Source organism: Hibiscus syriacus, unplaced genomic scaffold (genome assembly GCF_006381635.1).
Source record: "Hibiscus syriacus cultivar Baekdansim isolate YM2019G1 unplaced genomic scaffold, ASM638163v2 tig00111402_pilon, whole genome shotgun sequence".
NCBI classification, from domain to species: Eukaryota; Viridiplantae; Streptophyta; class Magnoliopsida; order Malvales; family Malvaceae; genus Hibiscus; species Hibiscus syriacus.
Window position 1 is genome coordinate 6,153,726 of NW_024063082.1, and position 120,522 is coordinate 6,274,247.

Sequence of the window (120,522 nt, forward strand, 5' to 3'; positions counted from 1 at the left end):
GGGTCGAAATTTTTTTTATATGCATTATAAGGGGTTTTGAGATACTTACCAAACATGGTTCACAATGGTGAACGACGGAAAGCTCGATTTCACAACGTCGAAAACTTTTTCTTCCTCACTCCTTCACGCGCCAATGGTAACGGAGACAAGGCAAACACCGGTGGACTCTAGACGACACAAGGAACACGATGGTGTGGGAGGAGTAAAAAATGGAGCAACGATCGGCGACAAAACGTCGATTAAAGTTTGCTTACTAAAAGAGGAAAGCTTAAAGAGAGAGAGAAATAAGGGTTTCCAAATGAGGAAACTTTATAGATTTGAGGTTATATAATCCCTTAAAAATGGTATAATTGCATAAGAGGTCCTTCGGTTTTAGTTACTTTCATAATTTAGATCAAAATTTAATCAAAATTTTACTTCGGTCTCAGAATTTAGTTAAAATTTTAATTTAGTTCCCAAAATTAATTTGAAGAAAATTTTATACCCTAAATTGGAGTGTGACAAATACAATCTATCGAAGTCAAAGAAAAAAAGGGAACTATAGCATGGGATGTAAATATGAAGAAATTGAAAAAGGACGACTACAACATTAGTGATCCTAATGATTTTAAAGATGTGTGCCTCAATTCCGACTTTAACAAAATAATTATGGTTGAGCATGACCATTTCTTGTTCCACATGAGCTTTGCTACTTATATTTTACATCCCAAGAAGCTACTATAGGAAGCTACAAAAATGATTGAGCACAAAGAAAAACAGCTGGTCCATTTCTCAAGTAATTGTTCTACACAGAAACAAAAATCATGCAGAAATACCGCAAGGCATAAGCATCTTTTTCGCATTACTTGTGGAAGCAAAAAACATGTAGCGAAAGAACAACCCAAATATCACCCTCAATTTCATTCAAATAAAGAATTACAAAGCAATGGGTACGAAAAACTAGTTTCCAAAGTAATGGCAGATACAAGCACAAACCTGCTCATACAAGTCCTCCAGTTTATTCCTTGGGAGCTTAAGTTGAGCGACTTGAGGCAATATGGCATCATATCTTCCATTGTTAATATCAGCAACAAAGGTCTTAATATTGTCAACAGTATTTAGAGAAACCTGGCACTCATTTTGTAGAGTTTGGAACGTTTGATGCAGCGAATTTTCTTTGCAAAATTGGAGCACAATCTTAATAACGCTGACCAGATAGAAAGATATTGAAACAACCAAAACAAAACAAGAGTTGAAAATTCATGAAAGTATCTTGGGCATTGCCCAGATGCAGAAAACGAGAAAACAACATAAACAGATAAGGGAAACGTACTCTCGAGCTTCGATTTCTAGAGTCATGGTGGGTGCCCGAGGGAAAGGATTGATTGAAACTAGGGGTCGTAATAGACCAGACGATAAATTTTTTAGGCCTGAGCCTGACCATAGCCTATCAAAGGCTTTTATTTTAGCTGGGTCTGGCCTTTTTAAAAGTTTGGCCTGGCCTGATAGCCTTTTTAAAAGCATGTTGAATTCCTTCTTGTATATTGCCATTAACAAGTTGATTGCACCCTGTAAATTAACAAGTTGAAAAGGGAAGGCCTCCAATTAAAACCTCTGCTTCATATAAGAATCCTAAAGTGTACATTAAAAATTGCAATATAAAAGTACAACCCAACAATAGAATAATTACTTTAATCATATACAAACCTCACGAATCTCTAGTGGATGGCCGACAGGCATGGATGGGCTCGGTGGATTCGCGAGCCAGTGGCGCACTGTTTCGGGCAGAAGGCTAACAGGGTGTGGGTGCTTCACGTGGGAGCTCGGTCTTAGGTTTATAAAGCTTATAATATATATATATATATATATATATATATATATATATATATATATATATATATATATATATATAAATCGGCCTATCAGGCTTATAAGGCTTTTAATAAGCCTAAGTCTGACCTATTTAATTTAATAGGTTTTTAAAAAATCCCGAGCCTAACATTTTTATTAAATAGGCCAGTCCAGGCCAGACTTTATGTAGGCCAGGTCGTAGGCCCCTAATTGAAACAATATACTGAATTAAATTTTTGTAATAATTTGGACTGGCTTGAAGAGTTAGGCTTCAACTATCTGGGCTTTGGGTTCAATATTTTAAATTCTCTAAAGCCCAAAAAGCCCAATTATTTATATTAGTGTAATTGCCCTAAGGAGAACTATTGCCCCTTTTCTCTGCGCTTTCAATATACGTATTCACCATTGCAGCAGCTATTTTAAGCTTGGGAGAAAGTTGAAACTTTTAAGAAGTACGATGAAGAATAAAACAAGTAAAGAGAAGGCTAAATCTGTTGGTATCGCCGAAGATTTTCAAATGGGTAAATGTCAATGGAAAATTTTCAACTGATTTGTTTTCGAATGATCTTTGTATATATGTATTTAACTCTTCTGCGATGGGTGTACTTCTTTTGTTTCGTTGGTTTCAGTGGAGAACTTAGTTGCAACCAAACAAGGGAAGAAAAAGGATAAATTAAGTAAGACGAAAAGAAAAAGTAAAGAGAAAAACGCTAGCGTTGGAACTGATGATAAGCTTGTTGATGACAACGAAGTTTATGCTCAAGGTGTGACTTTTATTTTTAATTTTCATATTTTTTTAAATAAATGGTGAGAGTAAGACCGAAGACTCCATGGCTTATACTTCATAGAGCAAGATGAAAAGCTGCAAGTTCTAAATAATTGATAGGATTTGTTTGGTTTACTTAGAATTTCATCAACTCTTACATTGCATTTGCAGACTCCATTATGAAAGTAAGACTAAAAGTTGTAAATGAATGGGCTTTTTCTTTTGGTTTATTTAGAATTTAATCAACTCTAATATTGCAATTGCTCTTTGATGTTTACATAACATTTTTTTCTTCTAGACAAATGTAGAAAAGATAGAAAAAAGAAATCAAATGGTCAGTTGCTGGAAAAGAGTATAGCAGCTCAAGAGGATGGAGTTTATGAAATACCTTCTGGAGACGACGATTGCTCAAAAGGAATGAAAAGTATGAAAAGTAGAGATAAACTTCCAAAGCAGTATTGTTAATATTCTGAATTTTGCTTTGAAACTTATTAGTGTTAAGTCTTATTTCCATCTTCGTTTAGGTTATGCACCGCAGTAGGCAATATTGCAATTGTTGAACTTGTAGCTAAAAGCCAGGTTTTTTTAATTGATGTTAGCATGCCCTTTCTTATCTGGATTCTAGTTTGATCATGTATTTTCCATTATCAGTTGATAGACAAGTTTATCGCTTTATAGACATTTGATAGGTAAGTTTTCTTAAACTGCAGAATGGCTTACAGACTACCACCAAAGCAGGCCTGGCTTGAAGGTATTGCAACAAAGGATTGACGAGTTTATAATTGCATACGAGGAAAAAATTGAACAGGTATTTTTATTCTTGGTACCCCATGTTGAATCATAGCAATACCAGTTTTGTCAAGGCGTTTACCTTAGCATTACACAACAAAAACGCACGTCAAGCCCTTATAGGCAAGGTGCATTTGATCAGAGGAATGCACTTGGTATGCTTAGGTGCTTTTTCTATAAGACAGTAGATAAAAAGAGAAAAAACGGTTGTATAAGGAGAAAACATCAAACTCTTTACTTCGATGTTTGAATATTCAATGACAAATCCAAGACTGTTAGACAATCATGCATGTTGGCCAACAAAAGAATGAAATTTCTCATGCTTCATAGGATTTACATAATTTTATATTTGTTATTCCGCATGCACTCACACACAGGTAGCTGAGCATCCTTTTGCACTTTGTGGCACATGGCATTTAAGATTTTAATGCCTATACTGCACCTTGCACCCTTGACAATATTTATTTATATATACTGTTATTTATGAACTTTTACCTTTACACATTGTTAGAAATGTTTTTCTTCTTGTTATTTACTATTTGGGTCATTATGGTGATATAGGAAAGGAAAGAAAAAGAGGCTCGTCTTACGGAAGGGGGATGGATACTTGTTGAACATCATAAAGGAAGGAAAAAGACCACAGACTCCGAAAGTGGAACTACGGTAGGCTCTGTTTCCCAGGCTGCTGTGGAGGAGAAATTAGCTAAGAAGAAGAGCAAAGAGGTCTCTGATTTCTACCGCTTTCAGAAAAGAGAAGCCCAGAGAAATGGTATGAATGATATTCAATTAGGTGTTTCCCCCCTTTTTTATAATACCAATATGTCCCTATTGAGTTTATTGTCAACATTTTCTGGTGGGTTTTAGTTAAGTTGTGATTAACTATGTTGTTGGGTGTAGATGTTAGGATTAGCTGCTTCTCATTGCACATAAGTTTACACTTTTCTTTTCTGCTTTAATCAATTCAAAAAAATTGTATGTTATAGTTGGTCAAAATTGTGTGTGCTAGGCGACCGGCAGGCTACGTTTCTCCAGAATTCATTAAGCTTGAAATACTTGTATCCAGCAGACTTCTGTAAAAGGGATATGACCCACAGAAGACCTCCCAAAATCATGGAAAAACTTGTATACCTTCCCACACTCGCCTAAATTCAAACAACGTAGTTGGCAGGAGAATATTGATGGGTACTGCATGCTCAAACTGGAGTGGAAATTTTATTCATTATTTATTTTTTGAATACACTGATCGTCATCATTCACATTTGTAGAGACCATCATCGTCATAATTATTTATATTTGAATAGTAATGAAGGGGGGTCCAGATCCCTCAAAATGACCTTTACTTCGATGTTCTGCTTTCGGCAATGTCTTGTATGTTTCAAATACACTGATCATCATCATTTTGTATGAATGCTGACACAAAGGATTTACATAACCTTGTTTTCTCCTTGCAGAACTTTTGACACTCCAAAGCAAATTCGAGCAGGATAAAAAGCGGATTCAACAGATGAGGGCCGCCCGAAAGTTTCGACCTTATTGAGATCAAGAGTTGAACCTAATCTCTCTTTGATGGTTTCATCATTGCTGCATTTGCGAAGATGGAACCCTGACTACCAATTTGGTGCAATTTGTAGTTTCATACTATACTGGAAAATCGACTGCAATCTCTCAACTAGAAATTTTACAATTATATCAACAATTACTATCATTAAGAATTTTTTTTTTGAAAAGAATCATTAAGAATCTTAACTCGTTGATAGTGATTACACTGTATGCGTATCATGTAATCTATGCAATGCAGACATGCTTTGCAGATGAAGTTGTTCGAATCCAGTAAGAATAAAATTTAAGTTTCATCAATAATTTCATTTACTTCTAGAACAAATAGATGAAACATACCAAGTAAGAACATATAATGTATAATCGAACTTAAAACTAAAAGCAACTCAATCATTTTCAAAATACATTAAATTTTAACTCCCTTACACACTTTATTTCATCACACGAAGAGGAAAAACAAACAGGAACAAGAGCACTTGATTATTCACTTTTATACTAACTCATTATCTTTAATTTATATATGAAATTATACGGTAACATTCTAAACATTAAAATATGTTATTTGCTATGGTTAGTGGGTGCAGCATATTAGTGGTCATTGTAGTAAAGTCAGTGTTGCTGATATTCTCCTCAATCTGAAAAACAAAAATAATCATAAAAAAACAACTTTTGTCAGTCATTGTTGCATCTATTATTTCTACATTAACGCATAAATTTAAATGGCATCGTTAAATAATTTTTAAATAATGGCATTATATAACTAACAAAAATACAAATTTATGTGTATTCGAATATAAATCATTATTATAACCCTTCAAATTTAACCATTGGTATTGCTTTTCTTATTACCGTTTCAAGAAGGCATTTATTTGCAGCTTTCATTATCCCTTCCTTTATCCAACAAAAAGAAAAACAGTTATTACACAAATATAATAATCAACTAAATATGTATATATATATATAAGCACAACTAATAAAACTTTAATTAATCAACACATTTTTTAATTATATTTGAAACTATTTTTATTTTTAAACTTAGTTTTTAATTTAATACTTTTGTCAAAATCTTTTCAAATTTTAGATGACTATTCAGATTTTAACAAGTAATACAATCATTAGATAAGTCTGTATATAAACAATTACTTTCAACATATCTACTTCTTTTGACTTTTTTAAGTGATTATCATATAGAGATTATAATAGAGGTGTTTAAATTATACATAATTAAAAAAAGAAGTGTTTAAGTTATATATTTTGTTTGTTTACGTATTTAATTTATTTTGTCAATATATATGTAACATTTATTTTGTTACTATTTTAAGTGTTTGGCAATTAACATGTGTTAAAAAGAATCTGTTATCTAATCAGTGTTCGACACGTAACATGTTTTTTTTATAAAAAACCCCCTAATAATCCCTATATTATTCAATCTCAAAACTCCCTAAATCCTTAAATTCTAAATCTCTAAATCTCATATGCCACCACCGGTCACCCTTTATGTCGTCGAACTCCCACCAATCGATCGCCTCTTTATCGTCCACTTCACCACCAAATAGAATAATCGCAACACTTAGTTACTAATCTCGTCATACAAGATCCTTTTTTCACTCAACCATCGCTTGTCCATCGTCATTGGTGAGGCTCCACTATAATGACTTGGAGTTAACTTATAGGAGTTGACTCAGGATAACTTTGGCTCGGTTTAGAAGTATATTTGAACCTTTGGGACAAGTTGGGTCTCTTTGGGGGGGGGGGAATTGAGACGATTTGAACCAAGAAAAGAGGAAAAATTATATGGAAACTGAATGTTAAGGGATCAATTGGGTAAATAACTTATTGAAGAAAATCAAGTTGATTTCTCCCTTGATTTTGTGATGTCACTGTGGGTTTAGGGGGAAACTTATAGGTTTTCACGTATCTTTCGTCACATTGTCTTTTTTCCTTCAATAATTTATTTTTCTTATTCTTCCGAAGCAAAAAGACTTCATCTTAGCTTTTGTTGAAGGAATCCCATCTCAAATAAGATAAGAAACATTTTAAGGAATTCCTGAACTTTAAAACGAGATCAATGTTACTCATTTTTGAAGATACGAGCAAGGGGTTTTTATGATGGTTTAAGCTTTATGGCCAACTTGAGAGTATTTAGAGTATATTTATGTTTTTAAATTCATCCTTAATTTTTATTTCGTCGGTATAAATGATTATGACTTTTTTGTTTTTGCTTGTGTTTTTATTAGTTATAGATAGAGGATAACCGTCTAGTGCTAGACGCAAGGAAAAGGGTTGGAGGAAATTGATATTAGGGTCTTCGATGGTGTTTTGAGCTAAAGTAGTGTATTGTTAATCTCATAGTAGATCATGATACTCATAAATATGATGTCTTACGCGTGGTATATTAGTTGTTGAGCTTATTTGAGTGATATGCATGTTTGATAGTTAAATTGATGAACTTATTGCTAAAAATAAGTTAATTTGATGCTAAATGAACCAATAGTACTCTCTTAGACCTTACAAATGAAGTATGACCTTAAATACAGTGTGTAGAGAAGAATTGCGAGTGATTTCTAAAATATAAAATGATATTTTCTAGGCTTTGTTATCAGTGTCATTCTTTAAGTATTGATAATATATTAATATGGAGTATACACATATTTGCGGTGTCGATATTATTCCTTCGTTATAGATATTGAATATTGAGTATTGATACTAATTGTAAAAATAAGATTCTAGTGTGTCAATTTGATATTGATATTGTACAAGAGTATCGATACTAAAGGTTGAGAAAATATTATTTTACTCCTAGAAAGATGATATGTAGTGATTCAATGAGGTTAATGAGATGAATTAGCTTATTACGATTAAAATGCCCTCGAGGAGTACACATTACCAAAATACCTTTATAAGTATAAAATTACGAAAATATCTCCATAAGACTAATCGACTAAAAATAATGACTTAAATACATAAAAAAAGAGAGTATATAGCATAGAGTTCTAATGGTTGACCTTAGTGGCCTAAGGTATTTACTTGTTAGCTTTAGCGACGTAAGTGTGATTACTTATATGGTATTAGTGATGAATGATTATATACTTATATTATGTATTTACTTATGTGGTTTTAGTGACAAATGAAAATGGATATCGATGTGACCTTAGTGGCGAATGAAATATGACTATTTATATGGCCTTAGTGTGAATAAATATCTATGTAAGCGGTCTTAATGACGATATGATAAATATACAATTACACTTATGCGACATTAGTGACGAGAACTATCTGGATATCCTTAATTACATACTTGATGCTATATGAGATTGAGAAACATTATTATATTATCATGATTATGTGATTGTATATCTATTTGTTGACTATTGATGATGGAAGTTCATGGTTAGGCACTATATTCTAGGACTAGCGAAAGCATAAGACTAATATTTGTCAAGGAAAATTAATTAATTGATCACAAATATATTATGCATTGGATTTATTAATCATGTTTATACTCATTGCTGATTGTTTATATTGTTAGCATACTTATGTTTACGAATTTCATGATGTATATTAGATTAATAATATACTATTGAGCATACGGAGTTCAACGTTGGTGGAGTACTATCACTTCAGGATTTACAACATCCACTTTTATGATACAATATTTGAGTACTATATTGAGCATGTATATTCATAGGACTCTTATGTATATTCATAGGGCTCTTTTGTGTATTTGGTCTGTTACTCTTTTTATATTTTGAGATTTATTTTGAGAAAATTTATAAACTAAGCTTCGACTTGTAAATATGTTTTAACATCACTATGAAATTTTATGGTTTGCTTTAAAAATGATTTCATATTATGATCAACGAAGGAAAATTTTAAAAGCAATAGTTGTTTCGGTGATCTAATGTGACCTGCTAGACCCATTATGTAATGGTTCAGGTTTAGTTTTTTACAAATACCGTCGTTCGAACCTTCGCTCTCAATTTGATGTCCTACTGTTTAAGGGGATTTGAGGATTTAGAAATCCGTGGTTTTAAGGATTTGTTTCCGAAATCATAAAATTTAAGGTTTCTTAGACATTTTGAATTATTTTTTTAGAAAAATAATATTAATCATAAATTAGTGTCACATATCAAACTACCATTGATTGGATTTTTTTAAAGGTGGTTGGATGATCTTAAAATATTAATAGAATGAAATTTAGGTTTCTTAAATGGTAATAAAATAAATGTTCGAAATCTACTTTGATAAAAAAATATTAGACGCCTAAAATAAATAAGAGGAATAATTTATATATTTATTTTAAGAAATTATTCCAAATTATAAAGCTGGCATGACATGTTTAGATGACTTAATGTATTTCTCATCAACTATGTAATGTGCTACAATATCATTATGTTAAAGGATGAATGGCAAATAACCAATGGGGATTAAAATATTAAAAATCAATAATATTATTGATAGGTTTGTAGTTTTTTATAATTTAATATTAAAATTTAAATCTATCAATAATTAGATGAGGTTGTACTGTTTCGAGTTATATATATATATACCTACTTAATAGTTAATTTTAAAATATTTATCTTTTTAGTATAATATTATTTATTTATCAATAATTCGAATCATGTACTATATAGGCAAGAGCGATTTTCCCAACTCAATTATTCATAACGAATGCAATTTAATATAGTATTTAAAAAACATTAAATGTCATCTTAATAGTAAATTTCTTTTCATTTTCCCCTAGAAACCAAATATTTTTTACGTTTTGTTTGTATGTAAATACTTACAAAAACCAGAATGTATTAATATGGACAGTCGTACTAACCTTGTCCCTTAACATTTGAATTTCTTGTAACATAATGTCCATCTGCAGTTCATGTAACAAGTTTAAAAAAATGCAAATGAAAATGGTATTACATAAAAATTGAATTAAATTATAATTAAAATGACCATTACCTTTGTTGATCGAATTTGATTGATCCGAATTTCTAAATGCTTTTCAAGTACAAGCAATTCATCCAGTGACATATATTCACAACCCCCTCCAAACATATAACTGTAAAAAAGAAATAAAAAAATATAATATGATATAAAAATAAAAGACAATTATTGATATGTCCGAAAAAGAATAAATGAAAGTCTACCTGAGACCTTTCTGAAGAATTTCGATCTCCTGCTTCAGCATGCCAATCTCCTTTTTAGCATCCTAAAATTTTCAAATAAATAAATGGGAGAAAAGATTTCAATGATCTATTCATACCCAGAATTCTAACACTATTTCCTTTTGGTTTGTTGAAGCAGAAGAATCTGATTCAACACCCACTTTGCTGATAACATCATACTGATAATATTTTTTTATATCAAACTCGATTTATCTAAAAAATCATATTTTTATTAGAGAATGTTTTTTTAAAGTAAATTTATATTAATATTTTAATAATTAAATTCAAACAAGATGTGTTCAAAACTATACATGTTCATCTTTGATGATTTCATGGGCTTATTTATTAGTTTCTACGTAAAACTTTGTAAAGAAATATGTGTGTATACGAAGCGTATATGACTTACCATAGGTTCCACCATGGGTTCATCAGGCAGCTGAGGTCCACCAGTGTACTTGCCATACCTCTCAATCAGCTCTTGCATGGTCCTTCATTTCCCAAAAAAAAAAGTATAAATATTTCTTTGTTTTTTATATCTCTAGTAAGCTCTTGCATGGTCCATGCATGTATTGTTTTATTTTGTATTAACAATTTAACATACTAAGTTTATACATACATGTATGTATGGTTGTGCAAGAAATGAAAATGTATTGGGGGGACATGAGAAGAGACCCTTTGGTGGCTAGTTCATAGAGCTTTCCATGAGCGGAGAAAATGAAAACACCAATTTCAGCATCGCAGAGCACGGAGAGCTCCTTAGCCTTCTTAAGGAGGCCAGCTCGGCGCTTGCAGAAGGTAACCTGCCGTTGCACCGGGTTCTCAATGCGCTTCATCTGAACTCTTCCACGGCCCATCCTTTGAATTCGATATCGCTAGCTTTCGATCTTGGGATATGATATGATCCTGTGCACACAACCTCCCACTAGTTTGAACTAGCTTCGAGGTTGTCGCAATGCTGCTTTGGATTTGGTCCTTTGTCCAAACAACTTGTTGCTTCTCTCCGGTTTAGAGCTTCAACCCTTATATTCCTCCCCTTAGATTCTCCTCAATCACTTTCCCACTTTAAATATCGATTTTGGTCGACACCCTTCTTTTTCACACTTGGTTAATTCCATAATACTCTCTTTCCCACCACTTACTTTCTTCCTCAAATCCTTCTCCCACTATAAGCTTCAATTTTCATTTTAAATAACAAAAGTTCCATTAGTGCTTTTTTACTAGCTTTAGGGTGCTTCTAAAAACTTGATTTGCTGTCTTTATGATAGGAAAAGTTGAGAAAATTCCATGAGCTATGCGCAACAAGTCCCTAACCAGCCAATGAGTCGTCCCATCACAGATTCCATGGCTTTCCCCCCATCACTTTCTCCACATATCTTGCCCTTCACGCTTCCCCCACGGTTTTCTGCTTCAATTTATTTATTTTTAAGTGGGAACAGTAGTAATTTAACAACATCAAAAATGAAATAAGTATTTAAGAAGTATCACTCTCGTGTCTGAATCTATTTTTGATCAAAGTAAGTGTTTATTATTTTATTTCATAACCATTTTTAGGGTTGAGTTATCATGTTCGATCATTACAAAAATCGTTATACTCGTGATTTTAAAATCAAAAGAATTTGAAATCATAATAAGTAAAATCAAACTGATTTCAAAGAATTGATGGTTTAATTTGAGATAATATTTTAAAACTAAAGTGTTTGTGACTCATGATTCTTAACCTTGAGGTCGTGGGATCGAGTCCCACGAAGGGCATTTCATAATTCGGAGGTCTCTTACGGAAGCTGCTCTCAACCTGATGTTGGGGATAGCCTACTATCTTACCTCCCCCTACCTCATATATATGGGAAAAAGGGGCAGTTATTTTTTAATTATAGAAAAAATGAGAATGAAATGACGTAAATCAAACTTAATACTAATGGTGAACAAGATGGTGACTTGAACAAAGGTCGAATGGATTATGAAGGTAGTACAAGATGGTTATTTTTTTACTATCCCTGTATTTTTTTTCCTTTCTTTTTCTATTTGATTACCCAGAAAAATGGAAGATGATAGAAAGAAAAGGTGGGAAAATAAAATCTAAAGAAGAAAAGGAAGATGAAAGATTATGTCCCATATATTTAATTGGGCAGCCAATCTTTTTTAACAAACGTAATAAATCGATCTCAAAGTAATTGTATAATAAAAATTCAGCACACATTTCGTATAATTATTTGTAATCAAGTAAAAAAATAAATTATAAATGAGAATTTAAATATAGTATCTAATTGAATTCAATTATTGATTTCAATGGTGAGAGGTGACATAATTTTTAAGTAATTTAAATTCAAATAATAATATCTTCTAGATGCACGTGAGTTTATTTAAGATTATAGTAGAACAAATACTGCCATAAAATAATTTTTTATCTTGTATAAATTAGAATAGAAATCGTCTGCCCTCAATAGTGCCCCTCTTCCTGCCCCTCACCATTACACTCCATGTAGTCATCTAAAACAACAATTACACGCCGTGTAATATTAGTATTAATTATTTTAATAATTATCAACATTTATTCTTATGTTTTTTTCTGCCAGAATTTGTTTTATATGTTTATGTTGGGTTTTTTATATAATTTATTTATTTACAAGGGTAAAGTAGGCAAATGATCTACTGACTATAGAACGTTGATTTGTTGAATATTCAATTATTAAAAGTTATAAAATGGTCATCTGATTGTATATCATTGTTTTATCGAGTCTTTCGATATTAAAATTTACAAAACGATCACCTGACTATTCATATGTTCCAAACTTATTCTTTTTCGTTAAAAATTGACGTTCGTCTGAGCTGAACTTTAATATGTTGGCTGATATATAATTAAATCATATTTTATTGATGTCTATTGGTATCGCCGTTACTTTTAAACACTAACTCGACGACATAATATAAACAGTGAATCAATCCACAAAAGACAACTCATATATGGTTCTAGGATCATATTTTATCATTATCATATCATAGTCAACATGTTAACGTTCAACTCAAACGATTGCCAATTTTTTACGAAAATTGGTGGGTTTAGAACATATGAATGATTCAGTAACCATTTTAAAACTTTTAATATTCAGGGGACTCAACGCAACACATGTAGTCGAAGAACCATTTATGTATTTTACCTTATTTATTATTGATTAAATAAAATTATATTTTATAAGATTTTTTAAATTAAATTTATATTTTAAATCATTTTAATATTTTTGCCGGAATTTATTCATTTTTAATTTTTTTAAAAAATTAAATTATATTTTAAATTAAATATAATAATAAATCATTTTTAATTTAAATAATATTTTAATATTTTTAATCATTTTTATACAATTATATTTAAAACAAAATTAATCATTTAATTAAAAAAATTAAATTTAATTAAAGTTTATATTTTTAAGTAATTTTATTTTTATATTAGGTGGACTATAACTTTTAAATCTTATTATGTATGATATTATGCCTGTTTATTATAATTTAAGTCACAAAAAATATTCTGAATATAAATTATAACAGCATAATCTAATCGTGTAATGTTGTGGGTGCGTGTCAAATTTTAAGTTGTTTAAAGTAGCTGCTGCTTTTCTCAGCTGTAGCATGTCATTTCATGTTCCAACCCAACTCACTTACCATCCAATGAACAACTCATGATAGATTCCACGCCTTTTTAAGAAAGATGATTTTTCCCCCCTCAAAAAGTTCTTAGTCATTGTAAGGTCATAAAAGCATTGGGTGCTTTTTTTCTCAAAAAAATATATTAAATTACGGCAATGCCCACCCCACTCACCATGGAAGTGATTCATTTTTCAAAAGCGATGAGGAAGAATCTTGTCAAATAAAATAGATTTTTAACTTTGACGTCTCCAGATCAAAGCTTGCTTAAGATTGGTCTTAATCATTCGACACTTGGATATTCTCTCCAAAGCTGCCACGTGGATACTTGCTTTCTCTTTGTGATGTAAAGTTTTGATTCCAATTCGATGATAAACTTCTTTGCAAAGAATATGAATGGATACTGAAATCTAAAGGACTGCTTTAAGCTTTAAACAAGTAATTCTCTATGCCTTAGTTTAGGAGTAGTGGAGTGCTTCTTTCATATGATAATAACAATTAATTTATTGAACTTATTTACCATGGTTAGATTGATTTTTTTTTTCGTTCGCCATAATCTTTAATTAATTAACATTCATATTATATAAATTTCTAATCAACTACAATGTATAGACAAAATTTAAACAATACTATTTCTAGGTCGTAACTTGTGGGATGAAATCTAAAGTTTGACCACAAGATCATTATAATCCGATCAACCTACAAATAGTCATTATAATCTTATAACCGACACTTATATTAACAACTATTACAAATACTCCAACCAGGATAGGAACAAAGGCTAAGTTTCTCCAACCTTAACTCCTATTATCTATTTCCTCATAAACCTTTTCCTTTTTACAAAAACATTAATCAACGATTTTTTTTTCACCGACTGCAATTTACCGTCAAACTAGAATAATTAAATCGCTAATGGCCGACGAACCCAGGCCCATCAACTATACTCTTTTAATTTTGGTTGATGTTTCAGTAGTGTTATACATCCATTTACACATGGCTAAATCCAACATTAAACAAGTAAAAAAGGCTTCGCAACTTGGGAGAGCCAACCATAAGATCTGTCCTACACTAGCTTGAAGAGATATATTAATGGAGCCCACTTCTTTGAGATTATTTTCAAAATATTTTAGGATTATTGATTAAACTGAAAAGCACAATCCCATAATTAATTAAATAAGAAACATATAACAATAAAACCAGTGTTAATGGCTATCAAAAGAGGGCTGCTGCTTATGGAGGAAATAGTTTTGGTTCCAATGCCAAGGATTATCCTCGAATCGACTCCCTTACTGCACTGAAGTGGATGAAAAATATGGCTTTATGTACTCCTATATTTCAGTAATCAGTGAAAGAAATTACTACCCTAATGGATAGTAAAGATATAATTATTAGGCATATTTTTAGAGCTGCTAATTGGAAATCGGATAAATTAGCTAAAGAAGGAATAGGTTGATTAATAGGTTGTGTGTTTAGGTTGTTAAGTTTCTGAGTTGGTTGTATTAGTGTAGTTAGTTTGGTGTTTTACGTGTTATGTTGTAACTACCCTAATGGATATAAAGATATATTATTAGGCATATTTTTAGAGCTGCTAATTGGAAATCGGATAAATTAGCTAAAGAAGGAATAGGTTGATTAATAGGTTGTGTGTTTAGGTTGTTAAGTTTTCTGAGTTGGTTTATTAGTGTAGTTAGTTTGGTGTTTAAGTGTTATGTTGTAACTACCTAATGGAGTAAAGATATAATTATTAGGCATATTTTAGAGCTGCTAATTGGAAATCGGATAATTAGCTAAAGAAGGAATATGTTGATTAATAGGTTGTGTGTTTAGGTTGTTAAGTTCTGAGTTGGTTGTTAGTAGTAGTTTGGTGTTTAAGTGTTATGTTGTAACTACCCTAATGGATAGTAAAGATATAATTATTAGGCATATTTTAGAGCTGCTAATTGGAAATCGGATAAATTAGCTAAGAAGGAATAGGTTGATTAATAGGTTGTGTGTTTAGGTTGTTAAGTTTCTGAGTTGGTTGTATTAGTGTAGTTAGTTTGGTGTTTAAGTGTATGTTGTAACTACCTAATGGATAGTAAAGATATAATTATAGGCATATTTTAGAGCTGCTAATTGGAAATCGGATAAATTAGCTAAAGAAGGAATAGGTGATTAATAGGTTGTGTGTTTAGGTTGTTAAGTTTCTGAGTGGTTGTATCAGTGTAGTTAGTTGGTGTTTAAGTGCTATGTTGTAACTGAAGTTGTTAGGATCTGACTTTGTATTATTCTTATATTAATAATCTTAAGCACTCTTTTCCTCCTTTCAATGTCTTTCATGTTAATGTTGTTATTCTTACATTAATAAATTCTTAGGCCCTCTTTTTCCTCCTTCCAACGTCCTTCATGTTAATGTTGTAACATGGAGGTTATGAGGGATTTTTAATGAGGCTACTCTATTTCTATATAAAAAAAAAAACCAATGTTGAAATCTCTAACAATTGAATTAATAGAGGACGAGTTAAATAATTACGCCAACTTTAAAAGATCGAAAATCTTAGCAACAGTGTCATGACAGTGGCTTAAGTCAGGAGGGTGCAGCGAGCAGCTTGCTTGCGGCTCCTCCTTCTCTTTCTAGATCTCTCGGAGCTTCCGAATTTCATCGTTCGATTTCATTTGAACTAATTGTGCCTCTTCTGCCTTCAGCCTCGCCGCTCCTTTCAACGTCTTTCATGTTAATGTTGTTATTCTTACATTAATAAATTCTTAGGCACTCTTTTCCTCCTTCCAACATCCTTCATGAGGGATTTTTAATGAGGCCTACTCTATTCTATAAAAAAAAAACCATGTTGAAATCTCTTAACATTGAATATTAATAGAGGCACGAGTTAATAATTACGCCAACTTTAAAAGATCGAAAATCTTAGCAACAGTGTCATGACAGTGGCTTAAGTCAGAGGAGGGTGCAGCGAGCAGCTTGCTTGCGGAGCTCCTCCGTCTCTTTCTAGATTCTCTCGGAGCTTCGAATTCATCGTTCGATTTCATTTGAACTAATTGTGCCATCTCTTCTGCCTTCAGCCTCGCCGCCTGCTCCTCTGCTAACTGCTGCTCAAGCCTGGCAGTCGTCTCCTTCAGATTTGACTCGACCTATACAAACATCATCATTCATTAGACACAGACTGTGCAAAGGACATATCAATGCTTAGATATGAGAAGCAACAAGCCAACTTGGTAATTGATGTGATTTTAGACACGATACAGAAAAGATAACTAAAACAACACAGCCCACAAAATATAACATGAACACAATATGAATACATGAATATATCAATATAAATACCTTAAATATGGTAAATACATAAACATGACACGGTATAAGAGTAAACCTACATTGATGTTAAACTATGTTGACCAATGCCAACACGCCTCAAATTAAGAATAGACAAGGTCAAAATCCACACTTCAGGGAAACAGGAATAAAAAGACTCATGAGATTCCCATCTAAGACAACTATCAGGGATAATTTGAAGGGGTATATGGGAAAACATGGTGTAGGATTCAAAAGGCTACATGGTTATGTTTTGGATAAAATGAGGCAATAGCACCAAAGTTCGTAAAGGCACACATTTATCTCACATCTTGGCTTTCCCTTGTGTTATCAGGTTTTATTCATGGCCTGGATTGCAACCATAGAATATGGCCAAGGGGGAAATGATCTTTAAAATCTGAAATGAAAACGAAAATAGCATCATCATCGACTATAACAAGAAAGATACTAGGTTACCATTTCAATAATTCGCATAAGCTGCTCTTCATATGATCTTTCATCTGCTCCTTGGATATTTCTCTTGGAGTAGCCCTTTAGAGCAGCAACAACTTTTGATCACGGAGTTTAGTTGCTCCTTTCTGTGTAATAGATACAGCTACAGTAATTCTTTACACTAAAATCACAACAAACTAAAAAAGAAAGTAAAGACTTAACCTTCAGCTCCGCAAACAACTCATCAGTATATGGTTGCCCACCGTTCTTCTCTATGACCATGTTCACAAGTGAGAGAAGATCCTGAACTTGTTCCACCCTCTTGGTTTCATCCATAGTCTTGTTGTCAAAAAGTACAAGACGGTTTTCACAAAGACCTAGAATGTCCTGATCAATTTAAAGTAACAAAAAAAACAAGTATCTGTTGTTATCGCACACTAACAATGTTTAAGTTCCAATACTCCAAGTAAAAACAATAGTAGCATAAGATCAGATTATATGTATCAAAATGTGAATTGGTAAAGGTTATTCAACCATTCAATGCATGAAAGAGATATATGCTTCACCCAAAGCCTAAAATTCTATAGTCTTGTTGTCAAAAAGTACAAGACTGTTGCGGAAGATGGCTATCGGATAGAGCAAAATCGCAACTGATAATTTGAGAAAATAAAAATGAAGATAAAAGAGACACAATTTTACGTGGAAAACCCCTAAATAATAGGGTAAAAACCACGAGCAACGGTATAAGAATTTCACTACGAGAAAAATAGGAATTACAACCTCTCTCGATCTACCAAGGAGAAAACAATGATAATTCTCTCTTGATAAAAATGAGAAAACAACTCTCAAGAAACTCTCTAAATTCTCTCTAGTATTGGAAGAAAGCTAGAATGCTTTGGGATGGTTTTGAAGCTAAATGAACTAGGGTATTTATAGTTGAAGCTTTAAGGACTAATTTGTAAATACCCTAAATTACAATGACTAATTGTATAGTTTTACCATCCAAAATTTTCAACAATTTGGTGGCCAAATTTGACCAATTTTGCCACCCCATTAATGCCACCAAATTGCCACTCATAATGTTGACAATTGATGCAATTTGGTGTGCCAATTTTCAATAATCTCTCACTTGAAGATTTGATTGGAACAATCATATCTTCACACCATTCTTTCTACCTTGTGTGTTTCATGTTGCTTACGTTTCTGACAGGCCAAAGGAGAATCGACACCAGGTAAATTTATCAGCATTGATTGCCTTCGTCATGAAATCTGCTATGTTGTCTTTGGTATGGATCTTCTGCATATTTACCGTTCCTTCTTCCACCTTTTCACGAATGAAATGATACTGAACTCGTATGTGCTTAGTCCTTGAATGAAATGCTGGATTCCTTGCTAGATGCAAGGCGCTTTGACTGTCACAAACAGAGAGACATACTCTTGATTGTGCCCAAGCTCCTCCAATAGCATCTTCAACCAAATTGCTTCTTTACTGGCAAGAAAGAGATATATGCTTCACCCAAAGCCTAAAATTCTATGCCACTCCATTCTCCTCCAATTTCAGAGCGGAGAATACTGATCATAGTTACATTGATCGATTTTTTAAGCATTATCTTGATGCTCAAGGAAATAGAGTCCACAAAAAAAATGTCCAAATAAACTTTAAATAGAAAGCAGAGACAAAAATAACAAAACTTATAGATTTTGTATAGAAAAAAAAGGAAGAAAGAACATAAATGCTTATAGTGAGATTACACCAGAACTCAAGATTTTCTTAAATCAAACCACCCATGGATCTAGCAGCCCTTGAACAAAGATAAAAGGAACTGATCATAAAGTTTATGCCATCCAACACAAGCACCAATAATTTGATCACTAATCCCAACAGGCATTGATGATACATAATATAAATAATCATCTAACCGTATCTAAATCAAATTCATGAAAAAGATGATATATAGGCTATTAGGACACATTTTTTCTTTATAGCCATCACTTCATCAGGATAGTAACCTTCAGACCTCAACAGAGAAGCGAACAGATCACAATAAAGTCAGACAAAAATAAAACTTCATGTTGCATTTAGTTTAGGAAGAAACCTTTAATGGCAGCGGACACTCACGGCCCAATAATCCTCCAATGTTTCCTCATTTTCTTCCAGCTCATCCCACCAGTAAACACAACAATCATGTAGTTAACAATTTTGCTTCCGAACAAAGTCTGCAAACTGTGCAATGCAGCTTCCTCTTCTTGTGAAAAACCGGTCCTAACCGAGAAAACAAGAACTGCATGGATTCCATCCTTGGCAAGATCAATACATTTGACAATTTCTTTTCCAATGAATTCAGATCCAGCTGAGAAATCAAACAACCCTGCAATGATATGGTAAATTAGTCCTAATAGTTAATGCATTGATAGCCTAGGAAAGAATAACATTTTCCATGACCCAGTTAATGATATAACCATAAAAATAATAGGAACAACGACACAAGACACTGTACCAGGAGTATCAATAACATTCAAAATTTGCCCATCTTTGAGCATTGTTTTCTGTAATTCACAAGTACTAGTAACCCCTAAACCACAGTCCTATTACCATTTGAAGGTGAGGTGAACTCCAATCATCATCAATTGCACTTCCACCCATCATATACGATTACCTGCAATATTACAAAACACTTTTACCCTTAACACAATAATTTCAACATTGAATTACAAAAGTACATCTCATCTGTCAATAAACTCCTCTTTTTTTTTCTAATGTTGAAGTTTACAATAATCTATGAACCAAAAATGGACTCCAGTCAATTAAAAATAAACAAATATAAAATATAATAATATTTGTAACTCAAGAAAAGCAGTTCATGGAGTTCCAGTAATAATAGCATTAACTTGATTATCCCACTCATATTAAAACGCCTACATTCAGCTGTAACATCAATTATTACAATCAACCAGGTTAAACACTCTTCTCAAATCTTGTCACATGGCTTAACCTCAGTAGAATCACTAATTTTTTTTCTAAATACTAAGGGCAGAAATTCAAATTCCACCCAAAAAAAATGAAAACCATGTGCAATAAAAAACCCGGGCTCAAAAATCAAGGACGTAGCTTCACTACAGTCAAACTAACAAAAAGAATCGGGAAAATTTCAAGGTCCTTTAGTTTTCTAATTCCCGACCTCATTCCAACAAACCAAACAGCATTAAATTTTAATCATCAGTAAAGGATCGAGCTCGAACAAATTTAAGAGCAACTCAAAATAATCTGGAAACTTGCAAGGGTGTTTTCGTCGTTCAATTTCCGACTTTAATCCGATAACAGCAGCATGAAGAAGGAAATATCAAGAAATATGAAATCAAAAGAGTTGATTAAGCTTATAGACAACTTACCGGAGAAACACGAAGCTCAGAAAGGAACAAGAGAAACCAATGTTGCTTTAAATGTATACAAAGAGAAAGAAAAGGAGAGTAGGAAACTTTTTTTTCTTGAAGGAATAACTTCTTACATTCTAATATCATCGTCAATTACAAGTTGTTTGATACACTCAGGTTCATCCAGAAAAAATTAGACTGGATTAAGGTTCGATAAGGCCTATTGAATTAAGGAGTGAGCAACTCTATTCGCATCCCTACAAACATAATGAACTTTAAAAGAATGATGATCAACTAAACTTAATCTTGCCTCATTGAGTAACAATCCAACTATAGAAATGTCATGGGTCTTTCTAGAGCTCCTGTTCGACAACCTGTACATAATCGATATGGCATCGCCTTTAATAATAACATTGTTCCACCCATTCTCATGCGCAAAGCGAATACCTTGAGAGAAAGCTGTTGCTTCCGTAGACTCGACTGTAAACGAATGATTGATTTTTTTTGCCATCCCTCCGATTACCATACCATGCATATCCCTCGCCACAACGCCAATTGTCGCAACCCGAGCATCCTTGCAGAACGCCCCATCCACATTAATCTTAACCTCATCCTGATTTGGTTTGTACCATTTACAGTTCCTATGGGGTTGATGATCAACAGTTGAGACACCGAAGGAATTCGAAGCCTGCTTAAACTCCTCAATCAGATTCGAAGAGTTCAAAATGATATCTCTATCCGATTGTAAGTTCCCATTATGCACCAAATTGTTACGCCGGTTCTAAATATTCCAAAGTAAGGCAAGGAACAGATCAAATCCTTCACTACTTAACTTAGATTGAACATACGATAGCTAAAGGAGACAAGAACTCCCATTCCAATCAACAACCTCTTGGGGAAGCCCGGACATCGAGAGAACCATCTTCGAAATAGGGCAGTCTTTAATCGCATGCAACACCGATTCCAGCTCTTGATTACAAAGCGGGCAGATACCATCTCCGAGGTTAGCTTGTTTCAACTTTGACCCCGCAGGAAGAGCTTCATGGCACAGGCGCCAACCGAAAATCCTAATTTTTGGAAGAACATTCGCCTTAGCCACAACATTCCAAATACCTTCCACAATCAAGGTGGGACAACTCTGAATTTTAAGCCAATTGTAACCCGATTTAGCAGAGTAAAATCCTGAACTATGATGGCTCCACAATATCATATCACTCTGGACTGGCGCAATCAAGGTATTCAGGACTTGGGAAGCATCCTCCCTAAGAAGCACCCTGTTCACTTTTGGCTCATCCCACCTTGCACTCACAGGAATCATAAACTCCGCCACTCTAACTGGATGATCAGTCCGATCTAAATATCTTTCCTTCCAACAAATGGGGCTATAATCCCCCCACTTGTCCTCAAACATACGAGCCCTACTATTAACCCCACCCTCTAGAAAAAACCGTCCTTAAGAGCCTCTTTGGGAAGTACTTAGCTTTAAGGACCTTAAGATTATCATCTTGTATGAGTCTCCAAATCTGATTTCCAAGCAGTGCAATATTAAACAAGCTAAGATCCCTGAAGTCGATACCTCCTAGTTTTTTTGACCGACAAACCTTGTCCCATACAACCATCGGCCATCATCTAGAATTCTGCTTGCCTGACCACCAATAGGACCTTGCTTGAGACTTTATATCTTCAATAACACCTTCCGGAAGCAGGTAACAGGACATAGCATACACTGGAAGGGCCTGAACCACCGACTTGATGAAGACCTCCCTCCCTCCGAAAGAGATGAGTCGTTTTGTCCACCCCTGAATCCTTTTCTCCGTCTTGTCTTTGATGAAGTTAAAAGCCACTCGCTTACCTTTTTCAACAACAAGCGGTAAGCCGAGGTCGTTCCCTGGATCCACGGCCTCAATAACCCCTAAAACACTCAAAAAGCTCGATCGATCTGCCTCGGGAGTATTAAGGATGAAATAGATGCTTTACTTTTCAAAATTCACCTTCTGACCTGAGGCCTTTTCGTACTGATTCAGAATGCTCTTAACTCTGTGCAACTCCCCAATAGAATTTTTAATAAACAAAATACTATCATCTGCATACAGCAAATGAGAGATTCTCGGCCCTCTCAAACTAGCTCTAATGCCCTTGATCTCATTCATTTTTTGTGCCTTCAGAAGTAACTCGGAGAGTCCCTGAGCGCAAAACAGAAACAAATATAGAGATAAAGGATCTCCTTGACGGAGTCCCATTTGAGGAATGAAAGAGTCAGATAAAACCCCCATTAATACGTACTTGAAAAGAAACAATGAAAATACACTTTCGAATAAGATTAAAAAAGGAATTATTAAAACCCATCCGAAGCATAACATCCAAAAAGAAAATCCCATTTAACTCTATCATATGATTTCTCCATATCTAACTTAATGGTCGCTCCCTTATTAGATAATGAATAAGCTCATGAGCCACTAAGAAATTATCCGAGATACGTCTACCTGGGACAAAGGCACATTGGTTTTCGGCAATACAAGCATGCATCAAAGGCTTTAAGCGATTAACAATAGCTTTGGACACAACCTTATAAATGTCCGTGCAAAGGCTAATCGGTCTAAAGTTCTTCATTAATTTAGGACTGGTAACTTTGAGAACTAACACGATAACAGTACGATTAACAAAATAAAAGTCAGACAAACCATTCAACAGACTTAAACAAAGTTCTACAAAATCAGTTCCAATAATATCCCAAAAAGAGCGAAAAAGTTAACTAGAAAGGCCATCAAAACCTGGGGATTTTGAAGGGTTAACTTGTGAGAAGGCAATGATAACATCCTCAGCGGTGAAGTTCCGGCAAAGCATCTCAATATCACTAGGCGAGATACATTGAGCAATGGCTTGAAGGATCTCCTCGTCAGGTGCCGCTTCGAAAGATCGAAAGAGAGAGGAAAAGTAGCTTGTTGCAACACAAAATATATCCTCCAGTTTGTCACACCAAATTCCCCCTTCACTCTCCACCCCCTCAATCCAATTCTTTTTTCACTCTCCACCCCCTCAATCCAATTCTTTTTGCGACGCCCATTTGCTCTAGTATGGAAGAAAGTAGAATTACGATCCCCATCTTTAATCCACGTAACACGAGATCTTTGAAACCAAAACTTCTCATCCTTATTCATGATGTCCTTCAGCTCAACCAACGCTTTCCTACGTTGCTCGCATGACTCGTCTGATACTGGACCCGAATTAATCCAAAGAATGTGGCTTCTAATGCATCTATCATCCCTCTTCGCTTGACCTCTTCTCGCCCATTGCCAAGTACCAAGCATATCCCCTAAGTTCCCCACTTTAATCGAGAAAGAGTCATCGGTGTTCTCCCAAACATGTTTGACAATTTACCGACATTGATCTTCATTAGCCCAACACGCATCAAACTTAAAATAGTCTCTTATAGTGGAACAACTCGGGAAATGACCCTCCAAACTCAGAGAAATCGCAGAATGGTCAGACATAGCCGTCGAAATCGTAACCACGGAACACTCCGGGAACAAGAGCCTCCAGTCATTTTTCGCCACAAATCTATCTAGTCTTTCACACACAAAAGACTTGGCTCGGGTACCACTAGCCCAAGTAAACCATCAAATCCTAGGCCGAATGTCCCACAGATCCGCTCCACGAAGACATTGTTGAAACTACTCCATATGCACCCTCACCGGTTTCCGACTTCCTCTCTTTTCATCCGGATGTATAATTTCATTAAAATGACATCCCAAACACCAAGGGAGTGAGGCAGTAGATGCCAAATGAGAAACCATCTCCCAATTATGCTTCTTGTCCGACCACGCACTACGACCATAAAATCCCGTAAAATGGAATCTCTGCTCTTTCCAAAGGATTTCCACATCAATATGAAGATTAGAAAAGCTCTGGAGAGAAACCTTGATACATTCCTTCCAAAGCATCATTAGACCCACACATTCATCCGCTCTTTCAACTGAGAAACATCCGAACATCTTTGTAGCAATACGAATAGCCTCCGCCTTATTTTTCTGTAACTTTGTTTTAGAAACAAAAACCAACATTGGGTCCGTTTCGGAGATCAATCTCCTAAGAACTCGAACTGTCGTAGGGTTCCCAAGCTCTCGACAGTTCTAGTTCAAGATCGTCACGGCGACTGGCGGGGCTGAACCTCAGCCACCGCCGTCAACATAACATCACTGATACGTTCCTCCGGTAACTCGCTTGGGTCCTCCTCCACACTAGTACCAACTTTAGAATTCAAGGTAGAGTCAGATATATGCACCACCTGACGATTCACTCGTTTTGCCCTCCGCTTTCCTTTACTCGACTCCCCGATCTTTCTCTTCCCCGAACTCAAAAAACCAACCTCGACCCTCACACTCGATTCTCGGTCAGGCTGTTACTCCTCCACTATATCACGAACACGACCGAGGAAAAACTCCAGAAAAGTTCGAGGTAGGGTCAGACGGATCAATATCATCCTCTTGATTAGAGTTTGATGAGAGCATGAGATCTCTTCCCAATATCCACAGTCTACCTTGGGGAGTCCTTGCAACCCGTTCTGTAAGCGGGTTGTTCGCCGAACTTATCATCGATTGACCATTATTCTCACATTCAACATAAATAATCCATTCCCTTCTTTTACTACTACTCTCTTCTATCCGCTTATTAGGTGACACTCTGAGCCATTCCCCAAACTGGAGAGGTTGCTGCATTTATTCTGAGAAACCCGGACATTCAGTAAGCACGTGGCCAATTATACCACACTTATGACAAAAGGAGGGTAGGCGTTCGTATTTGAGCAAACACTTCCTCGGTTGCCCATTCGCGAGCTGCCTCATCTTGGCACATCTGCGCAATGGCTTGGTGCAATCAATCTCCACTCTAACCCGAAGGTAGTCACACATTCTCCCTCCTCCGGACCTTGTATCAATAGCAATGGTCTTCCCAATTCTATTACCAATCTTTTTGGTTGTCTCAATCCGCATAAGCTCCAAAGGGAGCTCATAAATTCTCACCCACACAGCTAGAGGCTTAAAGTCAAATTCTTCAAGACTTAGTGTAGGGTCAAAGTGTGCTATTGCCAAAAGAGTTCCTTCAAAACTCCATGGGATACGTTTCAAAATCGTTTGCTTATCCGATAACGTTTTGAACTTAAACAGGAACATATTGTCTTTCAAAATTCTTGAATCCACGAGTCTAGCATGACCCCAAATAGAGCAAAAGACCCGCAACACCACCTCGCTATCCACTCTCTTGTAGCCAATAATCTTTGCAATGATCCACTTATCCATTTTCATCACATCATCTTCAGTAATGACCCTTGGTGGAGAGATATCCTCTGACTCCTCCTCAGTGAATCTTAGATGCTTCATAAGATCCGCAACCTCTTCTGACATTGTACTAGTAGAATGATCAAATGAAGAAGAAAGCAAAATACCACTCTTAGACCCTTTTTTGTTAGTCATCACTTCAAAGGAGTTACTCCTAAAAACAAAGACAAAGGTAGAGAACTTTCTTTTGAGATTATGTGAGATAAGATCGACCTTATCATCCCTTAGGCTCCTATCCTAATCCCGGCTAGCAATCCCACCGACTTGACTAGGTGATTTCCGATGTGACTTTCCCCACTTACACCCTCTGCCAACCCTTAATAAATTCTTTACAATAAGATATCTCTTCAAAATACCAATAAAGATAAAATTATTTGAATATTCCATTTCCCCGAAAAGAAATAATCCCTCATAGATTTTCTATCGTATAAACATGTTCGTACAGTGACCACAGAACTTGTCCGTACAGTGACCGCAAATACTGCCTACCTGCTCTGCCTGACGGGACTTAAGTCTTCCGCCCCACGCTTGGTCCCAACCGATCTCACCTACTGACTGCACCGGGCAGTACATCGAGTAGACCAGCCCCATACTGTATTGAAAAATACATCCTACTATACAATCTACTGCCATCGAAACAAATAAATAAATTGATCTCCCACTTGACAAGACCACACATCATACTTAAATATCCTTGGATACTTCCATTTAACATACTTCAAATAAAATCCCCGAAAGCAACCTAATATCATATAAATAATGAGCACTTGACTTATCTCTTCAATAAAAAATCCCCCCAATTTTCGTTGTTTGATAATTCCCTCTAAAATACTTCACCCCAAAATCACTACAACACACGCTTTCTCCCTTAATGGGCAGTTTTACTATAACAAACCAAACCCCTAACCACTTGTCAGTCCGTATATCAGCAGCTACAAATGTGTAACAACCTCTAATCTTTTCAATCTTTCCCCTTCTACTTTTGGTAAACCAGATCCGATCATCTTCTTCTTTTCCCTTATCGGAACCTACTAATTTTTCCGACTCACAACTCCATCTAACTCCTTGACCTGTTGCCAATTTTCCCCGATCAGTTATACTTCGAAATCCTCCCCATTCCTTCTTCCAGTCCTTCTCTCCTCCCATAAAGAACCCATTCCCAACAAACCACTTTCGAGTGTTCCCATAAGCTACAAATCCTCTCTCTAATTCATTCCATCGCCTGCGACCCTTAAGAAGATCCTGCAAACCATAAATCACGAGTAAGGAACTATAATGATAATAAAGACAACTCTTACCTTCATCTTTCTCCACTGATAAAGAACACCGAGAAGAACTTTTGACAACTAAACAACGAATCAATCCTAACAATCTAGGAGCTTGATAAGAAAACAATCAGACTTTGTGAAAAAATAACTGCTTTGAGATCCATAAATGGATCTCGACAACCAGGAATCCATGGAAAGACATGGAAGAAACCGCTAAGACTAATTGAGGACCCAACTCCAAAGAGAATTCTAGAGAGAAGGGAGAGCAAATTCTCGCTCTAGTTCACTTCTACCAGTAGACATTGATATGTCTGAAACGAGGACACTTTCTCCATCGCAGGAGAGTAGGAAACTTGTTTGTTAAAATAAAATACTTCAATAGATAAAATCTTAATTTTGATATTTAAATTTATTTTTATTAAATTATTTCTTAATTCAACAAAAATTTCTATTGTGTTCTTATAATTTTATTGAACAATTATATTTGATTTTAATACATTCTAGAATGTAATTTATAATTTACTTTCATAAACACGTCATATCAGTAAACATGTCTCATGAGACACACCTTCATCAAATTTACATAAAATGTATTTTAAAAAATACACTTTCATAAATTTTAAAAAATAAAACTATAAGGACAAACAATATAAATTAATTCATATTAGTTCCTGAAGTGATTATGCTATGTTTGCTAATACAACAACAATAAAACCCTATTCCCATATGTAATGGGGTAAGGGGGAGGTAGGGTAGTAGGCTGCTTCCAACGCCAGTTAGAGAGCAGCTTCTGTGGAAGACCTCTGGCAGTCAGAAAAGTAAAAATATAGATAAAATGTGTGATGTATAAATAACTAAATAAATAAATACATAGTTGAACAGACTTCATATGCAGTCTTCATATGAGCATCTGTAATGGGAAGTAATCCCTGCAAATAAATCTCTGCGTAAAAAATCTCTGCATATAGACAGAAACGTAAGTCCTGACTAAATTTAAAAAGAGGAAACATGAAGAGAGGGATACACAGTAGTCAGCGATAGCAAGCTACGAGAAGGTATAAAGTCAAATGTGTTAAAATCTAAACTAAGGCAACACTACTCTACTATCCTAGTTCTAAGCCTTCATAAATTCAAATGACAAAACCGTATAAAAAGTAGAAGTAATGGAAATAACTACAAAGGAAATAAAAAGAAGACAGAGATGCTACACCCTATGGTTGTGACCCACACTACTCGACTACCCTGGTCTTAAGTCTCCATACTTTCCTATCAGAGGTCGTGTTATTGGTAAGGGCTAAATCCTTCAAATCAGATCTCAAGCAGTATACCCACTTCCTCTTTGGTCGTCCTCTCCTTCTGGCACCGTTGGTTGTAATCAACTCTACCCTCCTAACTGCATCCGACGATTGTCGCCTAAGGACATGCCCAAACTACCGTAGTATTCCCTCCTTTAATTTTTCGGATATAGGTACCACCCCAAGGACATCCTAATTATAGAGTTTGATGTCATGTCCCACAGAGTCCTACCACATGCCTATCAAAGCATTCTCATTTCTACGGCCTCTATCCTCCTTACGTGATCATTTTTGACTACCCAACATTCTGATCCATACAACAGTGCTGGTCTTATTGCCATTCTATAAAATTTTCCCTTAAGTTTTAGAGGCACCTTCTTGTCACATAAAACTCCAGTAGCAACCCTCCACTTTAGCCATCACGCCTTTATACGGTGTGTAACGTCATCATTTACACCCCAATCTTTATGTATCATAGACCCTAGGTACTTGAAACAATCCATTGAGTGAAGAACGTTTCCTTGATGCAAACTTCTACATCTTCATCGTTTTGGTTCCCACTGAAGTTTACACATAAATACTTTGTCTTTTCAATATTGATCTTTAGACCTTTTTTTCTAAAGCAGTCTTCCAGGTAGCCAGTCTACTATTCAAATCATTTTTTGTTTCAAAAACTAGGACAATGTCGTCAGCGAAAAGCATACACCATGGAACACCGTCTGGTGTCGCACAATAGATGTCGTCTAAAATCAAGGCGAAGATGTAAGGGCTAAGAGCTGACCCCTGGTGGAGTCTGATTTCCACCGGAATGCCTCAGTGTCGCAAACTGTAGTCCTGACGTATGTTGTAGATCTACATTACATATCACGAATCGCCCGGATATAAGCAGTTTGGATCCGTCTCGTTTCCAAGGTCTTTCATATCGTATCGCGGGGTACGCTATCATACGTCTTCTCAAGGTCAATGAACGCCATGTGAAGATCTCTATTTTTCCCCTATATTTCTCCATAAGCCGTCGAAGTAGATGAATCGCCTCCGTAGTAGACCTGTCTGCTATAAAGCCAAATTGGTTTTCCGAAACCCTAGTAACTTGTCTCAACCTAGCCTCTATCACCCTTTCCCATAGTTTCATGGTATGACTGAGTAGTTTAATATCTTTGTAGTTACCACAACGTTGGGGATCTCCTTTATTCTTATAGATTGGTATCACCGTCGACTCTCTCAACTCCTCTGGTATCTTGGCAGTCTCTAAAATAATATTAAAGATGTTGGTCAACCACTTTACTCTCTCTTCTCCTAGGGCCACCCTTAATTTAAGAAAATCTCACCTAACATTATCCTTCTAGAATCCTCCAAGGAATGGGCCAAATCTGATGGTTCTGGGCAAGCCCAATGCTCTGTATAATTCTCTTACAGATATCAACATACATGTCTCGGTTCAAATCCACGAGCCTTGACAAAACTGCCCCATCGCCCTCATCGTTTTTCTCGGACGCCTCGAAATAGATCCTTCACGGACTTGTTAAGCATTCTCTAAGAACGAGACTAATGAAACCAAGCCCTCAAGGCTTCGGATTACGGAAGCTTTTAACACCAACGTGGCTACTTCGAGCCACAAGGTCGGACTATCGTGTGGAAGTGCAACACGAGTGTGGCTACTCCTAGCCACAAAGATAGGCAACACACAAAGAGAACAAAGAACTAAGAACTCTGAAAGAATAAAGTAAATGCCTTAGAGCTATATTACTCTCTCAAATAGAAGAATGAAATGGGTGATTACAAATGAGGAGGAGAGCTCTCTATTTATAGTTGAGCTCCCTCTCAATCAATGGCTAAGATCGTTTTACATGAAGAGCTATGATTGATTCTCACCTAACCCACCTCCCTTAATTTAAGGAAATCCCACCTAACATTATCCTTCTAGAATCCTCCAAGGAATGGGCCATATCTGATGGTTCTGGGCAAGCCAAACACTCTGTATAATTCTCTTACAGATATCAACATACATGTCTCGGTTCGAATCCACGAGCCTTGACAAAACAACCCCCATCGCCCTCATCGCTTCTCTCGGACGCCTCAGAATTGATCCTTCATGGACTTGTTAAGCATTCTCTAAGAACGAGACTATGTTTGGTGGTCTCAGTAAGCCCGATACTCGGCAAAATAAAGTTCTTCTACCTTTTTTTCATGTAGTCTTTAATATTTTTACTTATTCTATTAAGTTAGAGTTTCTTATTTTTACTATTTAAATATAAATTAGAGTTTATATTTAAATTAAGTATTTTTATATGTTAAAATATTTAAATATTTATTTGTTAATTATGAGTTAAATTTTGCTAAGAAATATTTTGATGAGAATATTTGAATTAAAATTAAAACTAATTAAATAAATAAATATATTATAATATTTTTATAAAACATCATCAAATTCAGTTTGTTAGAAAAAATTGATATAATTTGGAGTTGTTAATGTTTACATCATATGTATTTGAAGAAGTCAATCTATATACTTCATTTCCAGTTGTAAATATGTCAATTGTTTTCAATCTCTATGAATCTCAACATTAACATTTATATATTCAGTAATAATTGATTAACAAGGATAGTATCCAAAGTGAAATTCTCACAAATTTAACAACTAGTAAAACAAAAAAACAAAGATAACCTTTTTCTTTATCTAAGGCTTACTACCAAAGTTCATCAGAGCAATTGAGAAAGATTATGGTGCACAAATCAGCCTGGAAGAAAATATAGAGCAAAGAAATAGTATTAATTAAACGAGTTTAGTTCATCGTCACAATTTCAATAAACAAAGCATATTTTCGCTGTTCAGTTTCACTATATATACGCATCAACAAGCAACGGCAATGTATTGAACCAAAAAATAAAAAACAAACAAACAAACAAAGGCAATCACTTGCGTAGAGAGAGAGAGAGAGAGATGGCTCCATTACCAGAGAAAACCATACAACATTTCACCCATCGCCATCCATTAAAAGAAGTTTGGGTCAGTACACAGTTCCTCTGCGATGGTTGCCGGACTCCGGGTTCCAGCACAAGGTACCAATGCGAACCGTGTGACTTTGATCTCCATCTTCACTGTGCCAACTCCCGAACCAAAGGAAACCATAAAACATTTCTTACATCGCCATCCATTGACAGAATTCTCGGGCAGAAGAGGGTTCCACTGCAATTGTTGCAGGACTCCAGTTTCAGGCACATGGTATCGATGTGAACAGTGTGATTTCGATCTCCATCGGTGCTGTGCCGAAATCTCTGAAGAAGTCTCTTTCTTTATGCACGCATACCCTCTCAGACTTACTCCTTTCATGCCGCGCCATTGCTGCGACTTGTGCCATGACCCTATCGTAGGACTTTTCTACAGGTGCGAGTGGTGCGATTTTGACCTTCACCTTCACTGTTATCATGACTGTGGAGTCTCCTCTGGCTCTCCTCCTCGTTGTGGTGGTGGTAGCCAAGTTCAGGGAAATGATCGAGAGAAAATGGATTATTTTGATAGATTGGGTCTAAATCTGCTTGTCAACATGGTAGGTGGTGGACCCTTTTTCTCATCATAGAGTTCTCTCTCTATATATAGCATAGGAGCTACAATTTAGTAGTAGATATTAGAGTTAACACTGCTGTAATGCTGCACTGCTGTCTTAGTTATCAGAGTCTGGTAGAGAATTGGTTGGGTGATGGTTACTCAACTGATTCTGGCAACAACTCTTGTATATAAATAAGCTGGTCTGATCCGAGATATTAAAATCAGACGCAAAATTTTATGTTTAATAATTTATATTAAAAACACAGAAAGTATGAAAATATAAAATATTAGAGGTACAAAATTAAATAATTCATATAAAATATAAGAAAAATACTTATAAAATTTTTAGGAAGTGAGGTGGGCCATCCCTGGTTACAGCTTTTAATCAGTAAAATTAGTAGCCCTTTTTATATGAAGTTTCTTGGTTTTCAGATCTTTTCTGTTCACTTCCCTGTCTGTTTTGGCAAAATTTTCGAGATAATGTTCTGGAAAAAATTAATTTACGAGATAAAACACTCCCAAGATTAATTGCTCAAATAAGGTGAAATTCACAGTGTTAGTCGTAGGTCGCCATGCCTTCCGGGCGACCTACTAGGTCGCCATGTCTTCCCAGCGAGCTACAAGAGATTGCATGTGCCATGCACGTCCCAACACGCTGGGCATCCGAGGACATCCGACCGAGGCCATCTGACCGAGGCCATCCGAACGAGCTATGCGAGGGCATCCGAGGGCATCCGAGGGTAACCGGGCGAGCTATGCGAGAGAATCCGAGGGAAGCCGAGCGAGGGTAGGTCGCCCGGAGTGCATGGCGACCTACAAGGTCGTCCGGAGGGCATGGCGACCTACAAGGTCGTCCGGAGGGCATGGCGACCTACAAGGTCGCCCAGAGGGCATGTCGACCTATGTGTTGGGACGTGCATATGCCATGCAACACGTTTATTCTCTCTGTTTGAGCAAGGGTAGGTCGCCCGGAGTGCATGGCGACCTACGGCCAACACTGTGGATTTCACCCTATTTGAGCAATTAATCTTAGGAGTGCATTAGCTCGTGAATTAATTTATTTCAGAACATTATCTCGAAAGTTTTGCCTTTCTTCAACCTCTTCGTGATTCTTGTTCATATCGCTGTCATGGGACATTGTATCTAATGAATTTGTTTATCCGTATAATATCAAAGATTAATTAAAAATTTAGCTCAAAATTATATCCTTTTTTTATTAAAAAGAATTTTACTTTTTCCAAAATTATCACTTTAAGATAAATTTTATAATAATTAAAAAAACAATTTTATTAAAAGTAATCAACCAACCAATATTTAAAATATAGCTTGATTTTTTAATCTCATTTAATTTTTATTGATTTAAAAATATAATTAAAAAAATATTTTTTTCATTGTTCACACAATATTTCCAAATTCATAAAATCTTAATTCTCAAATCTCTATAATCCTAAATCATTAATCTATAATCCTTAACTCATCTATTGTTGTTGAAATCAACAATCACTAGTGCCCCTTCTGTAATTGATGTAGATCGAATAACGTTCGACGATATAAAGAAAAGAATAAAAAAATGACAATGTTAGTTTCGGGACAATAGTTCATTAGTAATATGGCATAGCTAAGAGTCTAACCGATGATAGTTTTTCGAGACATGAGAAAAGGGACAAAAGATTTTGAATTTAGATATTAGGATTTAAGGTTTAGGGAAAATTTAAAATTTAAGTTTAAGAATTTAGAGTATAGTTAACGGCAAGGATGAGTATTTAAGTTAATTAAATTAATTTAAATTAAAAATTTAGAATAATCGAATTGACGAATTTTATTTTATGATTTAAATTTTATAAAAATAAATTAAAAATCCTATTTTGCCACTGAATTTTTGAAACGTCGTATAAGCCCAACAAATTTCGACGCTCATAATATTGAGCTAATTTTGCCGAACACTGCACTTGTTAATAGCATGACAATTTTATCGAGAAAAAAAATTTTCAAGTTGTTTAAAAAATGTTCAGAGCAGGGAGCCAAGCAATGGCAGACCCCAACCCAAAGCTTTTGGAGTCCAAGAAAATTCAAATTTGGGCCATTAACTTCAGCCTTTAGGTATATTTCCTTGCATCTGATCTCAATAGTCAATTCTCACCTCACTTCCACCCCCAACCTCTCTCTATGTGTCAGTTCAGAGTCGGTAGGTCACACAGAGGAAGAACCAACGCCATCGCTTCAAGCCGTGCCTATTGCTAATTCGAATTCAAAGTGAAACACTAGGTATCACCGCCTTCCAACTTCTTTCCTTTCATTTTCAATTGGGTCTTCCTTTGTTTTCCTTTTAATTCATTATTTACTCAAACAGCTACCCAATTGGTAAATTTGATCCCTTCTCCCCCCTTTTTGGCTTTGTTTAGGCTCTCAGTTTTCAAATTTTAAAAATTGGTTTATCTGACAGCAAAATCTACTTCTTGTGCTCCAAAAACTATGTTTGTTTTTCGTGTTAAAACGTGATTAATTGATGGATAGAAGAGAATGGAGTATTTTTTTTGGATTTTGAAATGAGTGTTAAGGTATGGGCAAATGATCTTCCCAACAAGTGTTAGTTCAGTGGGTGTTTTGTTTAGTGTCTTTGAAGATTTTTAATTTCTATGTTAAAATGAAATTTCAGTTTGGTTTTTAGAGTTATTAGTGTCCATTCAGTTTAAGGGATAAAATGAAATTTCTATGTTAATATCGCTTTCACCAAGGTTCTCAAATCGCCGTGTACTGTTCGATAAAATGTGTTAATCAAATTATTTGAATTAGGCTAATTAAAACTTTACTTTAATTTAAGATTTGCTACAGAAAACATAAAGAAATGTTAATTGTAAATAATTTATTTTTGAATTTCTTTCTTTTTTTAATCACAGAAAATGAGGGGATCCCTTTTCTATCGGAACAGTTGTTCTCTGTTGAAAATACAAAGAAGACCAAGAGTCAAGCCCCACTGTCGTATCCTATCATCTGCTTCCTTTTCTACAGCAGACCATGACGAAGGAGACGCTTTTCTAAGCAATCCTTCTAAAGTCAAAATCTTCGACCGCCACCTCAAACTCAAACAGGTAGTACTGTTTTGATTTTCATATTTAAACGAGTTTAGTTATTGTTAATTAGTCAATAATTGGTGATTGGTTTTGGGGTGGCAGCGTGATCGAGCAGCGTGGTTGTTGCGTCCCAATGATTCCTTTGTACATGCTGTAGCCGAGAATCTAGTAGATCGTTTGGAGGTTATTATCTACTTTACTCTACTTACCATTTTGTTTCACAAATAAGTTTCTTCTTGTTTTAGTAGTACAATTTTCGGGGTCGGTCGTGCTTGTTTTACTTATTGAAATTTGTGAAAGGGCGGTCAACTGATTTGTTTTTATAGTTTTCTATTATTTCAAGTCCATTTGCTTCAATCTATGGTTTTCTATGGACAGAAATGGCTCATGCTTCTAATTATAAGAATTTAGGGACAAATTTTTTCTAATGGTAGTTAGAATGATCTTACCTTTCAAAAGGTACGACAGTTCTTAAGGCTGAAAGTTTTCCTTGGTAATTTAGATACTTTATCTTTTACCACCAACCAATAATTTGAAAATTATTAAAAGAAAAGGAAAAAAAATACATAAATAACTTTAATATTTAAAAATTATATTGCGATTGGCATTGGTTTTTACTTGTTTGTTCCCTTTAATTAATCACCCTACACTTTTAGTAACTTTAAAGAAGTAATAAGAGGTGTAGCTTTAGCTAAAGGTATAAGAAAGTTCCTCAGAATTGTGAATGTAAGTAGTAATTTTGGAAATTAATTATGCACTTCAATTTTTTAGGATTGCAAGAAAACATTTCCTACTGTATTATGTTTGGGAGGTTCTTTGCAAGCTGTGAGGCCAATGCTGCGGGGACGTGGTGAGTGTTAGTTTAACAAGTTCCTCTCCTAAGTTGGGCCCTACCTGCTCCTACCATTTGTGTAGCTATATGTGTTGTTTAGCATCAAGTAGTGACTTTTTTGAGAGGAAAATTATTTCAAATGATGGGATCATTTCCAATTGATGGAAAGGTGGAAGATATATGTGAGAAATATTTCTTTTTCTGTGTCTGCAGTTAAAGTCATTAGAGGTAATGTGTGAAGTAGTTAGCGCTTTATTTTCGAATGAACGTGCATGGTTTCTGTGCCGGTTCTGGTACCCCCTTTTATTTCTGTTAGAAATAAATAATTTGTATAGTTTGTGATTCTTGAGTTAATATTGTATCTATTTATTGTTCCATTGTTTGGCAATTTGATTTGTTTAAATGAAATACACAAACATATTTCTCACAATTTACCCTTTTGCAAAATGTGAGGATGCAGACAGCTAGTAGCAAAACCACAAATAAAAGGAGACTTGCAAAGTAAAGGCCAAAATGTCATCCTAATCTTATGAAATTTGTGTTCTAGCCATGTTCTTACATTGATTAGTTTGTTCTTCATGTTTATCTCATGCTGCTGATGCTGCTTTATATGTATTTCTTTCATACTACCTCAACCGTTCCTTCAATCTTTTCCTTTATTTTCTCCCACTAAGTTCTAATTGATCAAGAAAATTTCTTTTATTGGATCCAAAATTGTTAATTTTACACCACTTTAGGTTATGTATGTTATTTAGCATCTAGAATGTTGTTTTTTATCCCTCAGTGTATCTTCAGTAGTTGATCAAATTTCCTCTTCATGCTTGCAGGTTGCAGTGATTTATTAATAACTCATTTTAAAAATCGTCTTCCTTTGTTTCTGCACTTTTGCAGATATATGTTACTGATGTTAACGGTGTATGATTTATTTGAATGGTCAAGTCAAAGATAGCCTTTGTGGTTAGTAACCTTTATAAATCATAATTATTCTGATATTTGCAGGTGCAATTGAGAAGGTAATTATGATGGATACCTCGTATGATATGTTAAAGGATTGCAAAAGTTCTCAACCCAATTCCAGTGATGAAAATATTGAAACATCGTATGTGGTTGGTGATGAGGAGTTTCTTCCCATCAAAGAAAGGTAAGCATGAAAATTTTACTTCATATGTTTTTGTTGAAAATTTCTTTCATGCATTAATTGCTTGGATTCCTTGATGTGAAGTTCAGTAGATTTGATAATCAGTTGCCTTGGGCTTCATTGGACTAATGATCTTCCAGGAGCAATGATTCAGGTATGTGCTTCTATTCTCCAGTGTATTAAGCGTCTATGTTAACCTCGGTGTTATGATATTAAAAAAAAAAATTTGTTGCAATAGGGATTAACATTGGCTGGAGTGGATGATGCATGTTTATCAGTACACTACAGCGAGTAATGTGATGCTTGGGATATTAGTAACCAGATTAATTATTGTGCTTAAACATGAATACCAAAAAAATACACATACAACGAATGCAGTCTATACTTTTAGGAAATACTAGTTTTTCTTATTTTATTTCATTTGGACAAGTTTTCAGTTTCACGTCCCTACTCCTAAAATACATCAATTAATAGTAAAATATCATTCTTTTATTTGTTTTGTATGGCTGAAAGTACTAAATTTGCATCCAGCCTTAAACAGGAGTGTAAAAATTTTTGTGCGATGTTATGACCAGATGTGAGTATTAACTTCTAGCTAGTAGTATACAAGAATAAAATCATCATGTTTGCTTCAGATGTGTAAAATCATTACAAATACAGGTACAGATGTGTTGTACTCTAGGACAGGAATTCTAAAATTCGTTATAAAGACCTCATCTAATTTGTAAGCTAGTTTTCTTTTGACTGCTAGCTAGTAGGTATTAATTCTATTGAGTTTCTAATTAAACCATTCTTTTGACTGCTAGCTAGTAAGTATTACTTTTATTGAATTTCTAATTAAACTATACGATCGATGCGAAATATTCAGGTTGCTTCTATATCCATGTCAATGACAATCATACTGATTGTATTTTTTACAGTGTAAACTGGCATTGAAGCCGGATGGCCTATTCTTAGCAGCTATTCTTGGCGGAGAAACCTTAAAGTCGTCTATAACTTTCACTTTTTTTCCTATGTGGATTAGAACCTAGTGTTTACATCTTTGCATATTACCTATCTGTCTCACTTGTGTATCTTATACTTTTGAAAATAGGGAGCTGCGCATAGCTTGCACTGTGGCTCAAATGGAGCGTGAAGGAGGCATTAGTCCACGCGTATAACCTCTGGCACAGGCGTGTGACTTGGCTACTTGTTTTCTCTCATTTCAGTTGCTTGAATGGTGACAGTTTTTTGAGTTTCTCAATCTTTACTATTACTCTTGTCATTTAATTCTTGTTCACTTTAGCTATTGCAATTCAATTGTTTAGTAAGTTTTATGCTTTTATTTGGCATATCTATATATATGTGTCTTAAAAGAATTCAAACTTGTGAGAAGATATTACATCGAGAGAACAGAAAACAGAAAAATGCCTACGGAGTTTATCTCTGATTGTCAATAAGACATGAAAATAAGAAGCATATCTTCTAATTTAATTAGATTCTAGGTAATTCACTCTGTGAATCACTGAGTAGGCATTACAGAGGCTATTTCGTTTTGCTTTGGGCTGGGATATTAGTAATAGTGATAGGAAAGTAACACTAGCAGCATCATTTATAGTATAGTAAATGTGAGGTAAAACTAGCTCCCCGTCTGCAAATTTCAAGTTGGCTTTTCCATGGAGATTTAAATTAGAATATACCATAAGTGATTAAGCTTGCTCGGAATTAAATCATCCTGGTGTTAACTAGCAGCTTTTAGCTTTTGGCTTCAGGTCAGGGATGCTGGCAACCTTTTGACCAGGGCAGGGTTTGCACTTCCTGGTGTGGATGTCGATGAATATGTGGTTAGATATAAGAGTGGTAAGATTCCCTCTTATTGTTTTTCATTTTTCGATTTTGATTTGTACAATTGTCAAAGCCGTATAAAAAGGTGATATATATATATATATCAAATTTAAAAAGCTTTCAACTGTGGGCTTATAAAATGTCGAGGTCAAATTTCATGTTTATTAATTACAACTTGTTTCTAGGATTGTGTTATTGTGGTAGAGATTTATATTAGAGAGCTAGCACAAATTGTTGAATGATTTGTATTTTGTAAAAGGGAATGCCAACTTCTCATGAAATTCAGTGCTAGTTGCATTGTTGGAGGTTCTTTAAAATGCTTATGACAAAGTTCTTATGAGAAGTCCTCTCCATTTAGTTGTGGATTTTTGTGACATAATGAAATTGGTGGGGTGGGGCAGAAGAAGAAGGGAGATTTGATGCTGGAGGCAGCAATCTTAGTTTCCCATTTAGTGATATGCTGTATTTTTTGCAGCCAAAATGCTTCTGGCTGTTGTACCTTACCGATCAGGACAAAAGTCATAGGAAATGTGTATCAACGTGATTTCTAATGCAGAAGAGTATTTCATACACACTAGTGCACCTTACCCTCCAATTCGATGATTCATTGGCCTGCTATTCTTTACATTGCTTAATTTGTTAACATTATTTTTCATTATGATTTAAACAATGTCTCCTTTTAATGCAGCCTTGGATCTTATTGAACATCTGCGAGCAATGGGTGAAACTAATGCACTTCTTCAAAGGACCAATGTAAGACATCTTTTGGACAATGATGTCTGTCCCATTTAATCTAGGTGGCTTTCAAACAAAGAATAAGATAATCTAACCTTAAAACCCTTCATGTATTATACCTATAAACCAGATCCTTAAGAGGGAAACAGCTCTATCAACCGGAGCCATCTATGATTCAATGCTTGCAGCTGAAGATGGCACCATCCCTGCAACTTTCCAGGTCAGTGCATTAATATCCATTCCAAGGGCTTTCATTTGAAAGGAAGGCAATATGCAGACCATCTGATCTGTTGTATTAATTTGATATCCGTGATCTAACTTTGCTCTAATTGTACTTCCCTTATAGAAGATTATTGTTTGTATGTTGACTGAAAGTGGAAGAGCTGACTGAGCAATCTGATCATATGAGGAACTTTAAAGGAAAATTAAAAATGAAAAAACTAAGTCCAGTAATCATCTCTCCCTCTTTTGGTAATACTAATATGGATTGCAAGTTGCGACTCTTCAGTGCATTATGCATGACAAACTCCATTTGGTTGCAATAAGCTATTCTTAGAAAATGAATCAGCTATGTTTTTTTTGGGCATTTGCTTTGAATATGATCTGTTTTCTCTCCCTTTTACCATTACACTTGGTTTTGAAATTATCTGTTTTGTTGACGTTGCCGGTAATCATCATTGGCAACAACAGATTCTTCTACCTTAAATTGTTTCTTCCTTAATCCATTGAGAGAGATATATAAATCCTAAAAGTACAAGAAAGTGAGTTAAAGGAGAAGCTCTGCTGAGTCTGATCTGAACCCCCTCGTGGGGGTATGGTGAAACAGCTGAAAGCTTTAATAACATGAGTCAAGTTCAATCGGATCTCCACAGCATCTGAGTTGAGAGTTGAAGTTGAAAATGTCTATTCCAGGCCACAACCTCTCATAGGGCCGGAACATATTCTGTATTTCATCTTTGCTTTAGCCTCGTGTATCCTAATTGCCTAACTACTAACCTCATTCTCTGCTCTATAACCTGGGCATGAACCGATAACCTCAGCATTTGTAAACCCACTTGAAACTCATTCAGTGAATGATAACCTTGCACATCTAAATCAACACTTGGGTAGGTAGGTGAGATTTTAGTGTTACTTTTCTGGCATTTTCCACACCATTTTATAAGCTATATCGGATTTGAAGGTCTGACTTGAGACTTTGGAATAAAATGATTTAAGTAATCACTAACATATGGTTTTAAACACAATCGTTTCTCTTGTAGGTGATCTACATGACAGGGTGGAGAGAACATCCTTCTCAACAGAAGGCCAAAAGAAGGGGTTCTGCCACATTCAAAAGCAATTCGGAAACGGGACTTGATCTCTGCATTTATGTGGGCATTGTTCATGTATTTATGTTAAGAATATGTAGAACCCGAGAGCCGAGCATAGCACACATGCCAGGTAAAGGAAAAGAACAAGATTTAGAGATGATGTGAATAAAGTCTTTTGCCTTTTAATGCTTGCCCTTGTGTTAACGAACTTTGAAACTGCATTAACTATGCCGATTTTAGCAATAATGCATACAAAGAGTTTGTGTAATGGTGAGCAGCAGCCATCTCTTTCTTCAGCTATGGTATTTTCATGAATTTATCGCCTAATTCAATAAAAAGTTAATGGATTTAACTTAAAATTGTTATTTAAACTTGATTTTAACTTAAATGAGAAAGTTAAAACCTTCAATCGTTGAAAGGATTATGCTCGAATTTCATTCCATATATAATTTATATTATTTTTGAACTATCATTTTTCAAATGAAACAAATATAATTTACTTTTAAAATATAGTTATTATATAAAACCTTCTCTTCCACCTAATTTTGTGGGTGTACTGGTAATGATCTTTTTCTCAACGTGTTTAGTGTTTTAATAGGTAAGAGCATCGAGAAGGTAGATGTAACCAATCCTCTTTTATAACAGCATGGTGTCTATCAATATTCTTTTTTCTATCTTTCTATTTTGTATAGTTAAATCAATTAAATTTTGATTAGATTGATATTAGTATAAAATATTCAATAAAACGTAAATTTAAATATATTTATACATATAACATTTCTCAATCTAAAATAAATTAATTGTAATTTATAGAAAATCATATTCCATATAAACTAATTAGTTTAGTAACTTATATGTCTAATTCACTTGAAGAGATAAGCTTTCTTTTTGGATTCATATTCAATGGTGGATTCAAAATAGTTTTGAAGGTGGATACATGGAGTAATAATTTTTTGTATGAATTAGACACAATAAAATTTTAGGATATATATTATCAATAAAATAAACAATTAATATTAAAGAATTTAGATTTTAAGATAAATACGTGGTAGCTCCTAACAATGCCTATGCCGTCACTGTTGATATTGGTTCCTATTCCACCTGCTTTTAGCCACAAGTTCTCTATATAAATGAACCCCATCACAACAATACAACTCACTACAACAAGAAAACAGAAAATAAGAGTGATGGCCGACTCCGGCATAGCCTTTCGTTGGAGAAAACTGAGCGGCGAGGACAGCTGGGATGGTCTACTCCATCCCCTGGATCTCAATCTCCGCCGCTATATTATTCACTACGGCCAAAGGGCCGGCTCTGTCGGAGACCTTTTCAATTACAACAAACACGGTCAACTCCCGAAAGAAGTTTTTCCAAGAGGCCGGCCTAGTAAAAGGAAATGATTTCAAGTACTATGTATCTCATTACATTTATGCAGGTTCGGAAGTTGTTAATCCCGCATGGTTTGGCTTTGTGGCAGTGAGCACGGATGATGGAAAGCATGTTCTTGGAAGGAGAGACATTTTGATTGCTTGGAGAGGAACCGTAACATTCTCCGAGTGGCTTAATAATCTAAAATCGGCTCAACAATCTGCTTCGGAACTGTTCGGGACTGAATCTGAGGCAATGGTGCACTCCGGGTTCCTTTCTCTCTATACAGGAACAAGGTCTGGTTCTATTGATGTGAAGAAGAGTGCCAGACACCAGGTAATTTATTTGAATATATTCATACTACTATTTATTTGATCAGCTAAACACGCACACGTGCATGCATGCACATGAAGGTACGTGAAGCCTTAGAAGAACTGCTGAAAAAGTACAAAGACGAAGAAGTAAGCATCACCGTCACAGGGTTTAGCTTGGGTGGAGCCCTAGCCACGCTAAATGCAATGAACATAGTTGCAAATGGATTTAACAAGGCCAGCTCAAATCAGTCCCCGCCGTGCATGGTGACGGCCTTCACATACGGCGCTCCCCGAGTCGGAGACGCTGGTTTGGAGAAATTATTCAGAAAACTCGATCATCTTCATCTTCTACGCATTAAAAACGCTAGGGACCTCGTTCCTAAACTACTTGTCTCCTCTGTACAAAGCTGTAAATCAGTCCAGGTACATCTTAACGTTTCTGATTTAATTTAGGAATAAACTGTTTAATTTCTGATAACAAATAATTTAGCTGTTATTATTTGAAATTCAAACAGTCCTCAGCAGCCTATCTTTCATATTTTCTATTTGTTTATTTCAAAGAGAAATTTCTCTAAAAAGATAGTATCCGCGCGGACGTGTCGAAGACACGTACGACCACGAGCCGGACGGACAGCGGCGGCGGTGCGCGAGAGCCCCCTTGTTCTCTATCACTCAACAAGGAAGTAGAATGTCAAGCCTTAAATACCATTTCCAATAGTATTTCGTGGGATTGAGCATTACCAACACTTTCCATTTCTCTTCTCTCTTTCCTTGAGTTTGAACCTCCTGCATGGTTTTAAGGTGCCTAGAGTTCAAAAATTCTCTGGTCAGTCTTATTCCCTTTTCAAAGGTTGATTCCTTTTCGCATCCCTCCTGGTCGAAAATGGTTTTGTTCCTTCTGTCCCATAATGCCCATACGGTGGTTCCAAAGAAAGTTGACCAATGTCCAATCTATTCCTTTGTTTCCCTTGATTTCTCCAGATTCTCCACGAGCCATGTCTTAACATGGCAACTCATAACCTCCTCAAGTTTGTCATGTGGCAGGATTCTCTTCCAAATCTGGAATGTCGGGGGACAATATATAAGGATGTGATCAATGTTTTCTTTGTCTGCTCCACATATATATTTGACACATAGCATCGGTGGTCATATGGCGTCTGACCCTTTCGGCATTCGTGAGTAGCATGTCATTGATGGCCAGCCACAACCACACCTTGATTCTAGGGAAGTTTTGGTACTTTGATAGAATCTCCTAGGCTCTGTCTGACTGTTCAGTTACGAAACTAAGGGCAAGGTTGTATGCTGACTTTACTGAGAACGAACGATTCTTTGTGCCTTTCCAACTAATAGAATCTTCCATTGCCGGGTCGAGCGGGGGAGGCATTGCCTCGAGGGCTAGGATAGTTTTTTTTTTTTTTCTGGGAGTATGTTCCTAATTTTCTTCCAGCTCCATTCGTTGTTTTCGTTGATAAGGTCTTTTACTTTACAAGGAGTTTCAGTAATGTTGTTCAGTTGGAGACAATGAATCCGAAGGGGACCTAAGTCCTTAATCCAATTGTCCTCACAAAATTTAATACGTTCGCTGTTCCCCAGGTTCCGTACTACATTTTCTCAAAAGGTTGGCCATACTTTGCATAGGCCTTTCCATATATGCGAGCCGTTTTTGTAAGGTAGGGACTCAGACAATATCTCTTTAATTTTGTACTTACCATGTAGAATTTTAACCCACATTTGATCTTTCTTAGTAACAAAATGATGGGTCAGTTTCATGCAGAAAGCCATATTTTGGCTGTTAAGTTGCTTTATGCCCATCCCGCCTTCTTTGGGAGTTTTGCACATGGTCTCTAGTTAACTAAGTGGGTACCACCTAGTTCTTCAGTTTGACTCCAAACAAAATTTATTGTCAGCTTTTCCAGGTCAGTACTAGTTCCTTTCGACAGCATCGCAGATTGCATCGTGTAATAGAGAATTGTTGAGAGTACAGATTTGACTAAAGTGAGCCTACCTACAAGGGATAAGGACTTAGCCTTCCAACCTGTCAAACGATTTCTTACCTTATGTACTATTGGCTGGTACATTTTCCTCATGACTCTTTTATGTAAAAGTGGGACTCCGAGGTACTTGCCGAGATCGCTAACTTCCCTGAAGCTTAAACTTGTGCTGATGATGGTTTTAGTATCGTTAGAAACATTCGCAGAAAAGAAGATGTTGGTCTTTGAAACACTCACTTTGTGCCCAGAGTTGGCGCAAAATTTATGTATTACCTTTCTCATTACTTTTAATTGAGAAACATTGGCTTCCGCAAAGAGAAAAAGGTCGTCAGCAAAAATAGGTGAGATATTCTGGGTCTAGATTTGGCGAGCTTTATTGGCTTCCAAACTCCATTATTGATTTCTTCGGTTATTGCTTGGCCAAGTCTCTCCATATATAGAACGAACAAGTATGGGATAGTGGGTCGCCTTGCCTAATGCCTCTTGAAGGTATGAAAATCTTTGTGAGAGATCCATTCCAGACAATCTGAGTGGACACTGAACTAACATAATTCATAATTATGTTCCGTAGGAGGCCACGTATGCCAATATCTTTAAGTGTGTCGTCAATGAAAAACCATTCGAGGCGATCATACGCTTTCTCTAAATCGATTTTGATTGCCATCCAACAATTCCTTCCTTTTTTTTGTTGCATTGAGTGGATGATTTCTTGTGCTATTACGATATTGTCAGTGATTGCTTGACCAGGGACAAAGCTGGTGTGGTTATTGGAGAAGAGTTCGGGAAGTAGGGGTCTAATTCGATTGACAATGACTTTCGTAACAATTTTATAGAGGAGTGAACACATACTTATTGGTCGGAATTGCAAAATTTTTGCGAGATTTTCTACCTTTGGGATCAACACCAATAAAGTTCTATTAATGGTTTCATCTATGGGCTCACCTTTTAGAATTTTCTTGACTAGTTCGCAAACATTTTCCCCACTCGGTCCTAATTTTTCTAGTAGAACATGGCATGGATGTTGTTTGCTCTAGGAGCCTTGAGGGGGCCCATACTGAAGACCACTTATTTTATTTCTAGTTTCTCTATAGGAGCTTCCAGTACTGTGCATTGTTTTGAAAACCAGATCGGACCAGCCGGTTCAATCGGGAACCGCTGCCTAGTCCGGTCCATTATATCCCGGTTGAATCGGTGCTAGTGAACCGCTTTGAACCGTTCGAACCGGATCGGACTGTGAACCGGTTCAACCTAATTTTTTTATATTTAATTTTTATTTAATTTTTAAAATAATTATAACATCGTCTGGTCTGATCGGTTCGACCGGTTGAACCAGTGAACCGATAGCACGGCCGGTTCGCTGACCGGTCCGGTTCTGAAAACCATGGTACTGTGAGCTGGCTTACCTAGATTTTTAGAAACTGGTTCATCGGGGTTGAAATTTGGCTGTCTCCAATGGACCTTGTGAAAAGCTCTTTAAAAAATTGAACAGTGTGTGATTTCAAAGCCTCCTAAACTATATAAATATCTCATTCAGTGACTTCCAATGCAAATATAGTATTTGCTCTTTGTTTAGCAATTGCACTTTTGTGGAAATAACTAGTGTTCTTATCGCCATATAGTACCTATTTACTTTTTGCTCTTTGGAACCAGAGAAGTTCCTTTTGTCTGAGTGTTTTTCTAGATCTGCTTTTAATTCCTTTTCTAAACGGCTAAGAAATCTGAGTATTTTCTTTGTAGAACATTATCAATCCCTCTTACTCTAGCATGGAGCTCTTTTTTCCTCTTGTTAATGCTTCCAAAGGTTTCCTTATTCTATTTGCTGACATATTCCTTAAACTTTTCCAAGTTTGTGATGATATCACCATTTGTTACCCAATATTTCAATTCCTCAAAGTTTGGGTGGTTGAGCCAGGCTCTCAGCATCCGAAAAGGTCTTTTTTTAACCCTCGATTCTTTGGTCGATTGAATTAGTAGTGGACTGTGTTCAGAGCCAATGCGATCCGGATGGATTTCTCTACTGTCTGGGAGTCAGTTACTCCAATCCTCGTTTATGAAAGCTCGATCCAGACATTGCCAAAGATTCCCCAATTCCAGGTGAATTTTTTACCAACATAGTTTAGTTCTAGGATTCAGTTGTCGAAAACAAAGTTGTTGAAAAGACTGTTGCTCCTTCTATTTTGTTCGCTACCCCCATGTTTATCATCATTCTTAAGAATGCAGTTAAAATCTCCACCAATAATCCAGGCTTCATTATTTCCTGGATTCAAGCTCGAAAGTTGGTCCTAAAGTTGTTTCCTTGTGGTGATGTTGGGGCTCGCATAGACGGTAGTGAAGAAACTCCGCCTAGTAGCATTCTTCTCTTTAATTTTTCCATGAATATATTGATTGGAGATCTGGAGGATTTCAATTTCGGAGGAGTTATTCCAGAGAAGCCAAATCCCCCACTATATCCTTGTGCTTCTATGCGAAAAGAATTCTCATAACCAAAAGACCCAACAATCTTATATACTTTGGTGGCACACATTCTGGTTTCGAAGAGAGCTACCAACTCAGGTTTATTAGTCTTGATCAAATCTCTAAAATATCTCAGGAAATTTGGATGCCCAACACCCTGTGCGTTCCAAAGTATGATATTAATCACATAGATGGGGGTTGTAGGAGATGGGGTCCCTCAGTGCTTATATCATTGTTCATCGATATATCTTCCAATCACCTTCTTTTGGAATTGTTGGATTTCCACTACCTTCTATAATATCTCATACTAGCACGTTACTTTGAGTGAAAAGAGTTTGTACCCATTCGGTTAAAAGTGGAATGCTAGGAGTTTTATGATCATCTTGTTTTGATGTTTTAAAAGTTTTGCGGTGGTTGGTCTTTGGTTTGGTTGGTTTCTTGTGAGGGTTACTTCTTTTTGTTCTTTTCAAAATATATATAACTTTGTGAGTACTGGTTTGCAAACATAGGTTATGTTCAGACATTTATGCTCAATTGTTGGCTATTATGTGAATATTATCAATAGCATGTGTCACAACCAAGTCATTCCTTTCGTCAATGGTACCCGAGGTCACTGGGACTTCCACAAGTGTAGCATTAATGGTATTATTTTATGTGCCTTTGTATTAGGTATTCCTTGGAGCTTTATGGGTATTGACTTGCTTCCCTTTTCTCTGATGGTTCCAATGTTCGTCCTTGCCTTTCCTTGCTTCTTTGTTTTCCTTAGTTCCAGTGCTAGTAGTGGGGTTCAGATTCGCCTTACTGTTGTTTTCAGTAACTTGATGGTTGTTGTTTTCTTCCTCATTCCAGCTGTTTAAGATTTCAAATCTTGATTTGTAACTTGTATGTTATTTTTTCTTGGTGTTTTGGGTATTCTCTTTCTTTTGTATGTTTGGTTTGCTTGTCACGAACATCCATGGACTGAATAGGTTTCCATCTGCATCATCATTGCCTTCTTCCTTGTTGTTCTGTAGGGTTGTTGTTGGGATGGTCTAGGGTTGGTCTTTTTCTTTATTATCACCACAACCCTCTTTATGTTAAATATTGACCTTGCACCGAAAGTGCAAGGAACTAAATCAATTAAAAAAAGGAAATGGGGCACCGAAAGTGGACACAATTAATGGCACATGGCATTTGTTGAATTTTTTGGAAATGGTAAAATCATTTTTAGTCATTGTAATTTAGGGTATTTACAAATTAGTCATTAAGTTTTAACTATAAATATCCTAGCTCATTTAGCTTCAAAATCATCCCAAAGCATTCTAGCTTTCTTCTAATACTAGAGAGAATTTAGAGAGTTTCTTGAGAGTTGTTTTCTCCTTTTTATCAAGAGAGAATTATCATTGTTTTCTCATTGGTAGATCGAGAGAAGTTGTAATTCCTATTTTTTTTATAGTGAAATTATTCTACCGTTGTCCGTGGTTTTTATCCTATATTATTTAGGGGTTTTTCACGTAAATTTTGTGTCTCTTTTATCTTCATTTTTATTTTCTCAAATTATCAGTTGTGATTTTGCTTTATCCGATAGCCTTCTTCCGCAACAATTTGTATCCAAGCCATATTTGAGTGTATAATATATGCTTATTGTCTTTGTGGTTGCCACCAAAAGGTAGATCCTCCAACATAAAAAAGCAAGAAGTTATTACTCATTCTTTGAAGGATCCAGAGAACTATTCATGACAGTGAAATAGTGAGAGCTATCCGTAAAAGAAGATATGGCAACAAAATTTGATATTGAAAAGTTCAATGGGAGAAATATCTCATTGTGAAAATTGAAGATGAAGGCCATCCTGAGGAAAGACGGTTGTCTAGCAGCTATTAGCGAAAGGCCGGTAGATTTCACAGACGACAACAAATGGATCGAAATGGACGGGAATACTATGACAAACTTTCATCTAGCATTAGCATATAAAGTATTGTCGAGCATCAACGAGAAGAAGGTAACTAAGGAGATATGAGATCATCTCACCAAATTGTAAGAGGCCACATCGCTGCACAATAAAATTTTCCTTAAGAGGAAATTGTACACTCTTCGGATGCCAGAATCTACTTCAGTGACGGAGCACTTAAACACACTGAACACGTTATTTTCTCAGCTTACATCCGTAAGATGTACAATATGAGAACAAGAACGTGCTGAACTTCTACTTCAAAGTCTACCTGATTCGTATGATCAACTCATCATCAACTTGACAAATAGTAATGTCGCCAGTCTAGTCTTCGACGACGTTGCAGCTGATGTTCTATAAGAAGAAAATCGGCGCAAGAACAAGGAAGACAGACAAGTAAATCTGCAACAAGAAGAAGCGTTGATAACGATGAGAGGGAGATCAACAGAACGTGGCCAAAGTAGCAGTCACAAACATGGTAGATCGAAGTCGAGGAGCAAGAAGAATTTAAAGTGCTACAATTGTGGAAAGAATGGTCACTTGAAGAAGGATTGTTTGAGTCTAAATAAAAACTCCAATCTACAAGGCAATACTGCAAATACTTCAGATAATGGAGATGCTCTATGTTGTGAAGCGTCAACCACCGTGGAAGGTAGAAAGAGATATGCAGATATATGGCTCATTGATTCGGGAGCAACATATCACATGACCTCAAGAAGAGAATGGTTACATCATTATGAACCTGTCTCAGGAGGATCTATGTATAGTTGTAATGATCATGCCTTAGAGATCGTTGGCGTGGAACCATCAAATTGAAGATGTATGATGGAACAATCAAAGTTGTTCGAGATGTGCGGCACGTGAAAGACCTGAAGAAAATTTTATTATCCTACGGATTGTTGGATAATAATGCAAGCAAGATTGAAACACGAAAAGGAATCATGAAGGTGTTCCGTGGAGCGCTTGTGGTGTTGAAAAGCGAAAAGATAGCTGCAAACTTGAACATGCTGAAAGGAGAGACTTTGCTAGAAGCATAAGCCTCTGTTGCCTCATGTAGTTCATATTCTGCAATGCTATGGCATCAGAAACTTGGACACATGTCAGAACAAGGAATGAAAGTTCTTGTGGAGCAAAACCTACTTCCAGGCTTAACAAAGATAACACTTCCTTTGTGTGAGCATTGCATAACAAGTAAACAGCACCGGTTGAAATTCAACACGTCAAATTCTAGAGCCAAAAGTGTTCTAGAATTGGTTCACTCTGATGTATAGCAAGCACCAATTGCATCCCTAGGCGGAGCAAAATACTTTGTCTCATTTATTGATGACTACTCCGGGAGATGTTGGGTGTACCCTATTAAGAAGAAGTCAGATATGCTTTCCACTTTCAAAAACTTTAAAGCACGGGTGGAACTTGATTCTGGAAATAAGATCAAGTGTTTTAGAACATATAATGGAGGAGAAAACACAAGTGAAGAATTTGATGAATTTTACAGGAAAGAAGGCATCAAAAGACAGTTCACAGTGGCAAACACTTCTCAACAAAATGGAGTGGCAGAGCGGATGAACAGAACCTTATTAGAAAGAACAAGAGCAATGTTGAGGGATGCATGCCTAGAAAAATCATTCTGGGCAAAAGCAGTCAATACCGCCTGTTATTTAGTGAATCAAGCTCTATCAACTGCAATAGAGCTAAAGACACCAACGAAGATGTGGACTGGTAAACCAGCCGATTATTCAAACCTCCATGTATTTGGAAGTATAGTGTATGTGATGTACAACTCCCAAGAAATTTCAAAGTTGGATCCAAAAACCAGGAAATGCAAATTCTTGGGGTATGCTGATGGTGTAAAGGGGTATCGCTTGTGGGATCCCACTGCCCGCAAAGTGATCATCAGTAGGGATGTTATCTTTGTAGAAGATAAGCTACAAAGAAAAGAAGATGATGATAGCGCTGAAAAGTCAGATACTACACAGATACATGTGGAAAAAGAGTTTGAACAAGGAGATTCTTCTGAAGCAGAACCAGCGCATGATGAACAAGAACTAGAGAGTTCTGAAGCTCCAACAACTTGTCAATCAGATCGTGTGAAAAGGTGTCCCAATTGGCACTCAGATTATGTTATAGAAGGTAATATTTCATATTGCCTTTTAACAGAGGACGGTGTGTCATCAACATACCAGGAGGCAATAAACAGCTCAGATGCTTCACTATGGATGATGGCGATGCAAGAAGAAATCAAAGCCCTTCATAAAAATAATATATGGGACCTTGTGCCACTACCACAAGGAAGGAAGCCAATTGGTAACAAATGGGTCTTCAAAATCAAGCGAAATGGTGACGATCAAGTTGAGAGGTATCGTGCAAGACTGGTGGTCAAAGGATATGCTAAAAAAGAAGGTATTGATTTCAATGAAATATTTTCTCATGTTGTTTGACTAACAACAGTTCGAGTAGTTTTGGCAATGTGTGCTACATTGGACTTACATCTAGAGCAGCTAGATGTTAAAACATCTTTTCTTCATGGAAATCTTGAAGAAGAAATTTATATGCTTCAACCTGAAGGTTTTGAAGAAAAGAAAAGAAGAACTTGGTTTACAGGTTGAACAAATCTCTGTACGGTCTAAATCAGGCACCGAGGTGTTGGTATAAGAGATTTGATTCCTTCATTATGTGCCTTGGATATAACAGGCTTAATGCAAACCCTTGTGCTTATTTCAAGAGGTCTGGTGATAATGATTTTGTTATATTGTTGTTGTATGTGGATGACATGTTGGTTGCAGGACCCAACAAAGATCATATTAAAGAATTAAAGACACAACTGGCTAGGGAATTTGAAATGAAGGACTTGGGATCAGCAAACAAGATTCTGGGGATGCAAATTCACCGAGACAGAAGTAATAGGAAGATTTGGCTTTCACAAAAGAATTACTTGAAAAAGATATTGTCACGATTCAGCATGCAAGATTGTAAGCCAATTTCTACCCCTCTTCCTATTAACTTCAAATTATCCTCCAGTATGAGTCTTAGCAGTGAAGAAGAGAGGATAGAGATGTCTTGAGTGTCGTATGCATCGGCAGTGGTAAGTTTAATGTTCGCTATGATATGCACAAGACCAGACATTGCACAAGCAGTGGGAGTTATTAGTCGGTACATGGCGAATCCAGGAAAAGAGCATTGGAATACAGTAAATAGGATCTTGAAATACATCAAAGGGACCTCAAATGTTGCATTATGTTACGGAGGATCAAATTTACTTATCAATGGGTATGTTGATTTTGACTATGTAGGGGATTTGGATAAAAGCAAATCTACTACAGGATATGTGTTTAAAGTTGCTGGTGGAGCTGTAAGCTGGGTTTCAAAATTGCAATCAGTTGTGGCTACATCCACAACAGAAACAAAATATGTAGGAGCTACAGAAGCCAGTAAAGAAGCAATTTGGTTGAAGATGCTATTGGAGGAGCTTGGGCACAATCAAGAGTATGTATATCTGTTTTGTGACTGTCAAAGTGCCTTGCATCTAGCAAGGAATCTAGCATTTCATTCAAGGACAAAGCACATACAAGTTCAGTATCATTTCATTCGTGAAAAGGTGGAAGAAGGGACAGTAGATATGCAAAAGATCCATACAAAAGACAACTTAGCATATTTCATGACGAAAGCGATTAATGCTGATAAATTTACCTGGTGTCGATCCTCTTGTGGCCTGTCAGCGACGTAAGTAACATTGAAGGTATAAGGTAGAAAGAATGATGTGAAGATATGATTGTTCCAATCAAATCTTCAAGTGGGAGATTGTTGAATATTAACCTTGCATCGAAAGTGCAAGGAACCAAATCAATTAAAAAAAAGGAAATGGGGTACCGAAAAGTGGGCACAATTAAGGGCACATGGCATTTGTTGAATTTTTTGGAAATGGTAAAATCATTTTTAGTCATTGTAATTTAGGGTATTTACAAATTAGTCCTTAAGTTTCAACTATAAATACCCTAGCTCAGTTAGCTTCAAAATCATCACAAAACATTCTAGCTTTCTTCCAATACTAGAGAGAATTTAGAGAGTTTCTTGAGAGTTGTTTTCTCCTTTTTATCAAGAGAGAATTATCATTGTTTTCTCATTGGTAGATCGAGAGAAGTTGTAATTCCTATTTTCTCATAGTGAAATTCTTCTACCGTTGTCCGTAGTTTTTACCCTATATTATTTAGGGGTTTTCCACATAAATTTTGTGTCTCTTTTATCTTCATTTTTATTTTCTCAAATTATCAGTTGCGATTTTGCTATATCCGATAGATGTTTTCTGCAACACTTTAGAGGGCCCATATTTGCCACAAGTGAAACAAATTTGATGGAGACCTTCATATTGAATTTTTTTGGATGAAACCATTGATCTCAAGGCTGGTAGGAGAGGCTTGTTTAGGTCAACTAAAACAACAAGTCTCACAAACATGCCTCGTTCTCCTGTATTTGTGTTGTAGTCTATTCTTATTACTTTACCTAATAGGTTGGCGATTGACCAGAATAAACTTTTCGTATAGTACCTGTATGGTAAGCTTGGGATACGAACCCAGACTATCACTCTCGAGGGGTGTTGTTCAGTTGTAGAGAATTCCCTACTCCATGGTTGGACTGTTAGGTAGCTCCCGTAGATCATCCATGGGCCTTCAATAAGAACTCTAACGTAGTCTTTTTCTTGGTCGAACTTGATCAGATAATAATCGTTATCAAGGTCAACAATGTTTAGGTCACCAATTGGTTTCCATAATATATAGATTCTGCTAAGAAAAGCCTTATACCCGATCATTCTCCCTAAAACTCTGACTATAACTGTTTGCTTCATGCACCTATCAATTATGTTATGTATCCGATCCGCAAATTGAATTTTTAGGTAGGGACCACTGCTATCAACGCGCACATCGCCTTCTTGAAGAGTGATTTCTTCCTCAATGTGGATGTCGACTTTCTTTTTCCCGTTATTTATTGATCCCTCCACCGTTGCTGCATATGTGGGTTTCTTGGTCACGTATGTGTTATTGTTATTGAATTTTTTTGATGTATCTTGGCTTCCCGCAAAATCTTGCATGAATGTATTAAGCGAATCATCTTCAATATCTTAGGTGTACTTGCCAATCTCAGAACTTATAATTCCTCCTTCTCTATTCCTTACTTTCCTTGTTGCCCACTATTCTTCTAGGATTGTAGACGAGGCATGTCTTGCATGGGGGAGGCAGAAGGTAACTTTCCTCGACGGGAGAGAGTTCTCCTATGGTTTCCATCGTACAAATTTTATTATTTAAAATGATTTTAGTTATAAAAATATTATTCTTTTAAAAAGTTTAAATTCAAACAAATACATCTATAAAATATATGTATTATCAATATCTAATATCTCATCTCATTTCATTATTTTTTTAATTACAACTTATTTTATCTCTAATAAAGGATACACCTTTGTAGTTCCTATGCCACTTCGAATATTAAGCCCAGTTCATGATGAAAGTTGGGCCATTTTTCCCTTCGTTATATTGGTACAAAATCTGGATTCTTCTTTGTTTGTACGAGTGGCTTATTTCTGTTATGGCGTCAAAATTCCTTTCTTCGAGACTTTCTTTGCCGCTCAGCTCTCCACGTTTCCACACTCTTACTTTAACCTCTGCCTCCGTGTTACTTCCAAACAGAACAATGATCGCAATGTCCTCTTCTTCTTCTTCATCATCTGTAAAAGACCCCACTAAAGGAGGAGATGCAAGAAAAGATAGCTCAAGCCCTTACATACCATCATCAAACGAAGCACGGTTTCACCAACTATGCCAGAGGACCACGTGGCCTTGATTGGGCCAATCAACCGAACCCTTTTCGTCGCTACATCTCTGCTCCTCTGCTTCCTCTTCTGCACTTTCCCACTGACAACAAGCCAACGGTTGCAGTCACAAATGACGCTCCTTTGTATTCTTCTCTGTTCCATTCTCTTCCTCCTCCTAAGTCCATTACCAAATCCACGATCTCTCAATTTTTTTTACGATTCTTTGGCTCTATCAGCTTGGAAAACCACCGGATTCTCCACTTGGTCCCTTCGGGTTAACCCCAGCAGCGGCAATTTGCACCCCGCTGAAGCTTACCTTATTGCTCCGCCTATTGAATCTCTCTCCGATTCTCCTTTTGTTGCCCATTATGCTCCCAAAGGACACACTTTTGAGATTCGAGCCACAATCCCTTCTGAGTTTTTCCCCAAGTTCTTCCCTGATAATTCATTTCTCATTGGGATTTCTTCTATTTTCTGGCGGGAAGCATGGAAATACGGAGAACGCGCCTTTCGGTACTGCAACCACGATGTGGGTCATGCGATTGGAGCTATCGCAATGGCTGCCGCAACGCTTGGCTGGGACGTCAAGCTTCTAGATGGGTTTGCATATAAGGATTTGGAGAAGCTAATGGGGCTTCAGATTTTCCCAGACTTCAAAATCCCATCAAGGCCGATCAAAGGCAAGTTTCCTGATATTGAATTTGAGCACCCAGATTGTTTGATTCTTGTTTTTCCTAATGGGAGTAATCAATTCGACGTGAATTATAAGGAATTGAGTTCTGCAATAAATCAATTTTCGAATTTGGAGTGGAAAGGAAGGCCAAATTCGCTTAGCAAGGAACACATTTGTTGGGACATAATTTATAGAACAGCTGAGGCCGTTAAGAAGCCATTAACTATTCAAAAGGGCGAATTTCCTGCTGATCAATTAAAAAACAGTGGAATTTGTAGTGAAAACTCTTACAAAGGTTTAACAATTAGGGAAGTTGTTAGGAAAAGGAGTGCAGTTGATATGGATGGAGTAACTGTAATGGAAAGACAAACATTTTATCAGATTTTGTTGCATTGCCTTCCATCAGGGAAGGGGGAGAAGCATAGAGGGCAATTAGCCTTGCCATTTCGGGCTCTCTCTTGGGATGCCGAGGTTCATGCTGCTCTGTTTGTTCATAGAGTGATAGGTTTGCCCAAGGGATTGTACTTTTTGGTAAGAAATGAGGATCATTTAGAGGAGCTTAAGAAGGCTACCAAGTCGGAGTTTAAGTGGAATAAACCAGAGGGATGCCCCAATGATATACCTTTATACGAACTTGCGACTGGTGACTGGCGAGAGCTTGCCAAGCACCTTTCTTGCCATCAGGTGTGTGCCATTTTGCGCATTGCTTTGTTCTTTTTGGTTTTATATTCACTGCCAACAAATTGTTAGGAAATTCCTTAATTTGGGAAATCAAAACAGGTTTATTAACAAGAGAAAATCGCCTCAGTGACTAAAAATACCTTATAATATACGATTTTAACCAACTTTTTTTGGATTTGTCAAAATGACCAATAAAATCGCAACGCGATATCAAAATCGCAACGCGATATCAAAATCGCAATGCGACTGAGAGAATCGCAATGCGACTGAGAGAATCGCAATGCGATTTATAGAATCACAATGCGATTGAGAGAATCGCAACGCGATTTAGAAAATCGCAACGTTAAAAAGAAAATCGCAACGATCAAAAGAAAATCGCAACGCGATCTTCCAAGAAAAAGTTGGTTAAAATCGTATATTATAAGATATTTTTGGTCACTGAGGCGATTTTCTCTATTAACAATATGCTATTATCTCTAGTCCATCAATTCATGAAGTTTAAAAACATAAGTACTGGTCATTAAATATGAATTCTTGAGATGGAGAAAAAGTTTTTTTGCAAAATGCTTGAGAGTGCTATGTTATGTATGACCATTTTTCCTGGAGAAGGCTGTTTAAACGGTCCAAACCTGCAAAGCTAACGCAAAGGCTGTCCTTACACACAGGACATTGCTAGTGATGGCTGCTTCAGTCTTGGAATGGTGGCTCACTTTGAACCTACCTTAAGTGAAAAGGGTGCTTGGATGTATCCTAGATTGTTTTGGGAAACTGGAGTTCTTGGCCAGGTGCTGTACCTTGAAGCACATGCTGTTGGCATATCTGCAACTGGAATTGGTTGCTTCTTTGATGATCCGGGTATGTCTTTCCATCTTCATCTTTATTATAAACTAGTACTCCATCTTCTTCATAGTATTCCTATGAAGTTCTACATTAAAGATAGGTTAGCCATCTCATCTGAGCTATACTGCTTTCTAGTCAGTAGTTACATAAGGCTGGCCTCATCTTCAGTCATGGTGTTTAAACCAGAGTCGATGAAATTTGTACATTAATTTGAGATATTTGCAATGGAATGGCGAACATACTCCTTCCTTTTTCAAGAATAACACAAAGCCTGCCCTTGCCCCCATCCCCTTATATCTACAAAGTTGGACCCATCATTGCCCAAAGATCAAACATGAATGATGTCTGATTTTATATATATATATTTTCATTTTGTCGTACTTTGCAGTGCATGAACTTCTTGGGCTTAAAGGATCAAAGTTTCAGAGTCTATATCATTTCACTGTTGGAGGCCCTGTGTTGGACAAGCGGATTATGAGCCTGCCAGCATATCCGGGACCTAGCATTGATGCATGATTCTAGGGTCATGTTTAGTTCAAGATAAAGGAAGCTTGTTGAGCATGAGTTATCATCGTTCGTGCCTACACTATGAAAGGCCTATGAAACCGTTTTATCTCTTACAACCTCTAGTTTGTTTCTAAATTGGTAGGTTTATAGATAAGGTTTTTCAGAATTGTACTGCAATATACTGTATTTTTTTCTCTAATCAATGTAAATTAAAGTTGATGCATTTAGGTGATAACTTTGTATAGGGCAAATGATCTCACATTTTCATTTCACAACAATATTTGAAACTGTTTTGTCAGCAGTTATCAAATTTAATATTCAACATTAGAAGTTCTTCAATGGAGACCTGTGTTTCCTCAAAATTTTAATTTCTCATAAAATTTAGATATTCTTTTGTATTTTCTATTGATATATTTTCATCCCTTAAATTTTATAAATTTATGCTCCCTCTAACATAAAATTATGAGTACCACATATACACTTTTTGCATGATATTGACAAAAGATGTCAAAAGTTAAAGCTATTCTTTTAGATATTGGGAAGAAAAATATACATGAGAGGGCTAGTTGTGCTTACCCCATCCAACCATACAGAAATATATGCTTTGCTAGAAACCACAACAATTCCTTCCTCCAACTTAGAACAACTTCACCAAGCACTGCAAAAAGTCTCACCATCCAAGTTCTATATAGCATCATAATCTCAGTGTGTTTTGTTCTGGCTATGTGAAAGTAGGTTTACACGGGTTCGATCGAGCTTCTCACATTTTTCTGAAAATCATTGTCCATTATGATGATACTGTTACCAGGTACTCACTTCTCATGACGTGCTTTTTGTACAGCCCGCTGGATTTGTCTCTCGTGTTCTTTCAGCGTATCCTCTATGTTTCCTCCAGCAGGCACCATTGGTCCCGAGTATTTGGATCCTGTTCTTCCTTGGTGCATAAGCCTGCCAACGATGACAATTTATATAATCTGATAATCTGCAATCTCATGGTCTCAGCTATTGTAAAAATATGCAGAATTGTTGAAGAAAATGATGGTAACTCACTTGAAGGTGCCAAAGACTCAACAATCTTGTGGTTATTAGCCTATAAATTAATATATTGGGTTCCATATCTCATTCAACGTATGTATTAAGCAGGAAACGGTTATTTACCGATGCAGAACCTTTGTTCGATGCTCTGTCACCTTTCTTAAGGGAACTGCTGTCTGCCTGAGACATCTGTGTTGTTAACTCGCAGCTGTACCCTGTAGAATCTGCATCACCATTTGACTGTCCATCAGCAATGGATTCTGGTGTAGACACTTCTCTTGGACCTCTTCTAACAGATGCAGGTCCTCGCCCCTTTATAGTCTCTGCTCTTTTCCTGAAGTTACATGAAAAATCACAACAGTAATGGAAAATCAACATATGGAAAAGATAATATGAACGCAACATGAACACACGAGTCTAGGTTTTCATGGAGATGACAACAAAAGGGACTGAAAAATGTACCTTCTTGCTTCATCATCACGGTGTCTGATGTCTAGTTCTTTGCTGGGAGCATATTTTGGCAAGCTTGATGGATCACAAGGTAAAGGCTCTGTTTTAAAGAACTAAAAGGAAAAACAAAGTAAGTTCAATTGAATGCGTATTTGAAGAAGTGGGGGACAATAGTAAACAAGCTTGATAAGTTTTATGCATGTAGATGGGTTTACAAAAACCTGAGATTTAAGGGCTGAGGCAGCGGTCCCTCGATTATCGGGTTCAAACGAAAGGAGCTTTTCGACAAGAGACAACGCTGAAGGAGGGAGGTTTCTGAAAATCGCAGAGATCCCGCGATTGTAAGGTTTTTGAGGTTTGAAACTTGTTGCATGTGGAAGTTCTGTTTTCTTCCAGAACTCCTCTGAGGGTGAACCACACAGCTTAAATATCTTATGCATTTGTTCAACCTCCGTTCTCCCAGGCATAATAGGCTTGCCAGCAAATAACTCAGCAAGTATGCAACCGGCACTCCACAAATCTACACCAACTCCGTATTTGGTAGCACCGAGCAAAAGCTCGGGCGCCCTGTACCAAAGAGTTACAACACGACTCGTTAGCGGCTGCTTTGGGTCGGCCTGAAAGCATCTAGCCAAACCGAAATCTGCAATCTTAAGAACTCCATTGTCGTTGATCAGAAGATTCGAGCTCTTGATGTCTCTGTGCAGGACGCCACGGCTATGGCAGTGCTTGAGGCCACTCAACAGTTGTTGCATGTAACATTTGATCTACAGGAACAATCACATTCTTATAAGAACAAAAAAGATAAAAGCAAATAAACATTGAACATATTTTACCTGTGGTTCGGTGAAGTTGATGCCAGGACTTGCTGCAAGCCCAGCAAGGTCATGCTCCATGTACTCGAAAAAAAGAATCAAGCTGCGCGGCGTCCGCGAAGTGACGATCCCTTCTAGCTTCATAACATTCGGATGATCAAGCTTCCGTAAAATAATGATTTCCCTAGCCATGAAACGAATACTCTCCGGATCCATATTAACAAACTTAACCTTCTTCATGGCAACTATTTTGCCGGTATCTAGATCACGAGCCCTATATACACTACTGTAAGTTCCTTCACCAATCTGCGTATACAACTCATTATATCAAAACGAGCAACAAAATTCATGTTAAAAGCCTCGGTCACTTACATGGATGGACCAAGGGGGGCTGACGGGCGACGCCCCGTTAAGTTACCTTTTCTAACTTCTCGAAAGATTCAACATGACGAGGCTTCCATCCTTTAACAGCTTCTCCTGCAACTGACGCTAGCCATGATGGCCATTCGGCTGCATCTTGTTGATCACAATTACTGACCTTTTCGTCCCAATCGTCTTCTTGAGAGGGTAAAGGAGCAACCACTTGCATTGATGATGTCTTGCCTTTGCATTTCTTCTTCCGGTGCTTGTCCTTCATGTTCTCATCTTTGGATCCCTTTGAGCAAAGGCATCCCTTTATATTCTTTTTCCTAAAGGATACCTTGTTCTTGAATAGATAGCTGAATACATGCATCCCGCAAATATGTGTAAAAGACAACCGTGTTTTAATCATGCATTAAACAGAAAGGAAACCCTGAATTTAACACTTTTTCCTGTGAATCAATTCATATTTTTATTTTTTTCAGTTTTTCAATATAAAAAACCCCCAAGATTGTATGTATGGTTATCTATATTGAATCAATCAAGATCTGAAGAACTGCAGAATGATCAGAATTAATAATGCAGTATTTTTTTTATTACAAATATCTAATGTCAGAAGAGAAATTAGAAAATGGGTGGTAGAGAAGACTACAAGGAAATCCAAAAGCCTGTGGAAATGAATGAACACGCATATTAAAGTTATTTGTTTCCAGAATAACAAAAAACCTATGCTTTTTGTTTATCCTGGAACATAAAAGTAAAAGGAAAGAGACGACAATACTGTTAACAAATAAAAATGAAAATAATAATAAAAGAACAGATGACGGTGAGAAACGAAATGCAGGCATTCTGAGATTAGCTCCTAAAACTGCGACAAACCAAAGATTCGGTGTTTTCTTTTTACTTTTGTTTCTAACTTCTCATTTTCTGTTCCAGATTATTTTAACTTGGCAAGATTTAAATAAAAGTTTTCCATTATATAACCATTTTATCCTATGAATATGAATAATATGCTATATAAAAATTAATTTTTTGCACACTCACAATTTAAAAATATTTTAATATTAAAATATATTTGTAGAAGTTATTATAACAAATAATTAGGTAGGGTAATAATAAAATTTTATATGAATTAATTAGTTTTATATTCCATTCCAAAAAAATATTTTTAGTTAGCGGCAGAAAGAAATAATATTTTTAGTTATTTTATTTAAAATTTATATTATTATTATTATTCATGAATTAAATAATCTAAGTTCCAAATGCATGTGCCATCATATATATTATTATTATTATTATTCTATTTGAGTTTCTGGTTGTTGCCGGAATATATTGTATGACTTTTTAATTTGTCAACTTATTTAACACGTGTAAATTTGTGCAGATTTTGACTTTCTCTCTCCCTCCGAGAATGAAAGGCAACCATTTTCAAATTTAAGAGGTATGAAATTAATTTTTTTAAAAGAATATAAAATTAAATTATTAATAAAAATATAAAAATTAAATTATATGAACAATTAAAATTTTCAGATATTACAGTTGTATCCAACATCGCTTTGATTCATCTCTACTCTTGGACCCAAATTATTTTGTACTCCTAATATTCTTTTAAGCTAGGATGAGTTTTATTTGAAATCACTTTTTTATTAGAAACTATGTTAATACATATTATAATTATTAATACTTAATTAATTAATTTAAATTTAATATTATATTTAAAAAAAATCAGAATTTTATTTATATTAACAAGATAACGATCAATATGAAAATGAATTTAAAATAGGCATAAGTCGGCCGAAATACCAAGTCCATTAAATATTTAGTCAAAAGCTGCTTAAAGTCAACTCGTGAATTGGGTTTGAATTCCAAAGGTTTCATACTGTTTAACCACTCAACCAATTAAAATTACGAGTAAATTATACAAACCATTGTAAACAATCTTTTTGGTATGTATAGTTCATAGCGGAATTGATGCTCAAGTATGTAATTGTCTAAAACCATCTTTTTATATTTTTTTTTACATTTTAATAGTTTTTTAACTTCTACATTCTTCTTCAAAATACAGTCACAATTATGATGTAATGATTGAATAACTATAATTAGAATAAATTATTAGTTGCAGCCCTGGTTTTTCTCTCACCTTAAATATCTTTTTACTGATTAAAAATTTTTAATTGATTGTTATCCGATCGCAAAATCCGATCAAGCGAAAATGATTCAGTGGTATAAATCTTAATTGGAAGGAATGGAACCGCAGACTGAACCATAAAGCAATGATGCAATTAATAAGCAATTTTTTTTCGAAACTTTGCTGTGAATCAAAATGTTTTCATATGCTGGCCCTCACGGTTATATGACCCAATATCCATACTATAAATGTCTCTCCGGGATACAAAATTGGGCAGCATGGACTTGGGTTTTTCTTTCCTTGACAAAATTTCTAATATAGCAACCATTACTTGTATTCATAATACTTGGCCACTATGATAATCATTTAATGAGACCAAAAATGCATCTGCCTCTTGCTAGTTACCATCTTCATCTGCAAGAAGCGTCGATGTTTCGTTTGGAAACAATTCCCAGCAGCAGCGGTTTTGCAACACTGATGCAGCACTTGCCCTCGAGTGTTCATCGCTCGGAAGAATTAGACCATTTCATCTGCACGAAGCTTCGTTTTCTCCAGGGACCCATATGGAGTTTCTGCTCCTCCATCGACCTCTTGGCGGTATCGCACATCACTCCCACGATGGGGTTGAGGTAATCGGATTTCCCCACGTAACACTCCGGCAATTTGTCTACCAGTTTCATGTACTCGTCGCATGCTTTAGCGATATCGAATTGGTCCCTGAACTCCAATTCGATCACAAATGGGATTTGCTTCTTCCGCCCATGTGTGCTCGCAATCACCTTGATGTATTCATGCGTCCCTGCAAGGAATACATGAACCAAACAATTACCCCGGTTTTATCTTTTATCGATTAGACGTTGTAATTAGGGATGGATCGTGGGAGAATTGACGGGACGATCGTACGTCTCTCATGATTATAACACAAGAAAAAAAACTGCAATACACGCGAATCGGGAAATTAAGGACCTGCAAGATGGTTCTTGGTATGTTTCCACTTAGAGACACAGAGAGTGGCATTAAGTCCTCTGCAACAAAGCAGATGTATAACTCTCTTGCGCAAGCAGTTGATGCAACCGGCTTCAGTCCTTAGGCTTTGCTTTTGCATTTGCTTTTGGTTTTTGCAGCTGCAAATCATCGTCTTTCTCGGTTCCTCTATAATTCCGTTGATTTCTTTCCTTAACTTGGCACCCACCAATGCATAACGCTCTAGGATTTCCTACACAATTTATAAATAACCCTAACCCATTACATTCCAAATCCGCGTCAATTTCATGATTAATTTTTACTGAAGAAGCAATATATATATACACACCTGAAGTAAGGCCTCCTGGGATTCCCAGTAAAGGTCGTGTTTGAGAGAATCGATGGATTCGTTGTCGTCTGATCCATAATCGTAGGTTGCATCGGAATCTGCGTAATCGTTGTTCAAAAACTCTGAAATTTTCTCTTCGAGACTGTTATAACGATCAAGCCCCTGCGGTTGATGATCATGATGATGGCCATAAAACGTTTGATCAAGAGCCTTCTCTTCTATAAGCCTGCCCATTTCTCCTTTTCTTATCAATGACAAATGAAATAGAGGAGAGAAGAAAAGGCTCTTGCACAAAACATCCAACACAAGGAAAGCCATGATATATACACACACATACATGTGGGAGAATGAGGACCTATCATTATGCTACAGTTGTATATATTTTGGATAAAGTACATAAAAGGTCATTGAACTATGATCAAATAATTATTTTAGCCATTAACCTTTTAAAAAATATAAAATGATCATTAAATTTATCGAACTTTTACTTATATTGTTACATTATAGTGATTATTTTATAATATATCGATAAATTTAATGATTACTTTTGTAAGTTTTAAAAATTCATTGTCTAAAATGATCAACTGAGTATAGTTTAGTGACCTTTAATGTATTTTACACTTTTAAAGAATTAACTTGATAATTATTTTTTAGAAAAAGAGGATTATAATTAAAAGTTATTTTTAAAATTAAGTTAAAATAAGATCTTAACTTTTTTTTAGAAAAACGATAGTTGAATATTTCTTAACTAAAACCTATAAAATCTAAGTACCATACATCTTCTTTGTGTTTGACATCATAAACATGACAAACTAAATCTAATAAGGTGTTACAGACAATATTATAGTTAGTAAATCAGCTCAATGATCTCCTCTCAGCAAAAGCCATCAACATGAATTTAAAATAGAGAAAATAACCTCAGTGACCAAAAATCTCAGATAATATACGATTTTGATCAATTTTTTTTGGATTTGCGAAAATGACCAACAAAATCGCAATACGATCTTTAATTCGCATTGCGATCTCCACTATCGCAAATTCGCGTTGCATTTCGCGTTGCGATAGTTGAAAATCGCGTTGCGATAGTTGAAAATCGTATTGCGATTTTCCATTTCGCGTTGTGATAGTTGAATCACCCAATTTTATTATTTCAGTACAAATAATCTGAGTCTTTGACTGCTTGTGGCTAGGAGTGTTTAACGAGTTAAGCAATTCGAATTTGACTTGGTTAAAATTCGGTAAACGCTTGATTCGAGTTGGCTCGACTCGAATTTGAACTCTACTCGAGACATTAACGAGTTGAGCCGAGTAACGTCCAACTCGACTAGATAAGTTTACGAACAACTCGTTAATTTTTAAAAATATATTTTAAAATTATTTCATTCAAAAAATAAATCTAAATAGTAATTATTAATTTATTAATAAATAATAAAAAATAATAAGTTAACTAACATATTATTTTTTAACACAAAAAAACTCAACCTTAATATCCTCGTATAGTATTAGTAAATTTTATTTTTATTTAAAATAATAAGGTAAATTTTTTAGTGAACTTAATGAACAACGAGTCGAGTTGAGCAATAAATTTTTTTAACGAGCACAAATTAAACACTGTCCAACTTGCAATCGAATCGTTCAATAAGCACTCCTACTTGTGGCGAGGGAAGACAGAAAATGAACCGAAAATGGAGAGCGACTGCGCGAGGCAGTAACTGAGTAATCGCTTGTGACGGTAGAAGCAACTGGTGCGTGGCTGCTTGCAATGCAATCGTGAGAAACTAACCAACTAGGGATTGAATTTTTTTAGTAAAATAATATAAAAATTAAATTAAATAAATAAATATATTATATGTACTTTTTTAAATATGATAAATGATAATCGGTTATAATAAAAGTAAAATATTGTTGAGGGTTAATACTACAATCAATCATAAATTTTATTAGGACTTATAAAGTTATTCTTATACTTCCAAATATTCTAATTTGATCTTCAATTTTAAATTTTAAAGATTTATTGATTCAATTCATTTAAACTAAACTTCTATCACCGAATTTGGGATGTGATAATATATAGTCATAAAATTCCTGAATTACAAGTAATAAATAGCAAAACTGATGATTATGACGATAAAGAGTGACGACGATTGACCCAAATCGAAACTAGCCTAAAATGACTTGAATCGAACTAACTCGAATTGACCCGAAAATCTAAAAGTTGACGTGAAACAAAACAACCCAATCCAATACAGACCAGACTTGAATCCAATAGATCTAATGTTAACATGACCCGAAAACCAACCAATTCGATTTTTACTCGACCCGAAAATTAACTGATTCGATTTTGGCCCGACTCGAATTGAATTTCCATAGATCCGATCTAAACATGAATCCGATTTGATCTAACCCGAATTGAACCTAAATCAAATGCAATCCTAACCCCAAATGACTCAACCTAAATCCAATCCGAATGACCCGATTGCAACCTCTACTTAATAATTAAAAGAAAAATTATTATTCTTAAAGGTCTTAAGTTTGAGTACCAAAGATGATAAGATTATATAATTTTTTGTTATCAAATAAGTGTAAATCTTTAAAACAGATAATATTATATAATTATTTTAAATTAAGTATTATTTGATTGGAATTCGTGGAGTATTAAATCAAATATTGTTGGTTAATTAAAAATAAAAACATTCATTGGAATAAAGTGAAGAACGGCTGTTCTGAAGGAGCGGCTACGAATGCGCCACGTAGAAACTTGGGGTTGTTGAGGTCTGGCATTGGCACAGTTACACCACGTTCCTTCCTTTCCTCTCTCCCTCTTCCAAAATATATTCTCAAAAACCACCTTTCCCACCGTTGCAGAAACAAACAAAGAACAAAGTGAAGATGGCATCTTTTGATCAAGCACCGCCCGGTGACTCAAAGTCCGGGGAGAAGATTTTCAAGACCAAGTGTGCTCAGTGCCACACCGTCGAAAAAGGCGCCGGTCACAAGCAAGGTTGCCAATGTTTTCATTTTCATTTCGGAATCGATGTAATCTGATTTTGATGCGGTCGAAATTTTGTTTTGATTCGATTATATAAACGTGTTGCAGGACCTAATCTTAACGGTCTGTTTGGAAGGCAATCGGGTACCACTCCAGGTTATTCCTACTCCGCTGCTAATAAGAACATGGCTGTGATTTGGGAGGAGAAAACTTTGTATGATTACCTTCTCAACCCTAAGAAGGTAATTCAATTCTTTCGAAATATTGTTTTCTTTATTTTCTAATGATCTGCCTAATTTTTATTGGTAATATGTATTCTCTCGCTCTTTGTTTCGCAATCTTATGGTTGGACAAGTGTGATTTGGTTCTTGCTTTTTGCTTTCCTGATATTGACAGTAGAAAGAATATTAATAATCATCTGCTGGATTTTCCCATTTTCTTATTGTTTAGTGAAGTGAGGATTTGATATTGGTATACTCGATCTTTAAAAAGTTTTTCCATATATTTGGAGAATCATGTTCCGTACTCGTTTCTGTGTATCTGTGGCACTTAATTGTCTGGTGGCAGATCCAAAAATATTTTTGAGATGCACAAGTAAAATTTCAATATAATAAAATAATTAATTGAATAGAATTCGGATTTCCGGTGGACACTTTCCACCCTAAGTCAGGTGTGCATCCGCCACTGCTTGTCGAATGTTTAGTTACGGAAAATAGAGTTTGGATAACATAGCTGAGGACTTGTGGCAAGCTAGGGACTGCCATTCACTCTTGATGTCTGTGAATTTGAAGTTTTAGTTAGAATCAGAGGTATTCAAATCATTTCTATGGGGTTTATTTGGATAATAGTTTTTCTGGTTTCCGATTTGGCTGTTTGTTATTATCAAATCTCTTACCATTCTTTCCAGAAAGTAACAAAGTAATATGCATTACATTTGCTCCAGAAATGAACCTAGTAATCTATGTATCGATGTCGTGTTTGTGTTGTTTTTCTAATCATAATCCTGTTTAACATGTTTATGTATTGTATATAAATCATGTAATGTCAATAATTCATATTATATAGTAAATTTCAGACAGTCGTGTATGATTATTATCATTCTGGAAATCACCAGCTACTATTACTCACAACGGTAAGATTTTGTGTGCAGTACATCCCTGGAACGAAAATGGTTTTCCCTGGATTGAAGAAGCCACAGGAACGTGCCGATCTCATTGCATATTTGAAGGAATCTACGGCTTAAATGGGTTTCCAATATTTTTGCTTTTAACCATTCCATTTTGCAGTCATTAGAGATCATTTCTCAGAACAAGGATATAATAAAGTAGACCTTCAAGGTCAGCATTCTAAATACGATTGTTTCATTTTTTACAAACTTTTAAATAAATTCATTCTTCTCATATTGTGTTCTATTGGGTGAAATGTTTGAATTTAGCTATAGTTTTTACGAAGCTCGAACCTACTTGTCTATACTAGGCGGTTTATGTGTACTTCTTGGGGTTGCTGTGTCTGTTACATTTAGGGGGTGGATCTTTGTATTTGGTCTTGCATCAAGTCTGCCATTTACAAACCAATAATGGGATATACAAATCCAACATTGCTGAGAACAAAAATCGTTTGAAATTGAATCTCAAATAAAGTTTATTCTTTAGCAGTTGAACATTCAATCTATTGACTAAGCAATATCCATCAGTGAATCGAGACAACTGTACTACGTTCGTTTCTCTGTAAGCGTATTTAGTTTCAGCAATTTATGTTATTAATAGTGTGTGTCTGGGTGAATAAATCAAATTGGAACTCTTCTGCAAATGAAGTGAACAAGGGATTGTAGGAAGCCTTTAGAAGTGTCCTCCTTATTAGGCAGCTTTAAGAGGTGAGCCACTCTTGAAAACCCTAAATGTTGCTTATGGTATTCAGAGTCATCAATCTCTCCACATGGTTGTTTCATCTCCTCTGTGAAGAGTTTTGGCTTTGTCAGTGGCCATTGCATTGCCCATATTGCTAAAGGTCGCATGTAACACAGGGATCTGTATTCGTCATCTGTATTCCACCCTTCTGGGGTCTGGAAAGAGTATCTGTAAAACAAAATACAACAGTCAATTGCCAGATTAGCGATGTAACGGTCAATGATGAAAAACGTTAGTCAAAGGACCACATTGATTTTATTTTGAGTTTAGAGTGTCACATTAAGTGTAAAAATAATTCAAGGGTCCATTTTTTTTAAACTACAAGAGTCTCGTATGCCTTAAATAAATCAAACTTCCAATGAGAGAGATACTCGTCCATCCTGGTATAGGAAGACCGCAACCGGCCTTTTTTTTCCTTGAGGTAACCTTTCCCATTATCCGTGTCCAGTTTTGTTAAGGGTATGATGATATATAACCTTCCATGGTTCCTTTAAATACATAAAGAGAAAACTGGGAAAATTGAATTAATCCATTCTGGACATGTGAATTTAGGAGTGACCTGACTTGAATTGTAATTTTATAAATTTAACTAATTTTTTTTTAAAAAAAGTTATAAAATAGGACTCAAACTCGAATAAATCAATTTTTTTAGTAATTAGTGGATTGATTTTAAGTTTGAATCGAGTCCAACAAGTCTGCATAACATATATTTGCATATGGAAAAAATATGAAGAAATAAATATGTATATCGTATATAATTATAAAAAGTTGTTTAAATTGGAATCATTTAGTAACATAACATTATAAATATTTACATTTAAATTTAAATAGAAACTAAAACAATTCGACTCAACTAGAATTTTATAAACTTGAATTGAAATTTTTTTAAATAAAATTTGAGTTATAAAATAGGACTAACTCTATTCAAATAATAACCCCCAACTACAAAGACATATCACATTGATACTTTGGTTATGAGAAAATGCAAATGCGATATAGGTGTCAATTATTTCACACAAACAAAACCCTAAACCTGAACCACTGTTGAAACCCCCCTTATTAGTTATCTTCAAACGTCAGATTCTACAAAACATGAAGGTAAAGACAAGCTACATAATCTATTAGTATTTCTCTTTTCTTTTTTTAAGTAGACTTGCTAAATATACGGAGCTCGAAAGAATAGAAACATACCCGAGACCCCCTGTGACCAAGCAGCTTCATAGGCACCAGCTGCTGTTTTAAATGCAGTTTCAACCATCCCCTCCTGAATCATGGTAGCTGCAAGAGCATATGTAACTCCAGCCCAAATTTCCCTGCATACCTGTCAAATCAACTCTTCCATCTGGAAGCATCCCGTTTACCGCCCCACGCATACCTCCTTTCACCTTCAAGACATTGAAATCATAAATCTTTTGAAGTGCAGTTCTCACTCTGTCATCATCAGCAATTGGCAGGAGACCACTTGCTCCAGCATACCTATATCATCACCCAATTTAGTCCACATTTGCATGGCATAGGTAGAAAGAGTCCGTATGTAAAATAGGCAGTATGGTGGTGTACTTATAATAGTTCAAATAATAATGTTATTATTGTATTTGTAAGGGCATTAAAATCAAAGTTGCATCAAACTTGAAAGGAAGACTGCATAAGGACATTAGAATCTGAATTAGACTTGCTATAAAAGATTAGAGTAATAGGACTATACAACTTTTATGAATTTTCAGAACATAAAAGGAAGATTCCAATTCTGTTTATAGTTTCCATGTAGAACGAAGCATGGACACCAGAGATGCACAGCAGGTTTTCAAGGATCTAATCTAGGATCAACTCAAATCCTTTTCATATGTGATTTATAAGTTATGAAAGTTATCCTGAAGACATAAAAGGCTAACATGATCAACTAAAGAAGTGTGAAGTTCTGGAAATGCAAGATAAAGATATAAATAATGTTAAATATAACTAGGGTGTGTCAAATACTTCTTCAGTATATGCAGTATTTTAATGCAAGTTTAGAGGTGGGGAAGTACAGTATAGACTGTGTACTAACCATTGTCCAGCCAATTGATCAGCTAGAATGCACTTGCTGGAACTGTTTGTAGTGTTGTCATAGTTGAAGTAGGATCCATTCCACAATGTACCATATACAGATTTTGCCCTTTGATACTTCGTATGAAAGTAGGCAGCTGATGCATTATCACCTACTAGATGAGCAATAGATGAAGCAGCATGGAGGGCTGCCACCCATAGTCCTCCACTGTATGCACTTACACCATCAACAGGCCATGCATCGTAAGTTTGATCAGGGAACCCTTCGTTCTCGATCATCCCGTCTCCATCTTTATCAAACTGATCCATAAAAGCCATTGCAGTATACACTGAAGGCCAAACAGCCTGTGCAAAATTTGTCTCCCGTAGCAACAACATCCCTATGTACTTGGAGAACAAACTTGGGATTCAAATCTTTCCAATTATCTGTATTAAATAGATTATGAGAATTTACTTCAATCTCTCATCAAAAAAAAAGAATTTACTTCAAACCAAGGGTCATTAAGGCCAATATCATGTGGAACGGCACCAAGAATCTTTCTCGGAACCCACTTCCCATCACTCATAATTTCCATTTTGCTTGGATCGTGTATCATAACTGCTGCTGCAAAGTCTCTCTGGATACTCAGTTCAAGCTTTGGGAATAGCATGAGCAGTGCAAAAGATGAGTAGAAATGAACATCATAAGTGTTGAACATGAGGTACTCACTTCCTTCAAGATAGAGGAACTGACCGATGTTTTCTTCTCCATCCTGAAGCAACTGGGTTCCGAAAGCTGCATTTGATGCAAGAGGAATATGTGCCTTCTCAAGTGTAGATGCCATCCTTTCTAGGATTCCAATAGCTATATCTTTATTATTTTCAGTGCTAGTTACTTTATTGAGACATGATCCGGAATTGTCAAGACAACTTTCTCCCTCCCAGGGATGCTATACTTCTCGTTGGAGGTGATCCATCTGAAGAAAGTAAAACTTAGCCTTCAATAATCAAGTAGAACTACATTGAAGCTTATATATTTATTAAGCTCTGAAAATACCTGTCCATATTGTGCCCCCTGCATTAAGGTAGTAGAGCTCATTGAAGAGAGTGACAGGGTACCTGGGATTTTTTTTTCTTGCATTTAAAACTTGTTCAACAAGTTGGATCACATATTCTCAGAACAGAAAATTCATTTAGTCTTACCAGTCAGGAAGCCTTTTGTCTTCAAGAATTGGTCTTTGCCATGATTCTATCTGGGATTCCCAGGTCGAATTATCTAGGTTAAAAATTATCAAAGTACAAATATTCACAAGTGAGCTCTTTTGTTCTTTCACCCAATGACGTGTTCCAAAGAAAACTATTTCCATAGCTATTTCATTTTTATACTAGTGTTGCTGTTCTTAATAAAGAAGTCTGTCACCATATGATACCAAATTAAACAAATTTACTATTATAAAGATGAAGATAAGTCAACACGGTACCTTTATAGAACACTTATAACCGAAACGAAGCAAAGGAAAGAGTTTCAGAATAATTTTAGTCGTCCTAGATCGTGTAAACATACCAAAAATAGCATCATTTGCAATCTTTGCAGCTGCATCACCTAAAGTGCCATAATATCTTGAATAGCGCCTGTTATTTGAGGGGTAATTGATTAATTCCTAGTCAGAAATTAGATGTAAAAAGTTCCAAAAGGGGGGGACCAATGAAACTAACTTGTAGTATGTCTTGTCACCAAATCTGACTTCTGGACTGTCCCATGCAAGAGAGAAAGTGACTCTACGGACACAACCAGGAGGAACAATCAAGGAGGCTGCTACAGCTGCTCCTATGGATGATCCTGGTTTTGAAGGTGAACAATCTTCATAACCAAGGTTGTCAAACGATCCATTCTGTAACAACGAATTAAAGGATAACTTACAAATGAAGGGAAAATGTACTAAACTAAATTACCTGAAAATTGAAAACTATAAAAATGGCAGATAAAAGATGAAGAATATCACAAACCTCTTTAATTTCGTGCCACATTTCTTGGGCGCTGGTTCCACTGGAACTGCCAGATATGATGAAGCAAGGGCACTCCGAGACATGGACTTCATTAGTTTCCTTTGCAGCAATGGCAAAAGTAAGTGAAGGTTGTCCATTGGCTGTTCTGTGAAAGATATACTTCCTATTAGTGATGTGAGGTGTGACGTTTCCTTCAAACTTCAATATAATAATTGGGATTATTCTCTTCTTTTTTTTATCAAGTTTTCAAAGCAATGAAAGAACATACTTGTGGTGTAAAAGTACTCCACGAACTCCATCTTCCATCCTGTTGCCAATAGAACATTGTGAATGGAATAAAATTATTTAATTAAGTGAAAGACTAAATTAGTACAAGTAGAAGAATAGTATAAAACAAATTAGTATATAATTATATTAAAGACTACTTGTTACTATCTTACTTCAACTTTGAGTTGAAGTGACCACCAGAAAATCCAGAGATTCCTCCTACTGAGTTCTGAAAAGAATCATGAAAATATGCTTAAAATTGTTAATTACAAAACGAAAAGGAACAAAAGAATTGGAAGTAAGATTTTAACTTACAGCCCATGTAAAAGCAAGGTCACATCAGCTGAGGTTCTTCCAGTATTAGTGAGCTGAAGTAGGCATAAAGCAATTCAATAAGAACTGAAACAATGAAAAGCTAGTGTTTATGAAGTCCCTAAGCCAGCATTTTCTAAGGCCTACCGTGAATGTGAACACTGATACAGGCAAACTGCTCTCTTTGTAGTTGTGGGGAATAAATGGTGAAATCTGACGACAACTGATTCTAAGCTCCGGGTCAGGTTCACCTGCTTTGCAAGAGTAGCCCATATAATATTCTACGCTACTGGTATGACAAAACAGAACTATCTGTAGCAGAGTTTGAATAGCGGTTGCAAAGTGACGCTCGGTCACAGCCGCAAAAAATGGGACGCAACCAAATTGAGTCTGCAATGATAAGGCAAATCCCTGATCCACAGTGTTTGATGCTATACCTTCATAAATAGTCCATGACCTTGGAAATAAACCATGGTATGTACACTTCTCACCTTTCAAATTCCAATCCCAAGATTCAATGCCCGAACCTGTACTTTCTCTGCAAATAGTTCTGTTTGTTATATCCATTACTTGTATATCAAACAACTCACACTTGTTATTAAAAGAATTAAAGTTATCGACTATAGCTGGCTTACTTGGTAACCTCTGGACTTCTTGTACATAATACAGTTGAATATTTTTTTCCATTTGGACGTGATACAAATGCCTTGATGAGAAAGATTAGGTACAGAAGTTTTCAGTTAAATCAAGGGAGGTATCAGACGTTAGGCCAGCTGTGGCTTTAAACTATGAGAATAAAAACTTACAGAGAATTGATTTTCCAGGATCGGACCCTCTTCACAGACTGTCGGAAACAGTTTGAACCGTTGAAACTCCCCTCTGTAACCTCTTCCAATGCTTCCTGCCCTAAAATTGATGCCTTAAAATGTAAGATATATTTTTAAAGCAACACTGTGAACATTCTCAAGATCTTTACTGCATGAACTATAAAGGTGTTTTAAGCAATATGAACCAAAAAGGCTAATAAGCGGAATTATGAATAAAATGTTTGACATGATAAACTCCCCATAGGCAGCAGAAACATATTTCACAACATGATTCTGCAAGAGCTAAGGTATTCCATCTAGTTTTGTCTAGCAATAACACTGAAGGAACCTAATCTATCACAAAGTTCACAAACAACATCTATTCATAGACTTACTTTATCAATAATAGTAGAAGTGAAAACATACCCTATACCACCTAAAGGAACTCCATGACACTTGTAATAACGTGCCTTCTGAAAATATCAAATATTGATCTCTGAAAATGAAAGGATGAACGTTGTGGTGAAAGCCTTTAAAGATCATGAAATGACTGACATCAAAAAACAGATTTATTACTCTTCCTATTGCTTCTTCTTTCGAGTAATGCCACAGCCGAAAACCAATAGGTGCCTTCCAGAAAACCAAATAGCCAGGTGAGGTATTCTTATTAGCATCTATACATCAAGAAAGATAAGTTTTGCCTGAAAGACTGGCTATCAGCTTAAAATTAAGTACACAGGAAGCTACAGACGTACCAGAAACATTATCTCTTTAAAACTTAGGCCAAAACCAGCAGGGGGGTTTCCGGTGCTGTTCAATTGGCGTTGCCATGTGAGCGAAGCAGCTTCCCCTGGATCGACCTAGTAAGTTGCAGAGCTGGTCAGTTTTAAAGGAAGCATGAAACACGAATATGGAATTCTATGGATAAAATAAATGATTTGGGCAACTCACCTCAGGCAAAGCAGAGTTGCTAGTGAAGTCGTCGTGTTCAAGCGTTTCTTTGACTCCTTTCTCCATATCACTGGCTATGCTGCTAAAGGCTTTGCCTGATTATAGCATAACTTAATAAAATGAATATAAATTATACTCATGTTATGTCTTGTTTTGTAACGTGTTTAATGTTTTAGATATTATTTCTTCTTGTGCCCTATCGTTCTAACATTGTCCTGTTTAAGTGCACTGGAAGAAATCTTTTACTACAGACTTAAGGATCCAGCCCTCCAGTGAAAAATGTAGCTATTAGAATGATTTATTAATGTATCATGTCAACAATTATGTACAAGTTATTACAAATATTTTTTTATGAATAATATTTTAAATAGGATTATAAAAAATAATGTTAATATGACATGATTTTCAAATGAAGAGGGATAATTAGATAGTATATATTCAAAAAATACTTTCAACCATTTGAGATTGAACGCTAACATATCTAACATTTATAGTGCTTGAACCCGGAATCTCAAAAAATAGTAATAATTTCTTTACCACCGATGTATTAATTCGTGCATATAATACATTATTTGAAAGAACTAAACTTCAAATGTCATAACTTAGTCCAGATTAAAAAAGGTTTTATAGATGAGGATTTGTTGCCAAGTAACTCGATTTCCTCATGTTGTGTAACCGTAAAGAGAAATGGTAAAAAAGGCTCTTAATAAAGTCCTTTTATTTTTACGACTTTTTTACCCAATTATATCTCAATTAAAAATAACTGAAAATTACATCTGACACCATTAAATTTTGTCCCCTAATTCATTTATATCTCTGATTTTTTTCAATTGTAATAGTGAATTTTAGTTTTACATTCAACTATGTCACTCTGTCGTTAAGTCACTAATGGGACAATGGCATGACTAACGATTGTTGACGTGGCTTGACACACCGAAAGGATGTCATTTTGATGTAGTTGTTATGATGCCTAAAATGATGTCGTTTTAGACACTTAATTTCAAAAGTGTATTAGTTTTGTCAATAAACTTTTAAACAGTTTAATTTTTGGTGTTGTATTTTTAGCTATTGTCGACAGCCAATCACTGGCCATCATCGGTCATCTTTCACAATAAAATTTGTACCAAAACATTTGCATTTCGCTCCACATTCTTCTCATGCGATTAATTTTCCACGAAACTCACCCAAAATCGATAAAATTAAACAAAAAATCTATCATTTTTTAGATGTTTATAGATTTTCTTATATTTACGAGAGTTTGGGTGTTTATGTAACACCCCAACCCGTATTCGACCCGAATACGAGTCCGAGGTGTCACATTGACTTTTCAAAACATTTACTTGTATAAAATAGTGAGTAATTTAAAACTTTTATAACATATAACTTATTTAAAACGTTTACAAAACTATTCAGAGCTTATACAATATATTCTTTTGAATACATGTCAACTAGAACTTTATAAATTAAAATACATATTATTCACCTCTCTTCTAATCTGACCTTCAGTAAGGAGAACTGGCCTGTCTTGTTCCACATTGCTCTTTACTCTTCTTGAAACCTACGTGTAAATCACTTACACGCCAAGTCTATGACTTAGTGAGGCAATAAACATATAATGTAAACTATAACTTGTAATCATGCATGAACAATTACTGCTATCACATCATACCCAAACATATATCCATTCATATATCAAATCCACACATGCATATAATTATCTTCTTTCCTATCATTATCATATTATTACGATTCATATTTCTATTATCTTGTTTATATGATCCATTATGTTCATATCATATATCTTATAACATATACAATAATAACTAACACACATATATCATCATATAATTCATATCACAAAACACATATATATCACATACATTGTATTCAATGTTATCTCTTATTAGCCCATGTACACATGTGAGAACTTAAAATATATGAGTACATTGAGGTTGTGCACCACTATGTTGTCACCATAGCTCGTATAAATGTCTCGAAGGACCTATCCAGAGGTCATAAAGAACCTCGACAACTGTCCATAGGTCCCGAAGAACCTATGTAAAGTGTCCTTCTGTTCCTTAGAACATAGGTATATTGTCCATATATCCCAAAAGACATAGGTAATTATGTCCATATGTTCCGTAGAACATAGGTAAACCCTTGACTCTTGGCATGCCAACTATACCACTAGCTCTCATATTACATAACATGGGCATTATCATTTATAACATTTCATATCACTTGTTCTTTCTCTTCTGTCACATACCACATGTATGTGTAAGCATATTTCATATGCATATAAATCATAACTCTTTTATTTCATATCATGTAATATCCTTACAGAGTATCATATCTTCTTATCATGTATTTCATGTCACATGTTCTTGCTTTCATATAGTCACATAGCTCATGTAAATTAGTCACTTATGTTCACATATCACATGGTCACAATTCATATAACACATATATTACATATTCCTATAATTACTTATATTAATATCACATATATAAAAATACATGTATTCACGTAGATCGTTTTATATGGCTTATATCATTTCTTATTTGTTCATGTAAAATCGCATGTCATATAATGTAACCTATAAGAACATACATCCATTTCTATGTACTAATGCACGCATAATAATCACATAACATTTTAGAAGTTACTTCTTACCATAGTAACTCCGTCACTGGCTCATCGCAAACCAATATTCGTTCAATAATATAAGTACATTTAAAATTGCACTCACATGTGCCTCACTTGCTATCAATTACTCCTATGGCTTGCTTTCTCTTCTTGATCAATTCTAACCTTTCAATCATTACAAACTTACTCTCGATCAATATCTACACAATCATGTATTTATACTATCAATATCCCATTTGATATACTTTAATCTATCATTTCATAAATTGAAATAATGATTTATTCCATTTCCCATTAAAGTTCATCGGTACATTCTACAATGTATCAATGCATCCCTTAACATGTGCATCGATGCACTACCCATGCATCGATACACAAATCACCTTCGATGTTTTAATCTTAAAGGGGTGTATCGATGCACTCCTTATGCATAGATGCACTAATTGCATTCAATGTTTCCATTTTTAAAGGGTGCATCGATGCACTTCATGTACATCGATACACACTGAACAATTTCTGGAAATTTACCCTTGATGCATCGGTACAGGTTGAATGTGTACCGATGCACACTAGCCCAGAATTCCATTTCGTGCACGAAAATCCACTCAAATCAACTCAGTTGCTTCATCTTTCATCCCCTTTCATGTTCTTAAATCATATACACATGCTTAAACCAATTTATATCCATATAAACCATCTTTAACCTCAAAATTCTATCTCTCATATGTAACTCAAGAATTATACCAACTTTGCAACATGTTTTAATTCCAATTCTATTGTTTCTAACTTCTTAATTAGACCATTGACAAGTCAAATTCAACTTCAAAATCTATTAACTCTTTTTATTTCAAGAATTCACTTAAAAACTCCATTTACTTAATCTCTCATAACTCTGTCGTCTTTTGATTTTAAGATAACTTAAGCTTTCCTTAAGCTTAGTTATCGTCTAATGATCACAAACTAACCTTGAATTCATCAAGAAATTAACTAACCATGAACTCACCTTTGCTCTTGGCTTCCACGTGAAGAAGAAGAAGAAGAAGAAAGGAAAAGCAGAGTATATTATGGAGAAATCTCTCATTTTCACGTGGTTCCTTTATCTTATAAAGGAAAAATAAAAATCTTACTTGTCAAATGACCATTTTACCCTTTAATTCATTCAATAATTACTAAACAACCTTCAACATATATTTCAAATAAGTCATTGAACTATTCATTTATCCTACTTTAATCACCAATTTTTAAAAATTTTCAATCTAGTTACTAACCGGTATTGAGGATGTTATAAATCTCCCCTCCTTTTAAGAAAATTCGTCCTCGAATTTTCACTGCACTCATTGATAAGTACACTACCTATACATATCTTCTAATGCTCTTCATCCACATTCTTTCCTTTATACATTCATCTACTGTCGCTTATCATATAAACAGTAACTAGTAACCTTAATCCTCTTCCAATGTGATTAAACATATACTTTACGAAGTTAAACAATCTTTTCACATCACCTTACATACTTCTCTTACTTCTATATCAAACTTATCATCTACACTTCCATATAACCTTTATCATATCTAATCCTTTAACTCAATCCTTTTCATTTCTTTATTCCATTATTTCTTTATTTTTATTCAAAATCAAAATCTCCTTATACCCAAATCACATCTTTCCTTTCATGTTCACATACTCTTGTCCTATTACCTATACTCATCTCTGTGTACCAATCTTCATTGCATCCTCGCAACTTTGATAACCCAATTTACTTATACAGAACTTTATTCTTTACCATTTCTTATACTTGTATTTTCCTTCCTTAAGGCTCCATGCAAATACTTATCTCCTTATCTGCATTATAGCTATCTGATCAGAATACACAACTATATTCATATCCACATCATAATTGATTAATTCAACTTTATCCTTTCTTCTAATCTTATAACTCTACCACCTTTACTCTGACAGCTAGTCAATAACATCTGTTCAATCTAGGGCACAAGCCCTATTCAACCAATCATATACATCATGTAATTTCCGTTACTCAAACTCAACATTCTGACTTTCTTTGTCTTATAATATGATCATCGATATACCCATTCTTAAACTCTTCTTATCAATCCTCAACTTTACTCAAATATACAAATCCTTACTTCCTTTACTATACCACATTACTATGATCCAAATATACAACCGTATCCAGATCCATTTCATATTTGGTTATCATATCCTGACAATATTTTATAATCTTATAATTCCGGTACATTTTTATCACATACTCTGGTTAGCCAATGCTAACTCTTTCCGTCTTAACTGCGAACCCTTATCATCTAAACACTCTTGCTTATACATAATACTATCCCTTCGTTTCAAACCCATAAACTCTGACTTCATTCATCTTATAAACGTATCACTAATGCACTTATTGTTGAACTCTTCTACAATTCTAACCACATCATTTGATCTTTTAACGTTCTTATGGTGACATTTGTTCACCATATTCTATCTTTTCCACGTAATAACGAACTTCTCAATTTAATTTCTCCACTTTGGAAAAATGAACACCTTCTAGCATTATATTCATATCATTTATCTAAAGGTCTATAATAATAGAACCTTCCTCAAATTTACCCTTGAGCTCGGGTGCTCATAACTCTTTTAACTATTTTGATACATTTATTCAACATCATGAATCATTCTCTAATCTTATACAGGCATTCCCTGAGGTGTTTGCTCTTCTCCCTGCCTGGCCAGTGCATGTGAATTGCTATTACCTTCAGGTGTATCGCCTTCTGTTTCACTTTGGAAATTCTCATGATCAAACATCTAGTATAACATAACAATTTAACTCTATTAACAAGACAGTACACTCCTTACACTATCAGATCAGAAAATTTTTTCCACTTTGTGTTGGCATGTATACTTTTTAAAACACTTTTGACTTTGTTTTAAGCCTAGAATCGGCTAAACCGTAGCTCTGATACCATTAAATGTAACACCCCCAACCCGTATTCGACCCGAATACAAGTCCGATGTGTCACATTGACTTTTCAAAACATTTACTTGTATAAAATAGTGAGTAATTTAAAACTTTTATAACATATAACTTATTCAAAACGTTTACAAAACTATTCAGAGCTTATACAATATATTCTTTTGAATACATGCCAACTAGAACTTTATATATTAAAATACATATTATTCACCTCTCTTCTGATTTGACCTTCAGTAAGGAGAACTGATATGTCTTGTTCCACATTGCTCTTTACTCTTATTGAAACCTACGTGTAAATCACTTACACGCTAAGTCTATGACTTAGTGAGGCAATAAACATATAATGTAAACTATAACTTCTAATAATGCATGAACAATTACTACTATCATATTATACCCAAACATATATCCATTCATATATCAAATCCACACATGCATATAATTATCTTCTTTCCTATCATTATCATATTATTAACATTCATATTTCTATTCTCTTGTTTATAAGATCCATTATGTTCATATCATATATCTTATAACATATACAATAATCACTAACACACATATATCATATCATATAATTCATATCACAAAACAAATATATATATCATATACATTGTATTCAATGTTATCTCTTATTAGCCTATGTACACATGTGAGAACTTAAGGTATGTGAGTACATTGAGGTTGTGCACCACTATGTTGTTACCACAGCTCGTAAAAATGTCCCGAGGGACCTATCCAGAGGTCATAAAGAACCTCGACAACTGTCCATAGGTCCCGAAGAACCTAGGTAAACTGTCTATATGTTCCTTAGAACATAGGTATACTGTTCATATGTCCCAAAAGACATGGGTAATTCTGTCCATATGTTCCGTAGAACATAGGTAAACCCTCGACTCTTGGCATGTCAACTATACCACTAGCTTTCATATTACATAATATGGGCATTATCATTTATAACATTTCATATCACTTGTTCTTTCTTTTCTGTCACATGACACATGTATGTGTAAGCATATATTTCATATGCATATAACTCATAACGCTTTTATTTTATATCATGTAATATCCTTACAGAGTATCATATCTTCTTATCATGTATTTCATGTCACATGTTCTTGCTTTCATATAGTCACATAGCTCATGTCAATTAGTCACTTATGTTCACATATCACATTCATATCACATGGTTACAATTCATATAACACTTATATTACATATTCTTATAATTACTTATATTAATATCACATATATAACAAGTGCATGTATTCACGTAGATCGTTTCATATGGCTTATATCATTTCTCATTTGTTCATGTAAAATAGCATGTCATATCATGTAACCTATAAGAACACACATCCATTTTTATGTACTAATGCACACATAATAATCACATAAAACTTTAGAAGTTACTTCTTACCATAGTAACTCCGTCACTGGCTCATCGCAAGCAAATATTCGTTCAATAATATAAGTACATTTAAAATTGCACTCACATGTGCCTCACTTGCTATCAATTACTCCTATGGCTTGCTTTCTCTTCTTGATCAATTCTAACCTTTCAATCATTACGGAACTTGCACTCGATCAATATCTACACAATCATGTATTTATACTATCAGTATCCCATTTGATATACTTTAATCTATCATTTCATAAACTGAAATAACGATTTATTCCATTTCCCATTAAAGTGCATCGATACATTCTACAGTGTATCGATGTATCCCTTAATATGTGCATCGATGCACTACCCATGCATCGATACACAAATCACTTTCGATGTTTTAATCTTAAGGGGGTGTATCGATGCACTCCTTATGCATCGATGCACTAATTTCATTCGATGTTTCCATTTTTAAGGGTTGCATCGATGCACTTCCTGTGCATCAATACACACTGAACAATTTCTGGAAATTTACCCTTGATGCATCGGTACAGGTTGAATGTGTACCGATGCACACTAGCCCAGAATTCCATTTCATGCACGAAAATCCACTCAAATCAACTCAAATGCTTCATCTTTCAACCTCTTTCATGTTCTTAACTCATATACACATGCTTAAACCAATTTATATCCATATAAATCATCTTTAACCTCAAAATTCTATCCCTCATATGTAACTCAAGAATTATACCAACTTTGCAACATGTTTTAATTCCAATTCTATTACTTCTAACTTCTTAATTAGACCCTTGACAAGTCAAATTCAACTTCAAAATCTACTAACTCCTTTTATTTCAAGAATTCACTTAAATACTCCTTTTACTTAATCTCTCCTAACTCTGTCGTCTTTTGATTTTAAGATAACTTAAGCTTTCCTTAAGCTTAGTTATCGTCTAATGATCACAAACTAACCTTGAATTTATCAAGAAATTAACTAACCATGAACTCACCTTTGCTCTTGGCATCCACTTGAAGAAGAAGAAGAAAGGAAAAACAGAGCATATTCTGGAGAAATCTCTCCTTTTTCACGTGGTTCCCTTATCTTATAAAGTAAAAATAAAAATCTTACTTGTTAAATGACCATTTTACCCTTTAATTCATTCAATAATTACTAAACAGCCTTCAACATATATTTTAAAAAGTCATTGAACTATTCATTTATCCTACTTTAATCACAAATTTCTGAAATTTTTCAATCTAGTCACTAACCCGGTATTGAGGATGTTACAGTTTATTATAAAATTTAAACTATGAGAAATATTATTTCAAGAAAATGAACAACAAACCTCAAAACTAGCCTCATCGAACAATCATTGAAAGAGATAGGAGTACTAATACGATAAAATTTTAAATGGGTTTTTGTCAATTTTGAGTGAATTTCGTGAAAACCCAATCCTATGAGAAGAAAAAAGAGTGAAATGTGAATATTTTGGTACTATTGTTGTTGTGAAATATGATCGTCGACAGGTGGTGATTGATTTCCTACTTTGATTGGTAAGTACAATGTCAAAAAGGATTGGTAAGTATTGTTTAAAAGTTCAATGACAAAATTGATACACCTCTTAAGTTTAGTCCTTAAAACGATGTTGTTTTGACCATCAATAGTCTCATCAAAATGACGTCGTTTTGGTGTGGCATGTTATGTCAACAATTATTAGTCATGTCATCTCCTCGTTACTGAATTAATGGTGGAATGACATAATCGAATGTAAAATTAAAGTTCTGTGTTATAATTGTCAAAACTGAACGTTCAATGGTATAAGTGAGTCAATGATTAAAGTTCAGTGATATCTAAAATAATTTACCCTAGAAATATTTTTTTCATTTTGACACTCATTTAAGGTTTTTTTATTGGATCGGCATTTTGTTCTCGTACGACAAAGCATGTTAAACGGAAATTGCCTTTGAAAGCTCGTCGTCTTCTGTTTACTTAGCAACAACATAGATACATGTTAGGTTGAAATAATTACACGAATTTTGTTAAAACAACAGACAAATGCATGTGATGCATGACAAAGACATAATTATACGAATTTGGACAGCCATAAGCATGTATTAGTCTTATGTTTAATCATTCAATAAACATACATTTATTGATTGAACATAAAACTAATACACGATGAAAAGTGTATCGTCATTACTTAGCTCATGCTTGTGCTCGAGCAACGCATACGGTTAAGAATTAAGATTTTGGTGACTGCCTCCGTCACACAGATGAATCCAATTAAAAGTAGAACTAAGAATCCGTGTCATCTCCTTCTAACATTTTAATTTCCGAAAGCAAGTAGAACTCATAGTGCAGAAAAAGAAATAAGAAGATGTTGCCGAGAAGAAATAGTTCTAACCTGGAAAAAAGAAAGCAGCGTCTCTCTTCGTATCTCTATAAGCTTGCTGATTTGTGATCGGAATCAGATAAATTTATAAGAATATTCGTTGACTTGTCCTATTGTTTCAATCAATTTCTGTGCAGCAGTTATGGGGGAAATGATGAAACCAATTGACCCAGAAATGAATTTGTTTGAGTTTGGAATACTCGAGATAAGAAAAAAAAGGGGGGTGGGGGAGTTTGTTTGTTAGAGGACTGGAACACGGTCAAGGACGGGAAAGCTCCGTTGTTATGAAATTTCTCTCTTCATTAGATTTGTTGGTTCATTTCCCACTTGTTAAACTCTTCTCTTCTTTTTGTTTGTTTGTAGTATTTATTCCATATTTTGTTTGTATACATGGTAAAAAGGATAGGAATTGGATACACAAATTGTGGAACCCCATTTAAAATAAAAAATAAAAAATCTCTCCTGCTTACTTTGGGGCGCTGTACCCGGTCATGATTCATCTCTTACTATTCTTATATATGCTTTGAAGATAGTGCGTCGACATATATTTATTCATTTATTATAATATTTTTTTGGGGCACTAAAAATGAATGTATAGCATATTACCAGCCAAAGTTTGGAAAAGTAATACCAAATCAAATAAAAGGAAATAGCTGGTTGGGATATTCATACTTAAAAAATTAAAACCCTAATAATTAAATTATTACTTCCTATTTTCAATGGGTAGATGTATTATACACATCCCCGTATTATAACATTATCATATATATATTTTTAAAATGTTTATTTTAAAAAATTAATTGAATTTGAATTTGGTTAATAATAATAATAATAATATAGTGAACAAGAGAATATGAATTTGAACTTATGTAAACATATATTATTCTTAGTTTTGTATATGATAAAAAAAATATGGATAGCTTGAATAGATATTATATTAGAAAAATATTATTTTATAATAATTAAAAAAATTAATTTCACGAAGCGTAATAAATTAGATTATATATCATTGTTTAAAATATGTCATGATTTTTTTAAATGACGTGACACTGACATGTTTATTCCCCTATAAACTTAATTTAAATCATTATATATATGTTCAGTACAACAATTCTAATTAAAATATAAATAAATCAAATGAATAAATTATGTAGTTTAAAAATATTATATCATTTCTTAAATTATTACCAAACCATTCTTATAAAATAAATAGTTTTTAAATTACGCAATTTTATAATTTTTAAGTTAATAATTTTTTTTTATAAAATTTTCTATTATAAATTTTAAATTTCGTAATATAATTTCTTAATTAAAAATATTATAAATATTATAAATTTTAAATTAAATATAATAATATTTTAAATTAAAATGATATTGATTAACTTTAAATTAAACTATCCCTCGATAAAATAACCATACTTCATTTCATTTGGTCGCAATTCAAATCTCCATGATTTATTTGACTTCTTTCAAAGGAAAAAAATATTTTCTTGTGTACAAATTTCAATTCAATGAAATTATTAAAATAAATTTCAATTCAAACTATCAAATCATCCACGTATTAAAATTGGGAATATGATCACGTGTAGTAGTCTTAACATATATCTAAAAACGCTATCGATTTTGTTATTAATTAAATAACAAATCAATAAAAATTATTGAAAATATTATTATTTCTATTGGTTTTGTTAGTATTGAGCGTTTTACCGGTTTTATACTACTGATTTTGTTATTTTTTCTACCGATTTTATTATTGTTGGACATTTTACCGGAAATATTAAAAAATATTAATATTTTAAGTAGAAATAATAATATTTTAAGTAATTTTTTACTAATTTTATTAATTAAATAATAATAAAATTAATAATAATTTTTTTAATTATATATTAATAATGTTGCACTGTAAAATTTTTCCTAAAATTTTGTAATATAGAAAGGATGTTTTACTTTTACAAGTAAAGGTGTTCACATTTGATTTGATACTTCAAAATATTTATTATATTTTTTTCTATTAATTTATAGTGAATCGTGAAGAGGAGGACAATGAGAGATTATTTTAATATATATGGCTCTTTTAAAAAATATTTCTATTCGTTTTTCATTAATTAAACCAATTTTGTATATAAATCAACAGCTTTGGCCTTTTAGGCACCACAACGGATCGGGCATCTCCGTAGTTCTTTATTAAACCTGTTATCTTAGGTCAGTTATTTTTTTTAATTATATTCTTAATATTCTTTCTCAGGGCCAGTAATTTCATTGAAAATGAAATATGCTCATCAAATAAAACTGTTAAAATAATTTTTTATATTTGATGTTTAATAATTTTTTTTATTATAAATTTTTTTTATATTAAATAATAAAAAGGTGAATTTACGTACTGCTTGATGTCGCAAAGTTTCTTCTCCAACATCAAGAAGTTATTCTTAATCATTCGTGTGAACACTAATTTTCGTCCTACCCATTATTTTTATTATTTTATTATATATATTATATATTTATTTATTATTATTATTTTACAGTCTATGACTGCAACTTATGACCCGCTGAAGCTGAACCAACAACCCATGACCCGCTGAAGCTGAAGCTGAACCAGCCGTTCCAGCCACATCCGAAGACTCCTCACCACGCAGCCGCAACTGACGCCATTCTTCTCGGCACCTCACCAACAAACAACCAAACAAGGATTTTTAGGACTCTAATCTCTCTAAAAATAGCCAACGCTAGTACTATAAATACGAAACAAGGGAAAGAACAAAGGGGAGGGGAAAAAGGAAGGAAAGAGAGTGGTGTCATGGCCTCTCGGCCATGACTCGATATCACCAAGTATTATACCCTTGCGTCAGTCTTAATCATCGAGCTTCCATTCCCGAACCTAGTTAACCCATTCAACAACACATAAACACTCACAACATCGTAGCCCCGTTTTCCAATACACCCCGACCATAATCTTGAAGTACCTACTCAAAACACAACCAAAGACCCACCACAAAAGAACCCATGACCAGTGATGAGCAAGAGGTGGAAACACATGACGAGACCTACGAAGAAAGAGGCCATCAATCGAAAAGGCAAAACAGAAAAAATAAGAGAAATGGAGAAACTTACCTTTCGACTTTGGGCGTTTTCCGATGATTGATGGCTTGTTTGATTGTTCCAAACGATCAAGCAATAGAAGACGACAAGAGGAACAACATAATCGAAGGTCACCACGATCCAAAGGTTCAATCTCACACAATCAAAGGTGAAAAAAAAGGCTAAAATTTCCAAGTTTTGTTTCCTGTATTTGAGTTTAAAAGGAGCAATGTTGTGCAAATCAAAAGCAAGTGCAAAACCCCTTTAAATTATATTTTGTAAGTGGTCCACGTGCTTGACACATGTGTAAGGTAACATGTTTTTGGATTTTAAAGGATTAATCCTTGGTATAATCATTCCATCTTCAATATCATTCAATTTGGTCATTTTTTTATTTATTTTTTCTTTTGGTTTTTTTAATATTTATCTTCTTAACATTTTTTTAATATTTAACCTTATTTTTTATTATTATTATTTTTACTCCATTTTATTTATTTTATTTTTTTCTCTCATTTCTCTTATTACTATTATTATATAGTTTCCCTTTTTTTCATATTTATTATTTTATTTTATTTTTACAATCTAACATTTTTTTTATTTTTTAGGGATACTTTCAATCGATCAAAGGTAATTAATTCAAATTGAATTTTTAAATTTAAATTTAAATTTTTGCAATTAAAGACAACTGAAAAATTAATTGGTATCGAAAGGGCGGTTCAAGGGTGCTAATCATTCCTTGACCGTAACCGACTCCCGAACCCGACACATTTCTGGTAAAACACAGACCATGTAAGATGGTGTCCGATCCACCTAAAAGTTTTTAAAATGATCGGTGGCGACTCTAACACATTTATTCAAGTCGAAGCCCAATTCCGGGGCCCAACCGAAAGACGGTTCTGACAGCTTGGCGACTCTGTTGGGGACAGGTAAGTGAGTCAGGCCATAATTAATTTTTCGGTTGTCTTTTTATGCGAAAATAGTAAATTTTAATTTTAATTTATTTATTCGATTTCAATTATTTACATTTGATTATTTTTCAAATAAATAGTTGTACTGACGTTTTTTCAATGATTTCAGATTTTTCAAAGTTTTTATCTCTAGCTCTATACCCGAGCTCCGAACCCTTTTAAGGGGGGGTGAAAGCGACGTCTTCGTGAGAATTTATTCTCCGCACAGGCCTAACAAGTAGCCTTCGGGATTCATATACCTTATGTCTTCGTGTGAATTTATTCACCGTGTGGGCATAAGGGAATGTATCCCCTCGAGTTTAACTTAGTCCACACAATCTTGTAATGGGCTTAGGGCTAAGGGTCTGGCAAGCCCAAGGGGGCACCAGCAAGGAGAACTCGGGTACCTTCTTTAGAATCTAATCCGGGAGAATATAGGGAATTAGAGCCCACCCCAAAACCTCATTCCAAACCCTAGACTGTTTTGTTTCCTGCTTTACTTTCTGTTCAAAGCATATGAACTAGACAAATATGCGGTTAGAATTTATTTGAAATTAGCATGCGGGATAGAGATCATGTCTGGGTAGAAATAATGAGCATGTGGGGTAGATATCATGTGGGGTAGATATCATACGGGGTATGACTTTTATTTTCATGATTGTTTTTAATTATTTTTACCTCACTAACTCTTTTCATTTTTGTTATTTATTTTATTTTATTTTCATCATTTGCATCATTCAAAAGAGGTGTTGATCCACCAAAAATATGTTTGTTAAACGTGAATAATCTGCATTAATGGACAAAGGGGTTATAATATAAGAGATGAAAAGCTCAGAAGTCCAATTATGATCAGAAAGGATTCAGAACAAACCGGGATTACACCGAGAATGCCAAAAGTTAACTTTTTGAGTTAGCAAGAGTTGCAGGGGCAAAGGTTGCTAACTTGGAGAATCCTTTTAAAAACAACAAGAACAAGATGGCGAAACCCTAGATAAGCTGGAGATTATTATTGACGAATTCAAGAAGCAAGCTTCGGATAGTTCCCATCGTTAGAGGGCCATGGTGGCACTTTTGTTAGAAACAGGCTCAGCAGAGGGTGAAACCGAAGATGCAGTCCTGCGAAACTTTTTTGGGGCAAGCAGCTCGTCACTTGCACAGCTTAGCCAGAGAAGTCGAAACATCTTGACAGGGTATTCAACCTATGACAGAAAGGATGGAAGACAAATCAACTTGTCAGAGGCTGTTCGGGATCTATAACATCAAAAAGTTTTTTGTCTCTTCAGACGTAACACTTTTATCCCCAATAAGGATTATTTTTAATAACAAACACATTTTTTGGATCAATGCCTCGAACATTGTATGCATTATGCATCTAGACATAATAGAAGCATGTCTCATAAAAAAGGAACACATACTGGATACACCACCTCAAGCATTAGACACACCTCATCCATATAACACTCGTTCAAATAGAAAAGAGCGGGAATTTTTCGATGAAAGCAAGGACACTCTCAAAGCAGAAATTTGTTCATCTGAGAGTACATCAAAAGGAGCCCCGACAAGTGAAACGGTTGAAAAATGGGGAGCAAGTGCAGATGAAGGCCCTAATCCTCGACATTCTGGAAATAGTAGGGCATCCTAATGAGACTTTATTCCATTTTGCAATGTCCTGTTTGGACTTGTTTTTTTTGAACCTTCTCATATTTCTTTTTGTAACTTGTTTTTGAACTTCAACATATTTCTTTTTATGAGGACATTTCAATGAATTTGTACTGAGCATTGAATTAAATTTACAACTTGCAATTCTTTGAATATCAACTGAATTAAAAAACTCTGTAAATGATTCAGAGTTACAGATTTTTGAAAAAGTAACACCATTAAATGCAGATAAAACCAAGGACTTGGACCTTACCCAAACACCGTACCCTGCTCTTGCAATTAACCAATATAACCTTTTCATTTAATAAGGTGCGGACAACATGGGGCATCCTTTTGCATATGACATTTCTATATTTTTTGTTTAAGACGTGCAGTGTTGATAATGATCTTCACAGATAGAATAGTCAAGTAAGCAAATCTAGTTTAGGTCAGTTGTTTGGAAATTGAACTCTAAAGATGAGATTCCTTGACTTTCAAAAACACCTAGACTATAATAGGTTCTTCTTGACAAGCTTAAGAAATTGGACTCGTATACCCAAATTATAATATATATACAATAAAGCTTGAGTTGTCCCTCTAGAGCAATTGGTTAAACACCCCGACTTTATGGATAATATTCAGCTAGCCTGATAAAGGTGATTATACTATACAATAAAGCTTGAGTTGTCCCTCTAAGGCAATTGGTTAAACGCCCCGGCTTTATGGATAAGATTAAGCTAACCTGATAAAGGTATTTACATATTGAGCTGTCCCTCTAGAGCAATTGGTTAAACGCCCCGGCTTTATTGATTCAGCTAGCCAGACAATGACGAATTAAATTAAATAAGAAGTTTCGGTAAAAATGGACTAAGGGAGTTAAGGAACATTTGTTATAGTCAATTTCACACGAGCTCTCAAGAATTTTATTTTTAGACCGATATTTCTGCATTACCTTTGTTAGAAGAGCTTACAAATCTTGAACAAATGAAATATTTTAGAGAACCGAAATAGAAGGTCTAGTAATTGATAATGCTAGTTGCGTCATTTTGTCTGCATCCAATTAAAATGCCAAGCCAAAGAAAGAAACATGTTGCAATAACAGAAAAATTACATTTTTTATGGTTGAAACCGTAGGTCAACCTAAAAGCCAACTCATCCACTTGAATATTTTTCAAAGAGCTATAACTTTAGAAGAATTAAAAGAGCTATTAATTCCTTTGATATTCTTTGAACTCATGTTTATGATTCGATTCGATTGTAGGCCTGGATTATGGGGCAATGTTTTACAGGAATTCTTACATTTTTATTTATCTTTTTTCTCTTCCCTCTAAAATAAGAGAAATGAGAAAAACATTTTCAAACAGGACAGTCTAAAATGTGAAAGGTCCTGGAAGGTGCTAAGGCTCATTTTTCCTCTATTGAAGAAAGAATGAACAATGCCAAATTTCGAGCATTTCACAAGACAATCAGTCCGAGATATCAAATAGAAATTGTGGCATTACCAATAACCTGAGAAGAAAATGGGGCATGGTCGATTCCAAAGACAAGACCAACAGACAAAAATGAGGCTCCATCCAAGGGATAACATAGAATTAATTCATGTTGCATGCATCTTAGACATACTTAAGAGTATCACATTTATCATTTTTAGCATACATAATTTTTTTGAAGCTTTTAGAGTCAAGTTTGAACATCAAGACGAAAGATACTCAATTCAAAAGCACATTCAGTACTTGATGGTGGTTGCTCAACTTCACAGCGAAGGGGCGACTGTCAATAAACAATTTTCCAGTTTCATTCAGAGTCATTTTCAACTTTACAGCGAAAGATATTGAACTCGAAAAAGATGCAATTTACAAATGTGGATTTTAACTTCACGACGAAGGATATTCAAGTAAGGCTCAACTTCACAATGAAGGGGCCATCCACGATTTCAACTTCATGAAGAATGATATCGTGCCCGATGAAGTGATTTAGCGTCACAGCAAACATGCCATCCACATATTTGACTTCCTTAAGTCAACGATTAGAGCTTTTGAAAGGATTTCTTTAACATGCAGAACAAGCATATTATCGATCGCCTTTGAAATTGTTTCTCTCGAAACAAGGGGTCGTCTCGCTTGAGACTAATTTACTTGAAACAAATTTTGTCTCTCTTGGGACAGTTTCCCTTGAAACAAATTTTGTCACTCTTGAGACAGTTCCCTTGAAACAAAATCTTTGAATATGTTTTACATTAAACAAATTTCGTCTCCCTTGAGACAGTTTCTTTTGGAACTAAGTTTTGTCTCTCTTGAGACAGTTTCTCTTGAAACAAATTTTGTCTCTCTTGAGACTGTTTTCCTTGAAACAAAATCTTTGAATATGTTTTCCTTGAAACAAAATCTTTGAATATGTTTTCCTTGAAACAAATTTCGTCTCTATTGAGACAGTTTCTTTTGGAACTAAGTTTTGTCTCTCTTGAGACAGTTTCTCTTGAAACAAATTTTGTCTCTCTTGAGACAGTTTCCCTTGAAACAAATTTTGTCTCTCTTGAGACAGTTTCCCTTGAAACAAAATCTTTGAATATGTTTTCCTTGAAACAAATTTTGTCTTCCTTGAGACAGTTTATTTTGAAACTAAGTTTTGTCTCTCTCGAGATAGTTTCTCTTGAAACAAATTTTTTTCTCTCTTGAGACAGTTTCCCTTGAAACAAAGTTTTGTCTCTCTTGAGATAGTTTCTCTTGAAACACCAATATTTGAATATGTTTCTCTTGAAACAAAATTTTGCCTCCCTGGAGACAGTTTCTCTTGAAACACAAAAAACCTTTTAACTCGTTTCTCTTGAAACACAAAATACCTTTGAACTCATTTCTCTTGAACACAAAAAACCTTTGAAAATGTTTCTCTTGAAACACAAAGACCTTCGAGTTCGATTACACTCAGCTCCAAGGCGCATCATTTGCAGCATAACTTAAGGCTAGAAAGGTTATCTGCCAACAAAAGACCTTCGAGTTCGATTACACTCAGCTTCGAGGGCATATAATTTACAGCATAACTTAAGTCGAGAAGGGCTATCTGCCATCCAAAGACCTTCAAGTTCGATTACACTCAGCTCAGAGGCAAACCAAATTTACAAAATAGCTCAAGGTTAGAAGGGCTATCTGTCAATAAATTTGTCGAGTTCGATTCCATTCAGCTCGATGACACCTCAATCACACTACTGTCCGGTTGCAATCGAGGTTTTCAAGTCGAGAAGAAGAACTGGGTTAGCCGTGCCATAGTGACAAGAAATCGTTTTCTGACAGCATAACTTAAGTCGAGAAAAGTTATATGTCAACGAAGACCTTTCGAGTTCGATTTCTTTCAGCTCGAGGGCTTATCAACTACATGGTGGAGTCAAGGAACTATTTTCTGGTCGAATTTCTGAACCAAGGTCTTTAAATCGAGAAGAAGACATAAGTGGAGTACAAATTAGCAACGAGAAGCTACATTCTGATTCAAATTCCGAACGACGAATTCAATCTCATATCATTTCAAGATGGACTCAACTTCGCGACGGAGGAGCCATCTGTAACTCAATTCGACAGGGAGTTATCCTTAATTGAAATATCATAGTCAATTTTGAACTCCACCGAACGAAAATTTGTGTTATTTTATCTTTGTCCTATTTTTTGTTCCATGAAAAAGGACAAAGAGGGGCAGCTGTGAACACTAATTTTCATCCTACCATTATTTTTATTATTTCATTATACATATATATTATACATATATATTTTATTCTTATTTTACAGCCCAAGACTGCAACCCATGACTCGCTGAAGCCGAACCAACAACCCGTTCCAGCCACATCCGAAGACTCCTCGCCACACAGCCGCAACTGACGCCGTTCTTCTTGGCACCTCACCAACAAACAACCAAGCAAGGATTTTTAGGACTCTAATCTCTCTAAAAATAGTCAATGCTAGTACTATAAATACGAAACAGGGGGGAAGAACAAAGGGGAGGGGAAAAAGGAAGGAAAGAGAGTGGTGTCATGGTCTCTCGGCCATGGCTCGATATCACCAAATAGTATACCCTTGTGTCAATCTTAATCATCGAGCCTCCATTCTCGAACCAAGCTAACCCATTCAACAACACATAAACACTCACAACATCGTAGCCCCATTTTCCAATACACCCGACCATAATCTTGAAGTACCTAGCCAAAACACAACCAAAGACCCACCACAAAAGAACCCATGACCAGTGATGAGCAAGAGGTGGAAACACATGAAGAAACCTACGAAGAAAGAGGCCAGCAACCGAAAAGGCGAAACAGAAAAAATAAGAGAAATGAAGAAACTTACCTTTCGACTTTGGGTATTTTTCGATGATTGATGGCTCGTTTGATTATTCCAAACGATCAAGCAATAGAAGACGACAAGAGGAATAACATAATCGAAGGTCACCACGATCCAACGGTTCAATCTCACGCAATCAAAGGTGAAAAAGGCTAAAATTTCCAAGTTTTGTTTCCTGTATTTGAGTTTAAAAGGAACAATATTGTGCAAATCGAAGGCAAGTGCAAAAACCCTTTAAATATACTTTGTAAGTGGCCCACGTGCTTGACACATGTGTAAGGTAACATGTTTTTGGATTTTAAGGGATTAATCCTTGGTGTAATCATTTCATCTTCAATATCATTCAATTTGAATCTTTTATTTATTTTATTTATTTTCTTTTCTTTTGATTTTTTTAATAATTATCTTCTTAACATTTTTTTAAATATTTAACCCTGTTTTTATTATTATTATTATTCATTATTTTTACTCCATTTTATTTTTTTTATTTTTTATCTCATTTATCTTATTACTATTATTATATATTTTCCCTTTTTTCATATTTATTTTTTTTATTTTATTTTGACAATCTAACATTTTTTATTTTTAGGGATACTTTCAATCGATCAAAGGTAATTAATTCGAATTGAATTTTTAAATTTAAATTTGCGCAATTAAAGACAACCGACAAATTAATTGGTACCGAAAGGGCGATTCAAGGGTGCTAATCCTTCCTTGACCGTAACCGACTCCCGAACCCGACACATTTCTGGTAAAACGCATATCAGGTAAGATGGTGTCCGATCCACCTAAAAGTTTTTAAATCAAATTCAAGTCAAGTTATAAAATATAACTCGATTTTTTTTATAATTAGTGGATTATTTTCAACTTTGAGTAGAGTACTTCAACTTTGTGTGATATATGTATATCACTATGAAAAATATCAAGAAATATATATGTATATTGTATATAGATATAGAAAATTGTTTAAATTGAAATTAATTCGTATCATTCTTTTTTTTTTTACAAATTAAACTGTATTGTAGCATTATAAATATTTACAATTAAATTTAAACAGAAACTCGAACAACTCAACCGTAAAAATTTAAATAAATTTTGAACTATAAAATAAGATTAATCAACTTGAATAACTCAACATTTTTTACTCAACCAGATCGAATGCTCACACGTAACTGACATCGTGATTGCTATCTAATATCCATAATACGCATGCATATTCTCTCTTAGTTCATTGGCTTAGAAACTTTTTCATCAATATAGAAAACAATAGTCAAATTCTTTATAAATCAATTCACCACCACAATCATGAATCTTCGCTACAAACTTAGGTCAATAAGGACAGATGAGTCAACGATGTAGTCATACATTTCATTTATAAAGGAAGTATATAACGTCTTCCTCGAATATTGAACACATAACAATTCTGAATAGTTTATAGTTAGTTGTTATAATTAGAGATTTGATAGCGATCCGTTATCGGAATAACAATTATTATATAGTTTAACAATACAATCTAAAATTATTATTATATGATTGCGATATTTGTAATGACTGTAATAACATCTACTATGTCCGTAATAATTCATAAAAAAAATCATATCCTTCATAATTGGGTTAAGACCAACCCAATAAAGGTCTACTAATCAGTTACCAAATGTTGAGGTTAATACTCAAATTTGGGTTGGTATTGGAGACATTTAGTTGAGCAGTCTATTTCTCCAGTCCTCTTGTCTCCTATCCCTTCTTATTCTCATTTTCTCCCTCTATCATCAAGTCCTCATCTTCTTCCTCCTAAAGACCATTTTCCCTCAATTATTATAGTTTCAAGGTGAACTTTAATAAGTTATATCACTCATCAAGAGTATCAAAGGTAATCTTCAACTTCCTTTCTTTTTGACCTTGAAGATGAGCTCTTGAAAATGGTGTTTGGGTCCAATTAGGTTTTTAAAGAGAGTTAAGAAAAAAAGAACAGATGTTTAACTCATTTTCATTTGTTTATGCATTTCAAAGTTTGTATGTCATCTTAGCATTTAAAGATAATAATGCATTATTTGTTTGATTCAAGCTCTTATTGAAATTTGTGATTTCTCTAAGGCTAAGGACATAGGTAATACATCAGTAACTCTGTGTGTTTGAGGATGTATGTTAAGAACTTGGGTGAGGTCAATTACTTTCTCGACATTGAGAAGTTCTTGTGATGGGCCAAAGGAATTATGTTCTTGAATTACCACAGAAGACCAAGATGGTTCGATCCAAGCTCTCTCCAACTGTTATTTCTTCAAGACTCCACTTACTAATGCATAAGAGTATCCAAGTAGTGTGGATGCATTATTATACGTATGTCACATTTAGGGTAAGTAATATTGGACTCAATTTAGAAAAAAAAATTATTCAAATCGATGCTAGATGATTTAATTTGACTCGTAATTCATAAATTCGACTTACAAAAATTTTAAATTCGATTTGAGGTGTAAGTTAGAATTCGAATAACTCAAAATTTTTAATAATTAATAGATTGATTATAAGTTTGGTTTGAATCTCCCAATTCTACATAATATATATTATATATGAAAAATGTTAATATATATATATATATTATAATTTTAAAATCAATTTAAATTAAAATCAAATAATATCATAATATTATAAATATTTATAATTAAATTTAAATATGTTAAAATTAAACCCTTCAAAACTTAATTAAACATATATTTATATATAACATGATTTAATTACACTAAATATTAGAAATAAATTTAAGGGTAAAGTATATAAATAGTCCTTTAATTTTTAGGACGTTTGCATTTTGATCACCTAACTTCTACAACTTGCAGCACAATCCTAAAACTTGCATTATCCTTAGGCTCTTGAATCAAAGCTTTCAACCTCTCAATCACCTCATTTTCTCTCAAGCACCCAGCATCCTTCTTCCTCCTATGTGAGCCACCACGCCCACCACTTGAAAGCAGCACGATCCTAAAACTTGCATTATCCTTAGGCTCTTGAATCAAAGCTTTCAACCTCTCAATCACCTCATTTTCTCTCAAGCACCTAGGATTATCATTCTACACTTCTTTATCATTCTCATTTAAAATTAAAGATTTCCAAATTGAAACTCTCTCTCTCTCCGGTTTGAAGAAGAATAAACAACTTCTTCCTGATATTTTCAATCAATCCCTTTGATGCATCATTGCGAGGATAAGCTCCCTTATCAGCTTCATCTTCAGATCCCGAAATACTTGAAACCTCGAAGTCTTTGTAAGAATCCATGGTCAACTCATTAAAATCTTCCTGTTTTACAGTATCCTTACCAGAAATGCTTAATTTTACCTAAACTCAAATAAAACGGGGAAATAAAAAAAAATCCATTGCTTCAATTCAAATGTAACTTTTTCAGAGAAGTAAAAGCAAAGAAAATTTAAAAGAAACATGTGAGAAAATTTATATTGAAACGATGAATGTCGGATTTGAAGTGGGAGAGTTGGTCCTGGAGAAAGTCAAACTCAGCCTTGCAGGTGTTGCAAGTCCATTTGGGCAAACCGATGCCGGTTTTGGAGCTCTTTTCGTCCTTTTCATCGGTGTTATCAGGGTATTCTGAAGAAGAATTTTCGGAAATTGAGAGGGTCTCGATGAGTGAAGTTAAAGAAGGAGAAAGTAAACGACACGACTTGAAGAAGTTGATGGGGAGTTCAAATATCAAACGGTATCGATTTTTGTGTGAAGTTGTGGCGGCGGTGGCTGTGGCGGAGGCAGAAGGAAGAGGTTCAGTCGCCATGACTGTCGTTTAGATTGAGTCCTTTGGTTTACTTTGCTATGCTGCAGCGAAACGATTCTCCCCCAATGCGATGGGTTTATGTTATATTTTTTAATTGTTATGGGTTTAAGCTGAAGAAGAAGATTAGAAGAATAAGAAATTAAGGGAGTTAACTGCCACGTCACATAAAATTAACTGAAGGTAACGACATAGATCTTATTGAAAAGAACTAAAAGTTAAATAACTGAATCACAATTTTTAAGAGTTTAGTAATCAAAATGAAATAGTCCTAAAACTAAAAGTCGATTTGAAGAGCTGAATAGTGCTTCAATATCCTTTTTGGGTGTCAGCACTCCCGGAGATCCGGCTGAAATACGTGCTTCTGTGCCAAGTGAAATGCCCTTTCCGATTTGTCTATTAGAATCTGTAATAGACATTCTAAGTTTTAACTTGAGTTCTCAGAGAATTCTTTATTTTTTTTAGCTATTTGCATTTGCATAAATTCTGAGACAAATAGTAATTTTTTAATTTTGTTGCTTCATTCCCTTGTGTGGGTTTTCCTACGGTAATTAATCTAAGAATAGGCCTTGTTGAGGATTTAAAGGCATATAAACTCCTTTTGCACATGCAAAAGATGAGTATCATATTACAAAATTAAGGAGCATCCTTCTTGAATTTACTTTTAGGTTACTGATCATTTTAGTTTCATGTTTATAGTTTTCCAGGTTAGCTGTTGCTGCTTTCTATTTGCTCTTGATGTTATGCCATTTTTGTATCTAAAAGTTTAGTTTTACGAAAAGAGAAATGAAGGGAAGAAAAGCAAAAACCTTGGATGCTCCTAAGATTATGAGAACCATTGATTTGTAAAATGCTATACGATATTGTGTCACAATGCATGTCTGTATTATAAAAAAAAAGAACAAATCAAGCTTATATTTTCTGATTTATTTGTTTTCGCTTCTGAATTTTAGCATATGCAGTCATCAACTTTGTAAAACGATGTTGAATTTACTTTTGGCATAGAGTAGAAGTAACAAACAAGGTTACTTTTGTACATGTCCCATATGCTAAAATAATATTTGCACCATAGAAGGAAATTTTTATGAGCATAAGTGTGATGATTCAGCTGGTTGCCGCATTTCATGTGAAAGTAGTTTTATGATATTTTCTCTGCTGGCTTGAGCATGTTAGAAAGGCAGAAAAGTAAGCTTCATTGTTTTAAGATATATCGATTAGCGTTGTTACATTCTTTACCTGATTTTAAGATATGCTGCTCCTTTAAATATTTTGTTGACTGGTATATATTTGTTGTGTTTTTCTGAATGTGTTGCTTGTACAACTGTATTTATTACTTTATTTTCTAACTAGCTGTCATGTTCTTGTTGCAGATTTAAAGGAGCTGGACTTGACGGGAAATTTGATTTCGGATTGGAAGGTACATGTCCTAGTTGGTGCTACTTACAACAAAGTTCTTTGATTGAACACTTGATATAGCATATACTGCTTTCTCTATTCATGTCATCCTCTACTGTTGCATTGTAAGCATGAGTTCTAAACACTTTCTGGCTGATATTATTTTATTGGTTGTCTTAGGATCTAACTGCTCTTTCTGGGTTTACTATTTCATGATCTGTTTTAGATAAACTTTCGTTTAGGAATGTATTTGAAATTTCTAATTTTAATTTCATTGTGGGAATTGAATTAATTGAGATATATGTTTGGCTGTAAATAAATGGGATTTAAGCAACATTTTCTGAATTTACCATACATTGTATGTTTCAGAGTTAATATGATTAGAGTATGTCTTATGCAACAAATTGTGCCCTTTTCCAGTCCTTTTGTGTTGATAAGATTATCATCTTTTCCACCTGAAATGAAAACACCTGATACACCCAAGGGATTTCACACCAAATTTGGGTCATATCATTTATTATCATTTATATATGTGGATAACTGTCAGGATTAGCAAATCTATCAAGATAAGGAATTTTAGTATTCTAAATTCTATTTTCTAATTAAATTTTACTTATTTTTATTCTTAGGTTTTATCTTCTTAAGAATAAAATAAATTCTCTTAGGAGATAAAGATTAGGAAAAGATACCTAGTTGCATTCTGCTACTGTAATTTTCAGCCAATAAAAATAGGCTGCTTTCTTCTTTCACTAATCAATTTGAACAGATTCTCTGCTCTTCTTCACATGATAATCTCTTTCTTATTCCTTAGGAAGTCAATAATATGAAATTAATGAATAATATATTTTTTCTAGGGTGATCATCATTTGAGGTTTTTCTTAGATGTAATAGTTGTTCTATGATGTATGCAATTGTTCTGCCTTAACCCTTAAGAGACTGGTTATATTTACTTGCTTGTGATTGTGGAACTACCTTACCAGTCAATTACTGCTTGCTCATGACTATGCTTTTGTTTAGCTTATATCTGTTTGAATCAATCTTTTAATGCAGGATGTTGGCACCATATGTGAACAGTTACCGCATCTTGTAGCACTCAATTTGTCTAATAATTTAATGACACAGAACATGATTGGGTTGCCCCTACTAGAAGGCATCCGTGTTTTAGTTTTGAACAGTACGGGTATAACTGGTCACAGGTGTGCTATTCTTACTTCATTCATAGAAGCTTTTGCAAGTTATAAGAAGAGGTGTGCTTTATAAAATTAATGAGTGGTAGTGGAACTGTTATTGAAATGGTATTATCTGTGATTAAGATTTAAATGGGAATGAGGAATTTAGAGAGGAAGGAATTTGTAGCTGTAAAATCCCATTAACTGAAGATTATATTTGGTATCTTTTTGACATGGCAGGTTGAAATCCTTGAACATTCATTACCAGTGATTGAGGAGTTACACCTGATGGGGAATAAAATAAGTTCCATAGAGGTATCACTTATTTTAGTTACTTGAAGCTTCAATCAAATTATGTTATGTCTAGAAATTTCTATCATTCTAGCTGTTTTTCAATTCTTTGAGGACTTGTATACTGGTGTTTGACTAAAACAGAAAATAACCCCTTATTAATTTTCCCAGATTAGCCCTTATTCTTATTGCAATCAAATGAGATCTTTAATATTTTTTTATAACCAATTTGAGGCATTATTTTCATGGGAAGTGCATGTTGAGATATCTGTGGCATAAACAATATGGAAAGAAATTTTGCATGTGATTTATAAGGACATGAAGGAAATTTTGCTCTGTAGCATTAATGGAAAAGGGAGAAAAATGATACACGCACATGCATTTATTAAAAGTATTTTCTTTTCTGAAGAGGATTAATTATTTGCTCACTTTTCTTTTGATTACTAGTTAATTAAAATTATTTTCTTCATTGATGCTGTTACTTATGTAAATTAGGGGAAAGATAGGTGGTTCCAACTTTGGATTTAGTTGCTTAATAGATATAAGAGGAAATCTGTTGTCTTATTCTGGATTGTCACAACTAGAATTTGATCTGGTTAGCAGAAATCCGAATGAAAAACAATGAACAAAAAACAGGACTAACTAAGTTATTAACCGAAGCTTTGGATTGAAGAAATGCTGGGTTGAATGTAGTAGCAGCAGCAAAAAATTATTTCAAAGATAATTGTACACTGATTCTGTGGGATGCATAGAAAACTGTGGCAAACAAGTTGAACTAGTATGAACAATCAGGGGTGAAATTAGAGAAATACTATACAGCTATTGCACAGCTTGCAAAGAATAGCAATGTTCTTTTTGGTATTTACTATTTCAAACGCTAAATGTTACCAACTTTCTGATGCATGCCTCTGCTTTTTATTCCACTTTTGTTGTCAGCCAACATCATCCTCCACCGTTCAGGGATTTGCTTCTTTGCGGGTTTTGAATTTGGAAGATAATTGCTTAACTGAATGGAATGATATCTTGAAAGTTTCTCAACTGAAAAGGTCAGAATGAAATTTGTGCTCCTTTCCAGGATGGTGTTCTCTCAACTTTCTAGTTGCTCAATTCTCTTGATAGCTCATAACTCTCTATAATTCTCGGTCTCAGTTTTGGAGCAGCTTTATTTGAACAAGAACAAGTTGAACAGCATCTTTTGCCCAGATAAGAATAAGATACAAGAATTGCTTGGTAATCAGGAGTCATGTGAGGAAAGCTACTCACTGTTTCAAAATTTGCGGTGCCTTCTTCTTGGTAATTTATTAGTTCTTATTCTACTTGTCAATTGGCCTGTTTCTCATGTTAATCTTCTGTCTAATTCTTTTATGCTTCAGGAAGTAATGAAATTAGCGATCTGGCTTCAATTGACTCACTGAACTCATTCCCAAAACTGATTGTAAGGTTTCTTCATCTGCAACATCTTCTCGATGTGCATGATAGTAGCTTTGGAGTGTGGAACATGCTGCTACTTTAATTAATTCTGTGGGGGTAAAATCAAATGTTGTGATTGAAGGTGACATCATATATGCAAGCACCACTGGTTGCACATAATGTCAACATATATAATGACATGCTTCTGTGAATTTATAATTTTGTTGTTTATCTACCTGATCAGATAACTACGTTTTATGATAATTATACCCACTAAACTAGACCTTGAGTGTAGGGAGAAAGCTTCCATCTTGGCTAAATTAGCAAGATTAGTAGGCTCCAACGCTAGATTCTTGCTGTTGGAATGATTTTTTGTTCTTTTTCTCTTTGCTGCATCCCAAATGTTTAGCTTCTTTTCTTATTGTTCTTTTATTACTCTAAGGACATCAGGCTTTCTGATAACCCAATAGCAGATCCTGGAAGAGGTGGTCTCCCAAGATTTGCTTTAATTGCACGATTAGCAAAAGTTGAAATGCTAAATGGGAGTGTGGTAAACTCTAGATACTGCATAAAAGGTCTGCCTTGTTTTCTTTCTTTGTGCGGTTCTAATGAATTTAATGCATTCTTATCCAACAATCTTTCAGATAAGTGCTCGAGAAAGGAAGGAGTCAGAAATCCGGTGTTTGTTTCCTTAAAAATTTGTTGGTTACTCTGTTCTTTCTGAAATGAAATCATGCTCTGGCTTTGTTTCATTTTCTTTCCTTTGTCTCACCTATTCTTGATATATTTTACAGTATTTGTTCTGTTTTCTGCTTTCTGCCTCAAACCTCTGATTTTTAGGGAGTAAGGCATACTAGCAGTCATTAATCTGTGAAGCACATGATACGGTCTGCTATGGTCCCACTTGCTTAAGTTAGCAGTTCATACTAAAATGAGTTCCTAGGCAGATATATCTTGAGAATTATTGATATTAGCAAATATCTTCTAATCTTCTTGAAACACACTTTTTCTGTGAAACATTTAAGTCACTTGTCTGTTATGGCAGGGAAATTTTTTCGTAAATCATATTAATCTCTGATTACTGTTCGTCTTCAAACTGTAATTTTAATAAATGATAGATGGATGATGATATCTTATCATGTCTAATAACCTTTTGAAATAGTTGCATGAAAATGATCAACACATTAAGTACTAGGGATTTAAATTTAAATCATTGTTATCCTCTATTGCTACCATTCCATATGAAAACCAGTGAGCCACAATCATAATGGTATCCTATACCATGTAAGAAATTAACATTCATATTGAGTTGTATTATCTTCTAATTAATATTCGATATTTCTTGCAGATATGTGCGCTTAGTAATGTCAAAGTTGCTTGATAATCCAGGAGAGATCAACTGGCTTCATCCCCGGTGAATTTCCTCCTATGAACTATGTGCATAACTGAAATATTTACTGTTATTTCTGAACTTAAACTTCAATCCCAGGTTTGTTGAGTTGAAGAACTTTTATGGGATTGAGATGAAAGGCGCCATCAGTGGGAGTGGCAGGTCCTCAGAAGATGGCCTCAGGACTCTTGTGTACGAATCATAGATTTATCCATCTTCTTTTTGTTAATTTCTCTTCATGCACTTAAAAGTTTTCAACTGTGTATATAACGTGCAGCGATCACTCTGAAATGTGTGGCTCCATCTGTTGGTGAGAAGCTTCCATTGACAAAGAAATTGCCAGCCACTACGACAGTTATATTCTTGACCATTTCCTCCAAGTATGTTTAGTTGGATATGCATGTGAAGATTCACTCACAATTAGTTTTCTCTATTATAGGTTGGAAAACTGAAGGCCCTTTGTGAAAGCTTTTTTAAACTAAAGTCCTTGAAGCTGAAATTGTTTCTTCAAGAAGAGGTTTATCTTCTAACGAATTTGTGATGACGTGTTTATGTTTATTCTTCCTTGTCCTAATTTGGTTTTTTTTTTGTAGTAGTAGAAACTGTGTACCTTCATTCTCTCGCTGACATTTAGTAATTATGTATCTGAACCTAACGGTGATTGCTCACTTAAATAGCATTAGTGGACCAAACTCTGTAAAACTCTTTACAGAACTAGGACAAGACCAGGATCTGTTCTGTGCCAAAAGAATACGTGTTAAGAAAGTTACTCTTTATAGCTTTGGAATATCATTTGTGATTCCGGTTCAAATTTGCAGGGTTCTCCTTTACCAATGTTGCTTGATGATGAAATGGCGTCTTTAATGGACATCGAGATTGGCAACGAGTCCACTGTTATTGTGGATGAAGAGAGTTGACAAACAATTTGATAGAGCTAAACGAGTATTTTTTTAACGCTTCAGAAGGATGGAATATGCAAGGTAGTGGTCATCTCTCCTTTCCTGATTTACTTTAATCTGCAGGTATACAAGAAAGCTTGTGCGTGCCTTCTGTTTCTATACAATGTATATATCATCTTCTATTTTCAGTAGTTTGGTATATATGGTTTCATAAAATTTTCTTGATAGGGTGATACATGCCGAGACTGAGAGATGAGCTGTTTGACTTTCCAGAAGAAAGAAATACACAATAATGATGGGTTTAATTTGTTTTTGAAATTGCTATCAAAAGACTGCAGCACAGTGGACCTTATAAGATATTGTAATATCTCTATCTATCTATATATGTATTAAACTTGGGAATAGCATTTGGGCTACTTTGTGTGAAATTTTGGCATGGGCATGCCATATTTGTACAAATTCAATTATTTTCCTTTAAACGATATGTAATATCAACAGACTGTCAGATTTGGATGAATAGTTCAATCTGTGGATGCATACTAGAACCAGCAGGGACGGATGTATAGCGCCCCTCCCAAAATTTTTGATCTAATAATAATTTAAATCTTCATCAGTCTAAACTTAAGTAAAATTGAACTTTTACCCTCTAATATTTTAGATTAAATACGTAACAAATCTCTATTATTTTGAATTTGAATTTAGATACCTTGTCCCTCCATTTTTTTTATTCTAGCCATGAAAGACTTTATCCAAAAGGATAAAAACTAAATATTCCAATGGTTATATATATCTTATAAATATATATATTACTTTGACATAAGTAGAGAAGAATAGCCCGACCATAAAAGAAAGGAACAATATCATTAATAGCAGAGTTAGGTCCCATTTCGTTGAAATATTATCCGGAGGACATGAGTATAAAACTAAATGTATAAAAGAAATTAGTACCATCAGAAGGAAAAAACCAAAGATGATACTGCCATCCAGAAATGTTCGGTACATGATTACATTAACAGCACACCAAATACAGGAAGATTGCCAATGTCGACGTGGTGCAGCATACATCTGGGTCGAATCATACTGAGGATATCCAGGCCGGGGTGACTGTTTCTCCATACCCAGGTGCAGTACCCGGTGCCGGCGCTGGTGCATAAATACCAGATGGGGAACAGACTGATCATAGGTAGGCTGAGCTGCTGTTGTTTGAGCATAAGTGGGTTGGCCGTTGGTTGGCGGTGCATCATATGTCGCCGCAGCAGCAGCAGCACTGTAACCAGTGTAACACCCTAATTTATGGGCTAAATTTTAGAAATTATAAAGTATTGGATTTAATTAGTATTTTGAAAGAAACGATGGATTAAATTGTAAAATTTCAAAGTTGACAGACCATTTTAAGTACAAGAAATTCAATGACTAAACTCATGATTTGACCATTTTTTTAGGAGAATATAAACCTCATTCCCATATGTTTTTTAGAAAAAAAATTCAGTTTTTCTCCTCTTCAACCATCCTTTCAACCCCGATCTACTCGTCACCCGACCTCCGATCGGCAAACTGAAACTACCATCGTGTTCGTTGTTGACCGAAGAACAAACCTCTCAAACCTTTCGTTATGAATCATCGTCGTTCGTCATTAATTTCAGTTGGAAGTATCGTCGGTTTTAACTCAATTTCAGTTGGTTTTTCGTCGATTCACGACGATCCGGTCATCCGTTTTCGACACCTCACGCACCATCGTGTTCCTTGCATCGTTCCGAATCCACCAATGTTATCCGTTTCTCCGTCGACGCTGGCGCGTGGAGGGGTGAGAAAATCAAACTTTTCGATGTTTCAGAATCGAGCTCTCCGCCGTTCAAAATTGTGAACCGAGCTCGGTAAGTGACTCAAAATGCCTTAAAATAATTTTTAAGAATTTTTCTGGGAATTTTCCAACACGTATCACTGTCACGCGCGCCGCCACTGCGCGTAGAGGGTGTTAATTTGTAATTAATTTTTGTTAATGTGATATTTGTGTAAAATTCAGGTGTTAATTTTGTAATTAATTTCTGTTAGGGTGACATTTGTGTAAAACTGTTGACCGCTAACCTACGTTGATCGTTGACTGACATGGACCAGAACTTTGACCGACGTTGACCGGGCGTTGAACGACAGTTGACTTTTTCCTGGTACACCTATCATGACATTTTTTGACGTTCTGAGTTCGATTCCGTAGTCTGTTTTTCAAAATTCAGACCCGAAAGCCTCGAAATTGCCAGTCAAATCCGTTGACATCGAATTTGACCGAAAAGTCAAAATTTTTGAAAAGTCATATTTTATGTTTTTCGACTTTCTGAATCTGAATCCGAAGACTGTTTCGTCATATTCAAACCTGGTAAGATGTTTTTAACTGATTTATCACCCGATTCAATCCGTTTTTGGAAATTAAGCTCCGTTTTGATATAATTTCTGTTGATATGCATCTGAGGAATTGTTGGAAGATGATTTCAAGATCGAGGGTGTTTGAATGGAATTTAATGGATGATTATTATGGCACAAAATTGAGGTAATACTTTATTATCTCTTTATGCTTTATAAAACATGTTGATATTGGTAAATGCATGAATAAAAAAATGTTTGGTCTCGTTTGTGTAGTTAGTTAATTTATACACTAATATAAGAAATTGGAGGATAGTTGAAATTAAACTACAAGCTTTGTGATTAAGTGATAAATTAATAAGTCTGGTTATGTAAATTATAATCTATTTCATCAAAGGTACTTGGATTGAAAATTATGAGAATACTCTGGTAGGGTAAAATTACAAAAATACCATTATGTTGGAAGATGACAAGAATTGTCCCTGAAAGTTGGTTAATAACTTTGAAAAGACATATTGATCTGATAAAATTACTAATGTGCATAAGAAATGCTCGTTTTGCTCAGAAGATTTGGATAACTGGTTTTTAACTTTGTGTAAATGCTAGAAGTTTGTTAAGGGAATCATTTCAAGATCAGAGAATGTTCGGGAAAGCAATTAACCATAGAATCTATTATAATTATTTTCGTTAAGAGTTAATACCGAAGTTATCAGGTTAAGAAATTATGAAAATACCTTAAGAGGTAAAAATAGTCCGAGTTGACCATGAATGAGAAAATACTTTGATGATTAGTACTTAACTCGATAAATTACTGATTTAATTGTTAAGATCATGTCTTTGTACAGAAAGTTTTTGATAATCTGTTGGTAACATCCAAAAAGACTTTTAACCTGGAAATCTCCAATTTAAAAATAAATTATCAAGGGTGCTATTTTGTCAGAACTATTAAAAGGACTGGAAAAGATGATACTTTTGAATTAAATAAAGATCATACGAATGGAAAGGATTGAAATACATCGGATCTGTCAGAATAGTTCGATGAGACTGACATAAATGATAAGTTTAATTTAATAATAAGATCGGGCGAAATGAATTATTGGACTACATTGAATCTGTAAAATGACCAGAATACCCTTAGAATGCAAATGACCAAGAATATCACCAAGCTCAGAAATGATTGGATATCCTTAAGCTCTAAAATGAATGGAATATAACTGAGCACCAAAATGACCAAAATATCCTTATGGCTTAGAATAAGTAAATGTCTTGGATTAATTTAGAAATCTAAATAAACATGGATGTTGTACTGCTCTTAAAAGTTATGGAACGCAGCTTAAGTAGTCAACTAATGCTAGTGTTGTATCATTATCTGAATGATATAAGTACCACTTGAATGTTGGTTCATCTCATTAAGCTTGGATTGATGATAATTTTGGAAGTAACCAGCTCAGCTCAACTCTGGATTACATTCGATAGTAAGAAGTTGATATTCGTTAGACAAATCAACCAAGAAGACCAGATTGAACTGAAAGGAAGTACAATATGTATCCGAAATTCAAAAACGTCCGAATTACCCTGAAAACCCCCGAAGTAACTGTAATGGACTTGACTGCTAAATGAGTCAAGTAACTTCAAGGACTAAGGATTAAGTAAGTGATTTGGATGAGTCTGGAAACGTTAATGAACATACATAATGTAATATTCTTATGGATCATGAACTACAAATCAAGCACATCAACAGTTCATGATATAGTGCAAGCGTGAACATGAAATTAAGAGCATTGTAATATTTGTTAGTCTCCTTAAAATATGTTTAGTGATGACTCAGAAGATGATCTATGGATAATAATATTTGGTATTAAAGAGTAAATACCCTGGAAGGTTAATGAATTGACAAGTTGATAAGTATTGTTTCTGAGAGCTATTAATCTAGAGTTGTTCGATAAACTGATTAATCGACATATATTGTAAAGGTCCTGAACCTTCATTTCTTCCTTATCAGTTCAAGTCTCATTCTGAATAACTGATGATTCTATCAGTTATTGATTTCTTCCAATAGTGATTCTAACTTCCGACATTCTATCGATAAACTGAAGATTCGTGTTTCTCTACCCGATAAGATTATCCAGTGTCTTTGAATAATATCTGTAAAGACTAGTGTGTTCCCTAATCACATAATATTTTATCTGATTTTCAACTTGAATTATATTCTGATACATGACCTGGATTCTGTTCTGATTTCTGATCTGGATTCTGTTCTGATTTCTGATCAGGATTCTGTTTTGATATCTGATTTGAATTCTATTATGATTTCTGATATATCTATCTACCGACGGAGAAATGTTTTATCTGGAGGGTTTATTGTTGGAAGAAGATCATCTGCAGACTCTTCGGCTTTATGCTCAAGGTCTAAATGGCATGTGCGGTTGGGTGTATGATTATAGGAACCTACACATTTATGATGTGAACGGATAGGAGTATATATATATATATATATATATATATATATATATATATATATATATATATATGTTTTAAAAATTTAAAAAAATGTATCTTTTTACTGGTTTTACAGGAACACACTAGATAACCTATTTTGATATCCAAAACTCAGTCATCCGAAATATTTCTCTTAACTGAAAGCTCATTGTCCATTACCACCTGAAATATTAATAGGATCTCAGCTAAGCCTAAAAATTTGTAAATATCTGAACCAATAAGGAAATATATGTTTATCTGTATCTGCACGCTTTTCAGCATCATCTAATAATTCTGTATTACTGAGCTTTTCGAAACTCATTCTATTACTCACCATTGCAGGTTAAAATAATTGTACCAGTGCAATTATCAATTTCAGTAAAGGAGTTCTTCTGACGTTGGTTGCAAAATATGGTATTTGTGATTAGAGGACATGTAATTGTATTTTGTTTTATATTTGAGTTTGAAAATCTGTTTTAATTAAGCATACCGATTAATGATTTTAATAATTTATATGTTTTGATAAATTTTTTTAAATTTTCCGCTATTTTTACAATGGGTAGCTTCGATGGCCTTAATGTGACACTCCAGATCAGATCGGGTTACCAGCATTGGTCGGAGGGGTTACAACCAGAATCCTGAGCCCATTGATAACCGTAACCTGTATTGTTTGGAATTTGTTGTTGTTCAGAGTAACCTTGTGATGGTGGGTATTGACCATACCCAACATTACTCGCTTGAGCATAAGCGGTTAGCTGATTGTAACCATCAACAAGCTGGCTACCTTGCTGCGAATAAGCTTGGCCAATCACAGGTGTAGGCTGACTCTATCCATTACCAGGTGGTGCAGAGTCATATGGAGGATAGCTTTGTTGTGTGGACCCACTAGATGCATATGGGTACTGCTGCTGTGGAGGCACATTCGGACCATACGATTGTGCAGTCGGACTTTGATACGGTACTTATACAGGTTGATTGGTTGAAGTACCATATGATCGGGGTCCTTGTGATTGCATTGCATATGATAGTGGATTGCCATATTGCTGCTGAGCAGCATACCCAGGTTGAGGACCTGACTGCGCATATCCTGGCTGAGAAGATCCATGCCCTCCATAAGGATGCTGGACAGGGGTATGATTTTCATACTTTTCTTCATATCCATGTCCGTAGCCATGCTGCGGAGGAGCTTAGGAATAGGGTGGTGGGTGGGCATAATCTGTCGGACCACGAGGCTGTCCATAATTATAATTTGGATGAGACGGAACTGGCCCCATAGCTGGAACAGGTGAGGGGCCAGGTCCTTGCCTGCTGTAGTAATCATAACCTCCACTCTATAGAGGTCCCTGCATATTATGAGGCCTCTGCTCCCAACTAGGACCAAAGTTGCTCCTTGGAGCCATTTGCTGAGAAGGGTAGCCGCCATAAGGAGGTTGGTAATGAGAGTTTAAGATGGATATGGTCCTCGTTGCTGATAATCATATGACCCTATTAGGGAAGAATGGCCACGGAAACCCCATTGTGGTGGAGCACTGATTCCCCGAGGTCGATAACCCTGCTGATTGAAACCAGCAGAAAGAGATGATGGCCTGACAATCTATCCATAAACAAAATAATAAGTTAGATAAGGAACTTCATTCACCAATTTTAGGGAAAATCCAAGTAGAAGTCAAGTCCCAATATCATGTTTAACCATGTTAAACAAAACAAAACAATACAAACAGGATACTAGGCCACCTCTTGGTTAAAACAGGGAGCATGTACCAACCAGCAACAAGATGAAACCGGTACTAATTTAAACAAAAATGAGAAATAAGCAAAACCAAAGAGGTGTCTGTCAAACCACATCTTTAATCAAACTTTTTCTGCAACAAGGCAATAAGAGAAAGTAAATATCATCACCTACTTGACATACTCAATTTCTAAGTGGACAAATCTCACCAATCTGTATTACCCGCCGAAACAGAGGGCCACAAAAAATATCACAGCTACCAATAATCAAAGACTATATTTCTTATCAAAAAAATATAATCAAAGACTATAGTGAAATCTTAAATGTTAAATTAATAATTAAGGACAAGAATATGAGATTTCATGAGTGTTGACCAAGATTGACTTGAACCTCACATCGTTCTTGAACTACAAGGATATTTTAAGACTTCCACAAAAGATCATGTCATCCAAGTGATGTAGCACAATAACATTCGTAACACAATGCCAATTCTTTTTCTGACCTTAGATCAATAAACTTTTGTACATCATCTCTATACACATAAGAGGACAAATTATCATTATTTTCAACATGGTATCAAACAACATTCAAGGTGGTACTGAATATACATTCCAGACATGATGACTTCACAAGGTGTACTTCCAACACATCTCAAGCATAGAACATGGAGGCTTCTCATGCAGTCTCACTACATTATTTATTTTTATTTTTCAAGTCTAAGCAATCTTACCAACTATTAACCTCTTGCAATGTGAGTTTAATGCCAGATACCTCTCTTCAGTGGATGAAGGGGAATAGTGGTTGTCTATTGCTACACCAAGAAAGCAATGTTGACCCCATGAAATAGGTACCGAAAATCTGCAGATTTTAAAGCCAACGAGTTCGAAATTGGCACCTTCGATATAAATAAAGCATGGCAACCGGCATCTTGGATTGCATAAATTATCGTCCTAATAGCATTCAAGTGATGTTGACATGGATAATTCACTCTTTGTTCAGGAAAAAATTTACTCCCAGTAAGAAAGTCCCCATCAAATCCGATGGCAATGTCTCATTGAAGAAAATGCAGTTCACTATAACCATTGTTTGCTTTGGCAAATTCATTGAAGGAGATAGATTTGTAGCCACTAAATTATATACCACATGAGACTTGTTATTTTGACATTTGCTAAAAGGAAAAACATCTACACACCAGTGATGAAGATTATAAATTCCACAAGTAAGGTTCGAGGGTTGCCATATGTCCTATTAGGATATATTCAAAAAAATTAACTCTTATAATAACTGAATCGATGCGTTATAAGATTCTAGCCCTGATTAAGGAGTTTAAAAACTTCACTACCAATGTATGTAATCCTCTTCTAAAATCCAATCTCATAAAGAGCATATTTTATTTATGAATAGAAGGAAAAAGCTCACACATCCAAATCCACATGCATATGTTCTTGAAACAATGTCATTTAATTGGAATACCGGTGATCCTATCAATGTTTCTTGCACATGATGACAGTGAGGTATTAAGTTACAAACACAGGAAGCAAACCTCCAGATAACAATCTATGCAATTGCAGTAATTCCACTCTATTAAAACTAGGAAAACATGAAAGAAATATCCAACCTACTCAAGCAATAACAACTTGCACGTGATATATTCATAACTGCCTCAGCCATATCTTAGATGTTTTTAAGCCATTAGCACAAAAATATAATTCATATTGGATGCTCCAAAGGGAAACCCAACAAATGATTGAATTGAGAGATCAACGGTTGCGTAAATTTATATTAATTCCCTCCCCTAATTCCAACCTGACAAATCTTCCAGGAAAGCATGCAAGAGAAATCCAGAACTACACAAACAATAACATTTTGCTCATGAAATGTTCTTAACTAGCCTCAAACATATCTTAAATGTTTGTTTGCCACCAGCACAAAGATACTAACAGAAAATAAACTATAAAGAAAAAGATGCAAGGAGAAAAAAGAAAACCTGATTCATAACGTCTTTTATCATTTCTCTGGCAATCTCAATTTGCTTCTTATCCCCGTTACCCTCACTGTCCTTTCTTTGATCCATCCCCTTATGGGAGATGTTGAGATATCAACTAACAGATACTAAATTGTCAGCATTTGCATGACAGTATTGCAAGAACTTCAACCCTGGCTGGGACAATAACATCAATCACCCGAATTCGAGCCCCTGACTTTGTCTGCAGTCCTTTTATGGTTTCTCCGCCTCTACCAATGATTAAACCAACCAGAAACAGGTAAGATAACATAAACCAGAGTGAAGACTAATGCATCTTTTAACAGGTTTTATGATGCATGAGCACCTACATACCAGTGCATTCAGGTAAATATAGGGGGGGGAAAAGGAAGGAAAGCTTCTCATTTGGAACTTGTATCTCAATTTGATCAACCGCACCAGCAGCCTGTGTGGTACCAAGACCCCTAGCTACTAAGGAAGAAGAACCCCCAGCATCAGCCTGAAACAAATTTGACCATCTAGTTAATACAAGAAACAAAGGATACAAATTTTGGCAGTAGAGGGAGCGAGAGAACAATGAGAGAACCTAGTACTAATGGGAAAAATTGATAATGGATCCGTTTTCTTGTATGTTTGACGTGATAACAGATAGATTATAGTAAAGGATTTATTGTAATGTTTGTTTAAGTAACTATGATAAAATCAATTTAGTTTACACCCAGTTAAACAATTCACAATGAGACAGCTTTAATAAATTAGTCAGCATACCTTGGCATTAGGAACCTCCATTTTGCGAGTATAATTGAACATCATCAACCTCCTCCTGAGGCAACTCATCAGAAGGTTGCTCATTATCCTCTTTAGTGGGTTCTTGACCATTATCAGTCACAAAACTCTCAACTTTACCTAACTCAGCATCAGCAGCTTCAAGATTATCTGTAGACTGCTGATCCGTTTCCTCTGTATTCCTTCAACTTGATCAGGTTTTACAGTATCCTCAGTCTCATTTGAAGGAGAATAACCATCCTCTGCTTGCTTGTTAACATCATTTTGCCGAGGAGCCTCGTCTTCCTCCTTTGCAGGTTCGTCTGATTCCTGAGATTGGAACCCATTCTCACTGGCTGTTATGTTAGGCATAAAAAACATAGAACTAGAACAGTTAGATATGTGAAGAAATAAATAGATAAACTATTCTTTTCACTATCTGCACAAAATTGAAAGAAAAAAAATATAAAGGTGTTCAATAACACATTTTGAATTATTAAAGTTAATATCAAATTTTCCTAAATTTATATAATGTATTTCTATATACATACATTTCAATCATAGGCTACATCCAATATTGAATCTTACTTCTAGCAATTTTCAAACAAGGCATATAACAGAAAAAATATCACTACATGAAGCCTTAATTTTCTCACTTCATATTCACCCCACATAAAATCTCGCAATCTAAAACATCTTTTATTTTCCAAAAGGAAGATCGTAAAAGATAGCAAGGAAACCCTAGAACTATAATTTTAACACCATAAATCCATTCCTAAAAGTGAACATAAAACCAAAAGAAAAAGAAAAATAACGGAGAGCATTTTCGTTACCCAAGTCATCGGTATTATCCTCGTCGAGCCTACGGCGTTTGGCGTCGGACGAACCAGGTGGCGCTACATTGTTATTTTCCTCATCGGGGTCTACAGCATTGTCACGGGGCATGTCGATAGGGGGTCTTGGGGCTCGAGATCCTCAAGTTTCCGTTTATGATCGAAAGGGACGGGGTCTGGTACAGCGGCTACGGTCTCTTCCTCCGCCATCAAATTTCACGGAAAAAGGATAACTGATCTAGGGTTTTGAGAATAAGGGACAGATTAGGAAGCAATGGAAGTACCGAAGTGCTGGATGGTAATGGAAGAAAAAGTGATCAAAAGATCGCGCAAGCGGTTCAGGGTTTAAGGCTAATTTATAGCTGGAAAAATATCACAATTTCTCTTCTACTTTTTTTATTTTTTGTCTTGCCAACCTTTTGGTTTTTTGGTTATACACTGACAGCAATGAACTTTTAGGAAATTTCACTTTAATCACTGAATTCAAAAAACATTCATTAAAAGGTAAAGTACACAAGTCATTCCGATTATAAGGTATTATTTTATTAAATTATTAATTATTAAAATTTATAAAATAATATTTCAACTATAGAGTATTATTTTGTTGAGTCTCTAACTATTAAAAGTTATAAAATGATCACTCAACTATTTATATGTTTTAAACTCATCATTTTTCATTAAAAAATTGACGATCCTCGAATCTGTACGTTAATATGTTCAATGAGATATAATAAAATCATATTTTAATGATATTTATTGGTACTATCGTTGCCTTTATGCACTGACTCGATGACATAATATTTTAAAAACTGACTTAATAAAATAATATAAATAAAGATTTAATCCACAAAATACAACTCAAATAGTTATAGAATCATATTTTTATCATATCACAATGAACAAATTAACGTCCAACTCAGACAATCTTTGATTTTTTATTGAAAAATGATGAATTTGAAACATTTGAATAGTAAGGAGATTTAACAAATTAATGTCTTATAATCAGAAGACCATAATGTAACTTTTAATGGTCAAGTGTAACAAAACAGTTCCCTATAATTAAGGGACCAAACAATACCCTATAATCGGAGATCAATAGTTTACTTTATCCTATATATCGTTGCCACTAATAAAACTTTTATTTTTATGACTGGAATGCGCTCACATGTCAATAATAATAGTCACTATGATTTAAGTAAAAATAAGAAAGGATGGCACGTTCACTAAAAAGTGGAATTCATTGCATTAGATACAAATTTGATTTGATGTATATACGCTAGATTTGCAGTTGTCAGTTTTACAATTTTCAACTATACTGTCATCAACTTAAGTATACCAAAATTGGTTCCTGAATGCTCACTCGATATCTTTCACGGCATCCTGCATAATCACAATCCAGGCAACAGATATCAGATAATTAATTCGGATGGGGAAAGGACAAGATTCATTTTCATTGCCAACAACCTGTCGAGTCAGATTTTTAGGCAACCACTAATCCTAACCTGCCCCGTACCTCTTAGAATTGGAACTCAAAAGTAAGTCATCAAATGAAACTACTGATGATACGTGAACATTGGCAAGAAGAAACGTCAACAGTATGAGAAGGTAGCCAAATGGCATTACCTTTGCAAGCTGTGTCACATAAGCTGCCGCTACAGCAGTGACCAACAGTCCGAGTCCAAGTGTCAATATACCATTTCCTCCACTGATCCCGAACTCTGAATCCTCTTGCTGAAAAGGTCCCAAAAGGAGAAAAATATAACTCATTTGATAAAACCAGAACTCAGGCAATTGCATGATAGCTAACCATAACAACAAAAATAGGTGCAATTGTCATGGGGTCATTACCCTCTTCCCAAAAGACATGGATAAAAATATGAAGTTTGAATGACTAAATTTTGATCACGTAGATTACTTCGAAAGGAATATAAATGTGAACTTACAATGATTGCTCGACCGAATGCACCGGCACTGACATAAGCCCATGTTCCTGGAAGCATCCCCAGCCAACTGCATGACAATCATTGATTCAGTTTGAAGCAAAAGTGGATAGCAGGTAGACATTTAGCAAACTTCTATTCCCAAATTCAAAACCCAGTGTTTTATCAAATACCAAGTTGGTTTTACATCATAATCTAGCCTTTAGATCATAGCAAGCTGTAGGCTAAACAACTGTTCCTTAGGTCCTTTTCTCCTCCCATAATTGAGGATCAGGGGCCTCTACTCAAGACTCCAGCCACTTTTGGCAAACATCATGTAAAGCTCTTGGGAATTATTTTATTAATGATAATGCAAATATAACAAATCTTGATCATTCCAATGGAATAAATGTTTTTTAAACTTAAAAGTAAAAATATTTCCTGGATCATTCTAATTTATATGGGAAAATGCGGTGCAGTTGGCGATCATACCAGCAGAAACCTATATTCCGCAACATAAATTTCAGTCAAATAGAGAGAGGGAGAGAACTTTAAAACTGTAGTTGCGAAAGCATGCCTGAAAACATTTTGAATAACAATTCTAGCCCTTCTTTTACAAGCTAATAAATATTAATTTTCTCTAATAACAAAATTTTACAAATAGTTGATAAGTCGAAGACTCGAAGGTAGATGCAACTAATTGTTAAAATAATGAAGCACGGAAATATCTTTAATGGCATTTAAACATCACAACAAACATAAAAAGAAAGCACACATATCACTTCAAAGATGAAGAAGCAAACCTTCCCAACACATATGGCACAAACTTCACAGATGTTAATCCATAGAGATAATTCCCCAGTGAAAATGGGAGCAAAGGACTCAATCGAAGGAGGGTCACCACTCTGAAGCCATTTTCTCCGATTGCTTTGTCAATTGCATGGAACTTTTTGTTCCCTTCAACTAGTTTTAGAATTCGCTCACGAGCAAAATATCTAGCAATCAGAAAGGCAACACTTGCCGCCACCTAAAAGATCAAAAGAATATTAATACATAACTTCTGGCGCACTCACATTCTCTCCTCTTTTGTATTTGGAAGATAACAAACTTACTGTTCCACTAATAGAGACTAAAATGGTGCCAATGACAGAGCCGAAAAGAAGACCAGCAGACATGGTCAATGGAATGGCAGGAATAGCAAGAACCTACAACATAACAAAACGACTAACAAGCATTAGGTTGCATAAAAGTCTAGAAAACAAAGTAACTCATTGTTGGGAGAAATAGAACTGAATAAAAAAGGTAAAGCACGGAAGATGGTATATAAGCTTACTTCCAATCCTGCATAAACTGCTACAAACAAAGCATATCCAGCAGATCCATAACCTGTTTATTGAAGAAACCCACCATTAAAATTCTAGACCATGTTCATTAAATGAAAGAAAGAAAGCATGAATCCCCTAACTAACACGTTCTACTAGTCTAATCTGAAATTTTTTCCAGAAAAAAAGGCTAAAGGAAATTATAGGACCCTACCGGCACCATTTGCTATTTAAGGATTTTCCACATTGCAGAGAACTTCAAAGGCAAAACTGTAAATGGTTTAACGCCGCACGAGTTACAGTGTTAAAATTTCTTTAGTGGGTAAGAAGATACATGTAAATCCCAAATCCATAGAAAACCTATGAAGCTAAAGCAAACTAAATCAGCAAATTCAATAATTATCAAAATAAATTAATTCCGAATTCAAAGAGCCCCAATTAACAAAGACAATACTGAATACAGATGAACTGCGAAAAAGGGTCCGGACTTCATGAAGACGTATACCTTCAATGAAAGTGGAGAACTGGTTCAAGAAAGCGTTGATTTGGTCCTTGTAGATGTACCCGACAATACCAAATCCACCAACAACACCCACAAGTAAAACTCCAGCCAAAAGGGTACCTTTAAGCGCAGTGTCCCCTTCAATTTCTCCCTTATTACCATTAACATCCCCGTCCCCATCCCCTTTGATTTTCTCGTCATCATCGCCTTTGGGGTTGAGGAACCACCTCAGACTCTGGGGAGCATTGGGTGGACTCTTTTGAAGGGACTGCTGCTTCTTTGTTTGTCTGAGGGAAGAACAAGGCTTGAATAAGTGGAAACGCTTGTTGGGTCTAAAGCAGCTATAGAGAAAGGAATTGGAAGAGGAGGAAGGAGGAGGAAAATAACAAGAAGAAATGCACGGAGGTCTCAAGGTAAGGAGAGCGCGCATTTTAAGGAGGATAACAAGGGCCGACACAGCACAGCACAACACAAACACAAGCAGGCGCGCTAATGCCTCGAGCTGAAGGCTGACGCTGGTTTTGTCGAGGAAGAGAAAACGATGGCGTGGGCATAGTACGTTCAGGGTTTAGGCTCGGAAATTGTCTGCCTCACATCCTGCCACGTCTTTCTATTAATACCAAAAGTACTTGATCAGTATAGAAGATTCCCCCCCCCCTCTTTATTATCCTTTTCCAATTATTGACGTTACTGTTATAGAAAAATATTTTTCCTAAAATAAAATCAAGTTAATATATCAGTAAACAGCAGCTTCCTGAGGAAGTAAGACTTGCAACTCGGTGGATCGTTAAACAGCATTGCTACAACTGTACGTCCTCTAGCCATCGCGGCAAGCATGTCCGCAATTGAATTTTCCTCCCTTCGGATCAGGTTGATCTTGACCTCTCACTCCTGAGCTAGTTGAGATCGTACTGAGTCAATTAAAGCAGTGCTTGAAGACATTGTTGGCGTGGACGAAAGTAAGCTGAAGACCTCGGCGTTATCGGTTTCGACATGCACTTTTCTAAATCCCAGCCGCCAAAGTGTGAATTAGCACCTCGTGAACAACCCTAAGTTTTCAATACCGGACAATCCCTAAGGCTTCTGGAGAAGCCAAATATCCAATGACCTTGATCACATCGCAAACACCACTCGCGACAGCCGCCATGTCACTGCCCCGAACAGCACCACCGGCATTCACCTTGATCCAGCCCCTTGGTGATCGTGTCCATCTATGAGTCCTCCTATCTTTGCTTGCGGTGATCTTGCCGCAATCTTTACCGGTCAATATCTCCTTCATTAAAGGCAAACTCCGATTGACTATGTTCTCATGTTGAAGGGAAATCTGCATTAAAAATAGTAAGGTTACGATTATGTCAAAGGTTCCAACAAACTACTAAAAACAAGATGTTCTATTGCCAAATTTTGTGTTTTCTTTATATTGTCCCGTAACCAAGTATGCAACGTTTAATCATGGAATCCGAGAGTTTATTCCGATCAACCGAGACAAAGCCGAACGAGCTTTGGTGCAAAAGTCTTCTCCCATGTTGCAAATTTGACACATATATACTTTCAGTAGGTATATGTCTACGAACTCGTTCCTTTGTTTGCTAGAAGTCTTCCGCGCAAAACCAATGAAATAAAGAAAATATTGTTTTTTTCTACGAGATTTTGTGTTCGAATAGTTGTATTTACAGGATGTACGTGCATTTTCAATTGATTAAAAAAATTCTTAACAAATAGTCAAATATTACCTTCTAATTACTTGGACTATTTTAAAAAATATATAATAATATACTTAACCTAT

The 120,522-nt window shown here is 35.0% G+C and overlaps 6 protein-coding genes and 6 pseudogenes across 9 annotated transcripts; 5 read left to right on the forward strand and 7 right to left on the reverse strand.

Moving 5' to 3' along the window:
* Positions 1-2,196: 2,196 nt before the first annotated feature.
* LOC120162113 (ribosomal RNA-processing protein 7 homolog A-like) lies at positions 2,197-5,012 on the forward strand. Its single transcript, XM_039172289.1, has 6 exons — positions 2,197-2,351; positions 2,460-2,594; positions 2,895-3,020; positions 3,307-3,404; positions 3,947-4,154; positions 4,837-5,012. Exons 1-6 carry the CDS (start codon positions 2,288-2,290, stop codon positions 4,920-4,922), a joined length of 717 nt encoding a protein of 238 aa, XP_039028220.1. The 5' UTR covers positions 2,197-2,287; the 3' UTR covers positions 4,923-5,012.
* Positions 5,013-5,452: 440 nt separating this feature from the next.
* On the reverse strand, positions 5,453-23,894 carry LOC120162114 (agamous-like MADS-box protein AGL12). Of its 4 annotated transcripts, none has more exons than XM_039172291.1 (9): positions 23,884-23,894; positions 11,006-11,115; positions 10,777-10,963; positions 10,511-10,592; positions 10,087-10,148; positions 9,899-9,998; positions 9,768-9,809; positions 5,792-5,833; positions 5,456-5,577 (listed from the first exon to the last, which is right to left on the reverse strand). In XM_039172291.1, exons 3-9 carry the CDS (start codon positions 10,956-10,958, stop codon positions 5,491-5,493), a joined length of 597 nt encoding a protein of 198 aa, XP_039028222.1. In that variant the 5' UTR covers positions 10,959-10,963; positions 11,006-11,115; positions 23,884-23,894; the 3' UTR covers positions 5,456-5,490. The 4 variants fall into 4 exon arrangements, with proteins under 4 accessions (XP_039028223.1, XP_039028224.1, XP_039028222.1 ...); XM_039172290.1 differs by having other exon boundaries at positions 9,768-9,806; positions 9,896-9,998; XM_039172292.1 differs by lacking the exon at positions 5,792-5,833 and having other exon boundaries at positions 5,453-5,577; positions 9,768-9,806; positions 9,896-9,998.
* LOC120162112 lies at positions 16,656-20,123 on the reverse strand (annotated as a pseudogene).
* Positions 23,895-35,147: 11,253 nt separating the features above from the next.
* LOC120161795 lies at positions 35,148-41,445 on the forward strand (annotated as a pseudogene).
* A 13,392-nt stretch (positions 41,446-54,837) lies between these two features.
* LOC120161635 lies at positions 54,838-58,003 on the forward strand (annotated as a pseudogene).
* A 579-nt stretch (positions 58,004-58,582) lies between these two features.
* Positions 58,583-60,861, reverse strand: LOC120161468 (probable serine/threonine-protein kinase At1g09600). The gene is made up of 6 exons (XM_039171708.1): positions 60,482-60,861; positions 60,085-60,369; positions 59,470-60,015; positions 59,261-59,361; positions 58,922-59,132; positions 58,583-58,711 (listed from the first exon to the last, which is right to left on the reverse strand). Exons 1-6 carry the CDS (start codon positions 60,833-60,835, stop codon positions 58,583-58,585), a joined length of 1,626 nt encoding a protein of 541 aa, XP_039027639.1. The 5' UTR covers positions 60,836-60,861.
* A 1,964-nt stretch (positions 60,862-62,825) lies between these two features.
* Positions 62,826-64,115, reverse strand: LOC120162570. The gene is made up of 3 exons (XM_039172710.1): positions 63,864-64,115; positions 63,518-63,767; positions 62,826-63,350 (listed from the first exon to the last, which is right to left on the reverse strand). The coding sequence occupies exons 1-3, from the start codon at positions 64,095-64,097 to the stop codon at positions 63,052-63,054; spliced, it is 783 nt and encodes a 260-aa protein (XP_039028641.1). The 5' UTR covers positions 64,098-64,115; the 3' UTR covers positions 62,826-63,051.
* Positions 64,116-66,699: 2,584 nt separating this feature from the next.
* On the forward strand, positions 66,700-68,249 carry LOC120162567 (cytochrome c). The gene is made up of 3 exons (XM_039172706.1): positions 66,700-66,864; positions 66,961-67,094; positions 68,003-68,249. Exons 1-3 carry the CDS (start codon positions 66,753-66,755, stop codon positions 68,093-68,095), a joined length of 339 nt encoding a protein of 112 aa, XP_039028637.1. The 5' UTR covers positions 66,700-66,752; the 3' UTR covers positions 68,096-68,249.
* A 356-nt stretch (positions 68,250-68,605) lies between these two features.
* Positions 68,606-75,211, reverse strand: LOC120161552 (annotated as a pseudogene).
* A 22,770-nt stretch (positions 75,212-97,981) lies between these two features.
* Positions 97,982-104,924, forward strand: LOC120161469 (annotated as a pseudogene).
* A 5,314-nt stretch (positions 104,925-110,238) lies between these two features.
* On the reverse strand, positions 110,239-115,264 carry LOC120162366 (annotated as a pseudogene).
* Positions 115,265-116,212: 948 nt separating this feature from the next.
* LOC120162365 (TVP38/TMEM64 family membrane protein slr0305-like) lies at positions 116,213-119,305 on the reverse strand. Its single transcript, XM_039172524.1, has 7 exons — positions 118,740-119,305; positions 118,246-118,298; positions 118,025-118,117; positions 117,716-117,939; positions 116,937-117,003; positions 116,617-116,724; positions 116,213-116,373 (listed from the first exon to the last, which is right to left on the reverse strand). The coding sequence occupies exons 1-7, from the start codon at positions 119,164-119,166 to the stop codon at positions 116,350-116,352; spliced, it is 996 nt and encodes a 331-aa protein (XP_039028455.1). The 5' UTR covers positions 119,167-119,305; the 3' UTR covers positions 116,213-116,349.
* Positions 119,306-120,522: the final 1,217 nt, after the last annotated feature.

Bases quoted from the DNA above. Each gene is read 5' to 3' on its own strand.
- LOC120162113 (XM_039172289.1), top strand. From the start codon at position 2,288: ATGAAGAATAAAACAAGTAAAGAGAAGGCTAAATCTGTTGGTATCGCC. The intron at 3,021-3,306 runs GTATGAAAAGTA...CTTAAACTGCAG, and splicing joins TTGCTCAAAAGGAATGAAAA to AATGGCTTACAGACTACCAC. The intron at 3,405-3,946 runs GTATTTTTATTC...ATGGTGATATAG, and splicing joins ACGAGGAAAAAATTGAACAG to GAAAGGAAAGAAAAAGAGGC.
- LOC120162114 (XM_039172291.1), bottom strand. From the start codon at position 10,958: ATGGGCCGTGGAAGAGTTCAGATGAAGCGCATTGAGAACCCGGTGCAA. The intron at 9,810-9,898 runs GTAATGGTCATT...CATGAACTGCAG, and splicing joins ATCAAATTCGATCAACAAAG to ATGGACATTATGTTACAAGA. The intron at 5,578-5,791 runs GTAATAAGAAAA...TTTGTTTTTCAG, and splicing joins ATAAATGCCTTCTTGAAACG to ATTGAGGAGAATATCAGCAA.
- LOC120161468 (XM_039171708.1), bottom strand. From the start codon at position 60,835: ATGATTAAAACACGGTTGTCTTTTACACATATTTGCGGGATGCATGTA. The intron at 59,362-59,469 runs GTTTTTGTAAAC...TTTTCCTTTTAG, and splicing joins CCTCAGCCCTTAAATCTCAG to TTCTTTAAAACAGAGCCTTT. The intron at 58,712-58,921 runs GTAAATAACCGT...CATCGTTGGCAG, and splicing joins CGAACAAAGGTTCTGCATCG to GCTTATGCACCAAGGAAGAA.
- LOC120162570 (XM_039172710.1), bottom strand. From the start codon at position 64,097: ATGGGCAGGCTTATAGAAGAGAAGGCTCTTGATCAAACGTTTTATGGC. The intron at 63,768-63,863 runs GTGTGTATATAT...TAAATTGTGTAG, and splicing joins CCCAGGAGGCCTTACTTCAG to GAAATCCTAGAGCGTTATGC. The intron at 63,351-63,517 runs GTCCTTAATTTC...TATTCCTTGCAG, and splicing joins TACCAAGAACCATCTTGCAG to GGACGCATGAATACATCAAG.
- LOC120162567 (XM_039172706.1), top strand. From the start codon at position 66,753: ATGGCATCTTTTGATCAAGCACCGCCCGGTGACTCAAAGTCCGGGGAG. The intron at 66,865-66,960 runs GTTGCCAATGTT...AACGTGTTGCAG, and splicing joins AGGCGCCGGTCACAAGCAAG to GACCTAATCTTAACGGTCTG. The intron at 67,095-68,002 runs GTAATTCAATTC...TTTTGTGTGCAG, and splicing joins ACCTTCTCAACCCTAAGAAG to TACATCCCTGGAACGAAAAT.
- LOC120162365 (XM_039172524.1), bottom strand. From the start codon at position 119,166: ATGCGCGCTCTCCTTACCTTGAGACCTCCGTGCATTTCTTCTTGTTAT. The intron at 118,118-118,245 runs GTAAGCTTATAT...GTTATGTTGTAG, and splicing joins CAGTTTATGCAGGATTGGAA to GTTCTTGCTATTCCTGCCAT. The intron at 116,374-116,616 runs GTAATGCCATTT...GTGATTATGCAG, and splicing joins ATGTGACACAGCTTGCAAAG to GATGCCGTGAAAGATATCGA.